The sequence below is a fragment of the Entelurus aequoreus genome, linkage group LG10 (assembly GCF_033978785.1).
Source record: "Entelurus aequoreus isolate RoL-2023_Sb linkage group LG10, RoL_Eaeq_v1.1, whole genome shotgun sequence".
Lineage (NCBI taxonomy): Eukaryota > Metazoa > Chordata > Actinopteri > Syngnathiformes > Syngnathidae > Entelurus > Entelurus aequoreus.
The window spans coordinates 47879131-48023309 of NC_084740.1; the positions used below are offsets into that span (position 1 = coordinate 47879131).

The 144179-nt window shown below is 38.8% G+C and overlaps 1 protein-coding gene across 3 annotated transcripts; it reads right to left on the reverse strand.

Annotated features, from left to right (window-relative positions):
- Positions 1-271: 271 nt before the first annotated feature.
- On the reverse strand, positions 272-111744 carry eps8l2 (EPS8 signaling adaptor L2). Of its 3 annotated transcripts, XM_062061016.1 has the most exons (21): positions 111532-111744; positions 77504-77554; positions 77020-77066; positions 53904-53968; positions 51215-51376; positions 50930-51079; positions 45661-45740; positions 45449-45558; positions 44695-44765; positions 30921-31047; positions 23110-23198; positions 22949-23023; positions 18852-19000; positions 15745-15913; positions 15622-15647; positions 15443-15548; positions 15241-15360; positions 4925-5000; positions 4688-4859; positions 4465-4597; positions 272-983 (listed from the first exon to the last, which is right to left on the reverse strand). In XM_062061016.1, exons 2-21 carry the CDS (start codon positions 77536-77538, stop codon positions 906-908), a joined length of 2040 nt encoding a protein of 679 aa, XP_061917000.1. In that variant the 5' UTR covers positions 77539-77554; positions 111532-111744; the 3' UTR covers positions 272-905. The 3 variants fall into 3 exon arrangements, with proteins under 3 accessions (XP_061917000.1, XP_061916999.1, XP_061917001.1); XM_062061015.1 differs by lacking the exons at positions 77504-77554; positions 111532-111744 and having other exon boundaries at positions 77020-77328; XM_062061017.1 differs by lacking the exons at positions 77020-77066; positions 77504-77554; positions 111532-111744 and adding an exon at positions 54041-54102.
- Between the last annotated feature and the right edge of the window lie 32435 nt (positions 111745-144179).

The following is a 144179-nucleotide window of genomic DNA, read 5'->3' on the forward strand; positions in this document are numbered from 1 at the left end:
AAAACAAAGTTTCGTTGTACTTGTGCAATGACAATAAAGACCTATCTATCTATCTATCTCCCTTCCCGCAGGAGGCGCGCCGACCACGCCCCCCTCCACAGTCATTTATTCATATTCGTAAATCGATAACAATTAAACAAGGCAGGTTCAAAATTGTTTTAAAATTCACTTTGAACAATTACCACTAAATGTGTGCTGTGATTGTTAGTCTGATATACAACAAAAACAGCCTTCTGTATTATTTAACCCAAGAAGACTACAAATCGGTATCAAACATTTACCAACTTTTAATCAGGTTTTTTTGCATCATATGTACAGTCCATTTGATTACAGCATCATACATTTATTGTACCAAAACTATTTGACTTGGTGAAAATGTACTTTGATAGTTCTGTTCCTTGAATAATACAGCACGATACCAATAACACCAGCATATGACTCTAATTTACAGACTCCATTCAGAATGATTGTACATTTTCTCTGTGAGTATATACTTGTGTGAATATAAACACTGGATCCCCAATCGGATGATGATATTTCTGTTAGCGTCATGTATTCCCACTGTAAACACTAATATCAAATGATTGGCTACATAGCAGAAAAATGTTAAACATCCTGGCACAAATTAGGCAACAATATCATTCACTTAACAGCTGCAATATTGACAAAAACAGCATCAGTCACGTACGCACACACACACACACACACACAACTATACGTACAACACTTACTTATTCACGCAAGTCAAAACATTAGGTAAACAAATCAGTTTGAATACATACACAGTGGGCGATATGTAATAAATATACATTAAAAATGTGTACAACCTGTGGATGTAGTCCGCTATGTAGGTCAGAATTAACAGCAGATTGATTGTGAAATTATACGGGTGTTGTTGAGAAGCTTCACTCTGTGCCGCTTGAGCTGATTCGCTCCTGTCTGCGTTTCATGATCTCCTGAAGCTCTGTTTCGCCGTTGGACTTCTGTAAAGAGTTAAGCAATGTTGCTGCAAAAATACTTACGAAAACCATGAGCCAAATGATCATATCTCGAAGAGTTGTTACAATTTTGCTCCTCAAAACACAGTAGTGAGTTCCTCTACCAGTAGGCTAAATACTCATTGATGATAACTGTAATCGCAGTGTGTGTCTACACTAGGAATTTTAGTCCGGACAGCATCACTCTCACTTGTAACTAAAGCAATAATAATGATAATATTACTTTGAGGGCTCATAAAATCCAAATCGCAGCAGTAATTAAAACTCTTTCATCAACTTTTAATCAGAAGGGTTCAATCTCTCTCCTGTGCTAATTTGAAGCCGACATGACAAACGCGATCAGAGGAGATAATGTTTGAAAAAAGGTGACTGTTTTTACACAACTTTTGTTTTGAAGGGGGAATTGCAAACTTCCTGTTGATTTTTTCTGGGGGTTGTCAGTGTATGAAATCTAGGTCTAAGTGAGACCTACATAGAGGTTTTTGTTTCATGTCTCTACGACATTCCTACTGCGAGTTACAGGCAGTTTTGTCTGTGTTTTCTTCCTAGGGGGCGCTAGAGCGAAATTTTGAGTTTTTGATTGGATCGCAATTTTTGCCAGTCCTGATGTGCGTGTCCAATTTGGTGAGTTTTGAAGCATGTTAAGGGGGTCAAATTACAGCTCAAAGAAGTGGCGGTATAATAATAAAACGCTAGAAATACAATAGGGTCCTCTGTCCCAAAGGGACTCGGTCCCTAATTATAGGCAAAATTGATGTATACACTTACACATTCTGGGACTTCACTAAAGGACATTTAGATATGATATTTACAAGACTGTGTTAAGTACAGTATATACACAGTACAATGCACTATACACTGACCCCTATTGTCCAGTATCGTGTGTTATTTCCTAACTAGTGCTTTTATTTTTAGTTCTACTTCCTCTCCGCCTTTATTTCCAAGCCACTATATTTCATGGCTTGAGCACCAGCCCTCAGTTTGTTATTAGAAGACTCACCTGCTGGCAATCACTAATCAGGACGCTTCTTATGCCAGCTGCATCCACTGAATCATATTGGCTTTGTCCCAAAAATGTGCAAAGCTTTCCCCTATGCTTTTTGTGCACTTCCCTGTTGCACTATCTACTTGTTTTGTCAAGATATACTACTGTACCTGCGCTGTAAGACTTAGACAAACTTCATTGAGCCACAAGGGAAATTGTTCCACACAGTAGCTCAGTTACAAGCGCTCTCTGCATCTTGGGGTCTAGACCAGTGGTTCTTAACCTGGGTTCGATCAAACCCAAGGGGTTCGGTGAGTCGGCCTCAGGGGTTCGGCGGAGTCACCTTGGTAACATGGGACATGGGCTTACAGAGGAAGATGACAATATAATGAAACTTGGACAATGATGTACAGAACAGCGGAATTTAAGTTCATTTGTATTTTTTATTTTAAACTTTTTTTTTCCTTAACACAACTTGTCCATTATCCAGCTACTGATTTCTGGTGGCTGTTTAAAAGAGAATAAATACCGCGTGTGTTACCTTATCAAACTTATTGTTTACAGAGGCGAGCACATTCGGGGTCTGACGTTACCAAGAATCGATCCCACGTCATGTGGCATAAAAGGCAGATGTGTATTCCATTACACTATCGGTGGAGTGTTTACAGCCGGATTTAAGTCAGCTATTTTAAATTTCTGACGGAGCGATGCACGACTAGGATTACGTTTGCCATCAAAATTAATATTAAGCGCTGTTATTCTTTGATTTTTGGCGTTTTAAAAAGTATTTGTATTCTCATTCACGTTGGGTTGTGTTTCCTGGGTTGGTGTTTATTTCCTGTCAGTGCTCTTATTTTGTGTCCATTTCCTGCTTGTCTCCCTGAGCGCTGTTTCCTCCCACCTGCTGCTGATTGGCAGCCTGGCCACACCTGGTGTCAATCAGCTGGCTGCTATTTACGCCTGCCTCGCCCTCCAGTCAGTGCTCGAGGATTGTTTGCTGTCTCCGGTTATCCCGGTATCCTGGTATCCTGTCTCCTGTCTCCTGGTTCCTGTTATCCTGTCTCCGGTTATCCTATTAAAGTCATGATTTCCTGCAACACGCCCGCCATCTCTGCATCTTGGGGTTCACCACCAACAAATCATGACACTCTGTCCAGATTAGGAACTGACCGCACCTCTCAAAAGCCCACATTTACAAAGGAGGTTAGGCGGTAAATGTGTTTTGTCGAATCTCCCGGCAAAATCTTAATCGTGTCTGAAGCAGTCAGGCGGTACGGCTTGGCAGCGAGGCTCCTCCTCCTCCTCCAATCATTTCTGGCTCTTCCCCTACATGAACCAAGCCTTGATACGTGCTTTGTGGAAACGCCCCCTCCATTACTCGACACACACCTCAAAGCCTCAGCAAATCCTCTCTAACGAATCCTAATCAATTAACTAATTGGAATTAATCCAAAATAATTAGGGATTGAGTCCCTTTGGGACAGAGGACCCTATTGAATTTCTAGCGTTTTATTATTATACCGCCGCCTCTTTGAGCTGTAATTTGACCCCCTTAACATGCGTCAAAATTCACCAAATTGGACACACACATCAGGATTGGCGAAAATTGCGATCTAATCAAAAAACCAAACCCTGAAACTCAGAATTGCGCTCTAGCGCCCCCTAGGAAGAAAACACAGACAAAACTACCTCTAACTCCCAGTAGGAATGTCGTACAGACATGAAACAAAAACCTCTACGTAGGTCTCACTTAGACCTAGATTTCCTACACTGACAACCCCCAGAAAAAATCAACAGGAAGTTTGCAATTCCCCCTTCAAAACAAAAGTTGTGTAAAAACGGTCACCTTTTTTCAAACATTATCTCCTCTGAGCGCGTTTGTTGTGTCGGCTTCAAATTAGCACAGGAGAAAGATTTAACCCTTCTGATTAAAAGTTGATGAAAGAGTTTTAATTACTGCTCCGGTTTAGATTTTATAAGCCCTCAAAGTCGGTCCCGTCCATCGCTGCTTGCAGCTTTAATTGTAATTGATTCCCTTTTAACCATTACCATTACCAACAGTGAAATGTAGCATTTTATTGATCGCCACTTGTTCAATTTCCAGTACTCTACTCACACTCACGCTAAGTGCATTCACAGACACACAGACATCTCATTGAAGTAAAATGTAAGAGCGTACATGTGAAGAGAACATTGTGTGCCGGGGTAAAGCGTTGTGTTATGTAATTTTCCATTACTTTTTAAAATGAGAGAAATGTTTTCTCAGCAGAACACCGGACTGCTTTAGACTTCTGGTTGCCTCATCGAGCGACATGGGAGGGTACTGTAAACTACAACTATAAACACAGTACTGTTGAATTTCAGTGTCTATCAAAACACTACTTTGTATAGACTGTTTTTGTTGATACAGCTCTTAATTGGATAGGTTGTATATATTTATATTTTTTCCAAGAAGGCCTGACCCGGATTACAAAGACTGACCTCTATTTGCGTCTTCTGGACAGTTATTTGACAGTAGACACGACCGCCTTCGTCTCCGCACACCGCCTTCAGCTCTTCTTTGTTGAGAGAAAAGAGCTGAGCTCCAGTCAGGATCCCCAAACATTCCGCTGTGCTGTTTGTTTACAGAACCATCAAGAAGGTAAAAGTCACTCCAAACTAATTAGTGGTATCCCTACTTGGTCTATTGCTGTGGATGACTTACCGCTCGGAGAATCCCTTCGCGCTGAGCCATGTCTTGACTTGCTCTGCACTGGAGTTGTGGGAGAGAGGCACATTGCTGGCGGCCGCTCGCTCCACACGAAACTTCCTAGTGGGTGGCTGGCTTTTGTTAGCGGTAATCATCATCAGAAGCTCATTGTTGACCTCGTCCATCACTGAAACAAAATAAAAACATGAGTGTTTATTTGGTAAAAGTAAAAGAGTTTTTGAAATGACTCACTTTTGTCTTTGTGTCGACCTTTGCTGAAGCTATCACTTGGGCTGAGGGAACCAGGGGATGATGCACTGTAGCTATGCTGCAAAAACACAATGGTTCATTTAGCTATTGTACTTTGTGGTCTATTCTAGGATTCTTCAATCCATGTACACATCTAACTTCTAGCTGGCATTTGGTCACGGAATTTTGCAAGTTATTATTATTCAAAAATGTTTTACTATGAATTGCTCTAGAGGTGTCTCATACGGAAGAAGAAGAAGTAAAAGGTGTAAAAATCTTGGGTTACCAGCTCTCGCAAGATTTAAACTGATTATATTTCTCGTTGAAAGAAAAGCTGTTTTGTGGGAAGAACGCAGTCAGAAAACTTTCTTTTTTTTTTTCAAAAGTAAAGCATATCCGTCTGGCCGTAAGCAAAAGATTGGAACTGCTCATTAAGTGGTTTGCGCACATATCTACTCCTCTGCATTTGCCCTCTATCAACTCTCCAGTCACAATCTACTCATCTCTGATCACCTGGCCATCACCATGGGCATCCATATTCCTGTCCCCATCTCCAAAGCTAAAAGGATAATAACTTTTCGAAATTTTAAATCCATCTACTCATCTGCCTTCTCTACCCAACTCTATTCTGTCAGCCTCTCTCGTCCTTCCGAGTCTAACAACACATCTGATCTCATCATTTACTAAAACCAAACACTGTCCACCTGCTTTGACATCCTGGCCCCCCTAAAATCCAAAACTGTCTCCCATCGTACACTCTTGAGTTGCGGAAAGTGAAAATCCAAAAAAGTCAACTTGAAAGACTCTACCGGAAAACTCACCTCACTGTACACCAGCAAGCATATACAGACTTATTCCAACAATACAACACTGCCCTCAACACTTCCCGGTCCACTTACTATTCCAATCTCATTCATTGTAACTCCTCTAATCCGTGAGCTCTGTTCAGTACAATAAACCATCTCTTCAAACCCATCAACAACTCCACGTTGTCCTTCACCACCGAAAAATGCAACTCATTACTGTCATTCTTTCAATCCAAAATCAAAACTATCTATAGCACCTTGACCCCACTATAATCCTGAATGATGTACCACCTGTTCCACCTCTCTTCAACATTCATCCTCTAACACATGTTCTACCAATGACTCAGTCTGATATAGTTATTCTTCAAATTAAATTCAAAAACTCCATCTGTGTCCTTGATCCTACCCCGACATTACTTGTGAAATATTGCCTCTCGTCCATCACTCTACTTATCACTGATCTAATCAACTCTTCCTTCACCTCCGGTTTTGTTCCTTCCACATTCAAAACTGCCTCAGTCACACCCATCGTCAAAAAACCTGGACTCGACCCTTAAACCATTAGCAACTCCCGGCCCATCTCCAACCTCCCTTTTCTGTGAAATTCTTGGAACGTGCAGTGCCAGGACAAATAATAACTCACCTCAACATCAATAATCTTGATCCATTTCAATCTGGTTTCTGTTCCTACTGCAACAGCCCTCATCAACGTCACAAATTACCTCCTCCTTGCATCAGACTCAGGTCAACTCAACATTCTCATTCTTATGGATCTCACCGCAGCTTTCGACACCAAACATCACTTCATCCTACTATCCCGCCTGGAAACTTCCCTCAACATCACCGCCACTACACTCTTCTGGATTATATTATACCTGACCGACAGACAGCCATTCATATCCATCAATAAATGCAAATCATACCCTGTCCCAAGGTGTCCCCCAAGGTTCGGTACTTGGCCCTCTCTTCTTCTCCCTGTACATACTCCCACTTGGACAAACAATACGTCAACATGGCCTCAACTATCATTGCTGTGATGACAACATTTAGATCTACATTTTAACCTGGTCCATCACCCCTGCCACACACACCACTCTCACCAACTGCCTCACTGACATAAACATCTGGATGAACAATAACTTTCTCAAACTCAACTACAGCAAAACAGATATCATAATTATTGGTCCAAAATATCTCATCAATTCTGTCAAAGATTTCAACATACTTTTAAACAACCTCACCCTGTCCCCCTCCACACACATCTGGAAACTAATCTTGGACAATAACATTTCATTTCAGAACACAAAACTTATGGGTTTTGTTTACCAACTTGTATAATGCACCTGCCATGGTTTTTACATCTATAGAGTCAGCCATGACAATGTAAAAAGTTCTAGACTGTACAGAAATTGGAATTACCTCATGAGCTTTATGTTGTCCTACAGTTTTTAGGATCATATATTTTCCCAAAATGGGTGGTGAGACTGCTGACTGGGTCAGAGTTGCTAAGAATGAAAGGTCATAGGAACTGCTTTTTGACCCCACTTGTGAAAGAGTGGGTAGTGATACAAAAACTGCAATTCCTTAACATTTATGAAAAATAAAATAATGCAAATGACCTCATGTCACAAACATGTTTTATGAGGAATACCTGGGATATGAAAATATTCCAAATCTTTGTTTTAAAGATTTTGAAGAAAAACAACCCAGCTATTGCAGAAACACATTGATATTAATTGGGATCATTTCTGACCCCACTCATGGAAGAGTGTAGGTATTAGTAGGTTGTGCATCCAAGGGTTAACCTGGTGTTAAGGTGAAAGGTAGTGTTTTGGTTTGTGTCAAAAGAAATGCAAGACATTATCTTATATTTTAAAACCTTATTTAACAACAGAACAGGAAATGATTGACATACAAGTGTTGGTTTCATTTTGTGCAGAGGTGAACTTATAACAAATAATAGGTGATGATTCAAGAGCTTTCTGTCATGATCCATTACTCGGAGCATGGCATGATGTATGTTTTTGGTAATGTTTCTGTGTTAGTCTGTTTCTTGGGTGCACCCTCTTTCCCTGTTTACTGTTGGTTTCCATGGGCACTGATTCTCCTCACCTGTCTTACTTTAGCAATTAGTGTTCCCACCAGGTGTTTTGGTTAATCACTCCCCTCTATAGTGTGCGGTCACCCAGCAGTAGTGGCTGGGTCAATCTGTTACGTCTTCGACGCATGGCTGCGATTGTCGTGTTCCTTCCAACGCAGGAAACAAGCAGGAGTGGCGTGCAGGTAAGATTTAGTCTTTTTTAATAAATTAAAGGCAAGACAAAAATACAAAACTGAGGATGCTAGCAAGCGTGGAGCAGAACAAAACCAAAATGTCACCAAAGGTGAAAAAAACTAGGAAAGCTAGACTGTGCAAAATTCGCTACAGTGAGGAGGAAAAAACAGGAGACGTAAATGTTGCCTACAGCAAACATTGACCCAGCAACTACTGCTGGGTGACCGCACACTATAAAGGGGAGTGATTAACCAAAACACCTGGTGGGAACACTAATTACTAAACTAAGACAGGTGAGGAGAATCAGTGCCCATGGAAACCAACAGTAAACAGGGAAAGAGGGTGCACCCAGGAAACAGACTAACACAGAAACATTACCAAAAACATACATCATGCCCTGATCCGAGTAATGGATCATGACAGTTTCCTGACCTTTGTGAAAGTTTCTCTCTTTTGTGAATCCAAAAAAGGCAGATACTCTGAACTACAGTTTGGTGCATAAGCACAAACAACAGTCTGGAACTGTCCCCGCACTCGTAGACGAAGGGAAGCTACCCTCTCGTTCACCGGGTTAAACTCCAACGTACAGGCTCTGAGCTGCGGGGCAACAAGTAATGCCACCCTGGCCCGTTGTCTCTAACTGCCTGCAACGCCAGGGTGGAAGAGAATTAGTCCTCTCGAAAGGACTAATTTCAGAGTCTTTGCTGTGCGTTGAAGTGAGTACGACTAGACCAGCCGGAACTTCTCCACCTTGCGCTCCAGCTTATGCTACTTCCCCCCCAGTGAGGTGACGTTCCACGTCCCAAGAGCTAGCTTCTGTAGCCGAGGATTGGACCGCCATGGGCCCTGTCTTCAGCTGCCGCCCAGCCCACATTGCACCCTCTTTTCCCTCTCCTATGAGTGGTAAGCCCATTGGAGGTGGGACCCATGTTGTCTCTTCGGGCTGGCCCAGCCACCAGGCGCTCGCCATTGAGCCCTGTATTCAGGCCTGGATCCAGAGGGGGGCCTCCAGTGACCGGCATCCGGGCGAGGGAGATCTGGCTCCTTAATTTTGTCGTTTCATAGAGGTCTTTGAGCTGCTCTTTGTCTGGTCCCTCACCTAGGACCTGTTTGTCTTGGGAGACCCTACCAGGGGGCATAGAAGCCCCCAGACAACATAGCTCCTAGGATCAATGGGACACTCAAACTCCAGCATTTCTTTGTTCCATTAAACAGCTTTATCATGTAGTAGAAGTCTGTTTTGTGGTGGGGGGTCTTGTGCATTGATTGTGCTAAAACATGCTTGCATATATGAAATGCAGTATCATTTAAAGTTTTAGAATCATTAGACTAGTAGTCCTTATAAGTGGGGTAGGTATGATAAGGGGCGGGGGGCGTGAGAAAATAATACAAAAGTCTTCGGCTAGGTGGCATGTTGATGCTGGTGCTAGCAACTCTGAGTGGTTTTTACGGATAAATAAATTAATATTATCAGGTTCTCAATCTTATTTTAATTTAGTTACGGCGTGAAAAAATTATGTCCCAAGGGAGGGCATGACGAAAAATAATTGAAAAGCATTGAGTTAAGGTCAGTTGCGATTCCTGTTCGAACAAATGGAATGATGAAAGAGTTGAAAGTTGCTTTTTTTATTATAAAAATGATAATGTATGTGCATTCAAAATGTAGCAAAAATCATAGGCTAGCGATTATGAGCAAAATTATGAGCATGAGACTCATTTTGTTACGGCAATGTAACCACCAAATATGTCAGCCAAATCCAAAGCTAAGACGAAAAGGGTAGCTTCAGATTTCAATAATGAAAGATGTAGATGGATAAAAGTTATTTTGATTTGAAAGTGTAGTTATCGATTAGTTCAGGTTATCAGTATATTTAAAGTCCTTGGCGAATCATTGTTTAAATCATTGTTTTCAAAAATAGTACAATTCCTCAATACAACACAGCACATGTGTAAATCCATGGCCAGGCTAAACTGTCACTCATGGACGTGAATACGCGAGAGAAAATTAACGCCGGACACACTGGCTTGTTTCCCCCAGCAGCAAGATGTCACTGCGAGTACCCCAAAGATAACAGATAAAAGCATCCTCAAGGACTCATCCCACCCAGGTCACCACTGGCTTGAACTCTTGCCCTCAGGGAGGCTCTATAAGACCATCAAAGCAAGGACAAATAGACTGAAAAACAGTTTCTATCCTAAAGCTGTTATTGCCCTAAACTCTGCACTTACCTGAACATTCACCACTTTATTACTTGATTACCTCTGATAAAGATCTACTGTGCAATATGTTTTTTTTTAACATTTTATTATGTTTTTAAATTTTAAATTGTTTTATTATTGTTGTTGTCTTAAGACTATTTTATGTAGGTTTGTTTTAAAAGCACTGAGCTGGGTTGCTGTCCAATTTTGTTGTTTCCATACAATGACAATAAAGGTATTCTGATTCTGATAAGACAATACAGATGAACCATTGATACACATGACTGATCACTTGAAAACCATGCAAAGCTCCTCTAAAATACATTGACTTATATTAATTTTATCTTAACTTTTATAATTTGTCATGTTTGTTTTTATTGGAAACAAGTTCAACCTTTAAAAGTTTGTGCGTAGGTCATGGATGCAATGTTATAAAAGACTTCAAAATGCACCTCCATTTATTGTTTTGTGACCCAGGCAATTAAAAAAAATATTTCCTTGTTCCTTGTCCAATCACACAGGATACACCTTGTTTGTTTTCTTAAAAAGCAGGGGCGCTGTGGGGAATTTTGGGCCCCATGACACAGCCCACCACACCTGGGGGCCCTGAAATGGTACCCACTTAACACCCTAAACGGTGCACCAGCTTAAAATTATGTGAAAATCTCATCTGGTGAAACCTTTATCATGTATCATCACACTTCTAGAATACAGTAGTAAATGGACATACTGTACTATTAATGTACAGTCACAGACCCTTCTTTAGACACAACTGCACAATGTAATGTCATCCAATACAAAAACTGTTATCTTTCCAAGGTAGATTTGATTATTATGTTGGTCAAGACAGGTTTTTAATATTTTGGTAACTTTTTGAATTCATGAGGATCAACATAAAAGAAACAGCTCTGAATGTAAAGTACTGAGATTTGAATCCACAATAATTAGCATTGATGATTAATACCTCTCTAACCATGACAGTTGATACCATTTTTGTATTCGATTCTATTCGATTGTGCAGATGACCTAATGTAGTGGCTGATTAGTATGTACAGGCAAAGTAAAAACCAGTACCGTATTTTCCGGACTATATAACTCGACAGTGCATCTTATAACCCGGTGCGCCTAATGTACGTAATAATTATGGTTTTGCTTACCGACCTCGAAGCAAATTTATTTGGTACATGGTGTAATGTTAAGTGTGACCAGTAGATGGCAGCCAAACATAAGAGATATGGGTAGACTGCACTATGATGGCAATATGACTCAAGTAAACAACACCAACATTTTATATGTTCCATTGAAAATATAGAATGGCGCTCAAAAATCTATCAACATGTTTTTGTATGTCACGACGAGGTTTGCGCAGCTTACTGCGGGGGCGTTCTCCCAGGACGGCTACTCCGGACAAGGCGTGCAGGTAAAAACATGATTTAATTATCAAAACTCAAAAGGGTACAAAAACAGAAAACAAGGCGAAAGCACAACGCGCTGATTGCACTAGGAGCTCAACTAACACTTAGCATAAACTATGAACAAGGAAAACTTACGTTGACTGTGGCATGAAATAAACAAGACTTACTTAGACAAGGCATGAAGCGAACACTTACCATAAACTATGGCATGGAACAAACGAGACTTACTAGTAGGTTGCGTGAAGCAAACAATGACGCCAGGTCGACTGACTGGCAAAGGCAGGCTTAAATAATGGCTCTGATTAGAGACAGGTGAGTGTCCCGAACACCAGAGGCAGGCGAAAACAAATAAGTAACCATGGAAACAAACACAGGAGGTGCACAAACAGGAACTCAGGGAGTCCAAAATTAACAAAAACATGATCCGGAACACGGATCATGACATTGTACGACTTTGGTAAGCTATGAAGCCGCACCGCTTGATGTGATAAATAAATAAATGGGTTATACTTGTATAGCGCTTTTCTACCTTTAAGGTACTCAAAGCGCTTTGACAGTATTTCCACATTCACCCATTCCCACACACATTCACACACTGATGGCGGGAGCTGCCATGCAAGGCGCTAACCAGCAACCATCAGGAGCAAGGATGAAGTGTCTTGCCCAAGGACACAACGGACGTGACTAGGATGGTAGAAGGTGGGGATTAAACCCCCACCCGCCAGCAACCCTCCGATTGCTGGCACGGCCACTCTACCAACTTCGCCACGCCGTCCCCGTCAACATGTGAGTATTATGATGGTGTGTGTATAAGGTAAGACATATTATCTGGCGTTTTGTTTTGCAATATTATGCGAAAGCAACTTGTCTTACCTTCTGGCACCTGCTGATTTGTATTTGGGATCTGCATAAGTCCTGAAAAATTGCATGCGTCCGCCTTTGTAGTCCGTGCCAACACCGTAGTCGATATTGGTCGATTATTTTTCTCTATCTTCTTGTTATGGGACATTCATCCTCTGCTGTTGCCATTTCTAATATAAAGTAGTGTAAAGTTCTTACTTGTATCTGACAGTAAACTCGCCATGAAAGCGCTAAAACATACCGGTCTAGTGCAGGGGTCGGCAACCCGCGGCTCCGGAGCCGCATGCGGCTCCTTGACCACTCTGATGCGGCTCAGCTACATACATGCCGACCCCCCCGATTTTCCCAGGAGTCTTATGGATCTCAGTGTCTCTCCTAGATTACTCCCAGGGAAAAAATAATCCTATTTACACTCTAATTACTAAATAAAGGGCGTGCCCTGATTGCACTGCAGTAATTGTCCTCTATAGCATTTACATACAGCGTGCCAGTCCAGCCACATGTTGCATGTTGTTAGTACTTGCACACACAGGAGACAGCAAAGCATACTTACTCATCAGCCACACAGCTTACACTGACGGTAGCCGTATCAAACAACTTTAACATTGTTACGTTACAAATATGCGCCACACTGTGAACCCACACCAAAAAAGAATGAAAAACACATTTCTGGAGAACATCCCACCGTAACACAACATAAACACAACACAACCATTACCCAGAATCCCATGCAGCCCTAACTCTTCCGGTCTACATTATACACCCCCGCTACCACCAAATCCCTCCACACATCAACCCCCCCTCTCCGTGCGTTGGTTGAGCGGAAGTGTTAGGGCTGCATGGGATTCTGGGTATTGGTACCGTCAGTGTAAGATGTGTGGCTGCTGAGTTAGTACGCCTTGCTGTCACTTACGTGAGCAAGCTGAAATTGCATTCTACGTGTGGTCGAGCAGGTACACTGTTAGGGCAGACTGTATAGGGCGCCAAATGCAGTGTCATCACGCTCTGATATTCGGGAGTCTCCCGGGAAAAATGAGAGGGTTGGCAAGTATGACGCTATCAAGCGCCATTCATTCAAAACTTGCGGGCTGCACTAACATCAAATTTCCACATTAAAGTGCGTGCCGGTGCGTGTGTCGGAGACCCCTGGTTAACATAGCCCAAAGCATTTAAGCTTTGTATGCAGGTGTTTTTCATTTTAAATTTTTAAATTGTTTTTGTGGCTCCCATTACTTTCTTTAATTTGTGAAACTTGCCAAAATGGCTCTTTGAGTGGTAAAGGTTGCCGACCCCTGGTCTAGTGAGTTGACATTATTCACCCAAGGAACTTTAGTTATTAGAGAGTTCCGGTCGGACGGTTTTTCACGGGACACATTTCCGTTGTTGTTTCTGGATGAGGAGATGCTGCTCAGTTTTCGATTGAAGTAAAGTGCACGTAACACATTGCCGTAAAATATCAAATAATATTATTTAGCTCATTCACGTAAGAGACTAGACGTATAAGATTTCATGGGATTTAGCGATTAGGAGTGACAGATTGTTTGGTAAACGTATAGCATGTTCTATATGTTATAGTTATTTGAATGACTCTTACCATAATATGTTACGTTAACATACCAGGCACGTTCTCAGTTGGTTATTTATGCCTCATATAACGTACACTTATTCAGCCTGTTGTTCACTATTCTTTATTTATTTTAAATTGCCTTTCAAATGTCTATTCTTGGTGTTGGGTTTTATCAAATAAATGTCCCCAAAAAATGCGATTTATACTCCAGTGCGACTTATATATGTTTTTTTCCTTCTTTATTATGCATTTTCGGCAGGTGTGACTTATACTCCGGAGCGACTTATACTCCGAAAAATACGGTACATGTTATGTAGACCACAAGGAAGGGTTTTACATTTAAAAAAAAATAAAAAATAATATGACCGCTTTAATGCGCCCTATAATCTGGTGCGCCTTATATATGAAAAAAGATAAATAATACACCATTCATCAGCAGTGCGCCTTATAATCCGGTGCACCCTATGGTCCGGAAAATACGGTAGTAAAAAAGTTATGAGCAAATAGAACATAGATACAAGAGATGTCCGATAATATCCGCCTGACGATAATATCGGCGATAAATGCTTTAAAATGTAATATCGGAAATTATCGGTATGGTTTTTTTTTATTAATTTTATTTTATTTTTTTATTAAATCAACATAAAAAACACAAGATACACTTACAATTTGTGCACCAACCCAAAAAACCTCCCTCCCCCATTTACACTCATTCACACTCATTCACACAAAAGGGTTGTTTCTTTATGTTATTAATATTCTGGTTCCTACATTATATATCAATATATATCAATACAGTCTGCAAGGGATACAGTCCGTAAGCACACATGATTGTGCGTGCTGCTGGTCCACTAATAGTACTAACCTTTAACAGTTAATTTTACTCATTTTCATTAATTACTAGTTTCTATGTAACGGTTTTTATATTGTTTTACTTTCTTTTTTACTCAAGAAAATGTTTTTAATTTATTTATCTTATTTTATTTTATTAATTTTTTAAAAAAGGACCTTATCTTCACCATAGCTGGTTGTCCAAATTAGGCATAATAATGTGTTAATTCCACGACTGTATCGGTTGATATCGGTATCGGTAATTAAGAGTTGGACAATATCGGAATATCAGATATCGGCAATAAGCCATTATCGGACATCCCTAATAGATACTAATACAGATTCAAGTGTGTGCTGTTAGTTACCGGGCTGTAAATGCCATCAGGATCTTCTATCTTGACAACATCCAGGATGTTATAAGGGACGTAGCCTGCCTGGCCACTACGATTCCGTAGTTTCCACCACTGTTTGTCGTCCTCTATAACCTGTGAGAGACACAATTGACCTATGCTGCCTGACAGAAATCATCATACAGTGGTTCTAACGTCAAAGAGTCACTATTGTTACCTCTAGAATTTCGTCCTGCAGCACTGACAGCTCGTTGGCATTCCGTGCCACAAAGTGGTAGCGGATTTTGGCATATTTCCGGGTGGGAGGCATCCCATTGTAAGACCTGTCGAGAGATAAGATACACGTTAGTCCTTTTATGTTGGTTTCGGTTAAGTGCGAAGGACTTTATTCCTCACCCATTTGAGGACTGGGTTCCATAAAACTGCAAAACCAGATAAATTGTTAACACTTTTGGATTTTTAAACTTGTTTTTCCATTCCATGCATTCCTCCATAATCACTTTTTTATCCAACTCTTACATCATCAGAGGAGTGCTTCCTGTAATCAGGGCTGATGGGGGAACCCAGGGGCCCGTCGGGACCCTCTGTTTCCCACGGGGCCGTGTTGAAGAGCTCCGCTGGAGGCTCCCAGCCATTGCGGAACTTTGGATAGTAAGGAGGAGCACACTGATCCCTCGGCCATTCAGCTCTGAACAACAACAAAGGGACATTAGGCAACAGAGTTTACTTTAAGGCAGACCTGGGCAAATTAAGGCCCGGGGGCCACATGCGGCCCGTTAAGCCAGAGATTCCCAAAAATGCTTTTTAGATCTTTAAGATGCAAACTAGCTGCCGTTATGATGTGCAGTGATGTTTTCAAATTACCGTGAGTCTTGAACTATACAAAGTATTTCAATGGTTGGAATCTGCACTTTTGCATAATATACTAGTTACTATGGTAATCTAATTAGTAACTATGGTAATCTAATTAGTTACTATGGTAATCTAAGTCACAGCCGCTCAGACGAGGCACCAAGCAGTGTGGGTGGGTGAGTGTTTCCAGAGCGGTCAACCTGAAATGTGGGTTTCAGGGACAGAGGTGGAAGGAGATTTTTATAACAACGTTCAAAAACTTAGTGATATATCACATGTATCAGATAGTAAGCCTTCACGTTCATATTTCGCTGTGTTTGTTGCATTTTTGTTGCGTTTCGCTTGATTGTAAAATATGTGGATGGAGAGGGGGTGTGACGTTCATATGTTTGTAAATATTCAGTGTTTTATCATTCATAGTAAAAATATTGTAAATCCCACATTCTTTATTTTCCATGTACATTCTGGGTGTCTCGTTCAGTAAAAAAACTTTTGAATTTCTATTTTGTTTTTTAAGACGGTCTCTCATAACTTTTTTAGCATTCAATCAGACATTATTGTGAGTTTTTGTATTAGTGTTCCTAAAAATCAGATATATTGGCCCCTCAAAATTTGGACCCCGAGTTAAAATAATTGCCCAGGCCTGCTTTAAGGTCATGTTCACAGAAATACATACATGCGTGTTGCCACTCTAACACATGTTTATGTCCTTTTAGAAAAGTCAGGCCAGAGTGGAGATTTTCAAATACACCTTCAGGTGAAAGGGTGCTTTTTGGTTTGGGTCAAAAGAAATGTAAGACAGTATCTTTTTAAAAAAAAAAAAAAACTTATTTAAAAACAGAACAGGAAATTATTGACATAGAGGTTTTGGTTTTATTTTGTGCAGAGATGAACTTATAACACACATAGGTGATGATTAATGAGGTTTCCTGAATTTTGTGTAAGTGTGCACCAATTTTAAAGATAATTTACACATTTGTGCATCTAGTAAGGGGTTATTATTGATGATTATAGCCTCATTATATTACAAAATTGCATTAGCTTTTAATTATAATGGATACCGGCTTTGAAATCATTACTATGAGTGACAACCATATATTAAAGTATTTATTTTCATTTTTTTACAAAATCAAAAAAAAGGTGAAGTTGGCACATTGTATAAATCATAAATAAAAACAGAATACAATGATTTGCAAATCCTTTTCAACCTTTTTTTAGTATGCCTAAGGACGTGCAAACTGTGAAAATAGCTGTGAGAAACAAATCGGTTGCATTGCAGCTCCATCCTACGTATGTTGTATAAAATAGAAATATCAGACATATTGACAATTTAGCAATATCAGTTTATCATTGTATAACTGCTGGACGACTTAGGAGCTGAATAAGACAAATTGAATTAAATTGGATGGATGGATAATTGATGTGTTTGGTGTCTGCTGGCATTTTTTACTGTGTAAATGAGTGTGTGAATGGGTGAATGTGATGTATAATGTAAAGCGCTTTGGGTATATCAATCCAGGTATAGTAAAGCGCTATGTAAATACAGAACATTCACCATATTTTGTCAATAATGTTAATTTTTTCATATATATATATATGAAAACAAATGGAATAAGCATTTTCTTGCATCTGGAGCATTCCAGCACACGCTCACAGTTAGTGGCAGCATCAGCATGCACTTTCAGCGCACAAAAAAGTGGGTTCCTTTGGTGATGCACCGCAGAACTGCTTCTAAAATAGCCAGAAAAAGTGCAGGTAATTTGTCTGCTGCATCTTTCAAAACGTAGCAAAACGCCACATGTAGGAGCATAACATAAGTGTGCAGTAAATGAGTGTCTCCATGGTGACTGCCGTGTAGTACACACAAAAACCTCATTTAAATATGGCTGTCTGTACCACTGTTGCACCAGTTGTCAATTCTACAAACCCCGTTTCCATATGAGTTGGGAAATTGTGTTAGATGTAAATATAAACGGAATACAATGATTTGCAAATCATTTTCAACCCATATTCAGTTGAATATGCTACAAAGACAACATATTTGATGTTCAAACTGATAAACGGTTTTTGAGGTTTTTGGAACAACATATGCTGCCATATTTTTCATGGACGCCCCTGCTTATTTCAGCAAGACAAGCCAAGCCACATTCAGCACGTGTTACAACAGCGTGGCTTCGTAAAAAAAGAGTGCGGGTACTTTCCTGGCCCGCCTGCAGTCCAGACCTGTCTCCCATCGAAAATGTGTGGCGCATTATGAAGCGTAAAATACGACCCCGGACTGTTGAACGACTGAAGCTCTACATAAAACAAGAATGGGAAAGATATCCACTTTCAAAGCTTCAACAATTAGTTTCCTCAGTTCCCAATCGTTTATTGAGTGTTGTTAAAAGAAAAGGTGATGTAACACAGTGGTAAACATGCCCTTTCCCAAATACTTTGGCACGTGTTGCAGCCATGAAATTCTAAGTTAATTATAATTTGCAAAAAATAAAATAAAGTTTATGAGTTTGAACATCAAATATCTTGTCTTTTTAGTGCATTCAATTGAATATGGGTTGAAAAGGATTTGCAAATCATTGTATTCCGTTTATATTTACATTTAACACCATTTCCCAACTCATATGGAAACGGGGTTTGTACATGCAGTCTTAGTAGATCACGCACCCCTACTAATAGTGTATGCAATGCTATAGTTTCCACATTTTATTTGGATCTTAGTAGCGCAGGCCCTTGGTGTGACTCTTTATAAAATATGCAGAGTAGCGACTAAGAACCTTGGTTTGGTCCATCCTTCCCCAAGAAGCTCGAAGATGGTGGCCTCTTTAGGGGTCAGGTGACCATGCAGGAAGTCGACAGCATCTTTGGAGAGGTGGGGGGGGATAATAGAACGCGCCAGCTCTGGACTCCCGCAGCTTTGCAGCACCTGTGCACATAGGTAAACAGATTTGTGTTAACGTTCTTATTAAGTTGTTTTGTTTTGAGGACACAAGTGTCAAACTCCAGGTGTCAGGTTCAAACACTGATGACATCTATTAAACAAGACAAGAAGCAAAGAATCAAACAAAGACAGAATTCAATTTGGACTCAATTGAGGAGAGACACTGTACTCTTGTACAATCTCCAGCACGCTCTGGCGAAAGATTGTACACCTCCTTCTTTATTTGACTTTCTCCGACCACATGACCACAGCTGCTTCCAGAGGGAAGTGGGTCGTAAACAGCGTTGCCTTTGGTTACCGAACAGTTCAAAAGAAGAGGTCGTAAAATAGTTCAAAAAGAGGTTCGTAAAATAGTTCAAAAAGGAGGTTCAAGAAGTGTTCTCCTGGAGGGGAGTCTGGTCCTGCTTCCTCTCCGCTTTGAAGTCCTGGGGTTAGAACAATATCTTTCTGTTGATTTCCATACATGAAAGAAAACAGAACACCTTCATTTTTCTGAGCCATATCGTCCCAATGTAAGAAATGTAACTCAAGGTATTTATTTGTAAAGCAAGCACACATTTTATTGGCTTTTTGAGTGATCTACATTGTGTTCAATCACTACTTTATACGTACAGAAGTCTCATAATTGTATAAGTAGATATCAGGACTGCAACTGATTTCATGTACGAAACCCAACCAGTGAAGTTGGCACGTTGTGTAAATCGTAAATAAACACAGAATACAATGATTTGCAAATCCTTTTCAACCCATATTCAATTGAATAGACTGCAAAGACAAGAGACTTAAAGTTCGAACTGGAAAACCATCCGGATTGTTATAGGGGCAAGGTTGAAAAGCCAGCATCTGTGATGGTATGGGGGTGTATTAGTGCCCACATCTGTGAAGGCACCATTAATGCTGAAAGGTACATACAGGTTTTGGAGCAACATATGTTGCCATCCAAGCAACGTTACCATGGACGCCCCTGCTTATTTCAGCAAGACAATGACAAGCCACGTGTTACATCAACGTGGCTTCATAGTAAAATAGTGCGGGTACTAGACTGGCCTGCCTGTAGTCCAGACCTGTCTCCTATTGAAAATGTGTGGCGCATTATGAAGCCTAAAATACCACAACGGAGACCCCCGGACTGTTGAACAACTTAAGCTGTACATCAAGCAAGAATGGGAAATAATTTCCACAAACAAAGCTTCGAAAATTGGTCTCCTCAGTTCCCAAACGTATGCTTGTCAGGAACTGCTGGTGGCGAACCCCAAGATGCAGAGATAGCAGGCTTGTTGCAGGAAAACATGACTTTTAATGTCAAAAATAAAATGCAGAAAAACACGAATCAGGAACCAGGAAACAGGCAAACTGGAAACAACTAACAGCATACAGCAAACAAGAACCAGAAACCAGGAAACAGCAAACAATACTCCAGCACTAACTGGTGAGCGAGGCAGGTATAAATAGTAGCCTGATTGGCAATTTCCACCAGGTGTGCCAGACTGCCAATCAGGTACAGGTGAGGGAAACAAGCACTCAGGGAGACGTGCAGGAAAAGGAACCAAAATGATGAGCGCTGACAGGAAATAAAACACAAACACAGAGGAAAAACCAAAACATAACCAAACTGTTAGTGACAAGCCTGACAATACTGAGTGTTGTTAAAAGGAAAGGCCATGTAACACAGTGGTAAAAATGCCCCTGTGACAACTTTTTTGCAATGTGTTGCTGCCATTAAATTCTAAGTTAATGATTATTTGCCCCAAAACAATTAAGTTTCTCAGTTGGAACATTAAATATATTTTCTTTGCAGTCTATTCAATTGAATATAAGTTGAAAAGGATTTGCAAATCATTGTATTCTCTTTTTATTTACCAATTACACAATGTGCCAACTTCAATGGTTTTGGGTTTTGAACATTAGTTTGAGTTACAGCGAACACAAATCTAGTATATTCAGCCACAGACTGCTGACTACATGTTGAATGAGGGCTTTAAAATGTTAAACTGCTGCTTTATCTCAAGCGTATCAAGCAAGTTTGGAGTGTCCGGGTAAAAGTGCAGCACGTATATGCAAAGTCAATTACAGCAGCTTGCTTCTTTCCAGCAGGGTGTGGTTCTAGCTTGATAAACCTATGTTATGCGAGTGCAGCTGCTGCTGAGGTTGTTCCGTGTGTGTGTGTGTGTGTGTGTGTGTGTGTGTGTGTGTGTGTGTGTGTGTGTGTGTGTGTGTGTGTGTGTGTGTGTGTGTGTGTGTGTGTGTGTGTGTGCGTGTGTGTGTGTGTGTGTGTGTGTGTGTGTGTGTGTGTGTGTGTGTTCTGGCAATGCTGACTTAATGGGGACATCGCTCTGTTTACACAGTCACCTTTAGGGGATCTCTGACGGTATGGGGACAAAAAAATGGGTGCCCTAAAGGGAAACCTTTTTAAATGATATTCAGATCCATTCTGAAGATGCCTAAGTGATTTTTAAGCTTGATCATGTCATATTTAATTTGAACTTTTTTTTTTTTTTTTTTTTTAAATGGTCCTCAGTAGTCACGTACAAATTTGTGTGCACTGCAAAAACAGACATCTAAGTAAGATTAAATATCTCAAATAAGGGTGATATTTGCTTATTTTCTGTCTGATAAGATCATTCTTCTCACTAAGCAGATTTTATGTTAGAGTGTTTTACTTGTTTTAAGGGTTTTGGTCCTAAATGATCTCAGTAAGATATTACAGCTTGTTGCTGAGATTTGATGAGCTATATTGAGTAAAACATGCTTGAAACTAGAATATCAACTGTTGCAAAGCTGTGTCATCAACACTCACAAGCATAAAACTACTTTTTTAAAGTAATAATTTCTTACTTCAAGCATAAAAAAAAACTTGATTTTGACACAATTGTTTCTCGTAATTAAAACAGATGACAGCCAAATGGACTTTTGCTGTTTTATTTTCAATGAAACAATAGAAAACACGTACTCATATAGTAGTACAGTTGGCACAGTACAGTAAACTGACAGTTAATATTTAAACATTTAACATGTGACATTTTTAACAATTATGAACAGAAATAGTTCATGCACATTCAGATAAATTCTTCAATATTACAATAAAAAAACATTTGGCTGGGGCCCGGGCTGTATATATGCGCACTAATTGACTGAAAGAGCACGCACTTGGCGCGATGATGTCATGTTATCGATGGAAAAATGCATTTTTAGACCATATGATTTGCCTGAGCGGCTAAGAGACCCCGAGAGTAACAAGCGCTTGCCTTGTTGCCTTTCCATTAAGAACAATAAATTAGTTTTTAGTATAACTAAATGTAACGCCGAGCGCATATCATTATGTCAAGATAATGGCACTAGCATTTACTTAATTTAGGAATATTTTTCAACATATTGAGTAAAAAGGTCTTATATTTTTTTTCTACCAAGAAAAGTGCACTTGTTATTAGTGAGAATATACTTATTTTAAGGTATTTTGGGGTTTGTTGAAGTTAGCTAATTTTACTTGTTTTGGAAATCTTGACAAGCCAAATTTTCTTGTTCTATTGGCAAATAATTTGGCTTAGTTCAAATAAAACACCCCTCATTTTTTTTATTATTGTTTTTATACATTGACTTTTTGCAGTGTGAATTATGCAAAATTATTTACATTTGGTCCCTATGAACCATATAAACTCTTTTTCCCCAGGGTCCCCAGTAAGAATGATCAACACATTACTTCACCAATTCAGAGATTTAAATACATGTATGAGCTAACTGGGCAGTGGCCATTCTACACCTTTTTTTTTTATGCCTTCACAACCTGTTAAAAAGGGTGGTCCCCACAAGTGATGATCAAAAACTTGGTCCCCATTCCACATGATAACCAGTACGTGTGTGTGTGTGTGTGTGTAAAACATGTGTTCATCTACACAATGGAATGGAATACTACAAACATAAATGTGTAGCTCTTACCAATTCCAAAGGGCCGAAGAGGAAATGCACCAACTCTGACGCACTTGGATTCTGGACGTGTTTCTTCAGTTTGGCCTGTAATGGATCCAGCGACAGAGCCAATGAGCACTGAGGTCATGAGGAGAACAAGAAAAGGTGGCTTAGAAGCTATGATATCTCACCAAGAGGTTGAAGGCCAGCTTGAGTTTCTGCAGGCTATCAATGAACTCTTCTTCAGAGGGGGGCTTGGCTCGCAGGGTCAGCATGCCCTCTGTGAACAAGCAGGCAAAAACAAAAACAATGATCACATTAATAGTGTTACCAGCAGTCTCTCACTCTTTGGCCACGGTTAAAATGACATTGTTGAAGGAAACTGGATCAACCTTAACACTAGGAAATTATCGAGTTCGAGCCAATTATCGAATCCTCTTATCGAACCGATTCCTTATCGATTCTCTTATCGATTCTCTTATCGAATCCAAATAGGTTGTTGTATATGGAAAAAACACAATATTTGGTTTAACAAAAGCTCAGTTTTATTTTATAAGAAAAAAATGAAATAAAATAAATAAATGAAAAATATATTGACTGTTACCCCCCTAAAAAAAATTAAAAAAAAATATTGACTGTTGTTGTGTAGTAGAATTTCTGACCTTTTGACCTATATTTCTTGTCTTTTAAGAATGTCCGCTCATTTTCAATACTCTTGTATTTTTGTGCCATTGAATGGACCAGTTGTGGGACAAAAGTGAATATTAAGTCGTGCCAACCTGTCTACAGAATGTGTTGACTGTCTAAAGGATTCGAGTTGTTATGGAACAGATAGGAAAAGCAAACAAGACATTTGACGCACTCGATAAGGAACGATGACGCACAACAGACATATAAAAAATGGCAGAAGACCGGAACTCGGGAGTGATTTTGGCTTGTGTGTGTCTTGTTTGCTCCGGAGTAACTTGTGGTTTGTCTGCACGGCCAACTCAATTCAACCTGCACTTCTGATAATGGGTAAATAAATGTGTTGTACTAAACTACTTTTGTTGCCTGCTTAAGCTTCGGACAATCCACTACAGTTGCCCAAAGTATATTAAGTGGGATTTTTCAGAAAAACAAATATATACAGTAACACAAAAACAACCTGTCTCTGTGATCACTATAGGTGTATAAATAATAATGTAGTGTTAAATAAAATCAGTCCCTTGGGCACAAAACTGAAAATAATACAACTCTCCAAAAAGTGCACTTCTGCTGCTATTAGAACATACTAACTGCACTGACACTGACACTAAGGACACCACAGTTATCAATCAACAATGCTTCCCCCCTTACATGAGAGCGAAGCCGGGCAACATTTGCATATTGCCTGTTCTGCCCTCACTATACGTGTTGAGGTTATACAGCTTGGCAGACAGCTAACAAACAATCCAAAGCAGATTAATCCATTTAGGCTCTTTATTTTTGTTGATCTTGCTTTGTCTTTTCCTATCTTTACTTTTGTCTTGCACTGGACTGTTTTTTTTTTTTTTTAAAACTGAAATTCACACAATGACAAATGTATAAGCTATGTGATTCAATTAACATACTGAAATGTAATACACAATATGTAAATATTAACTTCACACAAATATACAGTACTATCATCAAACAAATACTTCTGAGTGTTGAAACTATTTCGATGGTGGAAATACACGACTGGCAGCCATTTTAAGTCGTCAAAACATCCATTGAAACAGTGCACAAAAATCGTTTTTCAATAAACATCTTAGTATCAAACTTAACCACTTTCCACCTTAATATTGAGTTACATAAACAAGTTAAACAGTTTACTTACAGACTTATCTTTTCCAAGGCTTGTAAGAGCTAACACAACTTGTCTACTTCTCAATTGTCTCAACCCGGAAGTGCCCAAACTAATGACGCGTAGTATTTTCATATCGCCACAAAGTCTCAGTAAGAGTCTACAATCAAATGGGCATAACATTGCAGGTCCCACAGGGCATTTCCTGTACGTGGGAAGGGATTCTTTCCCAGGGATTCGAAAAAAGAACCAACTCTTTTTCTTTACTATAGTGGCCTCGATAACGGGAACCGGTTCTCAAAAAGGGATTTGAGTCCATGGAATCGGTTATTTTCTTATCGAACAACCGGGAGAACCGATTTCGAACATCATCCCTACTTAACACTGAACTAGATGAGGCAATTCCTGAAGGAATTGCGTGTGAATGCTCCGATCCTGAAGTTGAATTGAAATCTTGGAATTTCTTTTAGAATTGTTGAAGTAGAGCACACAATTCCCAAACAGGCTGAATATTTTGAAGTTGGAACAGTTTGAATTAAATGAAAAATGTGGGAGTTGTGGAACTTTGAAGAATGTCCCATTAATTTCAATGGGAATTTCCCAAAAAATTTGGAAATTTCAGAAAAAAGGGGATTTTTTTTTTTTTAAATGGGAAAAAACTTGAATGGTGTGAATGGGTTGAAATGGTTGGCGTTGAAATTGTTCAAATCGGCCGAGAAATGTTGAAGTAGTAACATGTTAAAATGAGAAATTGTATTACGGAATTCCTAGAATTTCGGGAAAACAGAGTGTTTTTCCAATTCAAAAAACAACTCAGTTTTTTGTCCTGATTAAGAGAAATATTTTGACGGTAAAATGGTTGAAATGCGTTGAAAAATGTGGAAGGAGTAGTCGCCAGAAAAAAGGGTACAAATAGGGCTTTGGAAAAGCAGGAATTCTGGAAAATCCAGGAATTTTTTTGAACTTGGAAAAATTATAGTTTGAATTTTCAGAATGGTGGAATAGGTTGAAGGTAGAATGGTTTAAATAGGTTGAAAAATGTGGAAATGGTGAAAGTTTGAAAAATGGCCAATTCATTTTGAATGGGAAAAAATGTCCCGCAAAACCTGGAATTCTGGAAAATCTGTGAATTTTTGGAATTTGTCAAGGGAAAACCCGCAATTCCCGAATAGGCTGAACAGTTTGACGTTGGAACGGTTTGAATCGGGTGAAAATTGTGGAAGGTAGAGCGCGCCAAAATCTAGAGAAGAAGAAGAATACGTTGAAGTTGAATAACAGATAGATGAATTTTGGTGTAGAAAACCATATGTGTGAATGCCTTCACACAATTACCATCTCTGCTAAAGGTTAGGTCAACCAATAAGTAATAATAAGTGTATAGCTTCACTATTGTTGGCTGCTGGGACATAAGCAAGAATATTTACCATAAAGCCTTCTCAACCTGGAAACCATCTCAAATAATATTTAACAGGAGGAGGTTGTGATCTAGTCTGCTCATAAATCGTCTCCACATTAGATCCAGATTAGAAAACAATCTTTAAATCAAAATATAAAATTTTCTTTGAATCTTCAAATTCATGTATTACATCAGGGGTGTCAAATTCATTTTAGATCGGGGGCCACATGGAGAAAAATCTACTCCCACTCACGGCATAAAAATAAAGACAACTTCAGATTGTTTTCTTTGTTTAAAAATAGAACAAGCACATCCTGAAAATGTACAAATCATAATGTTGTTGGGTTTTTTTTTACACTTACATGTTGCGGCATAGCATTCTATCTTTATTTTTCATTATTAATATTTTCTGAATAAATGGTGTGATAATGTTCATCAGTTTAGTTGAGTTTAGTCTTTATTTGAAGGGACAATGCACAGAAACTTTAAGCTCAAAGACAGATATGTTCTGTACCAGATTATAGCTAAATAGCTAATTTCCATCAGCAGTCCCTGGCTACCTAAATTAAAGGGATACAAAAACCATGCAATAAAATTATGACAATAAAATCATACTATAGCATGTAATCAAATTAAGAAAAGTCATAAAATGCCCTTTCATGGACACATACTTAATATACAATACAACCACACCTCATTTACATCATCACACAAAGACAATACATGCTCTTGTTCACATCTGTCATCATTTGTAAAAACCCTGTTTCCATATGAGTTGGGAAATTGTGTTAGATGTAAATATAAACGGAATACAATGATTTGCAAATACTTTTCAACCCATATTCAATTGAATGCACTACAAAGACAAGATATTTGATGTTCAAACTCATAAACTTTTTTTTTTTTTGGCAAATAATAATTAACTTAGAATTTCATGGCTGCAACACGTGCCAAAGTAGTTGGGAAAGGGCATGTTCACCACTGTGTTACATGGCCTTTCCTTTTAACAACACTCAGTAAACGTTTGGGAACTGAGGAGACACATTTTTGAAGCTTCTCAGGTGGAATTCTTTCCCATTCTTGCTTGATGTACAGCTTAAGTTGTTCAACAGTCCGGGGGTCTCCGTTGTGCTATTTTAGGCTTCATAATGCGCCACACATTTTCAATGGGAGACAGGTCTGGACTACAGGCAGGCCAGTCTAGTACCCGCACTCTTTTACTATGAAGCCACGTTGATGTAACACGTGGCTTGGCATTGTCTTGCTGAAATAAGCAGGGGCGTCCATGGTAACGTTGCTTGGATGGCAACGTATGTTGCTCCAAAACCTGTATGTACCTTTCAGCATTAATGGTGCCTTCACAGATGTGTAAGTTACCCATGTCTTGGGCACTAATACACCCCCATACCATCACACATGATGGCTTTTCAACTTTGCGCCTATAACAATCCGGATGGTTCTTTTCCTCTTTGGTCCGGAGGACACGACGTCCACAGTTTCCAAAAACAATTTGAAATGTGGACTCGTCAGACCACAGAACACTTTTCCACTTTGTATCAGTCTATCTTAGATGAGCTCAGGCCCAGTGAAGCCGACGGCGTTTCTGGGTGTTGTTGATAAACGGTTTTCGCCTTGCATAGGAGAGTTTTAACTTGCACTTTACAGATGTAGTGACCAACTGTAGTTACTGACAGTGGGTTTCTGAAGTGTTTCTGAGCCCATGTGGTGATATCCTTTACACACTGATGCCGCTTGTTGATGTAGTACAGCCTGAGGGATCGAAGGTCACGGGCTTAGCTGCTTACGTGCAGTGATTTCTCCAGATTCTCTGAACCCTTTGATTATATTACGGAGCGTAGATGGTGATATCCCTAAATTCCTTGCAATAGCTGGTTGAGAAAGGTGTTTCTTAAACTGTTCAACAATTTGCTCACGCATTTGTTGACAAAGTGGTGACCCTCGCCCCATCCTTGTTTGTGAATGACTGAGCATTTCATGGAATCTACTTTTATACCCAATCATGGCACCCACCTGTTCCCAATTTGCCTGTTCACCTGTGGGATGTTCCAAATAAGTGTTTGATGAGCATTCCTCAACTTTATCAGTATTTATTGCCACCTTTCCCAACTTCTTTGTCACGTGTTGCTGGCATCAAATTCTAAAGTTAATGATTATTTGCAAAACCAAAAAAATGTTTATCAGTTTGAACATCAAATATGTTGTCTTTGTAGCATATTCAATTGAATATGGGTTGAAAATGATTTGCAAATCATTGTATTCCGTTTATATTTACATCTAACACAATTTCCCAACTCATATGGAAACGGGGTTTGTAAAAACAACCATGATTTTAACAGACACACCTCACAATTTACAACAAAAATGCTCTCATGGATAAATATAATACACATTAAGTTGATTCGTCAAACATTAGTGACCGTGTGAGCAGCTTTGATTGCTCCAAAGCCATTTTTTAACTTCAATTGTGAATGAAGAGTCATCTGTTAGACTTTTCAAGTTTGTTGTGAGGTCGTTCCATTCCTTTATCGCTTTATATAAAAAGGCTGTCAACTCAATGGTATTAATTTCCAATCTATCAAGATAAAAAATTATATCAAAATCAAATTACAGTCTGTTATTTATATAGTTTCCTCATTTCCTCGACTGGTGCACTAACATTATGTGGTTTATTATTAAACGTTTTTACATATGTAGCATCATCTACAAAGATACAATGAATTGCTATTGCGACATCTAGTGGACACATTTAGAACACCAGTTTCTTTCATTCAAAATTTTCGGTTCATTTTTTTATACTCTGCAAACTCATCCCGCAGGCCGGATAGAACCTGTTCGTGGGCCTGATCCGGCCCGCGGGCCGTACGTTTGGCACCCCTGCTGTGTACTGATGTAGCTCCAGAGTTGAGAAACAGAATCTCTGAATAGAGAAATGTCTTGCATGCAGAAAAAGTGTCACATGACACAACAATGCTGCTGTAAGAGAGTTGAAACATCATTCAAAGTCAACGTATTTGGGCAGTTATCGTACTTTGCCCCTTCAAATAGTGCATGGCTGAGTTTTTAATGTTATGTCTTCCACAACGCAAACAACCATTTCAATTCATATTCCCACTATGAAACAAATACCGTATTTTTTGGACTATAAGTCGCAGTTTTTTTCATAGTTTGGTGCGACTTATACTCAGGAGCGACTTATGTGTGAATTTATTAACACATTACCGTAAAATATCAAATAATATTATTTAGCTCATTCACGTAAGACAGGGGTGTCCAAAATTTTTCCACTGAGGGCCGCACATGCAGGGGCCATTTTGATTATTTTTTTCATTTTTAAACCATAACAAAATATATGGATTTTTTGAATTTATTTTACATTTAAGGGTCCCGGGGACCATAAAGGGTCTCAGTCATTAAAATGTTAAAAATAAGTACAATTATTATTTTAATTTTTTTTTATTTAACGCTTACAATAAATCACTATATCAACTTCAAGTTGATATAAAGTAATATAAAAAAAAAGGTTTTATGGCTTTTCTGTCAAAAAATACTTTATTTTAATAGTAAAACTGAAATATGCATTATTTAGTAATAGGAGCCCTAAAAGATCAATAATGCAGGACACCATTGATTTTAATTATTTTATATTTTTTGAGTAATCACAGTGAAAAGTTAAATAAAATACCACTAAATATATTTGGTATCCAAAAGGTGCCCCACTCATAAAGTGATACATTTTTATTAGGTTTTTCTTTTGCGTTCAACACTTAAGTTACAGGATCAACTTCAGATATATCTGTCAATTTTACGTTTGAACTATTATTTTGTTTGTATTATGCTCTTTTGTCAAAGAAAGCTTTGATGTTTTTATATGGCAACCACACAATTTATGCAATATTTACCACATAAAACATTTTATAGTGAAATATTTGAAGTAATTGGAGCCTTGAAAATAATTAATTATAACATGGATTTTTTTGTCTTTTTTTTTTTTTTTGAGCAATGGCAAAAAAAATAAAAATAAAGAAAGCCTGCATGGCAGCTTTGTGTCAACATTGCAACTTTTTCTCGTTAGATTTCACCTCATTCCACTTTTTTTAAGTGTTCTTTTTTATTTTTGGAATAGCATTTCCAGAATGTGTGGCGGGCCGGTAAACAATTAGCTGCGGGCCGCAAATGGCCCCCGGGCCGCCCTTTGGACACCCCTGACGTAAGAGACTAGACGTATAAGATTTCATGGGATTTACCGATTAGGAGTGACAGATTGTTTGGTAAACGTATAGCATGTTCTATATGTTATAGTTATTTGAATGACTCTTACCATAATAATTTAACATAGCAGGCACGTTCTCACGTTATTTATGCCTCATATAACGTACACTTATTCAGCCTGTTGTTCACTATTCTTTATTTATTTTAAATTGCCTTTCAAATGTCTATTCTTGGTGTTGGCTTTTATCAAATACATTTCCCCCAAAAATGCGACTTATACTCCAGTGCGACTTATATATGTTTTTTTCCTTCTTTATTATGCATTTTCGGCCGGTGCGACTTATACTCTGGAGCGACTTATACTCCGAAAAATACGGTAAGTAATAATAATAATACCCCTGCAATGAAATCAGAGTGTTTGCAGTATGTCTTAAGAAAAGCCATACGGGTGTTTACGGTCACACGCATGCATCAGTGGACACAAAGAGATACAAACATGGCGGTGTGAACAATACCAGACATATTGTCACTTGGTTGTTGCCACCACAGAAGAAGAAAGGGAGACAGACCTGCTGGTCCTTTCTTCTTATTCTTCTTACTCTTGTTGCGCTGGTTGAGCTGGGAAAAGGCTTCGTTGGCCTTTTGAACCCGCGCCACAAAAATCTCAATGTCGTCCAGTGCAGAGTTGAGGATTTGCTGAAGGACAAGAAGAAGAAGAAGATGACGTGACAAAGGAACATATTAGTCTGAGTCAGCCCTTGGTTGTGGCCCCATTTTAGTTTTTAATATTACTTATATATTATTATAATATACCATAGTAAGTAAACAAATACACTGCAAAAACTGAAATCTAAGTAAGATGAAATATCTCAAATAAGGGTGATATTTGCTTATTTTCTGTCTGATAAGATAATTCTTCTCACTAAGCAGATTTTATGTTAGAGTGTTTTACTTGTTTTAAGGGTTTTGGTCCTAAATGATCTCAGTAAGATATTACAGCTTGTTGCTGATATTTGATGACCTATATTGAGTAAAACATGCTTGAAACTAGAATATCAACTGTTGCAAAGCTGTGTCATCAACACTCACAAGTATAAAACTACTTTTTTAAAGTAAAAATTACTTATTTCAAGCATGAAAAAAAAAAATCCTGACTTTGACCCAATTGTGTCTCATAATTAAAACAGATGACAGCCAAATGGACTTTGCTGTTTTATTTTCAATGAAACAATAGAAAATAAGTATTCATATAGTAGTACAGTTGGCACAGTACAGTAAACTGACAGTTAATATTTAAAAATGTAATATCTGACATTTCTAACAGTTTTGACCAGGAATAGTTCATTCACATTCAGATAAATTCTTCAAAATTACAATTAATTTTTTTTTGCAGAGGGCAGAGGTGTATATGCGCACTAATTGACTGAAAGAGCACGCACTTGGCGCGATGATGTCATGTTGTCGATGGAAAAATGCATTTTCAGGCAATATGATTTGCCTGAGCGGCTAGGAGACCCCGAGAGTAACAAGCGGTTGCCTTGTTGCCTTTCCATTAAGAACAATAAATTAGTTTTTAGTATAAGTTTGCTGGTTTCAAGAAATGTAATGCCGAGCGCATATCATTATGTCAAGATAATGGCACTAGCATTTACTTTATTTAAGAGTATTTTTCAACAAATTGAGCAAAAAGGTCTCTTTTTTTTTCTACCAAGAAAAGTGCACTTGTTATTAGTGAGAATATACTTATTTTAAGGTATTTTTGGGTTCATTAAGGTTAGCTAATTTTACTTGTTTTGGAAAGTCTTGACAAGCCAAATTTCCGTGTTCTATTGGCAGATAATTTTGCTTAGTTCAAGTAAAATACCCCTCATTTTTGTATTTTTTTTCTTGTTTTTGAACACTGACTTTTTACAGTGTATTAAAGATTATTTATGTATTTAATATTTGTTTACTTACTATGGTATTTTATTCATCTATTATTTATATATTCACTGTTCTGTTACAGAGAACAAGGAAATGGGATAAAATTGCTATGGTATGAAAAGGGGTAGGATTAAATAAACTCAGCTTCTTCCTACTCCTTTTCGGACGTGCTGTGATGAAACAACTGGAAATATGTGATGCATTACATTGTATCGTATACATGTTCCAAATAAACTGAAACTGAACTGAACTGAACTGAATCAGTATTAGACTGCTGAAGGGCCCCCATCTAATGTCATTTCCCACACCCAGTCAGTTTACGTGCACTAAAAAAACATATTGTTGACTTACTTTGGTTGAAAATAGCTTTTTAAAACACATGTAAAAAACTTGATAAGGTTTTTCATGCAGCACGCAGCTTGTGATGTTTCCAAGATTTTGTAAGGAAAACACGTTAATAAGGTTTTAAAAATGGGATTAACATATCTATATTTTATGATTGTAAACCATTTCCCTCTTAAATGTACACGCTGCCATTCATCCATCATTGTATCTGGCATTAATTAGTGAAATAAGATTACAAAATGTGTCACGTTTCCCTTTACTTCCTAATCTGATTGATTGATTGATTGATTGATTGAAACTTGTATTAGTAGATTGCACAGTACAGTACATATTCCGTACAATTAACCACTAAATGGTAACACCCCAATAACTTTTTCAACTTGTTTAAGTTGGGGTCCACGTAAATCAATTCATGGTACAAATACATACTATCATCATAATACAGTCATCACACAAGATAATCATCAGAGTATATACATTGAATTATTTACATTATTTACAATCCGGGGGGCGGGATGTGGAGGGTTTGGTTGATATCAGCACTTCAGTCATCAACAATTGCATCATCAGAGAAATGGACATTGAAACAGTGTAGGTCTGACTTGGTAGGATATGTACAGCGAGCAGAGAACATAGTGAGTTCAGATAGCATAAGAACAAGTATATACATTAGAAATACATTTGATCATTTACATTTGGTTATTTACAATTCGGGGAGGTGGGATGTGGAGTGCATTCCATATTGATGTGGCATAGAAGGAGAATGAGTTAAGACCTTTGTTTGATCGGAATCTGGGTTTAACGTGGTTAGCGGAATTTATAGACCAGGCTCAGTGCAAGTTGTTTTACTCTTTCCTCCACCCTGACTCAGCCCACTTTGGAGAAGTGGGTAGGAGTAAGGTGTGATCTGGGGTGGAGGTCTAAAAGTAACCTGACTAGCTTGTTCTGGGATGTTTGGAGTCTAGATTTGAGGGTTTTGGAGGTGCTAGGGTAATCGAAAAAGGGTTGAACGAGAGTTCCCGCTAAAACAGTGGTTCTTAACCGTGTTGGAGGTACCGAACCCCACCAGTTTCATATGCGCATTCACCGAACCCTCCTTTTTTTAAAAATTCAAGACAAATTATTATATGTTTTTGGTAACGCTTTAGTATGGGGAACATATTCTAAGTAACAAATACTTAATTTAGAGTTTTTTGGACACTAGAGGAACATATTCTAAGTAACAAAGACTTAATTTATAGTTATTTGGTTAGGGTTAGGATTAGGGTTCGGGTTAGGGTTAGAGTTAGAGGGTTAGGGCCAGGGTTATAATAAGGTCATGCCGAATAAGGCATTAATAAGTACTTAATAATGACTAGTTAAGAGCCAATGTGTTACTAATTTGCATGTTAATAAGCAACTAATTAATGGTGAATATGTTCCCCATACTAAAGTGTTACCATGTTTTATTACTGGTGCACAAAATGAAGCGTGCATGAACATCACCTTGTTCAAACAACAAAACCAACGCAGTGCATAAACTCACAACAAATTACACACCTGCAAATCAGTCTGACTTCTGCTGTTGCCGTATCCGTAATACGCCGATAGGGAGAAGTTTTTATTTACACGATGAGTCGGGTGTGTTTTAACCTCCGCCGAACCCCTGAGGCCGACTCACCGAACCCCTAGGGTTCCATCGAACCCAGGTTAAGAACCACTGCGCTAGAATCCTCAAGGTGCTTTTGTTGACCAGAGAGGAGATTCTGTAGAGAAATCTCGTTCGTTGGTTGACCTTTCTGATTACCTTGGTTGCCATTTTATCACAGGAAAGATTAGCCTCTAGAATGGAACCTAGGTAGGTGACCTCGTCTTTCCTGGTGATAACAATGTCACCCACTTTTATTGTGAAGTCATCTAAAGGAGAGATTAGTTGATTCATGTCGGATTATCATCATTGGATAATGATACCGTATTTTTCGGGACCATAGGGCGCACAGGATTAAAAGGCGCACTGCCGATGAGCGGGTCTATTCAGGTCTTTTTTCATACAAAAGACGCACCGGACTATAATGCGCATTAAAGGAGTCATATTATGATTGTTTTTCTAAATTTAAAACACTATCTTGTGGTCTACATAACATGTAATGGTGGTTCTTTGGTCAAAATGTTGCATAGATTATGTTTTATAGACCATTTTTAAGTCGCTTTCTGAGCGTCTCTTTAGGATGCGCCGTTTTGTGGGCGGTCTTATTTACGTGGCTCACCTTCGGCAGCGTCTTCTCCCCGTCATCTTTGTTGTAGCGGCGTAGCGTGCAAGGACGGGGGTGGAAGAAGTGTCAAAAGATGGAGCTAACTGTTTTAATGACATTCACACTTTACTTCAATTAATAACGAAGCAGCATCTCCTCATCTGTGGCTCACTAATGCAAAATCAATGCCGGAAATGTGTCCGGTGAAAAAAAGTCCGACGGGAACTAACTAAAGTTCCGTGGGTGAACTATGTAAACCCACTACAGTTTTTAGCGCTTTGATAGCTAGTCTACTGACAGATATAAGTAAGAACTTTACGATACTTTTTATTAGAAATGGCAACAGCGGAAGATGAATGCCACAAAAGAAGGTAAAGAAAAAGACGGGCTACAATTACGGACACGCGCACATTTTCAGGACTTATGCAGATCCCAAATACACATCAGCAGGTACCAGAAGGTAAGAAAAGTTGTTTTTTGATAATATTGCGAAACAAAACGCCAGATAATGTCTGCTAATAGGTGCCATTTTGCGGTCCTTATACACACACCATAATAATACTCGTATGTTTAATGTGCCGACAATCCATCAAGCGGTGTGGCTTCATAGCTTACCGAAGTTGTACTAAAAACCTTTTTGACAGATTTTTGAATGCCGTGTGTAATGTTCTATATTCTCTATGGAACATTTAAAGTTTTGGTGTTGTTTACTGCCATCATATTGCAATCTACACATATCTCTTATGTATGACTGCCATCTACTGATCACACTTATTACACCATGTACCAAATAAAATAGTTTCGAGGTTGGTAAGCACAACCAGAATTATGCCGTACATTAGGTGCACCGGGTTGTAAGGCGCACTGTCGATTTTTGAGAAAATTAAAGGGTTTTAAGTGTGCCTTATTTGCGATTCAAGAACTCCTTCATTCCACACTCCATCCAGCTGTATAATCACTCGCCATACAGCAGTAGATGACATCTGCCTATTAACTGACACCTGACATGTTAGCTACTTCTCTTTGTTTATAATGTTTATAATGTCTATTTTCTATTTCCTGCTGGATCTACTCTCTATTTTATGCTGCTGCTGTCACATATACTGTATATACTGTAATATTGTACATGGTCATTGGTATATATTGTATATATGTTATAGACATAATATAATATATCTGTAGATAGATTATTCTGTACACATACTATGTATATATTTGTATATATATTAGATTTTTTTATCGCTATATTAGTCTATTTATACCTGCATTGTCCTTTCCATCCTTACACTTTCCATCATTGTAACTGAGCTACTGTGTTGAACAATTTCCCTTGTGGATCATTAAAGTTTGTCTAAGTCTAAGTCTAGTCCGAAAAATACGGTAGTCATAATAATACACCGTTATTATATTAGGTATTATTACATTATTTGTGCATCTGCTTGGGGTTGAAGGGGAACTTCACTTTTTGGGAATTGTGCCTAAAGGTTAGTAGGTTTCCAATTAAATGTCCATTGCATGTATTTACACACGTGATTAGCATAGGTGGATTAATGACCGGGCCTACCGGGCCCAGGCCCAGGGGGCCAGAGGCCCCAAGGGGCCAGGCCAACTTGGCCCCGCGGCCGCGACCCAAGCAAAACTACTTTTGCAAAAATAATAATCTTAAGCCCCAAGGGGCCAGGCCAACTTGGCCCCGCGGCCATGATCCATAGAGGGTAAGAGGCCCCAAGGGGCCAGGTTAAACTTGGCCCCGCGGCCGCGACCCACAGAGGGCCAGAGGCCCCAAGGGGCCAGGCCAACATGGCCCCGCGGCCATGATCCATAGACGGTCAGAGGCCCCAAGGGGCCAGGCCAACTTGGCCCCGCGGCCACGATCCATAGAGGGTCAGAGGCCCCAGGGGGCCAGGTCAACTTGGCCCCGCGGCCACGATCCATAGACGGTCAGAGGCCCCAAGGGGCCAGGCCAACTTGGCCCCGCGGCCACGACCCACAGAAGGCCAGAGGCCCCAAAGGGCCAGGCCAACTTGGCCCCGCGGCCGCGAGCCACAGAAGGCCAGAGGCCCCAAGGGGCCAGGTCAACTTGGCCCCGCGGCCACGATCCATAGAGGGTAAGAGGCCCCAAGGGGCCAGGTCAACTTGGCCCCGCGGCCGCGACCCACAGAGGGCCTGAGGTCCTAAGGGGTCAGGCCAACTTGGCCCCGCGGCCATGATCCATAGAGGGCCAGAGGCCCCGAGGGGTCAGGCCAACTTGGCCCCGATCCATAGAGGGTCAGAGGCCCCAAGGGGCCAGGCCAACTTGGCCCCGCGGCCACGACCCACAGAGGCCCCAAGGGGCCAGGCAAAATTGGCCCCGCGGCCATGATCCACAGAGGGCCAGAGGCTCTCAATCATTATTATCAAAGCTAATTCTCAAATTGGATGGATCACACAACCTCACTCACATATTCTTTATCAATTATTAAAGGTTGTTTCTGAATTTTGATCACAGAACTTAATGCAAATATTCTTGATTGTTTGACAAAGCTCATTCTCAAATTTTGATTACACAACCTTACTCTGACAAATTATCATTATCAAAAAGCTCTATCTCGAATTTGGATCACAGAATCTCACTCAAGTATTCTTAGCTGTGCCCCTCCCCCATCGAGTCTTTCATAAACCGGTCTGTTCTTTTAGAATCTCCTCATTTGGTATTTTGAACTCGTGAGAGACTACTCAAAATTTGGTTTCCTTTCCCTCAGTTCAGACTCAGAGATAATTTGAAATCATTCAACAAGAAGTTTAACGCGCGCACACACACACACACACACACTTGAGTTGAGCATTACTTGGAAATTCTTATATTTTCCATTTTGCTGTTATTATCAGCATCTTCCCATTTTGTCCTTTTCTTTCGAGAAAGTTTACAGTCTGACATTTGTCACTGCTGTCAGTTAATAACTTTTTGGTCTTTGACCCATTTTGTCATTTTCTCGATTCGATCGTCACTGACCACTCTCTCCTGTCTGGCAGACATCGTTGCTGCCATCATAGCTAGCAAGCTGCCTGCAGCGGGTCATCCCTATGTTCCCCGTCCCTATGTTACCCGGGTCCTATGTTCCCCTCTACCGGGGAACTAAGGACCCTTTTTAAAAAAAAGGGTTCTATGTTCCCCGCTGCGGGGAACGTACAACACTTTTTCCAGAAAAGGGTTCTATGTTCCCCGCTGCTTCCAATGCGCGACTAAGTAAGACGCACGCAGACACGCATGACAGAGACGCGTTTAAGTTGTCGAAGGAAGGAAGTTCGCGTTTGAGTTGCTCTATCTGCTGCCGCACGCCCTGTGACAGGTTAGGTTTAGGGATGGTTTTGGTCAGGGCACAATTTCGCCAAAAAAGTGCTCCACAACGCCCTGTGACAGGTTAGGTTTAGGGATAGTTTTGGTCAGGGCACAATTTCGCCAAAAAAAAGTGCTCCACAACGCCCTGTGACAGGTTAGGTTTAGGGATGGTTTTGGTCAGGGCACAATTTCGCCAAAAAAAAGTGCTCCACAACGCCCTGTGACAGGTTAGGTTTAGGGATGGTTTTGGTCAGGGCACAATTTCGCAATTTCGCCAGATACAATGCAGGGAACATAGGACCCTTTTTTAGAAAAAGGGTCCTAAGTTCCCCGGTCGCATACAAAGACCCAGGAACAACCGGGGAACATAGGACCCGGGGAACATAGGACCCGGGGAACATAGGCACGCTCCCGCCTGCAGATAGCAACATTTTGGTGTCCTTTGGGAAAATATTTAGAAAGAAGACAAAAGTACACACAGTTGTACAACTATTTTCTTTATGATCTTTTTTTGTTAGTTTCTCTGTTACTGTGTGTGGCCAATTAAGCGACTTTTGGCCATACCTGGCTGGTGACATTTAGCGACTTTCTGGTTGATGTTAAGATTAATAATAGCAACAGTTCTCTTCATCTTAATGCAATTTATTGTGTCTGTCTCTCCACATTTTGCCATTAGGTACTTTGAGCTCTTGTTGGTCAGTCACTCTAAGGTACATTGTTGCTGCCATCATAGCTAGCAAGCTGCCTGCAGATAGCGACATTTTGGTGTCCTTTGAGAAATATTAAGAAAGAAGACAAAAGTACAAGACATTGTACGATTACTATCTTTTTAAAATTATTTGTTTCACTGTGTGATTGACCGACTTTGCCGCCAGATTTCGCGTCTTTTGGCCATACCTGGCTAGCGACTAAAAACATCATTTAGCGACTTTTTGGTTGTGAAGATAAGTGGTAAAAGCAGATCTTCCTGTTGGTCTTCCCACATTTTGCCATTTGGTACTTTGCACTCTTCTTGGTCACTCCAAGGCATTTGTCCCTGCCTTCAGCTAGTCACTTGGCTCTTTTGGAATATATTTCACTGTAATTGGCTCTCTCTCTCTCTTTCTCCTCAGTACAAATCAGCCTGTTCCCTTGCCATTCATCACTGACCACTCTGCTCTCCTGTCTGTCAGACATTATTGCTGCTTGCAGATAGCTTGGGGTCCTTAGAGAAAATATCAGAAGAGAAAAGTACACAATTATCTTAATTATCTTTTTTATTCAGTCAGTCCTTCAGTGAGTCCCAGTGTGTTGGCGATTAAGCAACGTTGGCATTCAATTAGCGACTTTTGGCCATACATGGCTGGCGACTCAAAAAACTAGAAAAAAAGTACAAAAAGTTGTACAATTAATATCTTTATTATCCTTAATTCCCCTGAATCCTAGAGTGTGTTGCAATTAAGCAACTTTGCTGCTAGGTTTAGCGACTCTTGTTTTGGGCATACCTGGCTAGCGACTACAAACATTATTCAGCAACTTTTTGGCTGTTAAGATTAACGTTAATAAATTAAATCCTAATACAATTTATTGTGTTGGTCTCGCCATCTTGCTATTAGGTACTTTGAATTCTTGTTGGTCTCTGCTAAGGTATCTGGCTGTTGTCTTTGCCTTCAGTTAGTCACTTGGCTCTGGAATATATTTAACTGTACTTGGCTCTCTCTTTCTCCTCAGTACAAATCAGTCTGTTCCCTTGCCATTTAGACATTTTCTTGATTGGATCATCACTGACCACTCTGCTCTCCTGCTGTCTATCAGACATTGTTGCTCCCATCATAGCTAGCAAGCTGCCTTGGTGTCCTTTGTGAAAATATTTAGATAGAAGACTAAAGTGCACAAAGGTGTACAATTATTATCTTTTCAAAATATTTGTTTCACTGTCAGTGTGATTGACCGACTTTGCCGCTAGATTTCGCGTCTTTTGGCCATACCTGGCTAGCGACTGAAAACATCATTTAGCAACTTTTTGGTTGTGAAGATAAGAGGTAAAAGCAGATCTGCCTGTTGGTCTTTCCACATTTTGCCATTTGGTACTTTGCACTCTTGTTGGTCACTCCAAGGCATTTGTCCCTGCCTTCAGCTAGTCACTTGGCTCTTTTGGAATATATTTCACTGTAATTGGCTCTCTCTCTCTTTCTCCTCAGTACAAATCAGTCTGTTCCCTTGCCATTTAGACATTTTCTTGATTCGATCATCACTGACCACTCTGCTCTCCTGCTGTCTATCAGACGAATCAGTTGATTCTCTGCTCTCAATTGTCTATGCTAGTAAGCTGTTATTCTCTGCTTTGGAGTGTTGATGCTGGGTTGCTAGTTTTCTAAATCACCTCACACACTTGAAGGAAGCAGCACCGATCATAAACACACAAACAAACTCACACACACACACACACACACACACACACACACACACACACACACACACACACACACATAGTTGGTTTATCTGTTGTGATAGGCAAAGAGCCAATGTGCAAAGAAAGAAGGGAAATATGGATCATAAACGTTTAAGTGGAGGAGCTAGAAAAAAAATTCAGCAAGAAAAGAAAAAAAAGGAATCAGTTTTACTTGAGAGTGTTCCAAATATCTCCAGCTTCTTCAGTACAAAGACATCTGCTGAAAGCAATTCTATAAATGCTACTGCAAATTCAGCTAAGGTTAGCAATGCACCTGAGCTAGCATGTAGCTCCCAAGATCCTGAGACCACTACAAGTGTAGACACTGAACCAAATGCTTCTGATGCTTATGATTCAACCAATTCAGCAGTAGCCAGTTGCTCGGATGAATGTGAGGTCACTGCACCTCTGGACAGCATAGAAAATGAGCTGAATCTTTCTTCAACACCATCTACAGTGACAACTCTACCTAGTGATCCCGCTAAATGGGCTGAGACCCTCACTGAGTCAATGAAGGAAGTTCTTATTCAAAGAGGTGCAAAATCATTTCACAACCGTCACAGCCATTATCCAGCTTCTGTGAGGAACAGTGGGCTAGGAGGCAAAACCCGATGCCTAAACAATGAACATTTTACTTCACACTTGCCCAATGGACAACGAGTACAAAGAGAGTGGCTGATGTACTCTCCCTCTACTGGTAATGTTTACTGCTTTGCATGCAAACTGTTTTCCCCAAAAACGCATTCTTTTGTGACAGGCTATTGTGATTGGAAACACTCAGAAAGATTTGGTGAACATGAGCGAAGTGCTGAGCACATAACCTGCATGCAAGCAGTCTTGAACCGCGCCAAAGGTGCCACAGTTGATGCAGACCTGTTCAAACAGTTTCAGGCAGAGAGCAGCTATTGGAGGCAGGTGTTACAAAGAGTTGTTGCAGTCATTAAATTCCTTGCAGAAAGGGGCCTTGCATTTAGGGGTAAAAATGAATCGTTAGGGTCTCCTCTCAATGGGAACTACCTTGGTATTCTGGAGGTCCTGGCTGAATTTGATCCCTTTCTAAAGGATCACATCAGAAAGTTTGGGCAGATGGGTCGAGGTAATACCTCATATCTGTCCTCCACCATTTGTGAGGAATTCATTGAATTGATGGGTGCAAAAACCAAACAGGCTATAGCAGATGAACTGCAAGCAAGCAAATACTACTCTATCATTGTGGATTCAACCCCAGATTTATCTCATGTGGACCAATTGACATTCATATTCCGTTTTGTTAGCAAAGAGGGCAGTGTTGTTGAACGCTTTGTGGGTTTTGAGCCCATTACTAGCCATACAGGTGAAAGTTTGGCTAACTGTGTCATGTCTGTGTTGGAAAATCTAGGGTTAGAGCTGTCAAATTGCAGGGGGCAGGCTTATGATAATGCCAGCAACATGTCAGGGAGGTATAATGGGTTGCAGGCTCACTTAAAGAAAAGCAACCCATTAATACACTATATTCCATGTGCAGCTCACTCTTTGAATTTGGTGGGAGTCAACAGCATTGACAGATGTGGAAATGAAGTCTCTAAGTATTTTGACTTGATTCAGTCTATTTACAACTTCACAACTGCATCCACACACCGATGGGACAGGGTATTTGGCAATTCCAACATAGATCTCACACTTAAAGCTTTATCCAACACGCGTTGGAGTTGCCGTGCAGAATCTACCAAAGCACTGTGGCAGAACTACAGTAAAATAAAAGCAGCACTACAGGTTATTTCCACTGATGACACAGAGAAACGAGACACACGAACTGAAGCTGACAGTCTAGTGCGGAAGCTGGATTCACTTGAGATGGCCTTCATGGCAGGCTTTTGGGACACTGTTCTGTCCAGATTTCAGGCCACAAGTCTGCAACTTCAAAAAGCAGACATGGACCTTGGTACAGCAGTTAGATTGCTGGAATCTCTGCGCACCTTTGTTCTCTCCCAAAGAGATCTATTTGATCATTTTGAGCAGAAAGCCTTAAACATGTTGGGTGGCACCCCATCTTACAGGGCTGAACGGACGAGGAAACGTAAAAAGTTTGCTGATGAATCAGCATCCCCAGATGTTGTGCTTGAGGGAAGGCAACTGTTTCAAATAGAGACATTTATTGCCTCTATTGATCAACTGAGTTCAAGCCTTAATCACCGTCTGGAGGCCTACAAACATCTGAACAATTTGTTCAGTGTCCTTTTCTCTTTGGATACATTGTCCAATGCTTCAGTCCTTCACAAGGCCAAGATTCTCACTGAATCATACCCATCTGACCTCAATGAAAGTCTTGGACAGGAGCTTATACAGTTCAAATCTTTTATACAGCTCAACAACACTGATGAGGAGAGGACCCCTTCAGGACTGCTCAAAACAATAATACATTTTGGACTACAGCCTACGTTTCCTAATACATACATTGCGCTACAGATTTTTCTCACTCTACCGGTCAGTAACTGTGAGGGAGAACGCTCATTCTCTCTTTTGTCAAGAGTAAAAAATGAGCTGCGCACAAGAATGACTCAGAAAAGATTAAATGCGTTATCTCTAATGGCAATTGAGAGTGAGCTGACAAGAGAGTTGGACTTCAATGATGTGGTGGATGATTTTGCAAAATTGAAAGCACGAAAGAAACCCCTTGCTTAAAGGTGCACTGTGTAAGATTTTTAGGTTATTTCCAGAATTCACCCATTCACTAATGTTAGGCTACCTGTTTTCATGAATACTTACCACCACCATAAAATTCTAAGTATCCATTATGACTTGGAGAATTGCACTTTTGCCATTTCTGGGAAGTGTCACCTGGATTGTGAAGATAGGATTGACTTTAGGCAGAAGCTTGGTGCTTTCTCTGGCAAACTGAACCTCAAGCTTCATTCTCTGCAGCTTTGCATTCTTGTGCAGACTTTCATCCACAAGGAACTTTTCAACTTCCCCACTATCGTGAAGGGGCCATCAAAAGATTTCAGTGTGTCCAGCATGTCTAGTCTCTTACTCTCCTTTCTTTGAGCCATCTCTTGTTTCTCATCTGCCCTACTCTCGAATTTTGCCTTCATGAATTTACTCCAGTTGAGTTCAACCTCCCTTTTTGCTTGTGCTGCTGCCTTGAAACCTCTGAAGCTCCTGGCTCTTCTGTAAAATTATTGACCTATTGACTGCGTTCAGTGTGCCCAACTTCTTCAGTTTGTAGTCCACCTTGCCACATTGTCTCTCCATCCCAATGTTGTGCACAGGGGTGCCATCAATGTTACTAGCCTGTTCACTGACAGGGTCCATTGGGAAGGTCTCCTCATCCATCCTCTGCCTGGCCAGGACAGTCTTCAGATGGGGCAGCATGAGATCTGTCAGCTGCTTCACTTCATCCAAGTATTCGGCAGCCACGTCTGACACTGAGTTCAGGACATGTCCAGTGCCTGTCCAGCCACTATAGCATTCTTGGAAATGGGCTATCTTGACCTGCATGCAGCCCTTGTACCATGAACTGGCCTACACCTTTCTTTGTGGTGCTCTCCGATGCATGTTATCATTTTACCTTTCTCCTTCTCCTCAAGCTTAACCACAAATAGATACAGACTTTGAGCCTCAATTTGCTGCACAGCTGCCGTTATGCCAATGTGTTTTCCTAAGATATTATTTTATTTTTAATGATAGAAGGGAGGAAAAGGGGGCAAAAATCATGTCTGATTTAGTTTTTTGGGTGGGTTGGGGGGTTTATTTCATGATAGCTACCAACTTCCAATACATAATATCTCTCAAATGACCCAATGCACCATCACTGAAGTGGGCGTAATCATTTTCAAAAATGTTTATTTTTAGGCCATTTATCCCCTCCCCCTGTGTCTGTGTGAAACCTGTGCTTGTCAGTGTCTGTGTGGTATACCTAATAGTGTGTGTGCAGTATGTGCACTCTTCTGTACAGTACAGTGTGCATGTCTGTTCACAGTATACAGTATTTCTTGCATAGTGCGTGCGTGTGTGTGCGCCCACACGCGCGGGGGGTTGAGGGGCCAAGACCATGTCAGGCCCAGGGGGCCAAAATTTCTTAATCCGCCCCTGGTGATTAGGGAAGAAATACTCACCACATCCTTCTCAATGCGCTGGGCCAACCTTTCATGTGATTCTGGGTCATTTTGTGCAGAGACTCGTCTTTCTGCACCCAAATATACACACAAATTAGACATTATGAAATATTTCAATTGAATACATGTATTTTAGTGCACAGGAGGTAAGTCTATGCACGACTGATATTAATGTCTATACACCCCTCTCGGGGTCGTGGGGGTGCTGGAGCTTATGCCTATCCATTCGGGCGGAAGGCGGGGTACACCCTGGACAAGTCGCCACCTCATCACAGGGCCAACACAGATAGACAGACAACATTCACACTCACATTCACACTAGGGCCAATTTTAGTTTATTATTCTCCAGTGCAATAACAGAACTGAAATGAAGGCTAAAAGGGCATTAATGGGAACTTTTTTTAAAAAAAGAAGAAGAAAATAAGTAACTAAATAGTTACTTTTCACAGTAACGCATTACTTTTTGGTGTAAGTAACTGAGTTAGTAACTGAGTTACTTTTGAAATAAAGTAACTAGTAACTGTAACTCGTTACCGGTTTTCAGTAACTAACCCAACACCGGTTGTAAAACACCAAATACATTTAACATTCGGTGTCGCCTTGAAACAGAAATACAACAAGATGTAATATAAAAAGCTTCATGCAACAGTACATGACAGCAAGCCTGTTAATATACAAACAGAAGGTATTCATTCCTTTTATAGTGTATTTTTGTCCAATTTTATACCGTTATAAAATCATCCTTTAGCCTCACCTTGTGGGTTTGGGGCAGCGACACGTCCCTTTGCAAGAGGCGGGGGCCCCTTTCGGGACGACTTTGGAAGGATGGTCTCCCTGCGATGCTTCATCTTCTCCTGGTTGATTCTGAAGGAGGAAGAAATCATTGACACCTTCTAATACCTGAATATTATTGCTCAGTGTGTGTGTGTGTGTGTGTGTGTGTGTGTGTGGGCTGGCGCCTCTCACTTGAGTGTGTGCAGCCTCATTTTCTTGCCATGTTTGTTGTCTCCGAGGGCACTGTCTATATCAGCGTGGACCAAGTCAGCCTAGGTCACAGAGAGACACAGTGGATTCAAATATTTCCAAATATTACTGTCATAATAATCCCAAATTATTTTGTGTGACTGACAGGAAGAAAAGCTCTGACTTGCTTGGGTAGAAAGTAGAGATGTCCGATAATGGCTTTTTTGCCGATATCCGATATTCCGATATTGTCTGACTCTTTATTACCGATTCCGATATCAACCGATACCGATATATACAGTCGTGGAAATAACACATTATTATGCCTAATTTTGTTGTGATGCCCCGCTGGATGCATTAAACAATGTAACAAGATTTTCCAAAATAAATCAACTCAAGCTATGGAAAAAAAATTCCAACATGGCACTGCCGTATTTGTATTATTGAAGTTACAAAGTGCATTATTTTTTTTAACATGCCTCAAAACAGCAGCTTGGAATTTGGGACATGCTCTCCCTGAGAGAGCATGAGGAGGTTGAGGTGGGCGGGGTTGAGGTGTGTGTGGGGTGGGGAGGGTTAGGGGGTAGCTTGGGGTGTATATTGTAGCGTCCCGGAAGAGTTAGTGCTGCATGGGATTCTGGGTATTTGTTCTGTTGTACAGTACACTGCAAAAAGTCAGTGTTCAAAAACAAGAAAAAAAATACAAAAATGAGGGGTATTTTATTTGAACTAAGCAAAATTATCTGCCAATAGAACAAGAAAGTTCGGCTTGTCAAAACTTTCCAAAACAAGTAAAATTAGCTAACCTCAATGAACCCAAAAATACCTTAAAATAAGTATATTCTCACTAATAACAAGTGCACTTTTCTTGGTAGAAAAAAAAGAGACATTTTTGCTCAATATGTTGAAAAATATTCTTAAATTAAGTAAACGCTAGTGCCATTATCTTGACATAATGATATGCGCTCGGCATCATGATTATTATTTTTTCATGCTTGAAGTAAGAAATTGTTACTTTAAAAAAGTAGTTTTATACTTGTGAGTGTTGATGACACAGCTTTGCATCAGTTGATATTCTAGTTTCAAGCATGTTTCAATATAGGTCATCAAATCTCAGCAACAAGCTGTAATATCTTACTGAGGTCAGTAAGGACTAAAACCCTTAAAACAAGTAAAACACTGTAACATAAAATCTGCTTAGTGAGAAGAAAATAAGCAAATATCACCCTTATTTGAGATGTTTAATCTTACTTAGATTTCAGTTTTTGCAGTGTATGTTGTGTTACGGTGCGGATGTTCTCCCGAAATGTGTTTGTCATTCTCGTTTGGTGTGGGTTCACAGTGTGGCGCATATTTGTAACAGTGTTAAAGTTGTTTATACGGCTACCCTCAGTGTGACCTGTATGGCTGTTGACCAAGTATGGGTTGCATTCACTTGTGTGTGTGTGAAAAGCCGTAGATATTATGTGATTGGGCCGGCATGCAAAGGCAGTGCCTTTAAGGTTTATTGGCGCTCTGTACTTCTCCTTACGTCCGTGTACACAGCGGCGTTTTAAAAAGTCATACATTTTACTTTTTGAAACCGATACCGATAATTTCCGATATTACATTTTAAAGCGTTTATCGGCCGATATTATCGGACATCTCTAGTAGTTGGTTTGCATGTATAAAGCCTTGTCCACACAAATACTGATTTTATTTTTTTTTTAAATGCGTAAACTTCTCGGTGAAGGATTTTGTTCTTAAAAACTCAGCTTTTGGAAAAGTATGGCCAGAGTGGAGACTTTCAAAATGTCCGGATTCAGCATCTGTATGTGGATGGGTAAAATGGAGCTTTTCGTTTTGTGTAATACGAAATGTGTCATGACCCTGTCATGCATTGCATGTGTGCGTGTACCATTGTTAGTGTTGCTTTTTGTTCATGCCGTGTGTAGCGATCGTGCTGCTGGCATGTTTTTATCTGCATTTTTTTCATTTTTTATTTACCCATAGTCTCCGACTAAGCCATGATAATGCTGCTTTGTTTTTGGATCATTAAATCACTTTTTTTTTTCTTCCTGCACATCACTTGCGGTCTCTGCATCTTGGGGTCACGTCAACGATACCAGGCCGCAATCGTGACAAAATGTGCGACATTACTACATTACTACAACAGAACAAGAAGTTATTGACATACAGGTGTTAGTTTAATTTTGTGCCTGTGCCCTATAACATGCACAGGTGATTAGAAAAAACATTTATGATGTTTGTGCGCTAAACAGTGTTGGGACTAACGCGTTACAAACCCAACACTGTCTTTAGTTTTGGAGGTAACTAGTAGTCTAACGCGTTATTTTTTATATTCAGTAACTCAGTTACCGTTACTACATGATGCATTACTGCGTTATTTTACGTTATTTTTTATGTAGTATCGGCTAAAAACAGAAGATCTGATTGTGTTTTATTGGAGCGCTGCGGTGTCGTCCTTCTGATTCTTCCTGTGTCACAACGGGGACAAGAGAAGAGGCGCTGTGTGTGTGTTTGTCTGGGTGTGGGTGTGGGGATGGGAGGGGGGGGCGTGTCTGTGTTTACTAACAAGACATCATGGTGGAGCTGAAGCCGAGTTTCTTAACATGGAGATATTCTAGACTGACCATGCGTCCTCTTTTCACCGGACATGTCTTCTTTTGCGGGGCTGTCCGTGCGGAGTTTCTTAAATGCCTCAAATGTCCGGCATTTTGAGTTAGGGTTGCGTGTATTTTCAATGTACGTTCAGGGTTAAGAAGGGGTTAAAAACAAAACCAATTGTGCGCACGCAGCAGCTTTGGTGAGGGAGGGGCAGAGACAGAGAGAGCGAGAGAGCGAGGGAGTGGATTGATTGATTGAGACTTTTATTAGTAGATTGCACAGTACAGTACATATTCCCTACAATTGACCACTAAATGGTAAAACCCGAATAAGTTTTTCAACTTGTTTAATTAAGTCGGGGTCCACATTAATCAATTTCTTTCAAACTGTCATTGCTCAAAACATAATATTGAATCAAAATCGATGTTATTACCTTTTATTAAATTAACCGCCAGCAGTTAAAGGCCTACTGAAACCCACTACTACCGACCACGCAGTCTGATAGTTTATATATCAATGATGAAATCTTAACATTGCAACACATGCCAATACGGCCGGGTTAACTTATAAAGTGCAATTTTAAATTTCCCGGGAAACTTCCGGCTGAAAACGTCTATGTATGATGACGTATGCGCGTGACGTCAATGGTTGAAGCGGAAGTATTGGACACCATTGTATCCCAATACAAACAGCTCTGTTTTCATTGCAAAATTCCACAGTATTGTGGACATCTGTGTTGGTGAATCTTTTGCAATTTGTTCAATTAACAATGGAGACTGCAAAGAAGAAAGCTGTAGGTGGGATCGGTGTATTAGCGGCTGGCTGCAGCAACACAACCAGGAGGACTTTGAGTTGGATAGCAGACGCGCTACCGTGACTACAGCTTTGGCTTCCAAACATTTGATCGCTTGCCCGTACGTGCGTGTCGCTATGTGCATGTCACGTAAGTAACTTTGGGGAAATATATGTTTCTTGCCGACTCTGATGGCGGCCGGGGTGTCGTCGAAAGCTACAACACCCGCCGCCGCCCGCGCCGCTGTCCTCACCTTGACTTCCTCCGTCTCCGGGCCGCCTACCGCATCGATGATCGGGTGAAGTCCTTCGTCGCGCCGTCGATCGCTGGAACGCAGGTGAGCACGGGTGTTGATGAGCAGATGAGAGCTGGCGTAGGTGGAAAGCTAATGTTTTTAGCATAGCTCTGTCGAGGTCCCGTAGCTAAGTTAGCTTCAATGGCGTCGTTAGCAACAGCATTGTTGCTAACGAAATTGCTTCGCCAGACGGTACAGCATTAACCGTGTGGTTACAGGTCCAGAGTTTGGTAGTATTGTTGATCTTCTGTCTATCCTTCCAGTCAGGGGCTTATTTCGTCTGTTTCTATATGCAGTTAAGCACGATGCTATCACGTTAGCTCCGTAGCTAAAGTGCTTCGCTGATGTATTGTCGTGGAGATAAGTCACTGTGAATGTCCATTTCGCGTTCTCGACTCTCATTTTCAAGAGGATATAGTATCCGAGGCTGTTTAAAATACAAATCCGTGATCCACAATAGAAAAAGGAGAAAGTGTGGAATCCAATGAACCCTTCTACCTAAGTTACGGTCAGAGCGAAAAAAGATACGTCCTGCACTGCACTCTAGTCCTTCACTCTCACTTTCCTCATCCACGAATCTTTCATCCTGGCTCAAATTAATGGGGTAATCGTCGCTTTCTCGGTCCGAATCGCTCTCGCTGCTGGTGTAAACAATGGGGAAATGTGAGGCGCTCTTCAATCTGCGACGTCACGCTACTTCCGGTACAGGCAAGACTTTTTTTATCAGCGACCAAAAGTTGTGAACTTTATCGTCGGTGTTCTCTACTAAATCCTTTCAGCAAAAATATGGCAATATCGCGAAATGATCAAGTATGACATATAGAATGGACCTGCTATCCCTGTTTAAATTTAAAAAATTCATTTCAGTAGGCCTTTAACTTTAGTTACTCACCAGCACTATCACTGGAATTGCCGCTGCAGGTTGAAGAGGGGCGTGCCTCGTCGTTGCTTCTCCACGACACCTTTCTCTAACCTTCAGGTTATGTGCAGCCTGAACATGTTCCAACGTGCTTGTTGTACTCCCCCCCCCCCTTACATGAGAGCGAAGCCTGGCAATAATTGCAGATAGCCGTTTCCTCGTTGTATTGTTTTTGTAAAATGAAGCCATGCCTTGAGGCGTTTTTTCCGGTCCGTTGTTGTTGCTGCTTTCTGTATCTGCCGCCTAATGACCGAGCTACGTCATTTCCTGGGCCGTGCCACAGGGCATTTCCTGTGGGACGGGATTCGTTCCCAGGGATTCGAATAAAGAACCGACTCTTTTTCTTTACTATAGTGGCCTCGATAACGGGAACCGGTTCTCAAAAAGGGATTCGAGTCCATGGAATCGGTTCTTTTCTTGTCGAACAACCGGGAGAACCGGTTTCGAACATCATCCCTACTTATTTCTAAAAAGAGCCATTGAGCTGGTGTACCTAATGTGTGGCCAGTGTGTTTACTCATCAATAGCTACAGTGTGTTTTTTTTTCCAGGCAATTTGATCTGACAATGCAGGCGTTTATGAATGGGACTAAAGCTCAAATTGGACCAATCGTGCACAAAGAATTTAAAAAAAAGAAAGCGTCCAAGGCAACACCCACCTCCACCTCGTCACAGTGGAAGAAGTGAATGTCTGGCTTGTGCTGCTCGTTGTCCTGGCACACCAGCAGCAGCACGGAGGCGTATCGCGTCTGATTCGATACGGCCTGACACATTTTGATGGTGCTGAGGGGAAAGTTTTCCAGCTCTTCCTGAGACACAAAATATATTGATACGTCAAAATGTGGCCAGTAAAACAAATGTTGTCTTTTACAACGTACGGTGCATGAAAGTGTTCATAAACTTCTTAAGTGCACTTTATGTAAGCGTGTGTATCAATGCTCCACCTGTGTGTCACAGTCCAGCAGCCTGACTGACTTATCAGTGACTTGCAGGAGCACTTCCTGGGTCCATATTTTGTCTTTTGAATCAAGCAGGACTAGTTTCTTGATGGCGTCGTCCACGGTGATGATGGACTCGGCCTTGTCCATGATGAAGGTGGAGAGGTGCTGAGGACAGAGAATGTAGAACAAAAATAACAGACGTATAAGTTACATAAAAATAGAGTATTTTGAATGGAGATAAATTAAACAAGTAAGTTACGCATGAATAAAAAGTGAGTTAGTTTAGTAATAATATGTCAACAAATTAGTGGCTTTTATTGTGGAATCCACATGGGATATGTTTGTTTAACCCTCTAAGACAGGGTTCCCCAAACGTTTTGACTCTTTAAAAAAACTATGTATATATATATACACTATATGTATATGTATATATATATATATATATATATATATATATATATATATATATATATATATATATATATATATATATATATATATATATGTATATATATATATATATATATATATATATATATATATATATATATATATATATATATATATATATATATATTAAGAACGCCATTATGTCAAGTTATCAATGGGAAAATGCATTTTTAGACAATAGGAGCCACCGAGAGTAACAAGCAGTAGAATATGGATGAGAAAGGACTGATTTAAAAAAGTAATAATAAAAAAATAAATAAATAAAAAAAAAATATATATATATATATATATATATATATATATATATATATATATATATATATATATATATATATATATATATATATATATATATATATATATATATATATATATATATATATATATATATATATATATATATTTTTTTTTTTTTTTTTTTAATTCTTACTTTTTAGGAGACACCAAGAGTAACAAGCGGTAGAATATGGATTAGAAAGGATTGATTTAAAAAAGAAATAATAAAAAAAAAATTATATATATATATATATATATATATATATATATATATATATATATATATATATATATATATATATATATATATATATATATTTTATATATATTTTTTTATATATACATATATATATTATATATATATATATATATATATATATATATATATATATATATATATATATATATATATATATATATATATATATATATATATATATATATATATATATGTATGTATGTATGTATGTATGTATGTATGTATGTATGTATGTATGTATGTATGTATATGTTTTATATATATATATATATATATATATATATATATATATATATATATATATATATATATATATTTATATATATACAGTATATTAAGAGCACAATGATGTCACGTTATCGATGGAAAAATGCATTATTAGACAATATGGAGCGGCTAGGAGACACCGAGAGTAACAAGCAGTAGAATATAGATGAGAAAGGACTCATTTAAAAAAGTAATAATTAAAAAGAAAAAAAAATTATATATATATATATATATATATATATATATATATATATATATATATATATATATATATATATATATATATATATATATATATATATATATATATATATATATATATATATATATATATATATATATATATTTATTTTTTTTAATTATTACTTTTTAGGAGACACCGAGAGTAACAAGCGGTAGAATATGGATTGGAAAGGACTGATTTAAAAAAGTAATAATTAAAAAAAAATATATATATATATATATATATATATATATATATATATATATATTGGGACTTACTGCGGACCCCAAGTCTCACCATAATGACCAATATTAAAATACAGTAGCGTAGTAGGCCTACATAGTCATTAAAAACAAGGCAGAAGTTGTATTTAATAGTGTCGGCCTCTTTAACATTACACACAGTTTGAACAGTAACAATGTGTTTGAATATTTAATTAAGTAATTATTCGGCGCACCACTAGATGGAAACCGCATACCACTAGTTAGTGGTACACGTACCACAGTTAGAGAATCCCTGCTCTATAGATGCTCATTGAGACACTCATAAATGACCATTAACAACATACTTACATAACATAACTGTATGATGTAATGTTCTTTCGTTTTCATTGTAGCATTTTAATTGTTGTTTGTATTTTTTGTAAATTGTGTATCTATTTGACTCAATACCAAAATAAGTTTTGATTTAAAAGATTTCTGCAAAGCGAAAACAGCAAATACAATTTATTTTATTTTGTAATGCCATCAAGAGAGTAGCTGGATCCTGACACTAACTCCTAATCTTTTCAGTTGAAAATAATTAAAATCCAAGATATATTCTATACGTTATTTTTTTTTTTAATAAAACATTTTAAATAATATAACAATTTGAGAAAATAAAAAACATTTTTAAATCTTGAGTTACAAGGAAAATATATAAGATGGACTGCAACAATTCTGCATTCACAAAGTAGGACATCAAAAATGTTATTGTCAAACTATACTATAACTGTGTCACTTTAGTATTTATTAGGCAGTTAAAATGTTCACAAATGTGTTTTAAAATAAAATGTTAAGCCTTATTTAGATGTCAACTGCAGTAGCTTGCAACGACAAAAAGTTCTACCATTCATAAGATAAATAAAGACAAAGATACATTGATTTCCAGATTCAACAATCCAAACCGTCTCATATCTTAACTTCCCTTAAATCCAACACAAACACAGATGGTCTTACCTCAACATGATACTGGGACGTCTCATGCATGATAAAATTGGAGTTAGAATATTTTTTTCTTTGCTCTGCACAGAAGAAAAGAAATCAGTTTAGAAAATTGCAAAATTATGCATATTAACATTGACAACAACACTCGCCTGGGTACCACATGATGCACCAACCAGCAATAGAGTGACAAGAGCAAATACACTTGCGTGTGTGTGTGTGTGTGTGTGTGTGTGTGTGTGTGTGTGTGTGTGTGTGTGTGTGTGTGTGTGTGTGTGTGTGTGTGTGTGTGTGTGTGTGTGTGTGTGTGTGTGTGTGTGTGTGTGTGTGTGTGTGTGTGTGTGTGTGTGTGTGTGTTTGAGCTGAAAAGACCAGCAGGGCAATAAGGAAGAACACCCAATCTGGGTATATTTATTTTGTATTGTTACCCTTAACAAGGAAAGAGAATCATTATTTTGGAACGTCGCATGTTTAAAAAAAAAAAGATGACTTTGCAGCAGTGTGGGATAAACTAATTACCAAAAGAAACCACCTTAAAAAATGTATTTTCTACCAAACATTGACTCCCAAAGGAGTTGTGAAATGCATATCTGAGAAGTTAATTATTGAAAGTGCTATCAAAGAGGGGTGTAACCTGATGTGCTCTCTCACTTTATATCTCATGTTGGCTATGCCTACATTAGTGCTCCATTAAAGCATTCAAAGGGTTCTAAAGCACATTCACAGGTAACAGAACCGTGCAAAGATCCTCATTGTTATCATCACAGGTACGTATTAATGCCAATAACAAAGTGCCAAGTCTACTTCAGCTTGTTTTGTAATGCCCTAGTTAGCAGCCATCTATTGATCATATGGGCCATACAAAATGCCAAATATTACAAACCCCGTTTCCATATGAGTTGGGAAATTGTGTTAGATGTAAATATAAACGGAATACAATGATTTGCAACTCCTTTTCAACCCATATTCAATTGAATGCACTACAAAGACAAAATATTTGATGTTCAAACTCATAAACTTAATTTTTTTTCTTAAGAAAATGGAGATGCTGATTATCGTACCTGTTAGACACCGACATACTTGCCAACCCTCCCGAATTTTCCGGGAGACTTCCGAATTTCAGTGCCTCTCCCGAAAATCTCCCGGGACAACCATTCTCCCGAATGTATCCCGATTTCCGGCCGGACTTAAGGCACGCCCCCTCCAGGTCCGTGCGGACCTGAGTGAGGACAGCCTGTCGTCACGTCCGCTCTTTACTTCATACTTCAGAACCGACTCCCACACTTGTCGTCAGGGTGCGCAATATAACGTAAACCGTTGGCAAAACAAAAATACTTTTTGGTTGGCCAACGGTTTACGTTATATTGCGCACCCTGACGGCAAGTGTGGGAGTCGGTTCTGATGTATGAAGTAAAGAGATGTAACTTCATCACCTCGCCTGGTTATTGACTCCAACCCAGAATATTACACTGTCCATACCTATGCTCCTTCAAAGGCTGTGCTACTGGCTGCAAAGCATTGCACTTTCAAATACAACAATGAGTAGAGAGGAGTGTTTTTTGTGTATATGTGTAAATAAATGAACACTGAAATTCAAGTATCTATTTTATTTATATGTGTATATATATATATATATATATATATATATATATATATATATATATATATATATATATATATATATATATATATATATATATATATATATATATATATATATATATATATATGTATGTATGTATGTATGTATGTATATATATATATATATATATATATATATATATATATATATATATATATATATATATATGAGTGAATTCTAGCTATAAATATACTCCTCCCCCTTAACCCCGCCCACCTCTTCAACCCCCCAAATCTCCCAAATTTGGAGGTCTCAAGGTTGGCAAGTATGGACACCGACACCTATTATTATTATTATATATTTACCCATTTGACAACAAAACAATTACACAAAGCGACTCGGTACAGAATCTCTGTATTATATTCGACCCAACTTCCTCATATGAGTCACACATTAAGAGTGTTACTAAAACAGCCTTCTTTCATCTCCGTAATATCGCTAAAATTGGCCCCAATTTGTCCACCGCAGACACTGAGATCATTATTCATGCATTGTTACGTCTCGATTACTGTAACGTCTTATTTTTGGATCTCTTATCATTTCACCATGTACCAAATAAAATAGCTTCGAGGTCGGTAAGCACAACCAAAATTATACCATACATTAGGCGTGTTATAAGGCGCACTGTCGAGTTTTGAGAAAATGAAATGATTTTAAGTGCGCCTTATGGTCCGAAAAACACGATACTTAAAGGCCTACTGAAACCCACTACTACTGACCCGCTGTCTGATAGTTTATATATCAATGATGAAATCTTAACATTGCAACACATGCCAATACGGCCGGGTTAGAATAGTAAAGTGCAATTTTAAATTTCCCGCAAAATATCCTGCTGAAAACGTCTCGGTATGATGACGTTTGCGCGTGACGTCATGGATTGTAGCGGAAAATTTGGGAGACCATTGTGGCCAGCTATTAAGTCGTCTGTTTTCATCGCAAAATTCCACAGTATTCTGGATATCTGTGTTGGTGAATCTTTTGCAATTTGTTTAATGAACAATGGAGATAGCAAAGAAGAAAGCTGTAGGTGGGAAGCGGTGTATTATCTGCCGGCTGCAGCAACACAAACACGTAGCCGGTGTTTCATTGTTTACATTCCCGAACGATGACAATCGAGTTTTACCATTGGCCTGTGGAGAACTGGGACAACAGAGACTCTTACCAGGAGGACTTTGAGTTGGATACGCGCTACCGTGAGTACGCAGCTGCGGCTTCCAAACATTTGATTGCTTGCCCGTACGCGCGTGCCGCTATGTGCATGTCACGTACGTAACTTTGGGGAAATATATGTGCTATATGAACTTTGCGGAGGTGAACGGTACTTTGGGTTGTGGGAATAAGTGTGTTGTGCGGGTGTTTGATTTGTATTGGCGGGTTATATGGACGGGAGGGGGGAGGTGTTTGTTATGCGGGATTCATTTGTGGCATATTAAATATTAAAGATTAAAAGATTAAAGTACCAATGATTGTCACACACACACTAGATGTGGTGAAATTTGTCCTCTGCATTTGTCCCATCCCCTTAGGGAGCAGTGGGCAGCAGAAACCTGGTTGTGTTGTGGCTAATAGAGTATATATATGTCTTGTGTTTATTTACTGTTTTAGTCATTCCCAGCTGAATATTAGGTCCCACCCGCCTCTCACAGCATCTTCCCTATCTTCCACTGCCCTCTAGTCCTTCACTCTCACTTTCCTCATCCACAAATCTTTCATCCTCGCTCAAATTAATGGGGAAATCGTCGCTTTCTCAGTCCGAATCGCTCTCGCTGCTTGTGGCCATGATTGTAAACAATGTGCAGATGTGAGGAGCTCCACAACCTGTGACGTCACGCTACTTCCGCAAGACTTTTTTATCAGCGACCAAAAGTTGCGAACTTTATCGTCGATGTTCTCTACTAAATCCTTTCAGCAAAAATATGGCAATATCGCGAAATGATCAAATATGACACATAGAATGGATCTGCTATTCCCGTTTAAATAAGAAAATCTCATTTCAGTAGGCATTTAAATGCATGTCATTCACCGTTAATTCCGGATCATAAGCCATTCCTTTTTTCCTACGCTTTGAACCCTGCAGCTAATTTATGGATTTTTCTTCACTGATGGCCATAATGCAAATGTTAAAAAAAAGCAAGCAAGAATACAAAAAATGTGTGTTTTTCACACAAAAACATGACATTGCATTCATTACATTGCAAAAAATGATGGCAAAACTTTGAGTTCTGAAATTTAATGACTTTGAGTTAGGTACTTCTTTTCAAACTTGAACGTCATAATCCTGCTTGTATGAAAATAAAAAATGAACAATTATTGATGATAAGTTTGTTCACATGTCACACCCAAAAGAGCTGTGCTTATGTGATTCTGTTGTTTCCAAACTGGCACATTAGCGTGCCAGTGTGCTCGCTGACCTATTTACCAGCTGAATAGCCTCCAGGTAACCATTACAGTTTAAATGAGTGTGTTGCTATCAGGATCACATTGCCAGATGTCTTATCTCCCAACCTGGCGGAGCAAACACTTAGATGTCACACAATTCCCGGCACACACGTCACTTTATGTTGAATATGACAAAAAGCGGTCAAACAGTTCACTCTACCAGCCTAGTGTGAGCACACCTTTTAAAAACGGTGTGATGTCAACAACAGCGAGAAGAGGCAACGTGCCATCAAGTGCAAATGACGGCAGCGTTGGCTCTGCTGCCAATCCCTCTCAGCCGATTCCTTCCTGCTCGCCTCCGTACAGGTGAAAGAAAAGCATCAGGTGTCTTTCTGAAAGTGGAGCTGGCCGCCATGTCTTATTAATGTCGTTTATAGCAATCAATTCACAGGGCCGCCACAACTTGCAACAGAGCCACTTAACAGAGGGCGGTATAGCTTGGTTGGTAGAGTGGCCATGCCAGCAACTTGAGGGTTGCAGGTTCGATCCCCGCTTCTGCCATCCTAGTCACTGCCGTTGTGTCCTTGGGCAAGACACTTTACCCACCTGCTCCCAGTGCCACCTACACTGGTTTAAATGTAACTTAGATAATGGGTTTCACAATGTAAAGCGCTTTGAGTCAATTGAGAAAAAGCGCTATATAAATGTAGTTCACTTCACTTCACAACAGACGGATGGACACATCCTCGCAGCAGCCCGCAGTCAACAAGCAGTAATAAACGTGGTTGTGATCTACAAACCCCGTTTCCATATGAGTTGGGAAATTGTGTTAGATGTAAATATAAACGGAATACAATGATTTGCAAATCCTTTTCAACCCATATTCAGTTGAATATGCTACAAAGACAACATATTTGATGTTCAAACTCATAAACTTTATTTTTTTATTGCAAATAATAATTAACTTGGAATTTCATGGCTGCAACACGTGACAAAGTAGTTGGGAAAGGGCATGTTCACCACTGTGTTACATGGCCTTTCCTTTTAACAACACTTTTTTGAAGCTTCTCAGGTGGAATTCTTTCCCATTCTTGCTTGATGTACAGCTTAAGTTGTTCAACAGTCCGGGGGTCTCCCTTGTGGTATTTTAGGCTTCATAATGCGCCACACATTTTCAATGGGAGACAGGTCTGGACTACAGGCAGGCCAGTCTAGTACCCGCACTCTTTTACTATGAAGCCACGTTGATGTAACACGTGGTTTGGCATTGTCTTGCTGAAATAAGCAGGGGCGTCCATGGTAACGTTGCTTGGATGGCAACATATGTTGCTCCAAAAGCTGCATGTACCTTTCAGCATTAATGGTGCCTTCACAGATGTGTAAGTTACCCATGTCGTGGACACTAATACACCCCCATACCATCACACATGCTGGCTTTTCAACTTTGCACCTATAACAGTCCGGATGGTTTTTTCCTCTTTGGTCCGGAGGACACGACATCCACTGTTTCCAAAAACAATTTGAAATGTGGACTCATCAGACCACAGAACACTTTTCCACTTTGTATCAGTCCATCTTAGATTAGCTCAGACCCAGCGACGCCGAAGGCGTTTCTGGGTGTTGTTGATAAACGGTTTTCGTCTTGCATAGGAGAGTTTTAATTTGCACTTACAGATGTAGTGACCAACTGTAGTTACTGACAGTGGGTTTCTGAAGTGTTCCTGAGCCCATGTGGTGATATCCTTTACACACTGATGTCGCTTGTTGATGCAGTACAGCCTGAGGGATCGAAGGTCACGGGCTTAGCTGCTTACGTGCAGTGATTTCTCCAGATTCTCGGAACCCTTTGATGATATTACGGACCGTAGATGGTGAAATCCCTAAATTCCTTGCAATAGCTGGTTGAGAAAGGTTTTTCTTAAACTGTTCAACAATTTGCTCACGCAATTGTTGACAAAGTGATGACCCTCACCCCATCCTTGTTTGTGAATGACTGAGCATTTCATGGAATCTACTTTTATACCAAATCATGGCACCCACCTGTTCCCGATTTGCATGTTCACTTGTGGGATGTTCCAAATAAGTGTTTGATGAGCATTCCTCAACTTTATCAGTATTTATTGCCACCTTTCCCAACTTCTTTGTCACGTGTTGCTGGCATCAAGTTCTAAAGTTAATGGTTATTTGCGAAAAAAAAATGTTTTTATCAGTTTGAACATCAAATATGTTGTCTTTGTAGCATATTCAACTGAATATGGCTTGAAAATGATTTGCAAATCATTGTATTCCGTTTATATTTACATCTAACACAATTTCCCAACTCATATGGAAACGGGGTTTGTATATATTAGTGTGTTATTAGCACTAATAGGATAGGATGAAATAGGAGACTAGGTATAAAACTAATCAGGACAAAAACACGGGCTAGTGGGGAACAGAAGATCTACATTCGGCTGCAGGAGCTGGTGGTCAGTAATAATTACACAGAAACAGAACATTCAGTTTGGTGCAGGTACCATGTATTTTAAAGAGTGTACTACAAAATATTTGCAACAGAAAAAAAGGGAAAAAATAGAAAAACACACAATATTTACAACTGCAGTTAGAAAATGGTTGATAAGTGCACATCAAAAGTTATTGATTGGATTGGAATTGAACAACAAAACTTGTGTGTCACACAACAGAAAATGTACACCATCCCAGAACTGATGCAAAGACCCGTGAGGGTTCGTGGAGAAGTTGTATAAAATGTCCAAAGGTTATAGTTAGGAGAAGGAGTGAGTGGGATGATGCACCAGAGTTCATGGAGTGTGTGGGAGACAGACTGTGGCAGCCTTCCCACCAGAACAGTAGTTTTTTGTTAGTTATTAGTGGACACAGGAGCCCCAGCTCTAGGTTCAAGCTCGCCATCTATTTATTTATTTATAGACAGACATAATTTTGTATTTCATTATTGAACCTGGCAGCACGGTGGTAGAGGGGTTAGTGCGTCTGCCTCACAATACAAAGGTCCTGAGTAGTCGTGAGTTCAATCCCGGCCTCGGGATCTTTCTGTGTGGAGTTTGCATGTCCTCCCCGTGACTGCGTGGGTTCCCTCCGAGTACTCCGGCTTCCTCCCACCTCCAAAGACATGCACCTGGGGATAGGTTGATTGGCAACACTAAATTGGCCCTAGTGTGTGAATGTGAGTGTGAATGTTGTCTGTCTATCTGTGTTGGCCCTGCGATGAGGTGGCGACTTGTCCAGGGTGTACCCCGCCTTCCGCCCGATTGTAGCTGAGATAGGCTCCAGCGCCCCCCGCGACCCCGAAGGGAATAAGCGGTAGACAATGGATGGATGGATCATTGAACCTAGAGATGGGGCTTCTGTGTCCACCTAATAACTAATGCCTGGTTCACACCAACGGCGCTTGCCGCGCTTTAAAGCGGCGAGCAAAGCGCCGTAATTTTTGTCAATTTTTCCACGAATATCCCGATCTCCGAAGTAATGTTATGCTTTGATACGCTCTGATTCGCTCTGATACGAATTAGTTGCCGCTTTGTTACCGTTCCTCACGATTTGATGCCGCTTTGATACGCTTTAAATCACGCTTTGATACGTTTTATTACGCTTTATTGAACTTTATTACGCTTTGATGCGATCCTGACGCTTTAAATCAGGCTCTGACACGATTATCAAGCTCTGTTGTGCATTGTTACAACAAAAATAAGAAAAAAATGTGAAAAACTCAGTATACTATAGTTTTCCCCACATTTTTTTAGACTTATCTATTTATTTGATTTCTCTTTTTGTTTTATTATATACAGGATAAAACACATCATGTAATAAAAAAGAGAAATATGATAAACAAATAAGTAAAAAAAAAATGTGAAAAACTCAGTATACTAAGTTTCCCCCACATTTTTTTAGATTTATCTATTTATCTGATTTCTCTTTTTGTTTTATTATATACAGGATAAAACACATAATTTAATAAAAAATAGAAATATGATAAACAAATAAGTAAAAAAAGAGTGAAAAACTCAGTATACTGTTTTCCACACATTTTTTATATTAATTTATTTTTTCAATTCCTCTTTTTTTCCCGTTATATTATGTTTATTATTTATTATTTATTATGATTTATATCTTCATTTCTTTTATTTCTTTGTCATCTTAATAAATATCTATCTTTCATTTCTTGTGCTAGTTGACAATAATAAAAGGCATTTCTTTTATTTTTTATATTCATTTATTTTTTCAATTTCTCTTTTTGTTCGTTATATTATGTTTATTATTTATTATGTTTTATATCTTAATTTCTTTTATTTCTTTGTCATCTTAATAAATATATATCTTTCATTTCTTATGCTAGTTGACAATAATAAAAGGCATTTCTTTTATTTTTTATATTCAATGTCACTAGTCAATATCACAGTCACTTCCTATTTGTAGTTGTAGACTGGGGTCTGCGCTTTGAACCAAGATCTGTTAAGCTTTCCTACGCTTTGAGTCAAGCTTTGCTGAGCTTTGTCAAGCTTTGTCACGCTTTGATACGCTCTCGGCGCTTTATTCCATTCTTGACAGAGCGCCAAATTTTTAAAAACCGTTTAAAACATTTTGGCGAACTTGCCGCATGTCCCGCTTCACTACAAGCTTTCCCACGATCCATTAGGACCCTCACGCTTTAATCAGGCTTTGTTACGCTTTAACGCCGCTTTGCATGGCGCTTTAAAGCGCTGTCAAAGTGCCGTTGGTGTGAACCTAGCATTAACAGAAAACTACTGGTCTGGTGGGAAGGCTGCCACAGTCTGTCCCCCACACACTCCATGAACTCTGGTGCATCATCCCACTCACTCCTTCTCCTAACTATAACCCTTGGACATTCTATACAACTTCTCCACGAACCCTCACGGGTCTTTGCATCAGTTCTGGGATGGTGTACATTTTCTGTTGTGTCACACACAAGTTTTGTTGTTCAATTCCAATCCAACCAATAACTTTTGATGTGTACTTATCAACCATTTTCTAACTGCAGTTGTAAATATTGTGTGTTTTTCTATTTTTTCCCTTTATTTCTGTTGCAAATATTTTGTAGTACACTCTTTGCAATACATGGTACCTGCACCAAACTGAATGTTCTGTTTCTGTGTAATTATTACTGACCACCAGCTCCTGCAGCCGAATTTAGATCTTCTGTTCCCCACTAGCCCGTGTTTTTGTTCTGATTAGTTTTATACCTAGTCTCCTATTTTATCCTATCCTATTAGTGCTAATAACACACTAATATATATATTAGCGTATCCCAAATACCCGCTACATACGCTACTGTATTTTAATGTTGATCGTTTTGGTGGTATTTGGATAGCCAAGTGTATACTGAGGTGGTTCTCGGTGAAAAAAGTTTGAGAACCATTGCCCTACTAAATAAAATCTATCTATTGCATGCACACTGTTGTTTTATCTGTCCAAACTTGTTCAATCAACTGCTGGGTGTTACGAAAGCTAACGTGATCGTTTTCTGGTGCCTCCCTGATCGGTCAAGTGTTGATGAAGCATCATTTGCATCGCTGTGTCAAGTTTTGCATAAAACAGACTGAGACCAAACCTTTGTACGTCTTGATTATTTGACACACTGCAAAAACTGAAATCTAAGTAAGATGAAATATCTCAAATAAGGGTGATATTTGCTTATTTTCTGTCTGATAAGATAATTCTTCTCACTAAGCAGATTTTATGTTAGTGTTTTACTTGTTTTAAGGGTTTTGGTCCTAAATGATCTCAGTAAGATATTACAGCTTGTTGCTGAGATTTGATGACCTATATTGAGTAAAACATGCTTGAAACTAGAATATCAACTGTTGCAAAGCTGTGTCATCAACACTCACAAGTATAAAACTACTTTTTTAAAATAATAATTTATTATTTGTAGCATGAAAAAAATAAATCATGACTCATAATTAAAACAGATGACAGCTAAATGGACTTTGCTGTTTTATTTTCAATGAAATAAGAGAAGAAACGTACTCATATAGTAGTACAGTTGGCACAGTACAGTAAACTGACAGTTAATGTTTTAACATTTAACATGTGACATTTATAACTATTTTGAACAGAAATAGTTTATGCACATTCAGGTAAATTCTTCAAAATTACAATTAAAACATTTTGGCCGGAGGCCGGGCTGTATATATGCGCACTAATTGACTGAAAGAGCACGCACTTGGCGTGATGATGTCATGTTGTTGATGGAAAAAATGCATTTTTAGACATTATGATTTGCCTGAGCGGCTAGGAGACCCAGAGAGTAACAAGCGGTTGCCTTGTTGCCTTTCCATTAAGAACAATAAACTAGTTTTTAGTATAAGTTTGCTGGTTTCAAGAAATGTAATGCAGAGCGCATATCATTATGTCAAGATAATGGCACTAGCATTTACTTCATTTAAGAATATTTTTCAACATATTGAGCAAAAAGGTGTCTTTTTTTTTTCTACCAAGAAAAGTGCACTTGTTATTAGTGAGAATATACTTATTTTAAGGTATTTTTGGGTTCATTGAAGTTAGCTTATTTTACTTGTTTTGGAAAGTCTTGACAAGCCACATTTTCTTGTTCTATTGGCAGATAATTTTGCTTAGTTCAAATAAAATACCCCTAATTGTTGTATTTTTTTTTTCTTGTTTTTGAACACTGACTTATTGCAGTGCAGCAGGTGCATATCCACTGGTGTTGTTGATAAAACACAACCTCACCCCATCTCTTAAAGCTAGTGATGGCAGGCATGCTGCTCACCTGCAGCCATAATGTTGTGGTGACCATCTGCCACATAGGTTTCAAAGAACAACAACACAGTGTCACCATGACACAAACCCTGGGTCGCTTCGATAGGAACAACTTATACGGGTGCATCCTGTAGATTTTTGGATGACATGCAGCCTGAACAGATGATAAGGTGAGCAGCCAGACGGTGTGGGGACATATTGCATGCCAGTATTACCGTCATATGTTCTAAATTTAGAACAGCCATGCCAGGAAATGGTTTGTCATTTTATGAAATGGTGCATCACGGTCAGCACAACATTACTCTGTCTTCACAGTGTGGATGAATGCTGGTCCAGACCTCAGTGCGCTCAAGTCAAAGGCAGCGTGGGCTGAAAGAGAGGTGAGGCGGAGGCAGAGTCTGCCACGTCTTTTCCTCCTTTCAATGAGGCTTTTTATTCACCTGCAGAGTATATCCCGCCCTGTTCCAAAGCAATTTTAAAAACCGCGACGCCCTGCACACACTGCTAATGTCAAATAGCACAAGTAAACAGACACACTTCCTTATGATGGAATTAATTCAGCTGGAGGTTACGTTTTGCAGGAAACTGACTCATGTCTTAACCAAGGGGTCGGAAACCCAAATTGTTGAAAGAGCCATATTGGACCAAAAATACAAAAAACAAATCTGTCTGGAGCCGCAAAAAATGAAAAGCCATATATAAGTCTTATAATGAAGGCAACACATGACGTAAGTGTCTATATTAGCTATAATAGCCTACTATCAAAATGACTGTGTCGCAGGCTGAAAAAAATCTTTGTTGACAGAAATGTTGACATTTCATATTTATTCTACACATTTTTACATTAGAAACCATTAGTAAATCAGAGGCTGCTCAGAAGGTGAGATAACTCCTGGAAATTACCGGCTTTTAATGGCCAAATGTATAGAAGTGTGTGTCCGAGTTAAAGGAAATGGCAGGCTGTCTTCTTTTAATGGATTTATTACACACTTTGGCAAGCTGAGTAATGTTTGCTGTGGTCTGGAACAACATGGCACACAAACAACTATCAGAAATGCAGCCAATATTACATACAGATAACGTGTCATGAGACATGCAAAACTATATTATATACAAAGAGGACAAAAGTATACCTACAAATGAGGCATGATGATGCAATATGCACATACAGCTAGCCTAAATAGCATGTTAGCATTGATTAGCTTGTAGTCATGCACTGACCAAATATGCCTGATTAGCACTCCAACAAGTCAATAACATCAACAAAGATCACCTTTGTGCATTCACGCACAGTATAAAACGTTTGGTGGACAAAATGAGACAAAGAAGGGGTGAGAGATTTTACATGTAAACAAACTGTTGCGTCACAGTCCACACTATGGTGAGTTTAAGAACCGCCAAAATTAGTAGGAAAAAAAACGATGTTCACCAAATACTCTCATCAGTGAAGCATAAACACAAACATATTAAACAGTGGTAGTTCTAACAATTGGGAAGGTTTGTGTCATGTTTGTCCTCAAACAAAAAACATACTAAAACCCAAAAAGTTATTTGCCCCCATCTTGTTCCATTTTCTATCCTTTTTTAAAAAATGCTCCAGGGAGCCACTAGGGCGGCAAGAGCCGCGGGTTGCTGACCCCAAACACATTTGGACTTATCTAAAATAAAAATCTATGCCCTCTTTCTCAACCAAAATTAGTGACTTCAGACCAAAACAAACTTATTTTGGATAGATGGACAAACATTCCTACAAACATTCCCAAATCTCATTGAAAGTTGTGGACCAAATCCATATTTTCCCTTTTTTTAGGGGTGACGTTGTCCCAATAATTTTTCTCCAGAGCGGCCGCACGGTGACCGAATGGTTTGCATCACGAGTGTCCAAACGTTTTCCAGTGAAAAACTTGGAGGATGCAGGGGCAACTTTGTCATGATCCGTGGTCGGATCATGTTTTGTGTAATCGGTTTGTTTTGGACTCCTTTTAGTTCCTGGTTATGCACTTCCTGAGTTTAGTCACCATGATTACTTATGATTTTCACCTGCCTTTTTGCGCACCTGTTGCTCATCAGAGACTACTATTTAAGCCTGTCATTTTCAGTTGGTCGTCCTGGCGACATTGCTTCTGTTACCTGATGATACCTCTGAAATCCATGCCATAGTTCCCTGCATTCCAAGTAAGTTTTTGTTTATTGTCCATAGTTTTGCCTTTGTGGTAGTTTTGTTTCTTAGCCAAGTTTATCTCCGCCTTAAGCGCGCCTTTTGTTTGTACCCCTTTTGTAGTTTAGTGTTAAAATAAATAATGTCCTTACCTTCACACCATGTCCGATCCAACCTTTCTTGCATCTCGGGAAAACAAACCCCCCAAAGTCCACGCCATGACAAACTTTAAATAAAAACCTCTTGAGGCCCAAGCAGTTTGTTTACATGCTTTGTTTTCTTTTTCTTTGCTATTTGGGCTTATTGGACGCTAATTAGAATAAAAACTAAAAATCATCTTTTGATATAATGTACACTACCGTTCAAAAGTTTGGGGTCACCCAAACAATTTTGTGGAATAGCCTTCATTTCTAAGAACAAGAATAGACTGTCGAGTTTCAGATGAAAGTTCTCTTTTTCTGGCCATTTTGAGCGTTTAATTGACCCCACAAATGTGATGCTCCAGAAACTCAATCTGCTCAAAGGAAGGTGAGTTTTGTAGCTTCTGTAACGAGCTAAACTGTTTTCAGATGTGTGAACATGATTGCACAAGGGTTTTCTAAACATCAATTAGCCTTCTGAGCCAATGAGCAAACACATTGTACCATTAGAACACTGGAGTGATAGTTGCTGGAAATGGGCCTCTATACACCTATGTAGATATTGCACCAAAAACCAGACATTTGCAGCTAGAATAGTCATTTACCACATTAGCAATGTATAGAGTGTATTTCTTTAAAGTTAAGACTAGTTTAAAGTTATCTTCATTGAAAAGTACAGTGCTTTTCCTTCAAAAATAAGGACATTTCAATGTGACCCCAAACTTTTGAACGGTAGTGTACTTAGTCCATAAGTACACAAACGTGTACTTAATGTGTAGTGGCATGCTAATTTTTATTTTTACACTTTTTTTTTCCAAATTCAATTGTATGTTATACTCTTCTGACACCACCAGATGGCAGTATAAGTGTCCACATAAGTGGCCAAAAGACCCCAATTCAGTAGTGTACACAATTTTGGAAATAAGAGCTAAAAGGTGCTGTCCACGCATGTGGCCACTAAGGCCTTTAGAGGTTTTAGTACATGTTAGGTACTAAAACCAATACAATGTAGGTCAATCAATATAAGCTAGACTATCCGAACAAAACATCCGGATCTTACTGTAGATTTGTGTTGATGATAACAAAGTAAATTAATGTGATATCTAATTTAACCCCCTTAAGAAATGTCATGTATTTTTTATAATTTTTTAATAATATAACTATTTTTATTCCACCAGCTAAAACCTTATTAAGGGCTTCAGCAATCTCAAACGTACCATATCTTGGCAGGGTGACGAAGAAAATCATGATTGTGAATCCATTCCAAATGTTTCATTAATTATTTTTTCCCGTTTTTTTTGTCAATATCCGTGCTTACTCACTGGACATATACACATCATATGCCAAAAGAGCTTTTTTAACCTGTTTTGAAAAGGTATTTTATACCCCGAATAATATATTGTGAGAATGGTATTGAATTTAGAATCATGTTAAATTGACTCTGAATCGAATCGTCGCCAGAAGAATCTGGATTAAATTGAATGGTGAGTTGTTGCATTATTGAAATTCCTAATATCTGTCAAAAAATGTGTCCACATGTTCATCATGACAGGAGAGAAGCCATAAAAGACCAATTGTGGTAAGACAGACCGGTTGTTGGACATTTTGGTTTTCAGGTCACATTTTTGTGAGGATTTGGGCCAGTTATGTTATTCCTTAGTTTTTTGGTTTAAAGGGAAACTGCACATTTTTGAGGATTTTGCCTACTGTTCACAATCATTATGAGTGACAAGAAAACAAATGTGCATATTTATAATACATTCAAACTCGCGAATAAACGTAAATAAAAATCTGCTTACAATGGAGTCAACAAGAGGTCCTCTATTACGCCCATTAAGCCCTCCAAATAAACATCCAAAAAGCGCCACCAATACTCCATGTCCATTCCATGACCTGAATATTAACCAAATAGTGAAGTGAAGTGAATTATATTTATATAGAGCTTATCTCTAGTGACTCAAAGCGCTTTTACAAAGTGAAACCCAATATCTACCGTAATTTTCGGAGTATAAGTCGCTCCGGAGTATAAGTCGCACTGGCCGAAAATGCATAATAAAGAAGGAAAAAAACATATATAAGTCGCACTGGAGTATAAGTCGCATTTTTGGGGGAAATTTATTTGATAAAAGCCAACACCAAGAATAGACATTTGAAAGGCAATTTAAAATAAATAAAGAATAGTGAACAGCAGGCTGAATAAGTGTACGTTATATGAGGCATAAATAACCAACTGAGAACGTGCCTGGTATGTTAACGTAACATATTATGGTAAGAGTCATTCAAATAACTATAACATATAGAACATGCTATACGTTTACCAAACAATCTGTCACTCCTAATCGCTAAACCCCATGAAATCTTATACGTCTAGTCTCTTACGTGAATGAGCTAAATAATATTATTTGATATTTTACGCTAATGTGTTAATAATTTCACACATAAGTCGCTCCTGAGTATAAGTCGCACCCCCGGCCAAACTATGAAAAAAACTGCGACTTATAGTCAGAAAAATATGGTCAGTTACATTTAAACCAGTGTGGGTGGCACTGGGAGCAGGTAGGTCTTGCCCAAGGACACAACGGCAGTGACTAGGATGGCGGAAGCGGGTATCGAACATGGAACTCTCAAGTTGCTGGCATCACCACTCTACCAACAGAGCTATACCACCCCAAGTATTAGTGATATTGTTATTATAAGTGTCAATACAGAGACTAATTAGCTCGTGTACTGCCATATTGACATTATGAGATCGTGAGCTGCTTTCTCGCCTCGGAGCTCGTGAAAGTTCATTCCGAATTATACAAACCCCGTTTCCATATGAGTTGGGAAATTGTTTTAGATGTAAATATAAACGGAATACAATGATTTGCAAATCATTTTCAACCCATATTCAGTTGAATATGCTACAAAGACAACATATTTGATGTTCAAACTGATAAACTTTTTTTTTTTTGCAAATAATCATTAACTTTAGAATTTGATGCCAGCAACACGTGACAAAGAAGTTGGGAAAGGTGGCAATAAATACTGATAAAATTGAGGAATGCTCATCAAACACTTATTTGGAACATCCCACAGGTGAACAGGCAAATTGGGAACAGGTGGGTGCCATGATTGGGTATAAAAGTAGATTCCATGAAATGCTCAGTCATTCACAAACAAGGATGGGGCGAGGGTCACCACTTTGTCAACAAATGCGTGAGCAAATTGTTGAACAGTTTAAGAAAAACCTTTCTCAACCAGCTATTGCAAGGAATTTAGAGATTTCACCATCTACGCTCCGTAATATCATCAAAGGGTTCAGAGAATCTGAAGAAACCACTGCACGTAAGCAGCTAAGCCCGTGACCTTCGATTCCTCAGGCTGTAATGCATCAACAAGTGACATCAGTGTGTAAAGGATATCACCACATGGGCTCAGGAACACTTCAGAAACCCACTGTCAGTAACTACAGTTGGTCGCTACATCTGTAAGTGCAAGTTAAAACTCTCCTATGCAAGGCGAAAACCATTTATCAACAACACCCAGAAAGGCCGTCGGCTTCGCTGGGCCTGAGCTCATCTAAGATGGACTGTTACAAAGTGGAAAAGTGTTCTGTGGTCTGACGAGTCCACATTTCAAATTGTTTTTGGAAACTGTGGACGTCGTGTCCTCCGGACCAAAGAGAAAAAGAACCTTCCGGATTGTTATAGGCGCAAAGTTGAAAAGCCAGCATCTGTGATGGTATGGGGGTGAATTAGTGCCCAAGACATGGGTAACTTACACATCTGTGAAGGCGCCATTAATGCTGAAAGGTACATACAGCTTTTGGAGCAACATATGTTGCCATCCAAGCAACGTTACCATGGACGCCCCTGCTTATTTCAGCAAGACAATGCCAAGCCACGTGTTACATCAACGTGGCTTCATAGTAAAAGAGTGCGGGTACTAGACTGGCCTGCCTGTAGTCCAGACCTGTCTCCCATTGAAAATGTGTGGCGCATTATGAAGCCTAAAATAGCACAAGGGAGACCCCCGGACTGTTGAACAACTTAAGCTGTACATCAAGCAAGAATGGGAAAGAATTCCACCTGAGAAGCTTCAAAAATGTGTCTCCTCAGTTCCCAAACGTTTACTGAGTGTTGTTAAAAGGAAAGGCCATGTAACACAGTGGTGAACATGCCCTTTCCCAACTACTTTGGCACGTGTTGCAGTCATGAAATTCTAAGTTAATTATTATTTGCAATAAAAAAGATAAAGTTTATGAGTTTGAACATCAAATATCTTGTCTTTGTAGTGCATTCAATTGAATATGGGTTGAAAAGGATTTGCAAATCATTGTATTCCGTTTATATTTACATCTAACACAATTTCCCAACTCATATGGAAACGGGGTTTGTAAATAATGCCTTTCTCCTTGTTAGTAGAAGGAGGATGAAAAAATATGACAAGTTGGTCAACTTTGGCGCCCAGTTTAGACCCGGGATCTAAGTCCAAATCTAAATCTGAAATCGAAACGGGACTATATCAACGTCCTAACAGTCGGCATGCAACTGAGAGCAGAGCTATAAAACCAACCTTTTAATCAACAACAAGAAAGAAAAGCTATCGTCCAACATTGTACACCAGCACTGAGTCTACAATAACAAGCAGCTTAGTGGCAGATTGTGTGCTAAAGTAATTTGCTTAGCAAATTGATGTGATTTAAATCCTGCATATAATTTGTGCTCCCATTAAAATGATTGCTTGCTTTGTGTGGCAGGTACGTTTCCTAAATACGTGTGCTGAAAATGACATGCATTGTTTGTTTGTTTTTGTGCTCCCTTGCAAAGAAAGAGTGAACAATATCCTTATGAGACTCTTTTACTGTATGATTACAAGTGGAGCTAAGAGGTACATAGACATTATAAAAAGGCATGATTTATAAATCACAAATAAAGCATGACTTGAACCAAGGCTTAACGTAAACATTTGACTCTTGTCTACCATTTAGGATGGTGGTCAAGTTGGATCTACAAAAGAGAGTAAAATGTACCAGGACGTTTAATGTGAACACAACAATTTATAAACTAATATATTGATATTTTTAAGTGATATAAGTGTCAGAACTAGGGTTGTACGGTATACCGGTATTAGTATAGTACCGCGATACTAATGAATTATATTCGGTACTATACCGCCTCTGAAAAAGTACCGGTCTGCCACACTTACAAGCAGACACAGTGTGTAGACAGAAAAGGGAGAATGGACACATTTTGGCTTAAAAACTAACAATAACGTTGAAGTTATAACACTGAAACGCCCTCAGGAAGAGTTGCTTTAAGACATGGCCAGTTAGCTAGCGGCTAAAGACCAGCCCCGGTCGGCAGTGTTTTAGCTACTTCTAAATCACTAATCCTCGTCTCCATGGTGACAAATAAAGTACGTTTCTTACAAGTATCATCCCTGCAGGACGAGGAATGGCTAAACATGCTTCACTACACATTAGCGGTGTAACGGTACACAAAAATTTCGGTTCGGTACGTACCTCGGTTTAGAGGTCACGGTTCGGTTCATTTTCGGTACAGTAAGAAAACAACAAAAAATAGATTTTTTAGTTATTTATTTACCAAATTTGTAAACAATGGCTTTATCCTTTTAACATTGGGAACACTATAATAATTCTGCCCACGTTAATCAACATTAAACTGCCTCAAATTGTTGCTCAGATTAAATACAATGACAAAACTTTTCTTCTACATATAAAAATTGCAACATTAAAGGCCTACTGAAACCCACTACTACCGACCACGCAGTCTGATAGTTTATATATCAATGATGAAATCTTAACATTGCAACACATGCCAATATGGCCGGGTTAGATTACTAAAGTGCAATTTTAAATTTCCCGCAAAATATCCTGCTGAAAACGTCTCGGTATGATGACGCCTGCGCGTGACATCACGGATTGTAGAGAACATTTTGGGAGACCATTGTGGCCAGCTATTAAGTCGTCTGTTTTCATCGCAAAATTCCACAGTATTCTGGACATCTGTGTTGGTGAATCTTTTGCAATTTGTTCAATGAACAATGGAGACAGCAAAGAAGAAAGCTGTAGGTGGGAAGCGGTGTATTTCGGCCGGCTGCAGCAACACAAACACGTAGCCGATGTTTCATTGTTTACATTCCCGAAAGATGACAGTCAAGCTTTACCATTGGCCTGTGGAGAACTGGGACAACAGAGACTCTTACCAGGAGGACTTTGAGTTGGATACGCAGACGCGGTACTGTGAGTATGTACGCAGCTGCGGCTTCCAAACATTGCATCGCAATCGTACGTGCGTGCCGCTATGTGCATGTCACGTACGTAACTTTGGGGAAATATATGTCCTGTATGAACTTTACGGAGGTGAACGGTACTTTGGGCTGTGGGATTGAGTGTGTTGTGCGGGTGTTTGATTTGTATTGGCGGGTTATATGGATGGGAGGGGGGAGGTGTTGGTTATGCGGGATTCATTTGTGGCATATTAAATGTAAGCCTGGTTGTGTTGTGGCTAATAGAGTATATATATGTCTTGTGTTTATTTACTGTTTTAGTCATTCCCAGCTGAATATCAGGTCCCACCCGCCTCTCACAGCATCTTCCCTATCTGAATCGCTTCCACTGCCCTCTAGTCCTTCACTCTCACTTTCCTCATCCACGAATCTTTCATCCTCGCTCAAATTAATGGGGAAATCGTCGCTTCCTCGGTCCGAATCGCTCTCGCTGCTGGTGGCCATGACTGTAAACAATGTGCAGATGTGAGGAGCTCCACAACCGGTGACGTCACGCGCATATCGTCTGATACTTCCGGTACAGGCAAGGCTTTTTTATCAGCGACCAAAAGTTGCAAACTTTATCGTCGATGTTCTCTACTAAATCCTTTCAGCAAAAATATGGCAATATCGCGAAATGATCAAGTATGACACATAGAATGGACCTGCTATCCCCGTTTAAATAAGAAAATTGCATTTCTGTAGGCCTTTTAACAGTTTCAAGTGAACTCATCATGCTTAATTTATTACAGCATTTGGGAAGCCTGTAGTTGATTTTTATTATGTAAATGTTTTATTTTTATCAACATGTGATAGCAGGGACCCCGCCATTCAAAACTACGCTGCCCTATTACTAATGATTAATGTAACTATAGCTGAACTAAATATAATAGAATAGCAATAGAAGAGACTATTCATCCCTGAACACCATGGAGTTCATGTAGGCTTAATGATGCACTTACATTATTATATCAACTATCAGAGACAGAAACTCTTCATTTAACATAATGTCCTTTTTTGCTGCTTCAACACAGCTCAATCAACACAGAAAAAGGTAAAGAGAAATAACAGACAGACAGGGCTTTGCTGTCCGTAACACACACACACACACGCACACGCACTCGCACACACCGCACAATGAGCTAACGTTACGCTAAAAGCGAATTAGCGTTTATATTGCAGTCCTGGCTGCAATATAAAATGCAGCCAGGACTGCGAGCGAGCTGAGCTGCAGTTTATATTGCTAGAAGGTCAACAGGCTCATAGTGATGTTACTAGTAGTTGACTTGGAGGTGTTTATTATAATTTGGGGAGAGTCCGCTGCCTGATGCTTACCTGCTAAACGCTAAGCACTGACTACATGCGCTCTGAATACGCACTGCTGATTGGCTGTTACCGCTCTGTATGTAACCAATCAGATGGTTGTGTGGGTGGGACAATGCTGGGTGCTGTGTAGAGGACTGACAGAAACAGGCAGAAGGAAGCTTGTTAAGACTTTAGCTTAGCTTAATATGTTCGTGTGGAAACTCGTTCGGTACACCTCCGAACTGAACCGAACCCCCCGTACCGAAACGGTTCTATAAACAATGCACGTACCGTCACACTCCTACTACACACCATAGCTCACCGGCATCAAAATGTAAACAAATGCCATTGGTGGATCTACACCTGACATCCACTGTAATACCAAGTACAGGTACGTATCTAGTCGATACTACAATGATTACATCGATATTTTTTGGCATCACGTCTTCTTTCGTTTTTAAAAAATGTATATTATGTTTATGAACACAGGAAATATGTCCCTGGACACATGAGGACTTTGAATATGACCAATGTACGATCCTGTAATGACTTGGTATCGGATTGATACCCAAATGTGGGGTTATCATCCAAAACTAATGGAAAGCGTCCAAACAAATGAATAAATGATTATAATACATTTTAACAAAAGTGTAGATAGAACATGTTAAAAGAGAAAGTAAGCAGATATTAACAGTAAATGTACAAGTAGATTAATAATTAATTTTATACCACTTGTCCTTAATAATTTTGACAAAATAATACAATGGAAAATGACACAATATGTTACTGCATATGTCAGCAGACTAAATTAAGACATCCTCCAGGGATCAATAAAGTACTTTCTATTCTATTATATTTTATTGTTTGCTGACTTACTACTAAAAGACAAGTTGTCTTGTATGTTCACTATTTTATTTAAAGCCCTACTGAAATGAAATGTTCTTATTTAAACGGGGATAGCAGGTCAATTCTATGTGTCATATTTGATCATTTCGCGATATTGCCATATTTTTGCTGAAAGGATTTAGTAGAGAACATCGACGATAAAGTTTGCAACTTTTGGTCGCTGATAAAAAAGCCTTGCCTGTACCGGAAGTAGCGTGACGTCACAGGTTGTGGAGCTCCTCACATTGTTTACAATCATGGCCACAAGCAGCGAGAGTGATTCGGACCGAGAAAGCGACGATTACCCCATTAATTTGAGCGAGGATGAAAGATGTGTGGATGAGGAAAGTGAGAGTGAAGGATTAGAGGGTAGTGGAAGCGATTCAGATAGGGAAGATGCTGTGAGAGGCGGGTGGGACCTGATATTCAGCTGGGAATGACTAAAACAGTAAATAAACACAAGACATATATATACTCTATTAGCCACAACACAACCAGGCTTATATTTAATATGCCACAAATTAATCCCGCTTAACAAACACCTGCCCCCTCCCTTCCATATAACCCGCACAACACACTCAATCCCACAGCCCAAAGTACCGTTCACCTCCCCAAAGTTCATGCAGCACATATATTTCCCCAAAGTTACGTACGTGACATGCACATAGCGGCACGCACGCGCCGGCCGCTAATACACCGATCCCACCTACAGCTTTCTTCTTTGCTGTCTTCATTGTTCATTAAACAAATTGCAAAAGATTCACCAGCGCAGATGTCCATAATACTGTGGAATTTTTCGATGAAAACAGACGACTTAATAGCTGGCCACAATGCTGTCCCAATATGTCCGCACAATCCGTGACGTCACTCGCAAACGTCATCATACCGAGACGTTTTCAGCAGAATATTTTGCGGGAAATTTAAAATTGCACTTTACTAATCTAACCCGGCCGTATTGGCATGTGTTGCAATGTTAAGATTTCATCATTGATATATAAACTATCAGACTGCGTGGTCGGTAGTAGTGGCTTTCAGTAGGCCTTTAATAACAAACTTGCAATAAGAAACATATGTTTAATGTACCCTAAGATTTTTAGTTAAAATAAAGCCATTAATGCAATGTTTTGTGGTCCCCTTTATTTAGAGAAGTATCAAAATAATTTTGGTACCTGTACCAAAATATTGGTATCGGGACAACACTAGTCAGAACAGTTGGTGTGTGTACCTCACAGGCATGTGGTTCTATAAGTTCGAAACTCCACCTCCCACAATCCATGCATGTTAGGGCAAATGGAGACTTTTTTAAGATGTTTGTTGGTGTGAGTGTGAATGTTTGTTTGTGTATCTGTACCCTGTGATTGACTGCTTCCGGGTGTACTTTACCCCGCCTCTCCCCTAAGTCAGCTGACATAGGCTTCAGCTCACCCGTGACCCTTGATTAGCAAATATAAGATTGTCACCAAAATAAAAGAAAACCTGCCTATGTAAAAAGACAAGTTGATATTGAACAGATAATAAAACAAAAATAGAAAGTTGCACAAAAACATATCAAAATCAAACAAAGGGTTCCTAAAGAATGCCATGACTTACCAAAGAGGGCTTTAGCGCTGATCTTGCTGTCCGATCTTGCCACTCCACTGCAATGACAAGTAGAGGAGACGGGATTACGCTGCATTCCCTTCATCTTGTCCCACTGCTACAATGTTGCCTCTTAACAAACTCAAGACCACAAAAACAGGAGTGACATATATGGAGACGGTCCGCGAGATTAGGTGAGATTCTGACCATATGGACCAGCTAGGAAGCAAGGGGGAGAGTGGAAAAAGGGAGAGGAGGGAAGCTGGTAGGACGAGGAGGAGGAGGGGGGCCACCGGTTGGAAGCCGGAGCCAACAGCCGAGGCAAAGCAAATAATTCTCAACAGAGGCCCTCTGTGCCCGAGGCCCATGACCTGCAACACCTTGCACATACTGGGTTAGTGATTCTGTGGCCACTGTGACAGTCGCCTGCGATTAAAGAGCTAAGGCAGGGGAAGGTAAACATGTAAGGAGAGGCTGGAATGTGCACTGCACTCACTTGGCTGGCCTTGATGGAGATCCCAAAACATTCATGGTTCAAGACATCCACCTACAGAAGGACAGGGAGAAAACTGGTTAATAAGTGTGTGAATGTGCCAATCGATGGGCAGTATCAGTCAATTTTTGTATAAAAGTATGTGATCACCATTGCAGATCCCTTCTGGCTGACACCGTATATATGTTTTGTCCCCCGGCTGACGAGCAGCTATCAGCTAATTATGTGTCTCCATACACAGTTTTGGAGACGTTCCTCTAAGCTAATGATAATTACCTTTTTCACGGCAAATAAACTGCATTTATTCATATCTAAAGTGACATAATCAGGTATCATTATCACTAGAGAACGATGCTGAACACATTACACACAAAGGAAGAGAATAAGGAATTAGTTGAAATATTGTGTTGATTTTGTAAACTGACAATAGCACTAACCACAAATACATTGGAGAGAAAAAACTATGTCTGTTACATTACACGTTAATGTAATGTTAATACATGCGATTGGTATCGGCCGATCTCACTAAAGAAATCGGCGACAAAAAACCCTGATCGGAATCTCCTTACAAAAAAGTAGATAAAATGAATGAAGAATAATTACATAGAAAATAAAATACAATACGTTGAAATAAATCAAGAGATTGAAGATGAATGATTAATACTAGAGTAAAAATATGACTAATAAATGTTTAAATAAATGCTGAATATAGATTTAGATAAATATTATTTAACCAACTCAGTGGATAAAATATATATACTGTTTGAGATTGGTAAATTAGCCAACATGCTTCTGGTGTTAAGGTAAATAATCAATGATTCACAGTGAAATTATATACATGGGACGGTGTGGCTCGGTTGGTAGAGCGGCCTTGCCAGCAAACCGAGGGTTCCTGGTTCGATCCCCGGCGTCCGCCATCCCAGTCACATCCGTTGTGTCCTTGAGCAAGACACTTCACCCTTGATGGGTGGTGGTTAGGCCCTTGCATGGCAGCTCCCGCCATCAGTGTGTGAATGTGTGTGTGAATGGGTGAATGTGGAAATCGTGTCAAAGCGCTTTGAGTACCCTGAAGTTAGAAAAGCGCATGTACATGAGAGCAGTAAACACATTTTTCTCAATTTAGAAACCATTACCATTTTCAATTCATTGGAAAAAAATATAAATTATTTATGAATATAATTATTCCCAATTTTTTACATTTGATATTGAAACGCTCAGCCCCATAAACTTTTAATTCCAAATGTATTTTTACTATTAGTAGTAAAATAATGAGAATGTGTTGTTTTAAAGGATGATCAAATTGTAACTATCTTATGCATTTACTATTTAAACGTGTATTTGTCCGTATGTTTGTTCATTAGCGGGAGAGTTACTGGTTCATAGAGAGTAACACGCAGAGAGAGAATGTCATTTTTTTGAGGGGTGGATATTTCCGTTAAATCTGATATTTTAGCCGGAGCTTCAGAATAATGTAATTGTTTTTTTCTTTGGAACATGTGCCACCCCTCCACAAAGGTTTGTTCAAATAGTTATTTGGGTTTTTTTAGCACAACTCCCTTCAAATACAGGCATTATTAGACATATTGCATGTTTGGTTTTGGAGTTATGTTTATATAACTTTCATATTTAGTATGACAGATATACTGTCATATTGAGTAAAAAAAACACGTTTGTGTTTGCAAACCTTACAAAAGCTCATTTTTTTAGTAAAACTCACACAGATACATTATTTCAGGCATTATTAGACATTTTGCATGTTTGGTTTAGGAGTTATGTTTGAATATTTTGTATTGCTTTTTTTGCATTATCTCAGGATTCTAAGAACATTACTGTCATACTGAGTAAAAAACTAAATTTTGTGTTTCCAAACCTTACAAAAGTGTATGTTTCCAGTAAAACTCAGAAAAATACATTATTTTAGGCATTATTAGACATTTTGCATGTTTGGTTTAGGAGTTATGTATGAATACATTTGTATAGCTTTTTTCACATTATCTCAGGATTCTAAGATCATTACTGTCATATTGAGTAAAAAACTAAATTTTGTGTTTGCAAACCTTACAAAAGCATACATTTCTAGTAAAACTCACACAGATACATTATCAAGCATTATTAGACATTTTGCATGTTTGGTTTAGGAGTTATGTTTAAATAACAGTCATATTGAGTGTGACAGTTATACTGTCATACTGAGAAAAAAACAAATGTTTGTGTTTGCAAACCTTACAAAACCATATATTTCTAGTAGAACACACAGATACATTAGTCCAGGTATTATTAGCCATTTTGCATGTTTGGTTTTGGAGTTATCTTTATATAACTTCCATATTTAGTATGACACTTATACTGTCATATTGAGTAAAAAAGCTAATTGTTGTGTGTGCAAACCTTACAAAAGCTCATGTTTCTAGTAAAACTCACAAAGATACATTATTCCAGGCATTATTAGACATTTTGCATGTTTGGTTTAGGAGTTATGTATGAATACATTTTTATAGCTTTTTTCACATTATCTCAGGATTCTAAGATCATTACTGTCATATTGAGTAAAATACTAAATTTTGTGTTTGCAAACCTTACAAAAGCATATATTTCTAGTAAAACTCACACAGATACATTATCAAGCATTATTAGACATTTTGCATGTTTGGTTTAGGAGTTATGTTTAAATAACAGTCATATTGCGTGTGACAGTTATACTGTCATATTGAGTAGAAAACAAATTGTTGTATTTGCAAAAATTACAAAAGTTTTGTTTAAATAGCTTTTTGTTTTTTTAGCACAACTACCTTCAAATACAGGCATTATTAGACATATTGCATGTTTGGTTTTGGAGTTATGTTTATATAACTTACATATTTAGTATGAGAGTTATACTGTCATATTGAGTAAAAAAGCTAATTTCTGTGTTTGCAAACCTTACAAAAGCTCATGTTTCTAGTAAAACTCACAAAGATACATTATTTCAGGCATTATTAGACATTTTGCATGTTTGGTTTAGGAGTTATGTTTGAATATTTTGTATAGCTTTTTTCACATTATCTCAGGATTGTAAGAACATTACTGTCATATTGAGTAAAAAATTAAATTGTGTGTTTCCAAACCTTACAAAAGTGTATGTTTCTAGTAAAACTCACACAGATACATTATTTTAGGCATTATTAGACATTTTGCATGTTTGGTTTAGGAGTTAAGTTTAAATAACAGTCATATTGAGTGTGACAGTTATACTGTCATATTGAGTAGAAAAACAAATGGTTGTATTTGCAAACTTTACAAAAGTTTTGTTTAAGTAGCTTTTTCATTTTTTCAACACAACTCCTTTGAAATACAGGCATTATTAGACATATTGCATGTTTGGTTTTGGAGTTATGTTTATATAACTTACATATTTAGTATAACAGTTACACTGTCATATTGAGTGAAAAAGCTACTTTTTGTGTTTGCAAACCTCACAAAAGCTCATGTTTCTAGTAAAACTCACAAAGATACATTATTTCAGGCATTATTAGACATTTTTTATGTTTGGTTTAGGAGTTATGTTTGAATATTCTGTATATTTTTTTTCGCATTATCTCAGGATTCTAAGAACATTACTGTCATATTGAGTAAAAAACTAAATTTTGTGTTTGCAAGCCTTACAAAAGCATATATTTCTAGTAAAACTCACACAGATACATTATTTCAAGCATTATTAGCCATTTTGCATGTTTGGTTTAGGAGTTATGTTTAAATAACAGTCATATTAAGTGTGACAGTTATACTGTCATATTGAGTAAAAAACAAATTGTTGTATTTGCAAACTTTACAAAAGTTTTGTTTAAATAGCTTTTTCGTTTTTTTAGCACAACTCCCTTCAAATACAGGCATTATTAGACATATTGCATGTTTGGTTTTGGAGTTATGTTTATATAACTTCCATATTTGGTATGACACTTACACTGTCATATTGAGTACAAAACTACATTTTGTGTTTGCAAACCTTACAAAAGCGTATGTTTCTAGTAAAACTTACAAAATACATTATTTCAGGCATTATTAGACATTATGCATGTTTGGTTTAGGAGTTATGTTTAAATAACAGTCATATTGAGTGTGACAGTTATACAGTCAAATTGAGTAAAAAACTAATTTTTGTATTTGCAAACTTTACAAAAGTTTTGTTTAAAAGCTTTTTTTTTTTTGCACAACTCCCCTCAAATACAGGCATTATTAAACATATTGCATGTTTGGGTTTGGAGTTATGTTTATATAACTTTCATATTTAGTATGAGAGTTATACTGTCATATTGAGTGGAAAAAACTAATTTTTGTGTTTGCAAACCTTACAAAAGCTAATTTTTCTAGTAAAACTCACAAATATACATTGTTTCAGGCATTATTAGAGATTTTACTTTGTTCGCATTATCTCAAACTTTACAAAAGTTTTGTTTAAAAGCTTTTTTTTTTTTCTTCCACAACTCCCTTCAAATACAGGCATTATTAGACATATTGCATGTTTGGTTTTGGAGTTATGTTTATATAACTTTCATATTTAGTATGACAGTTACACTGTCATATTGAGTAAAAAAACACATTGTTGTGTTTGCAAACCTCACAAAAGCTCATGTTTCTAGTAAAACTCACAAAGATACATTATTTCAGTCATTATTAGACATTTTACATGTTTGGTTTAGGAGTTATGTTTGAATATTTTGTATAGCTTTTTTCGCATTATCTTAGGATTCTAAGAACATTACTGTCATATTGAGTAATAAACTACATTTTGTGTTTGCAAGCCTTGCAAAAGCATATGTTTCTAGTAAAACTCACACAGATACATTATTTCAAGTATCTTTAGCCATGTTGCATGTTTGGTTTAGAAGTCATGTTTAAATAACAGTCATATTGAGTGTGACAGTTATACTGTGAAATTGAGTAAAAAACGATTTTTTGTATTTGCAAACTTTACAAAAGTTTTGTTTAAAAGCTTCTTTTTTTGCACAACTCCCTTCAAATACAGGCATTATTAAAAATATTGCATGTTTGGGTTTGGAGTTATGTTTATATAACTTTCATATTTAGTATGACAGTTATACTGTCATATTGAGTGGAAAAAACTAATTTTAGTGTTTGCAAACCTTACAAAAGCTAATTTTTCTAGTAAAACTCACGAATATACATTATTTCAGGCATTATTAGAGATTTTACATATTTGGTTTAGAAGTTATGTTTGAATATTTTTTATTGCTTTTTTCGCATTATCTCAAACTTTACAAACGTTTTGTTGAAATAGCCTTTTTTTTTTGCACTACTCCCTTCAAATACAGGCATTATTAGACATATTGCATGTTTGGTTTTGGAGTTATGTTTATATAACGTTCATATTTAGTATGACAGTTATACTGTCATATTGAGTAAAAAAGCAAATTTTTGTGTTTGCAAACCTTACAAAAGCTCAAGTTTCTAGTAAAACTCACAAAGATACATTATTTCAGGCATTATTAGACATTTTGCAGGTTTGGTTTAGGAGTTATGTTTGAATATTCTGTATATTTTTTTTCGCATTATCTCAGGATTTTAAGAACATTATTGTCATATTGAGTAAAAAACTAAATGTTGTGTTTGCAAACCTTACAAAACCAAATATTTCTAGTAAAACTCACACAGATACATTATTTCAAGCATTATTAGCCATTTTGCATGTTTGGTTTAGGAGTTATGTTTAAATAACAGTCATATTGAGTGTGACAGTTATACTGTCATATTGAGTAGAAAACAAATTGTTGTATTTGCAAACATTACAAAAGTTTTGTTTAAATAGCTTTTTGTTTTTTTAGCACAACTACCTTCAAATGCAGGTATCATTAGACATATTGCATGTTTGGTTTAGGAGTTATGTTTATATAACTTTCATATTTAGTATGAGAGTATTGAGTAAAAAAGCTAATTTCCGTGTTTGCAAACCTTACAAAAGCTCATGTTTCTAGTAAAACTCACAAAGATACATTATTTCAGGCATTATTAGACATTTTGCAGGTTTGGTTTAGGAGTTATGTTTGAATATTTTGTATAGCTTTTTTGCATTATCTTAGGATTCTAAGAACATTACTGTCGTATTGAGTAAAAAACTAATTTTTGTGTTTCCAAACCTTACAAAAGTGTATGTTTCTAGTAAAACTCAGAAAAATACATTATTTTAGGCATTAGAAGACATTTTGCATGTTTGGTTTAGGAGTTATGTTTAAATAACAGTCATATTGCGTGTGACAGTTACACTGTCATATTGAGTAAAAAACAAATGTTTGTATTTGCAAACTTTACAAAAATGTTGTTTAAATAGCTTTCTTTTCTTTTTTTTGCACAACTCCCTTCAAATACTGGCATTATTAGACATATTGCATGTTTGGTTTTGGAGTTATGTTTATATAACTTTCATATTTAGTATGACAGTTATACTGTCATATTGAGTAAAGAAGCAAATTTTTGTGTTTGCAAACCTTACAAAAGCTCATATTTCTAGTAAAACTCACAAAGATACATTATTTCAGGCATTATTAGACATTTTGCATGTTTGGTTTAGGAGTTATGTTTGAATAATTTTGTATTGGTTTTTTCGCATTATCTCAGGATTCTAAGAACATTACTGTCATACTGAGTAAAAAACAAAATGTGTTGGCAAACCTTACAAAAGCATATATTTCTAGTAAAACTCACACAGATACATTATTTTAGGCATTATTAGATATTGTGCATGTTTGGTTTAGGAGTTATGTTTAAATAACAGTCATAATGAGTGTGACAGTTATACTGTCATATTGAGTAAAAAACAAATTGTTGTATTTGCAAACTTTACAAAAGTTTTGTTTAAATAGCTTTTTGTTTTTTTAGCACAACTACCTTCAGATACAGATATTATTAGACATATTGCATGTTTGGTTTTGGAGTTGTGTTTATATAACTTACATATTTAGTATGACAGTTACACTGTCATATTGAGTAAAAAAGCTAATTTTTGTGTTTGCAAACCTTACAAAAGCTCATGTTTCTCGTAAAACTCACAAAGATACATTATTTCAGGCATTATTAGGCATTTTGCATGTTTGGTTTAGGAGTTATGTTTAAACAACTGTCATATTGAGTGTGACAGTTATACTGTCATATTGAGTAAAAAAGCAAATGTTTGTGTTTGCAAACCTTACAAAAGTGTATGTTTCTAGTAAAACTCAGAAAAATACATTATTTTAGGCATTATTAGCCATTTTGCTTGTTTGGTTTAGGAGTTATGTTTAAATAACAGTCATATTGAGTGTGACAGTTATACTGTAATATTGAGTAAAAAACTAATTGTATATATGTGTATATGTATATATGTATATATACATAATGTATGAATACATTTGCATTGCTTTTTTTCGCATTATCTCAGGATTCTAAGAACATTACTGTCATACTGAGTAAAAAACAAATTTTTGTGTTTGCAAACCTTAAAAAAGCATATATTTATAGTAAAACACACAGATACATTAGTTCAGGCATTATTAGCCATTTTGCATGTTTGGTTTAGGAGTTATGTTTAAATAACAGTCATATTGAGTGTGACAGTCATACTGTCATATTGAGTAAAAAAAAATATTTTTGTATTTGCAAACTTTACAAAAGTTTTGTTTAAATAGCTTTTTTTTTTTTTTTTTAGCACAACTCCCTTCAAATACTGAGAAAATAAGGAAACATAGACTTTTCCGTCAGTCTAAATATGCATTTTCCAGCTTGCAAATCCCTGAACCTGCTATTTTGTTCTAGCCTTTCCTTTTTCTCAACGTACCTTCTGTTGCCAAACACAACCCACGGAGTATAATTTTAATGAGTCTATTACATGGAAGCGTCGTCTGCTAAAAAGCCTGTTCTTCCACTGAGCTGAACCAAGTGCTGGTTCTTTGCTGTTTGTAGTCAGGGATACATTTCTGACATAACAGCAGACAATAGGCTGACATTAATTGCACATAACTGTATTACATTATTATTAGTTTAATTTAGTTTTAATTTAGCCAATTTTGAATAGACTATTGTGCAGATGAGAATCACCTCTAAATGAGAGCGATTAACAGGAGTAGGAATTGGTACTGTATGAGCATGGCGCCTCCACGTTGTCTGTCAAGGCTTGCCCTCATGACGTTACGTAACACATACCAACACATTCACAGACTCAACAGGCTCTAACTCCTTTCAAAAGCACCCTAACAAGCTGTTACACAACAGGACGGGCTGTTTGTTTTCTTTTGCAGTGACTTTGGAAAATGCACAGCACCACTGCATCCCACACAATAGGAAATGCAACAACGACGATGATGATGATGATGATGATCATGATGACGACAACGATGCCAAGGCAGTTTTGGTCTTCATTGGCAAACTATGATCTTCTCTGAAGAAAATTACAAATAACGTTCCTGTTGCCATGCTCGTAGTTAAGTAAACATTAATTGCAAAAGCGCAATAATTTCATAAGCAAGTTAAATAAGGGTCATATTTTATTGCATAACTAATGAAACATTATACGTAGAGATGTCCGATAATATCAGCCTGCCGATATTATCGGCCGATAAATGCTTTAAAATGTAATATCTGAAATTATCGGTATCTGTATTTTTTATTATCGATATCGTTTTTTTTTTTTTATTTGTATTAAATAATGGGTTATATTTATTAAATCAACATAAAAAACACAAGATACACTTACAATTAGTGCACCAACCCAAAAAACCTCCCTCCCCCATTTACACTCATTCACAAAAAAGGGTTGTTTCTTTCTGTTATTAATATTCCGGTTCCTACATTATATATCAATATATATCAATACAGTCTGCAAGGGATACAGTCCGTAAGCACACATGATTGTGCGTGCTGCTGGTCCACTAATAGTACTAACCTTTAACAGTTAATTTTACTAATTTTCATTAATTACTAGTTTCTATGTAACTGTTTTTATATTGTTTTACTTTATTTTTATTCAAGAAAATGTTTTTAATTCATTTATCTTATTTTATTTTTTTTAAAGGACCTTATCTTCACCATACCTGGTTGTCCAAATTGGGCATAATAATGTGTTAATTCCACAACTGTATATATCGGTATCCGTTGATATCGGTATCGGTAATTCAGAGTTGGACAATATCGGAATATCGGATATCGGCAAAAAAGCCATTATCGGACATCCCTAATTATACGTAATGATATTTGTGGTGTACATTGCTCTGCTCCAATATTAACATTGCCTTGCTGAAATGTTATTTATTGAAATCTAACCAGTAATTTACAGAGGTATTCTTGGTATTATAATAAAAATATGTATTGCCAATAATACTACGAAATAGTTCCTCGCCACATTTCAAATATTGCCATACTTGCCAACCTTGAGACCTCCGAATTCGGGAGATGGGGGGCGTTGGGGGTGTTGTTGCGGGGGCGGGTTTAGGTGCAGGCAGCATACCCCTTCCCCTTCGAGCTTTTCTGGATGAAATAAAATTCTTTTTTCCAATCATTTTGGAACTTGCAAGCGTATTTCTTCTTCTTACTCGTCGTCGCCATGTCTCTTCTTCGTTCTTCTGCTTTGTCTCCTTCTTGTTGTGTGTGCAGTTGTGCACTGATCTCCAAAAGCCGTAGATGTTATTGTAGCGTCCCGGAAGAGTTAGTGCTGCAAGGGTTTCTGGGTATTTGTTCTGTTGTGTTTATGTTGTGTTACGGTGCGGATGTTCTCCCGAAATGTGTTTGTCATTCTTGTTTGGTGTGGGTTCACACTGTGGCGCATATTTGTAACAGTGTTAAACTTGTTTATACCGCCACCGTCAGTGTGACCTGTATGGCTATTGATCAAGTATGCCTTGCGTTAACATTAAACCAGTTTAAAGATCATATAACGTGTCAGCATTTCTTGACATCTTCGAGTAAAGATCATTATTAAACTTGTCCAACGCCACATTATTGTGTGACTGGGCCGGCACGCTGTTTATATGGAGGAAAAGCGGACAGCATGCGGCTGTTAAGGGGTGAAGGTTTCAGGTGAGAGAGGACGTTAAAAGCAGTGTCTTTAAGTCATGCCCCCAATATTGTTGTCCCGGTGGTAATCGGGAGAAATTCTGGAGAATGGTTGCCCCGGGAGATTTTCGGGAGGGGCACTGAAATTCGGGAGTCTCCTGGGAAAATCGGGAGGGTTGGCAAGTATGAATATTGCGGCTTAACAACATCACATATTTTTGGAGGGAGCATGTTTTACAATTTTCCGTCATAAATGAAGCATTTTCAAGCACAAAAATGACTAAATAAACGTAAATATCAATAGTACATCAGTATTGTCCACGAGAGGAGACCTAAACTATCACAGTGCGCTGTTCAGTATCGTGATTGGCTCAGCCTCAGGCAGCTTTACCATATTGGATTTAAAGAGTGTAAAGGTGACTAAAGGGTGTTATTTTCAAGTCTAGAAGGCTCTCATTATTTAGAAGGTCGTAACATTGTTTTAAATTCTCTAGCTTTGAAAATTTTAGATTTATTTGAACAATTGCTACTTTGGGGAAATTAATTTATCGCAGTCATTTACTGGAACCATTTAACAGCGATAAACAAGGGACGACTGTATGCCATAATACTCCTAAATAATAATAATACTCATGCTCTACAACTAGCAAACTAACTAGACCTACCTGTATGTTCAGAAAAAAAACATACACTGTTAAAAAAAAAAAATTGCGCACAATTAACGTTAAAATACCGGCAGCTGTGGTTGCCAGGAATTCACTTTAAAAAAATGCAGTCACAATGTACAGGACATTATGGTATGTTGACGTTGAATCCGTAATTTTACAGTTGACAACTGTTTTTGCTTACTTACAGTAAATTAATATGAAAAAAACTGATATAATGTCAAACAGTTTATAAAAAAAAAATACAAAAAATAGACCGATCTCCAAAGACAAATTCACAACTATAGAATTTACGGTAAAATACTTTAAATAACCTTTCACTGGACAACTCACAACATGACCTTCCGCAACACGTTCCCTCAAGTGAGCTATTAAGAATAAAAATGTATTAAAATTAAATGCTCCGTATCTATTAAATAGCTACTTGCAACCTGGTTAATTTTGATGCAGTTTTCAACGAAGCACATACCGTATTTTTCGGACTATAAGTAGCAGTTTTTTTCATAGTTTGGCCGGCGGTGCGACTTATACTCAGGAGCGACTTATGTGTGAAATTATTACCCACATTAGCGTAAAATATCAAATAATATTATTTAGCTCATTCACGTAAGAGACTAGACGTATAAGATTTCATGGGATTTAGCGATTAGGAGTGACAGATTGTTTGGTAAACGTATAGCATGTTCTATATGTTATAGTTATTTGAATGACTCTTACCCTAAAATGTTACGTTAACATACCAGGCACGTTCTCAGTTGGTTATTTATGCCTCATATAACGTACACTTATTCAGCCTGTTGTTCACTATTCTTTATTTATTTTAAATTGCCTTTCAAATGTCTATTCTTGGTGTTGGCTTTTATCAAATACATTTCCCCAAAAAATGCGATTTATACTCCAGTGCGACTTATATATGTTTTTTTCCTTCTTTATTATGCATTTTCGGCCGGTGCGACTTAGACTCCGGAGCGACTTGTACTCCGAAAAATACGGTAGATACAACCCCTCAATGTCTGAAATGACTTGCCACAAAAATACAAGAAAACATGTTGTTAGCCAAAAGTTAACTAAGCTAATGCTTTAACACAAAGCCCTAAAACAATTAAGGTATGCTCTAAATTGTAATGTACAATCTGCAAAATATTTAATATAGATAATACGGTAAAATTGAGAGTATTTGCGTGCGTGTGGCATTCCAGTATTTGCATATGATGGCACACTGACAAAGCTTAACCTATTGTTACTATAACAATCTACAAGGTTAGTACAGTTCGCTTCTCTTTCTTCCCCTCCAATTATTTGCTTGCTTTTGTAATTCAAGTTATCATTACATATATGTATTGTTGCATTTGAAAAAAATGTATTTTTTATAATAAAGGTCATTCTTATTTTTATTCAATGTCAATAGTGCTATCTTTATTATTATTTTTGTGGTATTGATATTTGCTTCACTAACTCCTTCACTGCTATCAATTTTCCTATCATATTTGTACATATCGTATTTGCTGATGTTGTTCTGTTGTTGTTCTGTTGTTGTCTCTCTGTCTTATCCCCCTCTTGTCCCCGCAATTTCCCCCTCTGTTTTCCTTTTTTTTTGTCTTTCTATCCCCTCCTGCTGCGGTCCGACTGCGCCAATCATTAATATAAATCCATTTAATAAAGTCAAATACAAATAAGGCAACAAGTGAATCTGTACAGCAGATATGGGCATCTACAATCTACATCAACAATATGATTTGCCTGAGTGACTGGACACGAAAAACATTTTTTTTACATTTTCACAGTAAAGTCATGTGTTTTCTACAAATTATAACCATAGTAATTTAAGTTATATACTGTTTCTTGGTTTGCAGGAATCGACTGCATTTTTTTTTCTTTTTTTTTTAGATTAGATAGATTTATTGGTCCCCGTGGGGAAATTCATTTTCACTGCCGTACATTTAAACAATAGACATTACACATCACAAAACAAAAATAACAAAAAGACATCACACATGACCAACACATTTACAGGCTTGTCAGACAGGTCGGCCGGGCCTGCTTTTAAGGGCGGCTATAGCTGCAGGGATCAGGCTTTTCCTGAGGCGGGCCCTCCGGAATTTCATGGTTCTGTACCTGCGCCCTGTTGGTAGTGGGATGATGTATTGGTGTAGTGGGTGAGTGATATCCTGGACTATTGTGTTTGCCAGTCGAGTGATGGACCTGTGGTTTAAATCTGAGATGTTGGGAGTGGGTAGGCCGATGATTTTAGCTGCTATGTTTGTAATGCGTGTGAGTTTGGTCCGGTTGGTTACAGAAAGCATGGTGAAAAAACATGTGGAACAGTACAGAAGGATGGGTTGAACAATGCTTTGGTAAAGTAATAACAGGAGATGAGGTGCAACGCATAGTTTGCAACTGTGATAAAGTATTTGGGATTTTACGGGGTTAGATAGCAATTGCTTGCCGTAGTTTTAACGGAATTTTTTTTACAGCGTAGGTCTAGTTCGTTTGCCAGACAATTTCTGCAATTAGCAGCGTACATTCTGACTTGGTGTTCTGTGAAGCCACACACACACACACACACACACACACACACACACACAAAACACAATTAACAGTTACTGTCACTCCTATTGTGACACGGAATATTTGAGTTTTCTTATAGTTCAATTCGTACATGCACATGGGGTAACATTGGTGCATATTTGGTTTTTACAGTTTCACACATTCACCATGTTCGAAAAGGAGTAGGATGAAGCACAGCTCATTTAATGCTACCCCTTCACTAGTACATTTGACTACTTCCTGTGTTTCGTAGAAACTACAAGTACTCACACAAGCCAACGCCAGTGAACAAAAACAACAAACCCAAATCAATAACACAAAGCAATTGCACACAGAAGAATAATATCTGTCATGCCGGCTGGGGGGAATGCTTACATTGTGACTCAGTCTGCAAAAGGACAAATTAGCGTTCTTTTTTTAAAGAAAAAAACAATATTTTTTGAGAATTTTTAGCCACACTGCAAAAACTGAAATCTAGGTAAGATTAAATATCTCAAATAAGGGTGATATTTGCTTATTTTCTGTCTGATAAGATCATTCTTCTCACGAAGCAGATTTTATGTTAGAGTGTTTTACTTGTTTTAAGGGTTTTGGTCCTAAATGATCTCAGTAAGATATTACAGCTTGTTGCTGAGATTTGATGACCTATATTGAGTAAAACATGCTTGAAACTAGAATATCAACTGTTGCAAAGCTGTGTCATCAACACTCACAAGTATAAAACACATTTTTCAAAGTAATAATTTCTTATTTCAAGCATGAACAAAAAAATCATGATTTTGACACAGTTGTGTCTCATAATTAAAACAGATGACAGCCAAATGGACTTTGCTGTTTTATTTTCAATGAAACAATAGAAAATACGTACTCATATAGTAGTACAGTTGGCACAGTACAGTAAACTGACAGTTAATATTTAAACATTTAACATGTGACATTTCTAACAATTTTGAACAATTTTGAACAGAAATAGTTCATGCACATTCAGATGAATTCTTAGAAATTACAATTTTATAAAATTTGGCTGGGGGCGCGGGCTGTATATATGCGCACTAATTGACTGAAAGAGCACGCACTTGGCGCGATGATGTCATGTTATCGATGGAAAAATACATTTTTAGACAATATGATTTGCCTGAGCGGCTAGGAGACCCCGAGAGTAACAAGCGGTTGCCTTGTTGCCTTTCCATTAAGAACAATAAATTTGTTTTTAGTATAAGTTTGCTGGTTTCAAGAAATGTAATGCCGAGCGCATATCATTATGTCAAGATAATGGCACTAGCATTTACTTCATTTAAGAATATTTTTCAACATATTGAGCAAAAAGGTCTCTTTTTTTTTTTTCTACCAAGAAAAGTGCACTTGTTATTAGTGACAATATACTTATTTTAAGGTATTTTTGGCTTCATTGAGGTTAGCTCATGTGACTTGTTTTGGAAAGTCTTGACAAGCCAAATTTTCTTGTTCTATTGGCAGATAATTTTGCTTAGTTCAAATAAAATACCCCTAATTTTGGAATTTGTTTTCCTTGTTTTTGAACACTGACTTTTTGCAGTGTAGAGTTTTGTGTCTTTGTTGTACATGTGGCAACCTACCACAAAGTTTCGTTACAAATTGGTTGTGGAGTTAAAAACTCAGAAGTGTCAGTAATCCATGCCCTACATCAGTGGTGTCCAAAGTGTGGCCCGGGGGCCATTTGCGGCCCGCAGGTAATATTTTAACGGCCCCGTGGCACATTCTAAAAATACGATTAAAAAAAATTTAAAACATAAAAAGTGATATAAAAGAGCAAACAGCTGAAATGTAACAATAAAATGTTTCTTTCTTTAACAAATAATAATGAATCAAAATCAATGTCATTATGAATTATTGACCTATTCAAGGCTCCAATTACGTCACATGAAATATTCCACTTTGAGACATTTTTTGGGGAAAATGTTGCATATTTTGTGTTTGCCATTTAAAAAACTAAGCTGTTTTTTTTTAAATAAGGGCCTAAAACAGAAAACATAAACAACAATAAAAGTTATAATTGCCAGATGATTCTGAAGTTGATCTTGACACTATTGTGTTAAAAGTTTAAAAAAAATGTATGATTTATTTTTTAATACTTTACTGAGCAGGACCCTTTTCGATCCCCAATAATATTAGTGGGACTTTTTTTGTTGTTTTTTTTGTTTTTTTTAAGTGTCATTGCCCAAAAAATAATAATGAATCAATTTTGTTATGCGTTATGCTATGAGCGCCAATTATTATATAATATCAAATATTCCACTTTAAAATGTTATTGGGGGAAAATATTGCATATTTTGTGTTTTTTCCATAAAAAAACAGGGTTTTCTTTGACAAAAAGAGCATACAGCGTAAATCTTTTAAAAAACAACTTTATATTGACAGATAGACCTAATGTTGATCTGGAGATTTAAACCTTGGATAATAATAATAATAATAAATAATGACACATTTTAAATATTTTTTTTACCTAAACCCTTTGGGGTCCCCAGGATCAAGTCTGAGTGGAGGCCTAAATGTATCTTTTTTATACATATATTGTATTGGTTTTTAAAATAAAAAATATCGAATTGGCCCCCGCTTGCTTTGATATTTCAGTGTGCAGCCCTACATGGTCAAAATCATTGAAAACTACAATTCCCCAGAATGCCAAGGTAAAATGGCCGCCAAATTACTGATTGAAGGCACCTGAAAAGGAAGGAGGTTCAGTCAGACTCATTCACCAAACAAAATACATGCAAGGAAGAACAGCAAGCAGCCACAACCGCAAGATCTACTCTACAAGTTTCTCCAAACTAGTGATGGGTTGATGAGGCCTCATGAAGCGTTTCGACACATTGCAAAACTGTATTGATACTGTGTCGATACTGTGTCACTAAATACTGACATCTGCTGGACATTAAAAATCCCTACAGGCAACCTATGGACCGACTCAACTGACATTGATTTTATGACCTAGTATATACAATAATATAAACCAAGTCATTGTATTTCATTTAGGATTATTTAATATCTTCATTTAAATAAAAAGATATTTTTATCTTTTTTAGATACAGTCAAATAATGTGAACATGTATCATGACTAGGATGGTAGAAGGTGGGGATTGAACCCCAGTAACCGATTGCTGGCACGGCCACGCTACCAACTTCGCCACGCCGTCATACCTGTACCTTCTCTAGTAACAGTAGTGATGGATCCTGCAACACAGATGCATCGGCGCATGCGTCGAGCTCATAGAGCGAAACCCTGTGTCGGTGCGCGTACCGCTTTTAGAAAGTCACGTGACCGATCATGAGCTGCTTTGGTCACATGACCGATACGCGAACTGTATCGCACTGACGCCTCCTCTGTGCCCTGTGAGCAACATTCCCTCTAAGGTGCGCGCCTGCGCAATTGCGCAGTGCTCAAGCGTCCTCCGCGCACACCGTGCGCCGCACAGCCAATATATGCCGCGCACCAAATCAAACCCATCTGAATTCTAAACAAAATAAACACATTTATTCTGTGTAATTTTGAAATGCAACTTTGAGTGACAGTGACAACAAGCGGCCCTAACGGTGTTCGTCAACAACACGCATTGCGCCGCTTCCTAATAAACAGTTTGACGCGCAGGCGTCAGTGCGATACAGTTCATGAGCGGTCACGTGACCAGAACAGCTCATGAGCGGTCACGTGACCAAAACAGCTCGTGTTCGGTCACGTGACTTTCTAAAAGCGATACGCGCACCGACACAGGGTATCGCTCTATGAGCTCGACGCATGCGCCGATGCATCTGTGTTGCCGGACCCATCACTACTCCAAACACACCAATGGTCGGTGAATATGCTTCATTTGATGACGATCGAAATGCTTTGGTTGATATGCTTAACTTGTACCTGCAAGCTTGTTAATTTGCCTACTGAACTATCCTAATTTGCTGGTTTAAACTGCTTGGTTCAAGTTGAATTACTGGATCACGTAGTGATGGGTCCGGCAACACCGATGCATCGGCGCATGCGTCGACCTCATAGAGCAATACCCTGTGCCGGTGCGCGTACCGCTTTTCGAAAGTCACGTGACCGATCATGAGCTGTTTTGGTCACGTGACCGATACACGAACTGTGTCGCGCTACCGCCTCCTCTGTGCCCTGTGAGCGGGTCTTTTCTACAGCCGGAGAAATAATAACTAAGAACAGACGACTGAAGTGTTGATAACAACCAAACCTAACCCCCCTCCCCCCTCCTCTACATCCCACACCCCGGATTGTAAATAATTCAATGTATATACTCTGATGATTAACTTGTGTGATGACTGTATTATGCTGATAGTTTACACTACCGTTCAAAAGTTTGGGGTCACATTGAAATGTCCTTATTTTTGAAGGAAAATCACTGTACTTTTCAATGAACATAACTTTAAACTAGTCTTAACTTTAAAGAAATACACTCTATACATTGCTAATGTGGTAAATGACTATTCTAGCTGCAAATGTCTGGTTTTTGGTGCAATATCTACATAGGTGTATAGAGGCCCATTTCCAGCAACTATCACTACAGTGTTCTAATGGTACAATGTGTTTGCTCATTGGCTCAGAAGGCTAATTGATGATTAGAAAACCCTTGTGCAATCATGTTCACACATCTGAAAACAGTTTAGCTCGTTACAGAAGCTACAAAACTGACCTTCCTTTGAGCAGATTGAGTTTCTGAAGCATCACATTTGTGGGGTCAATTAAACGCTCAAAATGGCCAGAAAAAGAGAACTTTCATCTGAAACTCAACAGTCTATTCTTGTTCTTAGAAATGAAGGCTATTCCACAAAATTGTTTGGGTGACCCCAAACTTTTGAACGGTAGTGTATATCTGTATCATGAATCAATTTAAGTTTAAACAAGTTGAAAAACGTATTGGGGTGTTACCATTTAGTGGTCAATTGTACGGAATATGTACTTCACTGTGCAATCTACTAATAAAAGTCTCAATCAATCAATGAAAGAAATTGTCTAAAATTTAATACGTTGGAAAAATGTTTTTTTTTAAAATAAAAATGTGTAAAAAATAAATTTAAAAAAAATCCCAGTCCACAAGCATCCTCATTCACAACACGTTCTCTTAGATTTCCATGTTATGATACATGTTCACATTTTTTATTGACTTTATCTAAAAAAGATTAAAATATATTTTTATTTAAATGAAGATATGAAATAATACTAAATGAAATACAACGACTTGGTTTATATTATTGTATATACTAGGTCAGGGGTCTGCAACCGGCTCTTTCATGCCTCTGCCGTGGCTCCCTTTGGCTTTGAAACCGAAAGTCAACAAATAATGGTTATTTGATTTATTATACACTACCGTTCAAAAGTTTGGGGTCACTTAAACAATTTTGTGGAATAGCCTTCATTTCTAAGAACAAGAATAGACTGTCGAGTTTCAGATGAAAATTCTTTTTCTGGCCATTTTGAGCGTTTAATTGACCCCACAAATGTGATGCTCCAGAAACTCAATCTGCTCAAAGGAATGTCAGTTTTGGAGCTTCTGTAACGAGCTAAACTGTTTTCAGATGTGTGAACATGATTGCACAAGGGTTTTCTAATCATCAATTAGCCTTCTGAGCCAATGAGCAAACACATTGTACCATTAGAACACTGGAGTGATAGTTGCTGGAAATGGGCCTCTATACACCTATGTAGATATTGCACCAAAAACCAGACATTTGCAGCTAGAATAGTCATTTACCACATTAGCAATGTATAGAGTGTATTTCTTTAAAGTTAAGACTAGTTTAAAGTTATCTTCATTGAAAAGTACAGTGCTTTTTCTTCAAAAATAAGGACATTTCAATGTGACCCCAAACTTTTGAACGGTAGTGTATTTCATTTTATTTAGTTTACCGTATTTTTCGGAGTATAAGTCGCACCTGCCGAAAATGCATAATAAAGAAGGAAAAAAACATATATAAGTCGCACTGGAGCCCGGCCAAACTATGAAAAAAAACCTGCAACTTATAGTCCGAAAAATACGGTATTTTAATTTAACAGTTGTTAATTTGGAGAGTTCTGGGATCTTGTCATATGAAAATAAAACATATTTTAATATATTGTCGATGGAAATGTATGTCACAGCCCTTATGCGACATCTCTTGCTGCCATGCAATTGTTTTTAGCGGTCAACCCCTAGCAATGGACGGATCAAAAAAGAGAAACATTTTTATTTATTTACATTTTTATTAATTTGCTGTTTTTATTGATGACTAGGTAGTTGTTTTAATTTTTTAGTCAAATGAATACGCCGCAGTGAACATTGGAATGAGTTGATTTTTGTTTATTCATTAATAAGGGAAGGAACAGTCTGTTTTTTTCTAATGTTCAAAATAATTTGATGATTTGCTTCGTTATACCCAGAAATGCATCAAATAAGTGTTTATTTTCATAAGTCCTATAGCACAAGTGTAAGGAAACTATAAGTGGTGTTATCGTCATTTTAGGAATCTAACAGAGTTCGTGGCTCTAGGTGGGTTTTATTTGGGGGGAAATGGGCTCCGATGGCTATTTGTATGCTGAAGGTTGCCGACCCCTGTACTAGGTCATAAAATCAGTGTCAGTTGAGTCGGTCCATAGGTTGCCTGTAGGGATTTTTAATGTCCAGCAGATGTCAGTATTTAGTGACACAGTATCAATACAGTTTTGCAATGTGTCGAAACGCTTCGTGACGCCTCATCAACCCATCACTAGCATTACACTTTGAGCATTGACTGCATACTGTGTTTGACCAGTTTAAAGCACATGTAAAAGTTTAAAGCTGAAGTTAAAATGTTAAATGGTTTAAGCTTAAGTTAAATTTTTGGTTTAAGCTAAAAGGTTTAAAGTCAAAGCTTGTGGTGTAATGTTTAAAGTTAAAACAATATGTAGAAAGTTTATAACATTATTCAGAGGTTTAAAGGATGAATTCATGTTTAACTCTTGCTAAAAGTTAAACCATTATGTAGAAAGTTTAGAACATTATTCAGAAGTTTAAGGATAAATTTATGTTTAACTCTTGCTAAAAGTTAAACCATTATGTAGAAAGTCTAGAACATTATTCAGAGGTTTAAAGGATAAATTCATGTTTAACTCTTGCTAAAAGTTCAACCATTATGTAGAAAGTTTAGAACATTATTCAGAGGTTTAAAGGATAAATTCATGTTTTAGTCTTGCTAAAAGTTAAACCATTATGTAGAAAGTTTAGAACATTATTCAGAGGTTTAAAAGATAAATTCATGTTTTACTCTTGCTGAAAGTTAAACCATTATGTAGAAAGTTTGGAACATTATTCAGAGGTTTAAAGGATACATTCATGTTTAACTCTTGCTAAAACTTAAACCGTTATGTAGAAAGTTTAGAACATTATTCAGAGGTTTAAAGGATAAATTCATGTTTTACCCTTGCTAAAAGTTAAACCATTATGTAGAAAGTTTAGAACATTATTCAGAGGTTTAAAGGATAAATTCATGTTTAACTCTTCCTAAAAGTTAAACCATTACGTAGAAAGTTTAGAACATTATTCAGACGTTTAAAGGATAAATTCATGTTTAACTCTTGCTAAAAGTTAAACCATTATGTAGAAAGTTTAGAACATTATTCAGAGGTTTAAAGGATAAATTCATGTTTAACTCTTGCTAAAAGTTAAACCATTATGTAGAAAGTTTAGAACATTATTCAGAGGTTTAAAGGATAAATTCATGTTTAACTCTTGCTAAAAGTTAAACCATTATGTAGAAAGTTTAAAAGCATTTGTAAAACATTGTTTGAAAATACCTGTGTAATTAGATTAACGTTTCTGTGGTTTAAAGGCTTACAACCTGCTGATGATTAATTAAAGATCAACTGAAATGAAACCAACAATGCTTCAAGTTGGAAAATTAATTATTGTGTTGAAATCTGGGGTAACGATTACAAAACAAACTTCAGTTCAATGTTCTTACTTCAAAAGAAAGTGATTCGAATTGTAAATTATGCAGATTATCATGACCATACAAATGCTCTGTTTATTAAATTAAAAACATTAAAACTGCACGATCTTGTTGACCTCAACACTGCTCTTGTGACGTACAAAGCTCATAACCACATGCTGCCTCTGTGTCTACAGGAGAGGTTCAAACCTAGGGAGAGTCCCTATGACCTCAGAGTTTCAGCTGTCTTCCAGAAAGCGAACATAAGAACGAGCTTAAAAAGTAGATGTGTTTCTGTCAGGGGGGTTCAACTGTGGAACAGCTTGGATGATTCCTTAAAATGTTCCAGTTCCATTCACACATCTAAAAAACACTTTAAGACCAATGTCTTGAAAAAATATATAACTCTTAAATCAACACAGTAGTTAATACTATGCATACTTGCCAACCCTCCCATTTTTAGCGGAAGAATCCCGGTATTCAGCGCCTCTCCCGACAACCTCCCGGCAGAGATTTTCTCCCGACAAACTCCCGGTATTCAGCCGGAGCTGGAGGCCACGCACCCTCCAGCTCAATGCGGACCTGAGACTGAGTGGGGACAGCCTGTTCTCACATCCGCTTTCCCACACTATAAACAGCTTGCCTGCCCAATGACGTCATAGCATCTAGGGCTTTTAGAGAGTAGAGTGCACAACTGCGCACACAACAAGGACACGAAGCAGAAGAAGGAGGAAGTTACAGACATGGCGACGCCGTCGACGAGCAAGATGAAGAAATACGCTTGAAAGTTCCAAAACGAATGGAAACAAGGATTTCAGTTCATCCAGGACAGTTCGAAGGGGAAGGTGTATGTTGCCTGTAAATATGTAGAACAGACTTCTCCATTGAACACGGTGGCCGAAATGATATACTCATCATGAACGGAGAAGTTAAACAGGACAATACTGCCATCTAAAGGATAGCCACCGGAACACTGAAATTCAAGTATTTATTTTATGTAAATAAAATATATATATATATAATATATATAGCTAGAATTCACTGAAAGTCAAGTATTTCATATATATATATATATGTGTGTGTGTGTGTGTGTGTATGTATATATAGAATAGAATTCACTGAAAGTCAAGTATTTCATATATATGTATATATAGAATTCACTGAAAGTCAAGTATTTCATATATATATATATATATATATATATATATATATAGAATAGAATTCACTGAAAGTCAAGTATTTCATATATATATATATATATATATATATATATATATATATATATATATATATATATATATATATATAGAATAGAATTCACTGAAAGTCAAGTATTTCATATATATGTGCGTGTGTGTGTGTGTGTGTGTATATATATATATATATATATATATATAGAATTCACTGAAAGTCAAGTATTTCATATTATATATATATATATATATATATATATATATATATATATATATATATATATAATATGAAATACTCGAGTTGGTGAATTCTAGCTGTAAATAACCACGCCCACCTACCGATATTGGAGCTCTCAAGGTTGGCAAGTATGATACTATGATCAATGTTAATTAAAATACTAAATGTGGGATATAAATAATAATGGAAGTATAATTGTTTGTATATAGTATATACTTTGTACAATGGTTTAATATGTGCACAAGGATATTTCACATGCCTTTTAATGTGTATATAATTGAACTGTGTTTATAATGTGTATTTCTAATATGTTGTACAAAGGACATTTAATAATTTTCGGAAGTTCATCTTGTACTTGACATTGTTTATAGGGTTAGGCGCAAAAAGTGTTCAACTTCAGCCTAAACCCTTTCGGTCTGCAACATTTTCATTTTCAATCTATGAATGTACAACGGTTTGTTTATTTTGTTGACCATTGACTGAAGAATAATAAACTACTACAATAAAATAAAAAGTTGATCAATTGGAAATCATGAGTTGTCCGTGGGTCCTTTTTGGAGTAGAAGAGTGGAACTTAACATTGGTTATGTAGTTTTTGAATAATCCTACTAACAGTGGCCATAAAAACACTCCACCCACACACTTTAGTGCTTGTAATAAATAAACAAACAAGGTGCGTTGATAAAAAACAACGTTATATTTACTTTAACAGAATTCAATAGACTAAACAAGGGTCGGCAACCCAAAACGTTGTCATATTGGACTAAAAATACAACAAACAAATCTGTCTGGAGCCGCAAAAAATTAAAAGTCTTATAATGAAGGAAACACATGACGTGTCTATTAGCTATAATAGCCTACTATCAAAATGACTGTCGCAGGCAGAAGCAAATCTTTGTTGACAAAAAATTTTGAAATTTTATATTTATTCTACACATTTTTACAACATTAGAAACCATTAGTAAATCAGAGGCTACTCAGAAGGTGAGAACTCCTGGAAATGACTGGCTTTCATTGGCCGAAGGTTCAGATGTGTGTGTCAGATTTATTACGATCTTTGCAAGTTGGGTTACGGTTGCTGTGGTCTGGAACAACATGGCACACAAACAACTATCAGAAATGCAGCCAATATTACATACGGATAATGTGTCAGACATCCATCCATCCATTTTCTACCGCTTGTCCCTTTCGGAGTCGCGGGAGCCTATCTCCGCTGCATTCGGGCGGTAGGCGGGGTACACCCTGGACAAGTCGCCACCTCATTGCAGGGCCAACACAGATAGACAGACAACTTTCACACACTAGGGCCAGTTTAGTGCTGCCAATCAACCTATCCCCAGGTGCATGTCTTTTGCAAATATAAATTAAATACACAGAGGACAATCAAAATATATTAAATGAGCTCAAATATACCTACAAATGAGGCATAATGATGCAATATGTACATACAGCTAGCCTAAATAGCATGTTAGCTTTGATTAGCTTGCAGTCATGCACTGACCAAATATGCCTGATTAGCACTCCCAACAAGTCAATAACATCAACAAAGCGCACCTTTGTGCATTCATGCACAGCTTAAAACGTTTGGTGGACAAAATGAGACAAGGAGTGGCATAAAACACATCTTTCTGTGGCAGTGTCGGAGAAAGTTGTACATGTAAATAAACTACGATGAGTTCAAGGATAGCTGAAATAAGTAGGACAAAACGGTGCTTGCCAAATACTCATCAATGAAGCAGGTATAATATAAACAGTGGGGTTTCTAACAATTAGAAAGGTTTGTGTCATGTTTGTTCTCCTACAGAAATTTTTTTAAGCAAAAATATGTAGGAATGGAAGATTTTACATGTAAACAAACAGTTGCGTCACAGTCCACACTATGGTGCGTTCAAGAACCACCAAATTTAGTAGGACATATTAAACTGTGGGCTTTCTAACAATTAGGAATGTTTGTGTCATGTTTGTCCTCAAACAAAAACCATACTAAAACCAAAAAATATACTTTAACCCCATCTTTTTCCATTTTTAATCCTTTTTGAAAAATGCTCCAGAGAGCCACTAGGGCGGCGCTAAAGAGCCACATGCATCCAGACCAAAGGGACAAGCGGTAGAAAATGGATGAATGGACAGATAGTTCACTAACTGAATTCACAAATAGCTTCTAGGATTTATCAACAGTGTAACTTAACCTCTATAACCTGATAATGCTGAGTGTAATTTAAACATTTGGTCGTGTGCCATGCAAACATTCCCTGTTAAACAGTCTGGCTGCTGTGTTTCAATGCATTCTATTGCTGTCACAAATCACGTCACCTACATTTGGACAGAGGTGGGTAGAGTAGCCAGAAATTGTACTCTAGCAAGAGTACTGTTACTTTAGAGATTTATTACTCAAGTAAAAGTAAGGAGTAGTCACCCAAATATTTACTTGAGTAAAAGTAAAAAAGTATGTTGTGAAAAAACTACTCAAGTACTGAGTAACTGTAAACTGTAAACTGTTCGTTTAATGACGGCAACAAATGCACAAAAACATGAAAAATAGCAATGAGCAAATTCAGAGCCAGGAATATCTCTTAAGCAACTGAAACAATAATACATATTAAATAATACATTAACATAAAAAAAATTAAGGCAAATTGAGCCATAATAACTTAACAGCACCATAGGCTCAGTAGGCAGAGATTACAAAGGAAAATAACAAGTTAGCCTTTACGCAAACCATAAACTGATAGTTGCGGGCTGCACCTGGGAACACACTGATTGGTGTTTCTGTGTGTGTGTGTGTGTGTGTGTGTGTGTGTGTGTGTGTGTGTGTGTGTGTGTGTGTGTGTGTGTGTGTGTGTGTGTGTGTGTGTGTGTGTGTGTGTGCGACTGTGCGTGTGTCTCTGTCTATGAGGCTGCAGTGCGTTAATAAATGTCCCCACACGATGTACATTTGACAGTGATTCATAGCAGGGAAGCTAACATCAGCCTACGGTGACAGCCAAAATATCTACTAACGTTACTTGCCGCGATGTGCTTCCTCAAATTTGACGTTGAGTTCATGTAAGCTTGTTGTTGTTTGCCGCTGAAACTTTGTGCAGTTAATCATGTGACCGCCTGGCTCTGTTTGATTGGTGAAACGGAGTCAAACGTCACCAGTGACTGCATTTGATTGGTGAAACGGAGTCAAACGTCACCAATGACTGCATTTGATTGGTGAAACGGAGTCAAACGTCACCAATGACTGCATTTGATTGGTGAAACGGAGTCAAACGTCACCAGTGACTGCATTTGATTGGTGAAACTGAGTCAAACGTCACCAGTGACTGCATTTGATTGGTGAAACTGAGTCAAACGTCACCAGTTACTGCATTTGATTGGTGAAACGGAGTCAAACGTCACCAGTGACTGCATTTGATTGGTGAAACGGAGTCGAACGTCACCAGTGACTGCATTTGATTGGTGAAACGGAGTCGAACGTCACCAGTGACTGCATTTGATTGGTGAAACGGAGTCGAACGTCACCAATGACTGCATTTGATTGGTGAAACGGAGTCAAACGTCACCAGTGACTGCATTTGATTGGTGAAACGGAGTCAAACGTCACCAGTGACTGCATTTGAGTGGTGAAACGGAGTCAAACGTCACCAGTGACTGCATTTGATTGGTGAAACGGAGTCAAACGTCACCAGTGACTGCATTTGATTGGTGAAACGGAGTCAAACGTCACCAGTGACTGCATTTGATTGGTGAAACTGAGTCGAACGTCACCAGTGACTGCATTTGATTGGTGAAACGGAGTCGAACGTCACCAGTGACTGCATTTGATTGGTGAAACTGAGTCAAACGTCACCAGTGACTGTATTTGATTGGTGAAACGCAGGCATGCGATAGATCCTACTTTGAAGGTCTGTCTGACAAACCAAAACAAACAAAAGCGTGCATTAACAGATGGATAAAAATCAGTAGCGAGTAGCGAGCTGAATGTACATAAATATAGCGGAGTAAAAGTAGCGTTTCTTCTCTATAAATATACTCAAGTAAAAGTATGTTGCATTAAAACTACTCTTAGGAGTACAATTCATCCCAAAAGTTACTCAAGTAGATGTAACGGAGTAAATGTAGCACGTTACTACCCACCTCTGCATTTGGATGACAGATCACATGATGCATGCAAACTTTCACCGCCAAAACCGAAAGTTGTGAAAGCGTTCTAATCCAAAATATCCTTGCTAACAGAAACTCACCAATATTTTATCAAAGCAAATTTCCTCTCAAAGGAATACTTCCTCTTTTCGTTCTTATCTCTCTATCGCCTCTGAGCTCTTTTGTTCCCGCCTCAGGCAGAGTGCAAGCTTTCAGAGGCCAGGTGGAGGTGGAGGAGGAGTTGGGTGTCAAGTGTTGTCAAGAAGTCTTCTGCACCATTTCCCTCAACGAGCCCAAGGTGATTTTTGTTTAACAATACTAGCCACTTCTTTAGAGGCAATTATTGACTGTACAGTATATGCACTAAGTGTTAAAGTGTCTAGATTTGGCCTTTTTCCAAAGCTGCAGAGTGTTCTGCTATTCATGTAACAGGAATGATGTTAGACGACTGCAGTGCTCTTAAAGTCTTGACACGGAGGCAAGCCTTCTCTTGTTGAGTTTTTGTGGTAGTTGACTGATTTGCTCAAATAATATCAGATTTAACTAGTTTGTCACTAACCTACCTTAATAATACTTCTAAGCAATAGTTTGTACTTATCCAGGACCAAACACTGCAAGAACTGAAATCTAAGATTAAATATCTCAGATAAGGGTGATATTTGCTTATTTTCTATCTGATAAGATAATTCTTCTCACTAAGCAGATTTTATGTTAGAGTGTTTTACTTGTTTTAAGTGTTTTGGTCCTAAATGATCTCAGTAAGATATTACAGCTTGTTGCTGAGATTTGATGACCTATATTGAGTAAAACATGCTTGAAACTAGAATATCAACTGTTGCAAAATTGTGTCATCAACACTCACAAGTATAAAACTACTTTTTTAAAGTAAACATTTCTTATTTCAAGCATGAACAAAAAAATCATGACTTTGACACAATTGTGTCTCATAATTAAAACAGATGACAGCCAAATGGACTTTGCTGTTTTATTTTCAATGAAACAATAGAAAATATGTACTCATATACTAGTACAGTTGGCACAGTACAGTAAACTGACAGTTAATATTTAAACATTTAACATGTGACATTTCTAACTATTTTGAACAGAATATATATATATATATATATATATATATATATATATATATATATATATATATATATATATATATATATGTATATATATATATATATATATATATATATATATATATATATATATATATATATATATATATATATGTATATATATATATATATGTATGTATATATATATATATATATATATATGTATATATATATATATATATATATATATATATATATATATATGTATATATATATATATATGTATGTATATATATATATATGTATATATATATATGTATATATATATATATATATATATATATATATGTATATATACTTATATATGTATATATGTATGTATATATATATATACTTATATATGTATATATATATATATATATATATATATATATATATATATATATATATATATATATATATATATATATATATATATATGTGTGTGTATATATGTATATATGTGTGTGTATATATGTATATATGTGTGTGTATATATGTATATATGTGTGTGTATATATGTATATATATGTGTGTATATATGTGTGTATATATGTGTATATATATGTGTGTATATATGTGTATATATATGTGTGTATATATGTGTATATATATGTGTGTATATATGTATATATATATGTGTGTATATATGTATATATATATGTGTGTATATATGTATATATATATGTGTGTATATATGTATATATATATATATATGTGTGTATGTATATATGTATGTGTATGTATATATGTATATATATATATATGTATATATATATGTATATATATATGTATATATATATGTATATATATATGTATATATATATGTATATGTATATATATATGTATATATATATATATGTATATGTATATATATATGTATATATATATATATATATATATATATATATATATATATATATATATATATATATATATATATGTATATATATGTATATATATATATATATATATATATATATATATATATATATATATATATATATATATATATATATATATATATTCCTCGCATACTAATTGACTGAAAGAGCACGCACTTGGCGCGATGATGTCATGTTATTGATGGAAAAATGCATTTTTAAACAATATGATATGCCTGAGTGGCTAGGAGACCCCGAGAGTAACAAGCGGTTGCCTTGTTGCCTTTCCATTAAGAACAATAAATTAGTTTTTAGTATACGTTTGCTGGTTTCAAGAAATGTAATGCCAAGCGCATATCATTATGTCAAGATAATGGCACTAGCATTTTCTTAATTTAAGAATATTTTTCAACATATTGATAAAGCTCTCTTTTTTTTTTTTTTCTACCAAGAAAAGTGCACTTGTTGTTAGTGAGAATATACTTATTTTAAGGTATTTTTGGGTTCATTGAGGTTAGCTAATTTTACTTGTTTTGGAAAGTCTTGACAAGCCAAATTTTCTTGTTCTATTGGCAGATAACTTTGCTTAATTAAAGTAAAATACCCCTCATTTTTGTATTTTTTTTCCCTTGTTTTTGAACACTGACTTTTTGTAGTGAAAAATGTACCGCTTGTCCCTTTTATTTATTTATTTATATATATATATATATATATATATATATATATATATATATATATATATATATATATATATATATATATATATATATATATATATTATATATATAGCACAATCAAAGTTATGGCCATTAATAGAGCAGAAATGTATCTGAAGTACCAAACAAGTCCCCAATACACCTTGAGGGTTAAATGTGTGTACATTTGGTTATTGGTTTGAGCTTATCTGCGCAGACTTTGTTAAAATGGTAATAAAAAAAATTGTTGACACAAAGGGATGTTTGTGCCATTATACAGGCATATATGTAAAAAAAAAAAAAAAAAGGTTTATTTTTGTTACTTTTCCCTTTCATGTCACACATTTTAGTCTAAAGTGCCCATGCCTTGTCTTGTGTAAACTTGTAATTTTTGGCAACAAATGAATCCAATCCTAGTGGCAATGCACAGCAATGTAATTTGCTGATGCACAGTACTGCCTTCTCGACAAAACACAGCAGACACTTGAACTAAACAACAAAGACAATACATTAAAACCCCGCTCCTACATTTCCACCGAGTGTTGCGGCGCAGCTTTGTCTTATAGGTTGTAAAGCAAATATTATTCTTGAGACATTTCCATACAGCCCTCATGCTCTTTGTTCTCATGTGGGCCATGTTTAATTCAACTTTTAGACTAGCCTGTGAGAAACAAGACAAACAAGCACTTTGGACACCACTACGTTAAAGGCCTACTGAAAGCCACTACTACCGACCACGCAGTCTGATAGTTTATATATCAATGATGAAATCTTAACATTGCAACACATGCCAATACGGCCGGGTTAACTTATAAAGTGCAATTTTAAATTTCCCGCGAAACTCCCGGTTGAAAACGTCTATGTATGATGACGTATGCGCGTGACGTCAATCGTTGAAACGGAAGTATTCGGACACATTGTATCTAATACAAAAAGCTTGGTTTTCATCGCAAAATTCCACAGTCTTCTGGACATCTGTGTTGGTGAATCTTTTGCAATTTGTTTAATGAACAATGAAGACTGCAAAGAAGAAAGCTGTAGGTGGGATCGGTGTATTAGCGGCAGGCTGCAGCAACACAACCAGGAGGACTTTGACTTGGATAGCAGACGCGCTATCCGACGCTAGCCGCCGACCGCATTGATGATCGGGTGAAGTCCTTCGTCGCTCCGTCGATCGCTGGAACGCAGATGAGAGCTGGCTGGCGTAGGTGGATAGCTAATGTTTTTAGCATAGCTCTGTGAGGTCCTGTTGCTAAGTTAGCTTCAATGGCGTCGTTAGCAACAGCATTGTTAAGCTTCGCCAGGCTGGAAAGCATTAACCGTGTAGTTACAGGTCCATGGTTTAATAGTATTGTTGATATTCTGTCTATCCTTCCAGTCAGGGGTTTATTTCTATCTGCAGTTAAGCCCGATGCTATCACGTTAGCTCCGTAGCTAAAGTGCTTCACCGATGTATTGTCGTGGAAATAAGTCACTGTGAATGTCCATTTCGCGTTCTTGACTTTCATTTTCAAGAGGATATGGTATCCAAGGTGGTTTAAAATACAAATCCGTGATCCACAATAGAAAAAGGAGAAAGTGTGGAATCCAATGAGCCAGCTTGTACCTAAGTTACGGTCAGAGCGAAAAAAGATGTGTCCTGCACTGCACTCTAGTCCTTCACTCTCACGTACCTCATCCACGAATCTTTCATCCTGGCTCAAATTAATGGGGTAATCTTCGCTTTTTCGGTCCGAATCGCTCTCGCTGCTGGTGTAAACAATGGGGAAATGTGAGGAGTCTTTCAACCTGCGACGTCACGCTACTTCCGGTACAGGCAAGGCTTTTTTTATCAGCGACCAAAAGTTGCAAACTTTATCGTCGATGTTCTCTACTAAATCCTTTCAGCAAAAATATGGCAATATCGCGAAATGATCAAGTATGACACATAGAATGGATCTGCTATCCCCGTTTAAATAAAAAAAAATAATTTCAGTAGGCCTTTAAATAAGGCTTTGTAGCAGCAATACAATGTGAATATCAACGTCTTTAGTGCATTCATAGTTAAAGTAGTCATGCCATTTATCAATGACCTCATGTGTCTAGTTTGACTGTTACCATGGTAACACAATAAAGGGAAATATTGATGTATCCAAACAGTTTGCAGAAGATGTAGTGACATGGACTGCTTATATAACGCATCTGGAAACAAATATACGCTTGTGCAATGTGGACTTCACCCGAAGTGCCTGACCCAGCATTTAGGCGAGATAAGAGTTATCTGCTTTTATTTCTTTGCATGTTTCCTTATCCCAGCTGGTGCTGTTGGTGTATTATAGTGGCAGATCCAAAAAATGACTAATCCTGTCATTGACGAGGCTTGTATTTTTTTTTTTTTTTTTTACATTCTTCATCCTTGTGTTGGGTTTTAAACACGTTAGCGATCAATGTTCATCCGTTCGCTGATGATGTGTAGCGAGGTTATTAGGGGTCAGATTCAGTATGAGGTTGTTAAAGCAAATTAGACCCAGGGTTTTCCTTCTTGCTCCACTTAAACGGTGGTTATGTATGACATTGATTAATGGATGATAGCTACACTGCAAAAACTGAAATCTAAGTAAGATTAAATATCTCAAATAAGGGTGATATTTGCTTATTTTCTGTCTGATAAGATAATTCTTCTCACTAAGCAGATTTTAGGTTAGTGTTTTACTTGTTTTAAGTGTTTTAGTCCTAAATGATCTCTGTAAGATATTACAGCTTGTTGCTGGGATTTGATGACCTATATTGAGTAAAACATGCTTGAAACTAGAATATCAACTGTTGCAAAGCTGTGTCATCAACACTCACACATATAAAACTGCTAAAAATCATGACTTTGACACAATTGTCTCATAATTAAAACAGATGACAGCCAAATGGACTTTGCTGTTTTATTTTCAATTAAACCATAGAAAAGACGTACTCATATAGTAGTACAGTTGGCACAGTACAATAAACTGACAGTTAATATTTAAACATTTCTAACAAATTTGAACAGAATAGTTCATGCACATATATGCACACATATATATATATATATATATATATATATATATATATATATATACTACCGTTCAAAAGTTTGGGGTCACCCAAACAATTTTGTGGAATAGCCTTAATTCCTAAGAACAAGAATAGACTGTGGAGTTTCAGATGAAAGTTCTTTTTTTCTGGCCATTTTGAGCGTTTAAATGACCCCACAAATGTGATGCTCCAGAAACTCAATCTGCTCAAAGGAAGGTCAGTTTTGTAGCTTCTGTAACGAGCTAAACTGTTTTCAGATGTGGGAACATGATTGCACAAGGGTTTTCTAATCATCAATTAGCCTTCTGAGCCAATGAGCAAACACATTGTACCATTAGAACACTGGAGTGATAGTTGCTGGAAATGGGCCTCTATACACCTATGTAGATATTGCACCAAAAACCAAACATTTGCAGCTAAAATAGTCATTTACCACATTAGCAATGTATAGAGTGTATTTCTTTAAAGTTAAGACTAGTTTAAAGTTATCTTCATTGAAAAGTACAGTGCTTTTCCTTCAAAAATAAGGACATTTCAATGTGACCCCAAACTTTTGAACGGTAGTATGTATGTATGTATGTATGTATGTATGCATGTGTGTATATATATATATATATATATATATATATATATATTCCTTGCACACTAATTGACTGAAAGAGCACGCACTTGGCGCGATGTCATGTTATCGATGGAAAAATGCATTTTTAGACAATATGATTTGCTAGGAGACCCCGAGAGTAACAAGCGGTTGCCTAATAGCCTTTCCATTTAAGAACAATAAATTCGTTTTTAGTATAAGTTTGCTGGTTTCAAGAAATGTAATGCCGAGCGTGTATCATTATGTCAAGATAATGGCACTAGCATTAACTTAATTTAAGAACATTTTTCAACATATTGCGAAAAATGGTCTCATATTTGTATTTTCTATCAAGAAAAGTGCACTTATTAGTGAGAATATACTTATTTTAAGGTATTTTGGGGTTCATTGAGGTTAGCTAATTTTACTAGTTTTGGAAAGTCTTGACAAGCCAAATGTTCTTGTTCTATTGGCGGATAATTTTGCTTAGTTCAAGTAAAATACCCCTCATTTTTGTATTTTTTTTTCCTTGTTTATGCAGTGTACTGTCCAAATTTAAAGCAATCCAAAACTTTGGCTTGCTACAGGATAACACATGGCTTCCTGCGCAATTTCAGGGGGGTTAAATACAATCAATTATTCATATGGGCTTGTGCCACTTCATTAGGTACACCTGCACAGAGCTCCGGTGCAAGAGATGCATCACAAAAGCCTACAAAGATAATACTGCCAAGCTATTTTGACTTATTTCTCATCTTTTCCCAGCTAGCACAAGACATTGATACAACGTTGATACATGCTCGAAACAGAATAGTTGATTATTTTTTTTTAAATTGAGACAACATTGATGTCTAACGTTGTATCAACATTGTCGGTTTGTTGTGTCTTTTCTATTGGATCATATTAGGATAGTTAATGTGTGGGATTCAATCGGTTGAACATCATTTTTAAAAATAACAATAGCAGAACTAAGTCTCAAGACAAGAAAAGGTACAAAGTAACAAACTCACTCTGGTGTTTTCCGCACAGGATGCTCAAGGTGACCAACATGAGCGGGACAGAAGCCTTAACCTGCCGCCGGGTCAGCAGACACGGTAGAAGCGCACCGGTTTGTATCAAAGCGTTTAATCCTAAGCCTTCGAGCGTTCCTGCTGTGCTGCACAAACACGCACACAAAGTTGTCGGTTCCTACAAGGAGGTGGGAGCAGGTGAGTCACAGGTGCCTCCTCAGGTAACTCAATATGTGAGGGGAGGAGCTCCATGCACACTTTACAGAGGGTGGGGTGGTTACAGGTTTCATGGTAAGTTGGAATGGCACCTTTTGATGCAATGTACTTACCTGCACGATTTGGTGCATATAGAAACATTGTGAGCTTCTTCCAGTCTCAAAAAAAAAAACATCTGTACACTGCAAAAACTGAAATCTAAGTACGATTAAATATCTCATAAGGGTGATATTTGCTTATTTTCTGTCTGATAAGATAATTCTTCTCACTGAGCAGATTTTATGTTCGTGTTTTACTTGTTTTAAGGGTTTTGGTTCTAAATGATCTCAGTAAGATATTACAGCTTGTTGCTGAGATTTGATGACCTATATTGAGTAAAACATGCTTGAAACTAGAATATCAACTGTTGCAAAGCTGTGTCATTAACTCTAAAGCAGAGGTGTCCAAAGTGCGGCCCGGGGGCCATTTGCGGCCCGCAGCTAATTGTTTATCGGCCCGCCACACATTCTGGAAATACTATTGTAAAAATAAAAAATAACATTATAAAAAGTGGAATGAGGGGAAATCTAACGAGAAAAAGTTGCAATGTTGACACAAAAGCTGCCATGCAGGCTGTTTTTTTTTTTCTTTTGTCTTTCTTCATTTTTCTTTTTTTGCCATTGCTCAAAAAAAAAAAATAATGACAAAAAATCCATGTTATAATGAATTATTTTCAGGGCTCCAATTACTTCAAATATTTCACTTTAAAATGTTTTATGTGGTAAATATTGCATATATTGTGTAGTAGCCATATAAAAACATCAAAGTTTTCTTTGAAAAAAAGCGCATAAAACCAACAAAATAATAGTTCCAGCATAAAATCGAAGATATATCTGAAGTTGATCCTGTAACTTAAGTGTTGAAAGTAAAAGGAAAACCTAATAAAAATGTATCACTTTGAGTGGGGCACCTTTTGGATCCCAAATATATTTAGTGTTTTTTTATTTATCTTTTCACTGTGATTACTCAAAAATATGAAAGAATTAAAACCAATGGTGTCCTGCATTATTGATCTTCTAGGGCTCTAATTACTAAATACTGCATATTTCAGTTTTACTATAAAAAAACTAAGTTGTTTTTGACAGAAAAGCCATAAAACTTGTTTTTTTATTTGTATTACTTTATATCAACTTGAAGTTGATATAGAGATTTACTGTACGCGTTAAATAATTTAAAAATCTGACTTATTTTTAACATTTTAATGACTGAGACCCTTTATGGTCCCCGGGACCCCTAAAGGTAAAATACATTTAAAAAATCCATATATTTTGTTATGGTTTGAAAATGAAAAATACCAAAATGGCCCCCACATGCTTTAATTTTTCTGTGTGCGGAAAAAGTTTGGACACCCTTGCTCTAAAGGCTTAGTGGCCACATGCGTGGACAGCACCTTTTGAGCTCATATTTCCAAAATTGTGTACACTACTGAATTGGGGTCTTATGGCTGCTTATGTCGACACTTACACTGCCACCTGGTGGTGTCAGAAGAGTATAACATACAATGGAATTTGGGGGAAAAAAGTGTAAAAATAAGAATGAGCATGTCACTAAACATGAAGTACACGTTTGTGTACTTATGGACTAAGTACATCATATAAAAAGATGATTTTTAGTTGTTATTCAAATTAAGGCCCAATAAGCCCAAATAGCAAAGAGAAATTTAAAAAAAAAAAGCATGTAAACAAACAGCTTGGGCCTTAAGAGCAACACTCACAAGTATAAAACTACTTTTTTAAAGTAATAGTTTCTTACTTCAAGCATGAAAAAAAAAATCATGATGCAGAGCGCATATCATTATGTCAAGATAATGGCACTAGCATTTACTTCATTTAAGAATATTTGTCAACATATTGAGCAAAAATTTCTTTTTTTTTTTTCTACCAAGAAAAGTGCACTTGTTATTAGTGAGAATATACTTATTTTAAGGTATTTTGGGGTTCATTGAGGTTAGCTAATTTTACTTGTTTTGGAAAGTCTTGACAAGTCGAATTTTCTTGTTCTATTGGCAGATAATTTTGCTTAGTTCAAATAAAATACCCCTAATTTTTGTATTTTTTGTTATTGTTTTTGAACACTGACTTTTTGCAGTGTAGTGACATCCCTGCAAAGCAATGCAACATCACTCTGTAGTCTCTTTGTACAACATTGAACGATTATTCCATGTGCTCATGCATTGTGTGCATACCGGCAGTAGGGGGGTCGGGGGCCCACCTGAAAGGGGGAGAATTTGATGGAAGTCTGTCCAAACAAAAGCCTGACCTGTGTACTTGGCGAGTGCACTCCCGATATGTGATTTGTTTTTATGACGGTTGTTATGGAAACGTTTCTATGAGGGTTTGATCATTAACTGAAGCTGTCAGCCCTGAGCAATCGCATATTTGAAGAATGTTAGGTGGTGGAAAAAGCCATCGTAAATACCTCGGTAATTATTGTTGATTAACAGGACGTTCACAGACAAACCACATTGTTATACACACACATGCATAAATTATATATATATATGCAAACCCCGTTTCCATATGAGTTGGGAAATTGTGTTAGATGTAAATATAAACGGAATACAATGATTTGCAAATTCTTTTCAACCCATATTCAGTTGAATGCACTACAAAGACAAGATATTTGATGTTCGAACTCATAAACTTAATTTTTTTTTGCAAATAATAATTAACTTAGAATTTCATGGCTGCAACACGTGCCAAAGTAGTTGGGAAAGGGCATGTTCACCACGGTGTTACATGGCCTTTCCTTTTAACAACACTCAGTAAACGTTTGGGAACTGAGGAGACACATTTTTGAAGCTTCTCAGGTGGAATTCTTTCCCATTCTTGCTTGATGTACAGCTTAAGTTGTTCAACAGTCCGGGGGTCTCCGTTGGGGTATTTTAGGCTTCATAATGCACCACACATGTTCAATGGGAGACAGGTCTGGACTACAGGCAGGCCAGTCTAGTACCCGCACTCTTTTACTATGAAGCCACGTTGATGTAACACGTGGCTTGGTATTGTCTTGCTGAAATAAGCAGGGGCGTCCATGGTAACGTTGCTTGGATGGCAACATATGTTGCTCCAAAACCTGTATGTACCTTTCAGCATTAATGGTGCCTTCACAGATGTGTAAGTTACCCAGGTCTTGGGCACTAATACACCCCCATACCATCACAAATGCTGGCTTTTCAACTTTGCGCCTATAACAATCCGGATGGTTCTTTTCCTCTTTGGTCCGGAGGACACGACGTCCACAGTTTCCAAAAACAATTTGGAATGTGGACTCGTCAGACCACAGAACACATTTCCACTTTGTATTAGTCCATTTTAGATGAGCTCAGGCCCAGCAAAGCCGACGGCGTTTCTGGGTGTTGTTGATAAACGGTTTTCGCCTTGCATAGGAGAGTTTTAACTTGCACTTACAGATGTAGCGACCAACTGTAGTTACTGACAGTGGGTTTCTGAAGTGTTCCTGAGCCCATGTGGTGATATCCTTTACACACTGATGTCGCTTGTTGATGGGATCGAAGGTCACAGGCTTAGCTGCTTACGTGCAGTGATTTCTCCAGATTCTCTGAACCCTTTGATGATATTACGGAGCGTAGATGGTGAAATCCCTAAATTCCTTGCAATAGCTGGTTGAGAAAGGTTTTTCTTAAACTGTTCAACAATTTGCTCACGCATTTGTTGACAAAGTGGTGACCCTCGCCCCATCGTTGTTTGTGAATGACTGAGCATTTCATGGAATCTACTTTTATACCCAATCATGGCACCCACCTGTCCCCAATTTGCCTGTTAACCTGTGGGATGTTCCAAATAAGTGTTTGATGAGCATTCCTCAACTTTATCAGTATTTATTGCCACCTTTCCCCAACTTCTTTGTCACATGTTGCTGGCATCAAATTCTAAAGTTAATGATTATTTGCACAAAAAAAAAATGTTTATCAGTTTGAACATCAAATATGTTGTCTTTGTAGCATATTCAACTGAATATGGGTTGAAAATGATTTGCAAATCATTGTATTCCGTTTATATTTACATCGAACACAATTTCCCAACTCATATGGAAACGGGGTTTGTATATATTAAGGTTGTACGGTATACCGGTATTGGTATAGTACCGCAATACTAATGAATAGAGATGTCCGATAATATCGGACTGCCGCTTTTCACACACACGAGTGAATGCAACGCATACTTGGTCAACAGCCATACAGGTCACACTGAGGGTAGCCGTATAAACAACTTTAACACTGTTACAAATATGCGCCACACTGTGAACCCACACCAAACAAGAATGACAAACACATTTCGGGAGAACATCCGCACCGTAACAACATAACACAACAGAACAAATACCCAGAACCCCTTGCAGAACTAACTCTTCCGGGACGCTACAATATACACCCCCCGCTTCCCCCTACCCCCCCACACACACCTCAACCTCGCCCACTTTAACCTCCTCATCCTCTCAGGGAGAATATGTCCCAAATTCCAAGCTGCCGTTTTGAGGCATGTTAAAAAAAAAAAAAAACACTTTGTGACTTCAATAATAAATATGGCAGTGCCATGTTGGCATTTTTTTCCATAACTTGAGTTGATTTATTTTGAAAAACCTTGTTACATTGTTTAATGCATCCAGCGGGGCATCACAACAAAATTAGGCATAATAATGTGTTAATTCCACGACTGTACATATCGGTATCGGTTGATATCGGTAATTAAGAGTTGGACAATATCGGATATCGGCAAAAAAGCCATTATCTGACATCTCTACTAATTAATCATATTCGGTACTATACCGCCTCTGAAGCGTACCGTTCCCCCACCTCCCGTCTACGTCACGTCATGACATTGTACAAGCAGAGGAGCATGTTCGGCAGCACACAATCACAGAGTACTTACAAGCAGACACAGTGTGTAGACAGAAAAGGGAGAACGGACGCATTTTGGCTTAAAAACTAACGATAAAGGTGAAGTTGTAACACTGAAACGCACTCAGGAAGAGGTGCTTTAAGACATGGCTAGCTTGCCAGCCATGTCCACATCCGCAGTCGGCAGTGTTTTAGCTACTTCTAAATCACTAATAGTCGCCTCCATGGCGACAAATAAAGTACGTTTCTTACAAGTATCATTATCACTGCAGGACGAGGAATAGCTAAACATGTTTCACTACACACCGTAGCTCACCGGCGTCACGGCTAATGACGCCATTCCCGAATGTAAACAAACAAACACCATGGTGTTTGTTTGTTTACAAACACCATTAGTGGATCTACACCTGACATCCACTGTAATGATACCAAATTCAGGAGCGTATCTAGTCGATACTACTATGATTTTATCGATATTTTTAGCATCACAAAATCTTCAGTTTTTTTTACATTTATATTATGTTTATAAACTCAGGAAATATGTCCCTGGACACATGCGGACTTCTAATATGACCAATGTATGATCCTGTAACTATTTGGTATCTGATCGATACCTAAATTTGTGGTATCATCCAAAACTAATGTAAAGTATCACACAACAGAAGAATAAGTGTCATGATCTGTGTTCTGGATCATACGGAGCCCCTAAAGGGACATGGGGTAAACGTTTTTGTTTTGTTGTTTTAGACATGTATCTCGTGCGCACGAGATACATGTCTATAAAAAATAAAATGCATTAAATTAATTTATTTTTTGTATAACTTTATTAAGTTTATTATTTATTCGTGCGCACGAGAATTTCTCGTGCGCACGAGAAATACATGTCTAAAAAAAAAAAAAAAAAAGTCCCTTTAGGATCATGTTTTTGTTATTTTCTGTTAGATTTAAGACTCCATAGTTTCTGTTTTTGTGCATCCTTGTTTGTTTTAGTTTCCATGGCGACTGATTAGTTTCACCTGCCTCATGTGTTCGGGACACGCACTTGCTCTAATCAGAGAGTATTATTTAAGCCTGTCTTTGCCAGTTAGTCGTCCTGGCGTCATTGCTTGTGTCATGCGATTGTTTGCTTCATGCCTTGTCAAGTAAGTTTTGTTTTTTCATGCCACAGTTAGAGTTTTTGCCCTGTCCATAGTTTATGCTAAGTGTTAGCTTTTGTTTCCTTCGCTAAGTTGTACACCTTTTTGTTTGCACCTATTTGAGAGTCAAGATTAAATCATGTTCCTACCTTCACGCCTTGTCCGGAAAAGTCAGTTTGCATCAGTTTGCGACCCATACTTGCCATTGGCGGGAGGGTTGGCAAGTTGCCAACCCTCCCGATTTTTCCTGGGAGACTCCCAAATTTCAGTGCCTCTCCCGAAAATCTCCCGGGACATCCATTCTCCCAAATTTCTCCCGATTTCCAGCCGGACAACAAAGCACGCCCCCTCCAGGTCCACGCGGACCTGAGTGAGGACAGCCTTTCGTCACGTCCGCTTTTTCGCTGTATAAACAGCGTGCCGGCCCAGTCACGTAATAACATCTACGGCTTATGAACATACTTGCCAACCCTCCCGATTTTCCCGGGAGACTCACGAATTTCAGTACCCCTCCCGAAAATCTCCCGGGGCAACCATTCTCCTGAATTTCTCCCGATTTCCACCCGTACAACAATATTGTCAAGTTATGTTTTGTTTGTTTGTTTTATCCCCTAACTTGAAAAGGGTTTTGATTTTTCGACCAGGGGTTACACTGGGACTTCACTCTTTGGTTGAATCCAATGATGAGACAAATCTCTGCTTATCCTTTTATTTTGGACTTGATTGTCTCTTTTTTTTCATTGAATAGTTTGTAAGCTGAAAAACCTTTGGAAAAGGTGGACAAATACAAAAGCAATTAGGGACCAATACAAACAAATTACAATAAACCATTTTTTAAAGTAAAAGTGTTTCCAAAAGTACATATAGTGACCCTTTAAGAGCTTGGATTTGGCATTTAAACATTTAACCAACCACTTGGCAATTAAAATAAATTCAACACATCCAATCAAAACATCAAAATAATATAAAGTCATCTCACCGTCAGCCACCCTGGTCTCTGTAAACAGTTGTCACTACTGTATTTGGCAAATTGTCCTCGAGCAGTGTTTGTTGGTCTGAAGTTTGAGCTGGACTGCAGACTTAAAAAGGAGTGGATTTGATTGCTTCAGGTGAGAGCCTTCCTGATTACTGATGGTCTTCAGCTGTTGGGAAATGTTGTGTGTAATTCCAGCTTTGTCCTCTGGGGGGAAATGGGAGCCAAACTGACATTTGGACATGAGGCCCTTCTGTTTGGGTGAAGGCTTTGGCCTTATGTAGAGTTTGCCAAAACACCTCCCACTCGATCTTTCCATGGATACATCGGGAAGATCGCCGACTGTAGGCAAACTAAGTGCGCGTGGTTAGTTTAGGTGGTTGTGCCAAGATTTTCTATTCCTGTTCCTCAGCAGGTAGTAGGACAACCAACCGTCTTACGTCTCTGTGCAGAACGGTGGCTTGGAGTTTTTCCTTTCTGCTGCTTGAATTGGGATGGCTGGTCTTTGCCTTTGGGGCTTTTGTCAGGGGGACGCAGTAGCTTGGGAAAACCCGGATGTGCACTTGGCCACCACCAGCCTGTCAGTAGTTGAGTTTTGGAAGATTGCGCCCTCTTGTGCTGCAAGAAAAATGTCTTTCAGGGCATCTTTCCTTTCTTCCACAGAGATGGCTCCTCTGGAGGAGACTGCCTCCCACTTTGGGCCATGCAAAGCCTGAACTTGTTGACGGAACCTTTTTGCTGCCCTCCAGACCATTGCAACTGTTTTGACCAGTCTGGTCAGGACACTGAACCGTTTGACATCCACAATGCTTTGAACAATTGACCCTCCTGGTGGCCGTCTCTGTTCTGTTTGGAGTTGGTTTATATTGTGTTCGGGCACTTTTCCCAGGAACTGTTTCTGAGCTTGGGCCCTTGTCAACACAGCAGCAAATGCTTTTCTCTGCAACTTGTTGATGCTCTCTCTGGCGGTGGTTGCTAGTTCCTTAGCAGATTTGGTTGGCCACTCAGTTTCTGGCAGACTCAAGAACTCGGGTCCATTTTGCCACTCTGAATGTTCATCCAGATCTTGAGGGCCTGCTCCTCTGGTGATGACATCTGCAATGTTTTGTGACCCAGGGATCCACAACCAGTCCTGTGCTGCTTTGAATCTCTTTGATCCGGTTGGCAAAGAATGTTTGATAGCCATAGCTTTCTTGCTGTATTGCACCGAGGACTGTTTGACTGCCAACAAAGTTAAACCACTTTCTGACTTGGATTTGGCCGTGCAGTTCGAAAAACTTCCTGAGTCGTGAGGCAAACACTGCTCCACACATTTCCGCTTTGACAGCATCACCTTTGTGGTCCAAGGGAGTTGGCTTTGCTTTGGATTCAACCAGTTTGATGATGGGACCCAGGTCTGTGATCCATCTCAGGTACATCACCGCTCCATAAGCATGCTCACTTCCATCAGAGAATGTGATTGCCGAGGGTGGTTCAATAATGAAGAATTTGGGGGTTAGAGCCCTGGTGAACATGATCTTGCTGAGTTGATGGTACTCCTCAAACAGATCGATTGCATCACCTCTGAGTTTATCTGAGAGTGCAATGTCCCACGTGTCTTTGACTGGACGGCTTTCAGCCTTTGCCTCTTGAAACGCCCTCCGTACCAGAATAGCTCCCTTCTGCTTGGCAGGAGTTACAAGGCCAACTGGGTGGTACAATCCTGACACTTGACTGAGAAGTTCTCTTCTTGTCAAAGGGTTGGGTGTCATGGCTCTGATTTCCTCTTGCAGAAGGTCTTCACCCAGCCGCATCTTTTGCTTCCTCTTTGAAAAGTTGATTCCGATTCTGACATGGAGCTTATCTTCCTCGACTCTGTAGCCCAGACCAAGTGCCTTGTTGTCATCATCGCTCATCTGGTTTGGTAAGATAATGGTCTTTTTCATTGTCCTTTCCTCTTCAGAGCGCTCCTTCCTCCCACTTTGCCCAGTGAAGACCCATGGCTTCAACTCAAACCCCCCGGCCTTCAGGATCCCCTCCACGTTGGCTGTGATGATGTTTAGCTGGTCAAGGTTGTTGTGGGAAGTTAGGATGTCATCAACGTAGCTGTCGTTGTGAAGCACTCGACGCTCCTCTTCAAGATGGGCAAAGAGAGGGAGGTTTGCAGTTTCACGCATTGCCAGCTGCGCTATGCACCCTGCTGGTTTGTCTCCTATGTTCACTCTTGTGATTGCGTATTCCTCTGGGTCCTCATTCTCAGCATCTCGCCAGAGGAACCTGTGAAGGTGCACTTCTTGGTCTTCCAGCCAGATTGAGTTATACATTTTTTTGATGTCACCCAGCGCAGCATGTGCTCCACTTCTGAATCGGAGAAGCACAGCTCGAATCTGGTTGAGGACGTCAGGACCTTTCATCAGCAGGTCATTCATGCTGACGCCTCTGCACTTTTGACTGCTGTCCCGGACAATTCTCACTGGAGTTGTGACTGAGTGGGGTTTAGGAGCAATGAGATGACTGAGATACCAAACGGGTCCATCCCACTTGGTGATGGTGTCTTTGGGTAGTTTGATGGCTGCTTGTCGATCAATCATGTCATGCACTTGTGCAGCATATGCTACCTTCCACTCAGGTGTTTTGGCAAGTTGCTTTTCCGTTCTCAGGAATGTGGCTTCAACTGTTTTTCTGTTATTTGGTAGTGACATGGGGTCCTCCACCCAAGGATACCTGGCATGCCAATGTGGCTCTTTGCTGTGGTTGTCCTCCGTGACATAGGTGAGGCCACCCTTTACCACTTCAAGCTCTCGCTCCTCTGCAAGAGTCATTTCTTTGCCGCCTGGTTGACATTTTCCACAGCGGCATCTTCCACACTTCGGGTCACATGCTGCACCAATACTGTCCCATTTCCACCACTCTAGGAAGTCCTGGTTGGTGGTTGAAGTGTTTGACCTCTGGAACTTGATGTGAACCTGAGTGTTGGGAGGTTTTTTACAAGCTGGGCCAGTGAGTTCTTCATACCTCAAAGCAGCAGTCCTCATTGATCTTGCGAAGTGTGTTTTGGACATGTGGGCGGAAACGGTGAGGTCTTCAAAGAGTTCAGGATGACAGCCTCCAACTGTCATTCCCAGTGGCCCGTCCCACAGTACAAGGTCTCCGATACCTCTGATTCGTTGAGGTGCTAGCTGGCCCTCTCTGTGACTTATGAGCAAACTGACTTCATCGGGTCTTGTCAGAGCTCCAAGTGGGACATCCGAAAAGAATTTCTGCAGCCGTTTGGAGTCCACACTTTTATGGATGTCTACAATGCTGTCCAGACCATAACAGACCAATTGATGCGATTTCAGAGTGCCTCTTGGAGTCTTCACTCTGATCTTCAAGAGGTACCGCTTTGTTTCCACAATGGTCTTCATTCCTCCGACACCATGTACAATGAGTGTAATGTCTTCGCTCCTGAGGTTCAGTTTGTCTGCAGCTTTGTGGGTGATGTAATTGGTGTCGGACGCCAGGTCGATCAGTGTTCCAATCTTTTCTCCAGCGTTTGCGGTGACCTCCAATAACATCAATACTGGCAGTTCCTGCAATCCACTTTCCGCTAAAAGTCCTGATTTCACTTTTGTGGTGTTAAACTTCTTGGATGCAGCATTGGAGAACGTATCATGAAACTGCCTTGCCAGCTCTGGGGAAAGCTTCTTGACAAAGTCCTCTTATTCTTCTGTGTATGTTCTCCTGCTTTTGCCATCCATTGAGCCAGGTTTGCTCTTTTTCAATGCCGAGCTGCTTTTCTTGTTTGGACAGAGGTAGAAATGATGTTCATCCTTGCAGCCATGGTTGGTGCATAGGAAATCATCTTTGCAGTCTGAACTGTCATTATGGACTTCAAGACATCTCTTGCATGCTCCCAACTTCTTAGCAGCAGCCTTCTTCTCTGCAAGCTGAAGTGCCCGGAACTGCATGCAATAGTACAGCTTCTTCCTGTGCTTCCCATCTCCACAGACAACACAGCCAGTGTGGTCGTCACTTGCTTTGGTGGATTTTGTCCTAGCATGTCTTGGCTCAGGCTTCGATTCCCTCTTGTTAGGTTCCTCATCCAGTTGTTCCAGCTGCTCATATATGCTCTCTTGCTCTTTGAGGAAGTCCAAGAGACCGTCAAACCTGCTTGCTGGAGTCACAGCATTCCTGGTGTCTGCTGCATAGATGAGCCATTCCTTTCTGAGAGGTCCTGGGAGTTTCCCCTCAATCGACTTGGTCACGAGTGGGTTTTTGATGGCGCCGGTGTCCCCAAGCTCACTGAGATCTTGAAGTGCCTTCTCCACATCTTGGATTAGCTCGACGACTTTTCGCGGCTGGTTGCTTTTGACGGGTTGCATTCTTTGCAACTCCTCCACTATCTCTATAACAATGGAAGTCCGGTTGCCATAGCGATTCTCCAGAACACGGAAGATGTCATCGGCAGTGTTATGAGTGGTGAGACGAAGGTCTTTCCTGATCTTGTCCTCAACACTGTCCAGCAATTGGGCCTTCTTCACCTCCTTGGAACCAGTTGGCTCACCTTGTCTCTGGAGTGCTTCCCAGTCCTTTTTCCACCTGTGGAATTCACGTTTGTTTCCCGTGAATTTAGGAAGGGCTGTGGGTTTCAACTTGATGGCTGGTACAGGATGACTGGGAGCAATTGGTTCCTCTATCCTCTGTTGTATGAAGTCAGCCTTCTTGGAAACCAGCTTGGTGGTGTGTAGTTCCAGACCTTCTAAGCTTGTCAGAATTTCAACTACTTTGTCTTTAGGGACCCATTGTCTCCACCGACCATGCACCTCCTCTGCAGTCTTTACCAGTCCTTCCAGGTGGTTCACCATGAACTCATATCCATCCAGGTTCATATCCTCCGGTTCCACAGCAGTTGTGCGTCTACACTCCTCATCTGCTGCCAGAAGAGCTATGGACATTTCATCTTTTCCAAACTTGTCCCACAGGGCCTTCTGGAGTTGACCTTTGACCTTTGCCCGCTTTGACTCACACCCCCTTGAAGTATTATCCAGACCTTCTTGTTGCTCTTGGGTGAGTTCAGTTTCTCCATCTTTTAGCTGTGTCAGAAGTTTGGCCTCTACCTTGTCATTGGCTTCCATGACTTTGTCAGCTGCTGTGATGAGTGTCTTGAAACTGTCTCTGAGCTCTTCCTCAGACAAGTCATCATGGTTCCTGGTGAGGCTGTTGACAAGGCGGGTGAATGATGCTTTTGCACTTGTCCTCTCGGTCTTTAGCTGGTCAAGCACCTTCTTGTCAGCCGTATTTAAAGCTCAAGTGGAGTTGGACTGAATTTGGTGAAATTAACTTTTGAGTCTTTGGTCCAGATCTCCTTTTCCTGGTTGTCCAGTGGGGGATCGGTTTTTCACTGACAAGTTATGTTTTGTTTCTTTGTTTTATCCCCTAACTTGAAAAGGGTTTTGATTTTTCGACCAGGGGTTACACTGGGACTTCACTCTTTGGTTGAATCCAATGATGAGACAAATCTCTGCTTATCCTTTTATTTTGGACTTGATTGTCTCTTTTTTTCTTTGAATAGTTTGTAAGCTGAAAAACCTTTGGAAAAGGTGGACAAATACAAAAGCAATTAGGGACCAATATAAGCAAATTACAATAAACCACTTTTTAAAGTAAAAGTGTTTTTTTTAAAAGTTAAAGTAAAAGTGTTTCCAAAAGCTCCCTCCAGTGGGCTCACCACCCATAGCAGGGGTCATAGAGGTCGGGTGCGATGTGAGCTGGGCGGCAGCCGAAGGCAGGGCACTTGGCGGTCCGATCCTCGGCTACAGAAGCTAGCTCTTGGGACGTGGAACGTCACCTCGCTGGGGGGGAAGGAGCCTGAGCTAGTGCGCGAGGTGGAGAAGTTCCGACTAGACATAGTCGGACTCACTTCGACGCACAGCAAGGGCTCTGGAACCAGTTCTCTCGAGAGGGGCTGGACTCTCTTCTACTCTGGCGTTGCCGGCAGTGAGAGGCGACGGGCTGGGGTGGCAATTCTTGTTGCCCCCCGGCTCAGAGCCTGCATGTTGGAGTTCAACCCGGTCGACGAGAGGGTAGCTTCCCTCCGCCTTCGGGTGGGGGAACGGGTCCTGACTGTGGTTTGCGCTTACGCGCCAAACCGCAGCTCAGAGTACCCACCCTTTTTGGATTCACTCGAGGGAGTACTTGAGAGTGCTCCCCCGGGTGATTCCCTCGTTCTACTCGGGGACTTCAACGCTCATGTTGGCAGCGACAGTGAAACCTGGAGAGGCGTGATTGGGAAGAATGGCTGCCAGGATCTGAACCCGAGCGGTGTTTTGTTATTGGACTTTTGTGCCCGTCACAGATTGTCCATAACGAACACCATGTTCAAACATAAGGGTGTCCATTTGTGCACTTGGCACCAGGACACCCTAAGCCGCAGTTCCATGATCGACTTTGTAGTTGTCGTCGGATTTGCGGCCTCATGTTTTGGACACTCGGGTGAAGAGAGGGGCGGAGCTTTCTACCGATCACCACCTGGTGGTGAGTTGGCTGCGATGGTGGGGGAGGATGCCGGACAGACCTGGCAGGCCCAAACGCATTGTGAGGGTTTGCTGGGAACGTCTGGCAGAGCCTCCTGTCAGAGAGAGTTTCAATTCCCACCTCCGGAAGAACTTTGAACATGTCACGAGGGAGGTGCTGGACATTGAGTCCGAATGGACCATGTTCCGCACCTCTATTGTCGAGGCGGCTGATTGGAGCTGTGGCCGCAAGGTAGTTGGTGCCTGTCGTGGCGGTAATCCTAGAACCCGTTGGTGGACACCGGTGGTGAGGGATGCCGTCAAGCTGAAGAAGGAGCCCTATCGGGTTCTTTTGGCTCATAGGACTCCTAGGGCAGCGGACAGGTATCGACAGGCCAAGCGGTGTTGCGGCTTCGGCGGTCGCGGAGGCAAAAACTCTGACATGGGAGGAGTTCGGGGAAGCCATGGAAAACGACTTCCAGGCGGCTTCGAAGCGATTCTGGACCACCATCCGCCGCCTCAGGAAGGGGAAGCAGTGCACTATCAACACCGTGTACGGTGAGGATGGTGTTCTGCTGACCTCGACTGCGGATGTTGTGGATCGGTGGAGGGAATACTTCGAAGACCTCCTCAATCCCACCAACACGTCTTCCTATGAGGAAGCAGTGCCTGGGGAATCTGTGGTGGGCTCTCCTATTTCTGGGGCTGAGGTTGCTGAGGTAGTGAAAAAGCTCCTCGGTGGCAAGGCCCCGGGGGTGGATGAGATCCGCCCGGAGTTCCTTAAGGCTCTGAAAGCTGTGGGGCTGTCTTGCTTGACAAGACTCTGCAGCATCGCGTGGACATCGGGGGCGGTACCTCTGGATTGGCAGACCGGGGTGGTGGTTCCTCTCTTTAAGAAGGGGAACCGGAGGGTGTGTTCTAACTATCGTGGGATCACACTCCTCAGCCTTCCCGGTAAGGTCTATTCAGGTGTGCTGGAGAGGAGGCTACGCCGGATAGTCGAACCTCGGATTCAGGAGGAACAGTCTGGTTTTCGCCCTGGTCGTGGAACTGTGGACCAGCTCTATACTCTCGGCAGGGTCCTTGAGGGTGCATGGGAGTTTGCCCAACCAGTCTACATTTGTTTTGTGGACTTGGAGAAGGCATTCGACCGTGTCCCTCGGGAAGTCCTGTGGGGAGGGCTCAGAGAGTATGGGGTATCGGACTGTCTGATTGTGGCGGACCGCTCCCTGTATGATCAGTGCCAGAGTTTGGTCCGCATTGCCGGCAGTAAGTCGGACACGTTTCCAGTGAGGGTTGGACTCCGCCAAGGCTGCGATTCTGTTCATAACTTTTATGGACAGAATTTCTAGGCGCAGTCAAGGCGTTGAGGGGATTCGGTTTGGTGGCTGCAGGATTAGGTCTCTGCTTTTTGCAGATGATGTGGTCCTGATGGCTTCATCTGGCCAGGATCTTCAGCTCTCGCTGGATCGGTTCGCAGCTGAGTGTGAAGCGACTGGGATGAGAATCAGCACCTCCAAGTCCGAATCCATGGTTCTCGCCCGGAAAAGGGTGGCGTGCCATCTCCGGGTTGCGGAAGAGACCCTGCCCCAAGTGGAGGAGTTCAAGTACCTCGGAGTCTTGTTCACGAGTGAGGGAAGAGTGGATCGTGAGATCGACAGGCGGATCGGTGTGGCGTCTTCAGTAATGCGGCCGCTGTATCGATCCGTTGTGGTGAAGAAGGAGCTGAGCCGGAAGGCAAAGCTCTCAATTTACCGGTCGATCTACGTTCCCATCCTCACCTATGGTCATGAGCTTTGGGTTATGACCGAAAGGACAAGATCACGGGTACAAGCGGCCGAAATGAGTTTCCTCCGCCGGGTGGCGGGGCTCTCCCTTAGAGATGGGGTGAGAAGCTCTGCCATCCGGGGGAGCTCAAAGTAAAGCCGCTGCTCCTCCACATCGAGAGGAGCCAGATGAGGTGGTTCGGGCATCTGGTCAGGATGCCACCCGAACACCTCCCTAGGGAGGTGTTTAGGGCACGTCCGACCGGTAGGAGGCCACGGGGAAGACCCAGGACACGTTGGGAAGACTATGTCTCCCGGCTGGCCTGGGAACGCCTCGGGATCCCCCGGGAGGAGCTGGACGAAGTGGCTGGGGTGAGGGAAGTCTGGGCTTCCCTGCTTAAGCTGCTGCCCCCGTGACCCGACCTCGGATAAGCGGAAGAAGATGGATGGATGGATGTTTCCAAAAGTACATATAGTGACCCTTAAAAGCTTGGATTTGGCATTTAAACATTTAACAACCAACCACTTGGCAATTAAAATAAATTCAACATATCAAATCAAAACATCAAAATAATATAAAGTCATCTCACCGTCAGCCACCCTGGTCTCTGTAAACAGTTGTCACTACTGTATTTGGCAAATTGTCCTCGAGCAGTGTTTGTTGGTCTGAAGTTTGAGCTGGACTGCAGACTTAAAAAGGAGTGGATTTGATTGCTTCAGGTGAGAGCCTTCCTGATTACTGATGGTCTTCAGCTGTTGGGAAATGTTGTGTGTAATTCCAGTTTTGTCCTCTGGGGGGAAATGGGAGCCAAACTGACATTTGGACATGAGGCCCTTCTGTTTGGGTGAAGGCCTTGGCCTTATGTAGAGTTTGCCAAAACAAATATTGAGGGCGTGCTTTAAAGGCACTGCCTATAGCGTCCGCTTTTCCTCCATACAAACAGCGTGCCAGCCCAGTCACATAATATATGTGGCTGATTGCAAGGCATACTTGGTCAACAGCCATACAGGTCACACTGAGGGTGACCCTATAAACAACTTTAACACTGTTCCAAATATGCGCCACACTGTGAACCCACACCAAACAAGAATGACAAACACATTTCGGGAGAACATCCACACCGTAACACAACAGAACAAATACCCAGAATCCCTTGCAGCACTAACTCCCCCCCCCCCCCCCCCGTTATGACAATAAGTGATTATTACATTTTAACAGAAGTGTAGATAGAACATGTTAAAAGAGAAAATAAGCAGATATTAACAGTAAATGAACAAGTAGATTAATAATTCATTTTCTACCACTGGTCCCTCATAATTTTGACAAAATAATACAATGATAAATGACAATATGTTACTGCATATGTCAGCAGCTAAATTAGGAGCCTTTGTTTTTTTACTTACTAGTAAAAGAAAAGTTGTCTTGTATGTTCACTATTTTATTTAAGGACAAACTTGCAATAAGAAACATATGTTTAATGTACCCTAAGATTTTTTGTTAAAATAAAGTCAATAATGCAATTTTTTGTGGTCCCCTTTATTTAGAAAAGTACTGAAAAGTAGGCATGATGTTTGAAACTGGTTCTCCCGGTTGTTCGATAAGAAGAGAACCGATTCCATGGACTTGAATCCCTTTTTGAGAACCGGTTCCCGTTATCGAGGCCACTATAGTAAAGAAAAAGAGTTGGTTCTTTATTCGAATCCCTGGGAACGAATCCCGTCCCACAAGGAAATGCCCTGTGGCACGTCCCAGGAAATGACGTAGCTCAGTCATTAGGCGGCAGATACTGAAAGCAGCAACAACAATGGACCGAAAAAAACGCCTCAAGGCATGGCTTCATTTTACAAAAAAATACGAGGAGGAAACGGCTATCTGCAATTATTGCCAGGCTTCGCTCTCATGTAAGGGGGTGGAAGTACAACAAGCTTGTTGAAACATGTTCAGGCTGCACATAACCTGAAGGTTCGAGAAAGGTGTCGTGGAGAAGCAACGACGAAGCACGCCCCTCTTCAACCTGCAGCGGCAATTCCAGTGATAGTGCTGGTGAGTAACTAACGTTAACTGTTGCCGGTTAATTTCCATATCTGCTCACTCGTAGCCTTTAGGCTAAAATAACGTTACCTCGTATGTCAATCCAGGATTGCAGTAATGTTAGCTAGACTAACTTTACCTAAGCATAGTTAACGTTAGCCTTTTTGTATGTGTCTGATAACGTTAACGTTATCTTGTAGCCTACACCAGTGGTCCCCAACCACCGGTACCGGTCCGTGGATCGATTGGTACCGGGCCGCACAAGATATATATTTTTTAATTTTTATTAAATCAACATGAAAAACACAAGATAAACTTACAATTAGTACACCAACCCAAAAAACCTCCCTCCCCCATTTACACTCATTCACACAAAAGGGTTGTTTCTTTCTGTTATTAATATTCTGGTTCCTACATTATATATCAATATGGATCAATACAGTCTGCAAGGGATACAGTCCGTAAGCACACATAATTGTATTTTTTTTTTATAACAAAAACATTTTTAAATACCATACCATGGGTAACAGTCAATATTTATTTATTTGATTTTATTTTTTTAGGGGGGTAACAGTCAACATATATATACACTACCGTTCAAAAGTTTGGGGTCACATTGAAATGTCCTTATTTTTGAAGGAAAAGCACTGTACTTTTCAATGAAGATAACTTTAAACTAGTCTTAACTTTAAAGAAATACACTCTATACATTGCTAATGTGGTAAATGACTATTCTAGCTGCAAATGTCTGGTTTTTGGTGCAATATCTACATAGGTGTATAGAGGCCCATTTCCAGCAACTATCACTCCAGTGTTCTAATGGTACAATGTGTTTGCTCATTGGCTCAGAAGGCTAATTGATGATTAGAAAACCCTTGTGCAATCATGTTCACACATCTGAAAACAGATTAGCTCAGGGGTCGGCAACCGGCGGCGCTTTAGCGCCGCCCTAGTGGCTCTCTGAAGCTTTTTCAAAAATGTATGAAAAATGGAAAAAGATGAGGGGAAAAAATATATTTTTTGTTTTAATATGGTTTCTGTATGAGGACAAACATGACACAAACCCCCCTAATTGTTATAAAGCACACTGTTTGTATTAAACATGCTTCACTGATTCGAGTATTTGGCGAGCGCTCTTTTGTCCTACTAATTTTGGCGGTCCTTGAACTCACCGTAGTTTGTTTACATGTATAACTTTCTAGGACGTGTTTTATTCCACTTCTTTTTCTGTCTCATTTTGTCCACCAAATTGTTAACGTTGTGCGTGAATGCACAAAGGTGAGTTTTGTTGATGTTATTGACTTGTGTGGAGTGCTAATCAGACATATTTGGTCACTGCATTAATGCTAGCTAATCGATGCTAACATGCTATTTAGGCTAGCTATATGTACATATCGCATCATTATGCCTCATTTGTAGGTATATTTGAGGTCATTTAGTTTCCTTTAAGTCCTCTTAATTAAATTTATATCTCATGACACACTATCTGTATGTAATATGGCTTTTAATTTTTTGCGGCTCCAGACAGATTTGTTTTTGTATTTTTGGTCCAATATGGCTCTTTCAACATTTTGGGTTGCCGACCCCTGGTTTAGCTCGTTACAGAAGCTACAAAACTGACCTTCCCTTGAGCAGATTGAGTTTCTGGAGCATCACATTTGTGGGGTCAATTAAACGCTCAAAATGGCCAGAAAAAGAGAACTTTCATCTGAAACTCGACAGTCTATTCTTGTTCTTAGAAATGAAGGCTATTCCACAAAATTGTTTGGGTGACCCCAAACTTTGAACGGTAGTGTATATATATATATATTTAAATTATAAAATAAAAGTGAGCTTTTGTTAAACCAAATATTGTTTTTTTCCATATACAACAACCTATCTGGATTCGATAAGAGAATCGATAAGGAATCTGTTCGATAAGAGGATTCGATAATGGGCTCGAACTCGATAATTTCTTATCAAACATCATCCCTACCGAAAAGTATCGAAATACATTTTGGTATTTTTACTCTCCCAAGCAAAATTCACCAAACAATTGTTTTTTTTCTAATACTTCCAAACTTATTTGGGTCCTCTGAGGCAGGACAGTGTATGTAATCAAGCAGCAATGTGGTGCAGCAAGAAGGTCCCAGCTTCAATTTCTGGGCTCAGGGTCTTTCTCTGTGAAGTTTGCATGTCCTCCCCGTCACTGCGTGGGTTCTCTCCGGGTACTACGACTTCCTCCCACCTCCAAAGACCTGGGTGTAGGCTGACTGGCAACACTACATTTCCCCTTGTGTGTGAGTTGTCTGTGTTGGCCCTGCGATAAGGTGGCGACTTGTCCAGGGTGTACCCCCGCCTTCTGCCCGAGTGCAGCTGGGATAGGCTCCAGCACCCCACCTCCTGTGACCTTGAGAGGTGACAAGTGGTAGAAATGCATTAATGGAAGTAATCAATACACATGCTCACATCTTTATCAAAGCAACAACACCCTCTGTTGGAGGGAGTGTGTCAGTACTCACAGAATATTCCTAACTGCAAAAAAACTGAAATCTAAGTAAGATGAAATATCTCAAATAAGGGTGATATTTGCTTATTTTCTGTCTAAGATAATTTTATGTCAGAGTGTTTTACTTGTTTTAAGTGTTTTGGTCCTAAATGATCCCAGTAAGATATTACAGCTTGTTGCTGAGATTTGATGACCTATATTGAGTAAAACATGCTTGAAACTAGAATATCAACTGTTGCAAAGCTGTGTCAACACTCACACTGCGAAAAGTCAGTGTTCAAAAACAGAAAAAAAAAATACAAAAATGAGGGGTATTTTATTTGAACTAAGCAAAATTATCTGCCAATAGAACAAGAAAATTTGGCCTGTCAAGACTTTTCAAAACAAGTAAAATTAGCTAACCTCAATGAACCCAAAATACCTTAAAATAAGTATATTCTCACTAATAACAAGTGCACTTTTCTTGGTAGAAAAAAAAAAAAAGACTTTTTTGCTCAATATGTTGAAAAATATTCTTAAATGAAGTAAATGCTAGTGCCATTATCTTGACGTAATGATATGCGCTTGGCATTACATTTCTTGAAACCCGCAAACTTATACTAAAAACTGATTTATTGTTCTTAATGGAAAGGCAACAAGGCAACCGCTTGTTACTCTCGGGGTCTCCTAGCCGCTCAGGCAAATCATATGGTCTAAAAATGCATTTTTCCATCGATAACATGACATCATCGCGCCAAGTGCGTGCTCTTTCGGTCAATTAGTGCGCATATATATATCAGTGGCGTGCGGTGAGGTTAATGTCTGGTGAGGCACTGCATCATCACAGTCAGATTTACAAACATATGAACCCTGAATAGTATCTTATTCACCAGCAGTTAACGGGTTATGTTTAAAAGCTCATACCAGCATTCTTTACACAACTGTAGCACACAAAAAAGCACATTTAATAAAAAAAAAACATTATGGTCTTACCTTTCTTGCTGGACATCCACACAGCCAGCCTTAGCGTGTGTACCACGCCGTTTGAAAAGAACGGGTCTTCTGTCTCGAAGTCAAAAGCAAACCTTTTAGCTCCGGTGTTGGTCTACCTTTAATTATTACCTCCTGCTTCGATTGAAAGTCCAGTTTAGAAAACTGTTTTATTTTACATATGTAATACTCCATGTTTTTAATAAAAGTCCAGGCGAGAGGAAATAAACAATCGCTGCAAACTTTTTTTTTCTTTTTTTTTTTTTTCTTCTGCGGCCGAGGAATGAATTCTGGGATCACTACCGCCCTCTACCACCAGGAGGCCGGATTACTGCGAGCCTCAACCAGTACGTCTTTTGCAGCAGATTTATGAATACTCAGCACAAGAAATACGTTACACACATACAGTTGTTGACAAAATTCACTGTACATTATATACCTCAGCTAACTAAACTGTGCCATAGTTTAGTTAGCTGATATAGTTCATATAGCAATACAGTCTCACTGCACAGCAGATCAGCAGTTAGCCGAGTCATTGCGCACAATCCATGTTGAGGCACAAATCAGTGACGTGCCTCAACTGGCTGCTGATCACCGCACCGTCTCTTCTCAGTATTTGAACGGCAAATGTCAAAATAAAAATAAAAATAATCTGGTGAAGTTAAATGGAAAATAACTTTAGTATAATCACTGGATACATATAACAATTTAATTATTTTTTTTTCTTTTTACATTTTTTTTCTTTCCATGATGGCAGGTGAGGCCCCGCCTCCCCTGCCTCTAGTGACTGCACGCCACTGGTATATATATATATATATATATATATATATATATATATATATATATATATATATATATATATATATATATTATATTTGTGCATGAACTCTTTCTGTTCAAAATTGTTAGAAATGTCACATGTTGAATGTTTAAATATTAACTGTCAGTTTACTGTACTGTGCCAACTGTACTACTATATGAGTACGTATTTTCTATTGTTTCATTGAAAATAAAACAGCAAAGTCCGTTTGGCTGTCATCTGTTTTAATTATGAGACACATTTGTGTCAAAGTCATGTTTTTTTTTCATGCTTGAAATAAGAAATTATTACTTAAAGTAGTTTTATTCTTGTGAGTGTTGATGACACAGCTTTGCAACAGTTGATATTCTAGTTTCAAGCATGTTTTACTCAATATAGGTCATCAAATCTCAGCAACAAGCTGTAATATCTTACTGAGATCATTTAGGACCAAAACCCTTAAAACAAGTAAAACACTCTAACATAAAATCTGCTTAGTGAGAAGAATTATCTTATCAGATAGAAAACAGGCAAATATCACCCTTATTTCAGATTTCATCTTACTTAGATTTCAGTTTTTGCAGTGACAAGTACAAAACTGCTTTTTCAAAGTAATAATTTCTTATTTCAAGCATGAACAAAAAAATCATGACTTTGACACAATTGTGTCTCATAATTAAAACAGATGACAGCCAAATGGACTTTGCTGTTTTATTTACAATGAAACAAGAGAACATACGTACTCATAGTAGTACAGTTGGCACAGTACAGTAAACTGACAGTTAATATTTAACATGTGACATTTCTAACAATTTTGAACATAAATAGTTCATGCACATTCAGATAAATTCTTCAAAATTACAATAAAAAAAAATTTGGCTGGGGCCCCGGCTGTGTATCTATGTATGTATGTATGTATGTATGTATGTATGTATGTATGTATGTATGTATGTATATATATATATATATATATATATATATATATATATATATATATATATATATATATATATATATATATATATATACACCAACTGAGAACGTGCCTGGTATGTTAACGTAACATATTATGGTAAGAGTCATTCAAATAACTATAACATATAGAACATGCTATACGTTTACCAAACAATCTGTCACTCCTAATCGCTAAATCCCATGAAATCTTATACGTCTAGTCTCTTACGTGAATGAGCTAAATAATATTATTTGATATTTTACGCTAATGTGTTAATAATTTCACACATAAGTCGCTCCTGAGTATAAGTCGCACCGCCGGCCAAACTATGAAAAAAAAACTTATATTCCGAAAAATACTGTACAAGTGCTCACAAAGTACAAAGAAGAACAATCATAAATATATTGAACCTTTAAAAAAAGAGACAATGATGATGTATTTAATATTTGTTTATTATGGTATATTTATTTATTTATTATTTATTGGGGCGGCGTGGCGAAGTTGGTAGAGTGGCCGTGCCAGCAATCGGAGGGTTCCTGGTTACTGGGGTTCAATCCCCACCTTCTACCATCCTAGTCACGTCCGTTGTGTCCTTGGGCAAGACACTTCACCCTTGCTCCTGATGGCTGCTGGTTAGCGCCTTGCATGGCAGCTCCCGCCATCAGTGTGTGAATGTGTGTGTGAATGGATGAATGTGGAAATACTGTCAAAGCGCTTTGAGTACCTTGAAGGTAGAAAAGCGCTATACAAGTATAACCCATTTATCATTTATAATTTATTCACTGTTCTGTTACAAACAAAGAGCAAATAAATGGGATAAAACTGCTATGACAAGAAAGGAGGTAGGATTAAATGAGCTCTGCTTCTTCCTACTCCTTTTCGGACGTGCTGTAATGAAACAACTGGAAATATGTGATGCATTACATTGTTATTGTATTGTATGCATGTTCCAAATAAACTGAACCTTAACTGACGAGGTAGTGGTCACTCCCATTGTCTGCTTATGGAAAGCTGCGTGTCCTGCCAGGTATAGCAACTATCTATTCTTGTATTTAGTATGATTTCAGAATGATTTTAAATGTGTTTAAAAAATGTGTTATAGGTGAGAATTTTGAGCAGAAGAAGACAGCATATTTAAAAAAGTAACTAACATCCATCCATCTTATTCCACTTATCTGAGGTCAGGTCACGGAAGCAGCAGTCTAAGCAGAAAAGCCCAGAATTTCCTCTCCCTTGCTATTTTGTGCAGCTCCTCCCAGGGAATCCCAAGGCATTCCCAGGCCAGTTTAGGAATATAATTGTCTCTACAGCATGTCCTCAGTCCTCCCCGAGGCCTCCTACCGGCCGGACGTGGTCCAATGAGGCATCCAGAGGACATCCTGACTAGTCGCCCGAGTCGCTCCTTTTCCATGTGGAAAAGCCGTAATAAACGTCTAATTCCTTTATTTTCAACTTCATACCAGGAAAATTGAAGAAGAATTGCACTTTTTTAAAAATTTTACCTATTATTCACAATCCCAATGTAAGTCAAGAACACATGTTCTCTTTTTTTGTGCATTCTAAGTCGTCAAACAAGGTCACACTATTTGACCCATAAAGTAGACTGACCATACGTCCTCTTTTCCCCGGACATGTCCTCTTTTGCGGGGCTGTCCAGGGCGGGGTTTCTTAAATGCCTCAAATGTCTGGTATTTTGAGTTAGGGTTGCATGTATTTTCAATGTACGTGCAGGGTTAAGAAGGGGTTAAAAACAAAACAAATTGTGAAAGGTGTGCGCACGCAGCAACATTCGTGAGGGAGGGGGAGAGACAGAGAGCGAGACAGTCGAGAGACAGACAGGACACAAGAGAGAAGCCGAAACGTAAATGCAACTTCACGGATGATTTGCGGGAAAAGTATCTGTGTTTTGGTCCTAGCTGTGACACATGGAAAGCAGAATGCACGTATATATCTGTGGCAAATAAAGGGGCCAACGATCTACAAGCCCATATCCACACTATAAAGCACAAACCAGCTGTGCAGGGCGAGAGCTCGTCTGCTGTTTTTTGTTTAAATTTAAAGGCCTACTGAAATGAAATTGTTTTATTCAAACGGGGATAGCAGATCCATTCTATGTGTCATACTTGATCATTTTGCGATATCGCCATATTTTTGCTGAAAGGATTTAGTAGAGAACATCGACGATAAAGTTCGCAACTTTTGGTCGCTGATAAAAAAAAGCCTTGCCTGTACCGGAAGTAGCGTGACGTCGCAGGTTGAAAGGCTCCCCACATTTCCCCATTGTTTACACCAGCAGCGACAGAGATTCGGACAGAGAAAGCGACGATTACCCCATTAATTTGAGCCAGGATAAAAGATTTGTGGATGAGGAAAGTGAGAGTGAAGGACTAGAGTGCAGTGCAGGACGTATCTTTTTTCGCTCTGGCCGTAACTTAGGTAAAAGGGCTCATTGGATTCCACACGTTCTCCTTTTTCTATTGTGGATCACGGATTTGTATTTTAAACCACCTCGGATACTATATCCTCTTGAAAATGAGAGTCGAGAACGCCAAATGGACATTCACAGTGACTTTTATCTCCACGACAATACATCGGTGAAGCACTTTAGCTACGGAGCTAACGTAATAGCATTGTGCTTAAATGCAAATAGAAACAAAAGAAATAAGCCCCTGACTGGAAGGATAGACAGCAGATCAACAATACTACTATCAGGAGACACCGAACCAAACACTGGACCTGTAACCACACGGTTAATGCTGTGCCGCCTGTCGAAGCCTAGCAATGCAGTTGCTAACGACGCCATTGAAGCTAACTTAGCTACGGGACCTCGTCAGAGCTATGATAAAAACATTAGCGCTCCACCTATGCCAGCCCTCATCTGCTCATCAACACCCGTGCTCACCTGCGTTCCAGCGATCGACGGCGCGACGAAGGACTTCACCCGATCATCAATGCGGTCGGCGGCCAGCGTCGGATAGCGCGTCTGCTATCCAGCTAGAAGTCCTCCTGTTTGTGTTGCTGCAGCCAGCCGCTAATACACCGATCCCACCTACAGCTTTCTTCTTTGCAGTCTCCATAGTTCATTAAACAAATTGCAAAAGATTCACCAACACAGATGTCCAGAATACTGTGGAATTTTGCGATGAAAACAGAGCTGTTTGTATTGTGATACAATGTGTCCGAATACTTCCGCTTCAACCATCGACGTCACGCGCAAACGTTATTATACATAGACGTTTTCAACCGGAAGTTTAGCGGGAAATTTCAAATTGCACTTTATAAGTTAACCCGGCCGTATTGGCATGTGTTGCAATGTTAAGATTTCATCATTGATATATAAACTATCAGACTGCGTGGTCGGTAGTAGTGGGTTTCGGTAGGCCTTTAATTTAGAGTTTTTTTGGACACTAAGGGAACATATTCTAAGTAACAAAGACTTAATTTAGAGTTATTTGGTTACGGGTTAGGGTTCGGGTTAGGGTTAGAGGGTTAGGGCCAGGGTTAGGGTTATCAATCAATCAATCAATCAATGTTTATTTATATAGCCCTAAATCACAAGTGTCTCAAAGGGCTGTACAAGCCACAATGACATCCTCGGTACAGAGCCCACATACGGGCAAGGAAAAACTCACCCCAGTGGGACGTCGGTGAATGACTATGAGAAACCTTGGAGAGGACCGCATATGTGGGTAACCCCGCCCCTTTAGGGGAGACCGAAAGCAACGGATGTCGAGTGCGTCTGACATAACATTGTGAAAGTCCAGTCCACAGTGGATCCAACACATCAGCGGGAGTCCAGTCCACAGCGGGGCCAACAGGAAACCATCCCGAGCGGAGACGGGTCAGCAGCGCAGAGATGTCCCCAACCGATGCACAGGCTAGTGGTCCACCCGGGGTCCCGGCTCTGGACAGCCAGCACTTCATCCATGGCCACCGGACCTATGCAACTCCCCCTCGCAAGGGACAGGGGAGAAGAGGAGAGAAGAAAAGAAACGGCAGATCAACTGGTCTAAAAAAAGGGGGGGTCTATTTATAGGCTAGATTATACAAATGAGTTTTAAGATGGGACTTAAATGCTTCTACTGAGGTAGCATCTCTAACTGTTACCGGGAGGGCATTCCAGAGTACTGGAGCCCGAATAGAAAACGCTCTATAGCCCGCAGACTTTTTTTTGGCTCTGGGAATCACTAATAAGCCGGAGTTCTTTGAACGCAGATTTCTTGTCGGGACATATGGTACAATACAATCGGCGAGATAGGCTGGAGCTAAACCGTGTAGTATTTTATACGTAAGTAGTAAAACGTTAAAGTCGCATCTTAAGTGCACAGGAAGCCAGTGCAAGTGAGCCAGTATAGGCGTAATATGATCAAACTTTCTTGTTTTTGTCAAAAGCCTTGCAGCCGCATTTTGTACCATCTGTAATCTTTTAATGCTAGACATAGGGAGGCCCGAAAATAATACGTTACAGTAATCGAGACGAGACGTAACGAACGCATGAATAATGATCTCAGCGTCGCTAGTGGACAAGATGGAACGAATTTTAGCGATATTACGGAGATGAAAGAAGGCCGTTTTAGTAACACTCTTAATGTGTGACTCAAACGAGATAGTTGGGTGGAAGATAATACCCAGATTCTTTACAGAGTCTCCTTGTTTAATTGTTTGGTTGTCAAATGTTAAGGTGGTATTATTAAATAGATGTTGGTGTCTAGCAGGACCGATAATCAGCATTTCCGTTTTCTTAGCGTTGAGTTGCAAAAAGTTAGCGGACATCCATTGTTTAATTTCATTAAGACACGCCTCCAGCTGACTACAGTCCGGCGTGTTGGTCAGCTTTAGGGGCATGTAGAGTTGGGTGTCATCAGCATAACAGTGAAAGCTAACACCGTACTTACGTATGATGTCACCCAGGGGCAGCATGTAAATACTAAAGAGTGCAGGGCCAAGAACCGAACCCTGGGGAACTCCGCACGTTACCTTGACATAGTCCGAGGTCACATTGTTATGGGAGACGCACTGCATCCTGTCAGTAAGATAAGAGTTAAACCAAGACACGGCTAAGTCTGACATACAAATACGTGTTTTGATACGCTCTAATAAAATATTATGATCGACGGTATCGAAAGCGGCGCTAAGATCAAGAAGCAGCAACATAGATGACGCATCAGAATCCATCGTTAGCAATAGATCATTAGTCATTTTTGCGAGGGCTGTCTCCGTAGAGTGATTTGCCCTGAAACCGGATTGAAAAGGTTCACAGAGATTGTTAGTCACTAAGTGTTCATTTAGCTGCTGTGCAACAATTTTTTCGAGAATTTTGGAAATAAACGGAAGGTGGGAGACCGGTCGGTAGTTTACCATGAGGTCAGGATCGAGGTTAGGTCTTTTGAGCAGAGGATGAATAACCGCTTTTTTGAATGCTAGGGGAACAGTGCCGGAGGAAAGTGATAAGTTTATAATATTTAACACTGATGGACCTAATAATACAAACAGTTCCTTGATGATAAGGTTATAATAAGGTCATGCCGAATAAGGCATTAATAAGTACTTAATAATGACTAGTTAAGAGCCAATATGTTACTAATTTGCATGTTAATAAGCAACTAATTAATGGTGAATATGTTCCCCATACTAAAGTGTTACCATGTTTTTTTACTGGTGCACAAAATGAAGCGTGCATGAACATCACCTTGTTCAAACAACAAAACCAACACAGTGCATAAACTCACAACAAATTACACACCTGCAAATCAGTCTGACTTCTGCTGTTGCCGTATCCGTAATACGCTGATAGGGAGAAGTTTTTATTTACACGATGAGTCGGGTGTGTTTTGACCCCTGAGCCCGACTCACCGAACCCCTAGGGTTCGATCGAACCCAGGTTAAGAACCACTGATCTACAGGAAATAAAAATAGAAGAAAATATAGAGAGCTGTCTACTATTCTGGAAATAATCTCTTTTTTTATCCAGAAGATCATGTGAGGTCAGAAGTCAGTGCTGTTGACGTTCTAGCTCATCCCAAAGATGTTCGATGGGGTTGAGGTCAAGTTCTTTTGGTCACATCCATTATGATCCAATGAGATTGTCAAGTTTGCTTCTCTCTCGGCGTCATTGTCCTCTTCTAATGAACAAATTGTGATACAACATCTGCTTTGAAATCCACACACCTTGCAGCTATTGACAGTACTCATTCAACATGCTTGCATTTGTAATATATAAGGCCCTCATATACTGTATACCCACACACACTGTACATGGTTGCATGAGATAAGAGATATAGAATAGCTAAATGAACTGTCTTAACATGGCCAGCTGTTTCATTGTCCCCATCAGCATCTATCTGGCTCTCTGTCTTGCCTGTCCTCCGGAACAATCTGCATAGTGTGGCCGCAAGAACGGAGGCGTTGTTTGCCTTGAATGGAGGGAAAGCAGTGCAGAGGGGGTGCGGAGGGAGATGCTCCAGCTGTGGGGGGGCGGGGGGACAAGACAACACAACAGCATCTCACATGTGGCAAAGGGGGTGGTGGGTGTCCAGGCTACACACAGTGGCATTGTTATGGGGGGGCGGGGATGCTGCTGATAAGGGCGAGGGGAATGGATCATTCCCTTTAAATCCTCCCTCTTGGGAAGCCTTAACGCAAAAGACTCCCTGTTGATGTAAGCTGTATGTGGACACTGCGCAGATGTCTTTTAAATCATGAAAACAGATAACAAAAATGTGTCTTGTGAGTTTTTATTACAAACCCCGTTTCCATATGAGTTGGGAAATTGTGTTAGATGTAAATATAAACGGAATACAATGATTTGCAAATCATTTTCAACCCATATTCAATTGAATGCACTACAAAGACAAGATATTTGATGTTCAAACTCATAAACTTTATTTTTTTTTTGCAATTAATTAACGTAGAATTTCATGGCTGCAAGTAGTTGGGAAAGGGCATGTTCACCACTGTGTTACATGGCCTTTCCTTTTAACAACACTCAGTAAACGTTTGGGAACTGAGGAGACACATTTTTGAAGCTTCTCAGGTGGAATTCTTTCCCATTCTTGCTTGATGTACAGCTTAAGTTGTTCAACAGTCCGGGGGTCTCCGTTGTGGTATTTTAGGCTTCATAATGCGCCACACAATTTCAATGGGAGACAGGTCTGGACTACAGGCAGGCCAGTCTAGTACCCGCACTCTTTTACTATGAAGCCACGTTGATGTAACATGTGGCTTGGCATTGTCTTGCTGAAATAAGCAGGGGCGTCCATGGTAACGTTGCTTGGATGGCAACATATGTTGCTCCAAAACCTGTATGTACCTTTCAGCATTAATGGCGCCTTCACAGATGTGTAAGTTACCCATGTCTTGGGCACTAATACACCCCCAAACCATCACAGATGTTGGCTTTTCAACTTTGCACCTATAACGGATGGTTCTTTTTCTCTTAGTTCTGGAGGACACAACGTCCACAGTTTCCAAAAGCAATTTGAAATGTGGACTCGTCAGACCACAGAACACTTTTCCACTTTGTATCAGACCATCTTAGATGAACTCGGGCCCAGCGAAGCCGGTGGCGTTTCTGGGTGTTGTTGATAAATGGCTTTGGCTTTGCATAGTAGAGTTTTAACTTGCACTTACAGATGTAGCGACCAACTGTAGTTACTGACAATGGTTTTCTGAAGTGATCCAGAGCCCATGTGGTGATATCCTTTACACACTGATGTTGTTTTTTGATGCAGTACCGCCTCAGGGATCCATGGTCACGGGCATTCAATGTTACTTGCAGTGATTTCTCCAGATTCTCTGAACCTTTTGATGATATTACAGACCTTAGATCAGGGGTCACCAACCTTTTTGAAACCATGAGCTACTTCTTGGGTACTGATTAATGCGAAGGGCTACCAGTTTGATACACATTTAAATAAATTGCCAGAAATAGCCAATTTGCTCAATTTACCTTTAACTCTATGTTATTATTAATAATTAATGATATTTAAACTTAATTGAACGGTTTAAAAGAGGAGAAAACACGAAAAGAATGACAATTAAGTTTTGAAACATAGTTCATCTTCTATTTCGACTCTTTAAAATTCAAAATTCAAACAAAAAAAAGAAGAGAAAAACTTAAAAAAAGAATTTATGGAACATCATTAGTAATTTTTCCTGATTAAGGTTAATTTTAGAATTTTGATGACATGTTTTAAATAGGTTAAAATCCAATCTACACTTTGTTAGAATATATAACAAATTGGACCAAGCTATATTTCTAACAAAGACAAATCATTATTTCTTCTAGATTTTCCAGAACAAAAATTTTAAAATAAATTCAAAAGACTTTGAAATAAGATTTTAATTTGATTCTACAGATTTTCTAGATTTGCCAGAATAATTTTTTTGAATTTTAATCATAATAAGTTTGAAGAAATATTTCACAAATATTCTTTGTCGAAAAAACAGAAGCTAAAATGAAGAATTAAATTAAAATGTATTATTCTTTACACTAAAAAAATAAATTTACTTTAACATTGATTTAAATTGTCAGGAAAGAAGAGGAAGGAATTTAAAAGGTAATAAGGTATATGTGTTTAAAAATCCTAAAATAATTTTTAAGGTTGTATTTTTTCTCTAAAATTGTCTTTCTGAAAGTTATAAGAAGCAAAGTAAAAAAAAAATAATGAATTTATTTAAACAAATGAAGACCAAGTCTTTAAAATATTTTCTTGGGTTTTCAAATTCTATTTGAGTTTTGTCTCTCTTAGAATTAAAAATGTCGAGCAAAGCGAGACCAGCTTGCTAGTAAATAAATGCAATTTAAAAAATAGAGGCAGCTCACTGGTAAGTACTGCTATTTGAGCTATTTTTAGAACAGGCCAGCGGGCTACTCATCTGGTCCTTACGGGCTACCTGGTGCCCGCGGGCACCGCGTTGGTGACCCCTGCCTTAGATGGTGAAATCTCTAAATTCCTTGCAATAGCTGGTTGAGAAATGTTGTTCTTAAACTGTTCGACAATTTGCTCACGCATTTGTTGACGAAGTGGTGACCCTCGCCCCATCCTTGTTTGTGAATGACTGAGCATTTCATGGAAGCTGCTTTTATACCCAATCATGGCACCCACCTGTTCCCAATTTGCCTGTTTACCTGTGGGATTTTCCAAAGAAGTGTTTGATGAGCATTCTTCAACTTTCTCAATCTTTTGTGCCACTTGTGCCAGCTTTTTTGAAACATGTTGCTGGCATCAAATTCCAAACGAGCTAATATTTGCAAAAAATAACAAAGTTTTCCAGTTCGAACGTTAAGTATCTTGTCTTTGCAGTCTATTCAATTGAATATAAGTTGAAAAGGATTTGCAAATTATTGTATTCTGTTTTTATTTACCATTTACACAACGTGCCAACTTCACTGCTTTTGGGGTTTGTAAAACCAATGAATTCACCGGTGAAATGTAACTTGCAGTGACAATATAAAGTGTTCTCCTTCTGTAGATGTGACGTGAGGATGCATTTTCAAGACCATTTATGCTCAGTTGAACTCACTTGACACAAGATACAAGAGAATGCCAAGAGTGTGCAAAGCAGTAATCGAGGAAAGGGTGGCTATTTTGAAGAAACTAGAATACAAAACATGTTTTGATTATTTCACCTTTTTTTGTTAAGTACATAACTCCACATGTGTTCATTCATAGTGATGCCTTCAGTGACAATCTACAATGTAAATAGTCATGAAAATAAAGAAAACGCATTGAATGAGGAAAAGGTGGGTCCAAACTTTTGGCCTGTACTGTATAACGTCACATTTTTACATTAAAACTACATTATTGTCCCTTTTCTTTTATTAATATAATATTGTATGCCAACAAACTGATTTGCAATCATCAGTCAAGGTGACAAGCAGATGTTAAAGTCCAGCTATTGTACAATTCCTTTCAAGAAAGGTTTCAATGGGGAAAATA

Bases quoted from the DNA above. Each gene is read 5' to 3' on its own strand.
- eps8l2 (XM_062061015.1), bottom strand. From the start codon at position 77,113: ATGAAGGGAATGCAGCGTAATCCCGTCTCCTCTACTTGTCATTGCAGT. The intron at 15,549-15,621 runs GTGAGGAATAAA...ATCTCTCGACAG, and splicing joins GGAACCCAGTCCTCAAATGG to GTCTTACAATGGGATGCCTC. The intron at 984-4,464 runs GTCAGTCTTTGT...AACTCTTTACAG, and splicing joins TCCAGAAGACGCAAATAGAG to AAGTCCAACGGCGAAACAGA.